This window comes from Solea senegalensis, linkage group LG1 (genome assembly GCF_019176455.1).
Source record: "Solea senegalensis isolate Sse05_10M linkage group LG1, IFAPA_SoseM_1, whole genome shotgun sequence".
NCBI classification, from domain to species: domain Eukaryota; kingdom Metazoa; phylum Chordata; class Actinopteri; order Pleuronectiformes; family Soleidae; genus Solea; species Solea senegalensis.
In genome coordinates this window covers 965,470-1,109,648 of record NC_058021.1, presented here as the reverse complement: position 1 = coordinate 1,109,648, position 144,179 = coordinate 965,470, and the positions used below count along the sequence as shown (strand labels likewise).

Here is a 144,179-nt window from a genome sequence, read left to right as displayed (position 1 = left end):
CGGAGGGTGCAACCAAATGTTGGAAGAACCACTGTGAATTCAATCGTTCAAACATTTGGTAGGAAGAACAGGTATGTGTATATGTATATATATATATATACATATATATACATATACATAACTTTACTGTAGTTTTCAAATGGCTGTACGCGTCGCGTATAGTGCTGTGGAGCATTTTCAGGTTGTGTCACTGAGTTCTGAGCTTTTTCTTTGCATTGAGAGAATAAAGTGTCATAATGAACATAATGACAAAGCCATTTGACTCTTGTTCAAAACGATGGTGTCAAGACTTCTCATTGTGAGGACACTGGCAGTTTCATTGACGTGAATACTTGCTTTTGACGAATGGACTCTCCATTTTGAGCAAGTGACGTGCTTTTGCAGGTTATCCACTAGGTTTTGCAGTTTGCACTAATTGTTTTGAGAACTGCACAAACTACTGTGCAAATGTTAATAGTGATGTGAGAAAAGCATCAAAGAGAAAAACTGTAATGTTCCTCATTGTTCTGCACGGAATCTCACGTCAGCGGCGGACAGAGAGACAGACAGAGACTCCGTGTTTGTTCTGCATAGGCCTCGTATCCTCCCACAGGCTCCTCCCACATCCCCCGAGGAACAAGCTTGATGAGTGAGACGGTTAATTCACTGACAAACAGTCCAACCTCTCACGCACGGAGGATGAACGCCATGTGGAGTTCTGCCTCGTGTTTGTTGGACAGTGGAAAGCTTTTGTCTAAATTGACTCCAGATCAGTGAAAGCTGTCAGAATCAACTGTAGATATGTTTAACACAAACACAAACAACTGACAGCAGCTTTAAAGACCTTTAAAAGGCAGAGGAGGAGGAAAGAGTGCATCTCCACTGACCTTCAGGTCCAGGTGAACAATGTTGTTCTGGTGGAGGAAGGTCACTCCCTCCAGGATCTGCCTCATGAGCCTCTTCACGTCCTCCTCACTGAAGGCCTCCTCCTCTCGCTCTGACACACACTGGTTGAAGATCTCACCTCCAGCCGCGCTGCAGCAAAAACATCACACAACAATCCATCAATGGTCAGTGCAGACGGTCCTTCAGTCTCTGGTTTCTTCTCACCATCCAAACAACCATGTGTGAGCGTTCTGATCAAACCTCCACCTGACCTCACAGCAGAAGGTTCTACAGGTGTGTGCGTTCTAATCAAACCTCCACCTGACCTCACAGCAGAAGGTTCTACAGCTCTCAGCAGAAGGTTCTACAGCAGCTCTACAATGCACTGCTCACAGACAGCAGAAGGTTCTACATGTGTTCTACATTCTGATCAAACCTCACAGACAGCAGGCAGCTAAGGTTCTACAGACACAGCAGAAGGTTCTACATCTGATCAAACCCTCACAGACAGCAGAAGACAGTGGGTGTGTGCTGCTCTGATCAAACCTCCACCTGACCTCACAGCAGAAGGTTCTACAGGTGTGGCTCTGATCAAACCTCACAGACAGCAGAAGGTTCTACAGGTGTGTGTGATCAAACCTGTTCTACATTCTGATCAAACCTCACAGACAGCAGAAGGTTCTACAGGTGTGTGCGTTCTGATCAAACCTCACAGACAACAGACGGTTCTACAGGTGTGTGCGTTCTGATCAAACCTCACAGACAGCAGAAGGTTCTTCAGGTGTGTGCGCTCTGAGAGAAACATGTAGAACTTCTGTTTCCATCGCTATCACTCAATAAAAATCCAAGTACATAAATCAGGTGTAAACAGACAGATGTACAGTCTCTTACACAAACAAACACATTTGACTGTAATTTAGAGTTCCCACTGGACCTGGTCTGAATGACTTTAGACTGTGGCAGGAAACCAGGTCAGCCACAAGGAAAACCCCAAACTATAGACCTGGTTCCCTGTTTCACCAAAATAATAATGAAACTCATCCTACGTGTGACTTTAGACGATGAATCACACAAGAGATCACAGAAGAAAGAAAACACAGCAACTAACACCAGCTGTTTGTTTCTGGTGGAGGCAGAAATAGCGACGCAGCTCTAAATATAGTCAACTAATGACAAGCTTGTGTTGAACGATCACATGTGAAAACAGACTTCAATCAACCTTCATTTGACCTGAGATAAACTCACATGGAAACACTCAATTAGAAAGTGAACAAGGTAATAACAAAAAAGGAGAGCAGTCAGGAATAGACGAGGTGTTCCCTCAGGGAGCTGAGAAATGAGGCTTTATCTCAGAGGAGGGGAGGAAGGAGGGAGGGAAGGAAGGAAGGAAGGAAGGACGGTGCGGGTGAGAGGGAAATGTAAAGGCTCTTTGATCAAAGGAAATAAAAACATCAGAGGCAACATCAACATCAGGTCTCACAGGAGCTCAGGAACCGTCTACAGAATCCAGGAGTCCAAGGTTAGAGGCGACACATCAACATCCACTGTGTACGAAACAGGGACACCTAATGGTGAGACTGCAAACTGCAACAGATGGAGGAGTTCTCCCAATTGTTTTGGTCCTGATTTTTAACTGAATACAACAATGTACACATTTAAGATTAAATACACAAAACCTTCGGATGGAAAAATAAAGCCCAACTGATTCATGGGTCTAACGCTACAGTAAACTACAGAAAACTACAGTAAACTACAGTAAACTACAGAAAACTACAGTAAACTACAAACTGATTTAAAGTGAGTAGCACACGTGCTGAGAGCAGCCATGTGTGCAGGGCCCAGCGTGTGTGTGTGTGTGTATGTGTGTGTGTGTAACAGTCAGTCAGTCAGTCAGTCAGTCAGTCATCATCTAACCGCTTTATCCTCCACCAGAGGGTCGCGGGGGGTGCTGTGTCAATCTCAGCTACATCGGGCGTTAGGCGGGGTACACCCTGGACAGTTCGCCAGTCCATCGCAGGGCCACACACACACAACTAGAGACAAACAACCATTCACTCTCACACTCACTCCTATGGTCAATTTAGAGTGTCCAATTCCCCTAATCCCCACATTGCATGTTTTTGGACTGTGGGAGGAAGCCGGAGAACCCGGAGAGAACCCACGCACACACGGGGAGAACATGCAAACTCCATGCAGAAAGGCCCTTGTTCCGACACACGGATGTGGGGCTCGAACCCGGGTCTTCTCGCTGCAAGGCGAGAGTGCTAACCACTACACCACCGTGTGGCCCTGTGTGTAACAGATTAGACACAAATCATTTCACACACATTTCTTCAGATGACCTGATTATTTTCGTTGTTGTTTGTTGCTCCACTGTCAGTCAACTGAATTATTTTTGAACGATCCACCAGAATGAAACAAAGAGAACCAAACTGGAAACATTTGTTGGAGAAAAACAGAAAATGAAATAAAATGATGGATATGATAGAGTGCTCAGACAGACCAAATATGGATGCTGTTTCCTATGAAAGGCAAGAAAAGAAATCATTTTATGCAATTATGACAACTACTTCCAGTTAGGTCCAGCCTCTGCTCACCACCACAATGACTTTGAAATGCAACAGAATAATTGCATTGACCACTGAGGAATTATAAGCATTTTTATACATACATGTCCATTTGCAGTTGCTCAGAAATAACTGGACGATTGACTAAAAAGCAGTTTCAGGTTAGGGTTAGCCCAGGTGTGATGCTCAGGTAATAAGTGATGAAGTAAACGTGAGTGTGAAGGACACTGGGCTGCTCTCATGTTCATGGAGGTGTTTAACGGATCACTGGGACAACTTTCTAAACAAATAAGCAGACATGAATTCACCTCATCAGTGGTGAGTAAATGGGTCACATCCACACCAGCACTGTGTGTTGACCCTGAACCCTGAACCCTGAACCCTGACAGTGGCTGCTAATGTAATTAATGAAATGTGTGTCAGCTCAGTTCTGTGGGAATGGATCAATTCATTCATTCATTCATTCATTCATTCATTCATTCGTTCAGTATACTGTAAACAACAATAACGTGAAGATCATCTACAACAATGCTTATATGAGGGGTGATGAGATGACACTTATCAGTCAAACTCATTTAGAAAGAGATGCACAAACAGAAGCAGAGGAGAGAGAGAGTGAGAGGTTTTATAAATAAGTCATAGTGTGTCTTAAAACTCACTGTTAAAACAGATCTGACGTCCACAGTGGGCTAGGAAACGTGACTTGTTGTTTCCTACCACAGTTGAATCATGTGTGATACTGAGCGTTCACTGAGAAGATAAATGATCTGTTTGCAGTGAAAGAACTTCAGATTGTGTATCTGCTGTGATGTTACACTGTTACACGTCATTATAATACGTTACACTTCTCTAAAGAGATAAATCCTAGTGACAATCTTCTTCTTATTTCTCATATACATTATCAGGCTGACCGACAGTCTGTGTTTTAAATCTAAATTATCCTTCAATTAAATACATGGAATTTTCATAGAGTTTGCAGTTGACTGTGAGAATAAAGAAAAACAACACAAAGGTTCAATAATCAGTTTTTAACGGTTAGATTTAACCATGAAATGATTCCTACACGTTGCTGCCTCTGTATGTGGACATGCGATGGCTGGTCACGTGTGTGTGCGTGTGTGTGCGTGTGTGCGTGAGTGCGTGCGTGTGCGACTCGACTGAAATAAAGAACTCTCAGCTGGAGCTCAGTATTACTCTTGTTCAGTTCTCAGTTCAACTGCTGTCATCATTTACTCTCTTCCTGCATCTGCCTCACCCTTTCTTTCTTTCTTCATCACTTCATTTCTTTTTCTCTCTTCCAGCCTGAAAACCTTTGGGCCTCTTTTACCCTGACCATCCCTCATCCCTCCATCCCTGCCTCCCTTCCGTCCATCAAAGCATGAATAGACTTCTATGTCACGTCGACCCTCATTTGTAGAATATCTGGCCCCTCCTTCCCTCATCTATCCTCCAATTCTTCTTGATTCCGTTCAGCCCACTGCCCCAAATATCTGTCAGCTGTCAGCCACACTCCTCAGAAAGAATGAAAGCATTCTGCTCTATTTCCTTCTAATATAAGACGCACAGACAATAATTCATTTGATTCAGATGCATCCATCCATGTTATACACATTACAGACCTGAAATCACTGTCTATCATTGGATTTAAGTGTTAATCAGTGTCTAATAAAACTTCTATTTCAATATTTACATCAGAAAAATAATTCAACTTCTTTAAAGTTGTTATATATACTTTTATATATATATGAAATCAGGTCAATGACTTTATGTGGCACAATGTATAGTTTATGGACTTTAAAGGAAATCTGGACGCTATATTCATCCAACAACGAGAGGAAGAGTGTGTAGACTGATGAGGAAGAGAGGGTGGACAAGAGGAAGAGAGGATGGATAAGACTTTGGTAGCTTTTCTTTTCTCCTCAGTGAATTTATAACAATGAAAACAATAATTATTTAACAGCAGCAGAAGGAAATGGATACATTCACATTTAGATTTGGCTCAAATCTGTGATACAACTGAATGGAAACCTAGATACAGTCGTTAGAAGCTCTGCGTTAAAACATCACTGCCAAAGGAAACATCGAGCCTCACCTTATAAATCTATGTCTGCTTCAGTTAAATGATCAGTGTTTTTAACTCACAGAAGAGCCTCACCCTCACCCTCACCCTCACAGGAGCTGCTGCTTTTACACCAAAGTGACAAAATAAGACACATGAACTTAATGATGACACAGTCACAGACATAATCTCCGCCTCATATTCTTCAGATTCCTCGTGTTCGTATGACTTGATACGTCTACGCCTCTGTTGACCACACTACGCCCACTCAAGGTAGCAGCTCGTTCTGGGATAATCCCTTTAATAAACAATGACCAGGATTAGGATTATGGATTGAGGTGGGGGAGGACTGGGCCAACTGGAGCATTTAAAGGGGCATTAATGGGATATCTCCTTGTATTGTGCGGCATGTGCTGCTGCCAGCACGTAATCCTGTTATCACCTCACAGTCCACACTCTGACTAAAAGATTAAACGCATAACTAATAACTAACATCCAGCAGACACAACAGTGTTGGAAAGTGGGATTAAACATTTTACTTTAATCTCATTTAGAAATACTAACATCGTTTTCTTATATTTAATGAATCCTTTGCTGTGAGCGTCTGTAAAGGTCATAAACGACAGACGACAGCTGATCCACACTGTGTCGATACCTAATCTATCTAATCTGCCTCTGTGTGTGTGTGTGTGTGTGTGCGTGTGTGTCTCTAGTGGGAAGTTTGGGTGTCACAGGCAGACAGAGAGACACACAGTGAGAGAGAGAGAGAGAGAGAGAGAGAGAGAGAGAGAAGGAAGTGAAGGAGACTTTGTTGATCAGTCCAAGTTGCCATAAATAAACTGACACACATCAACACTGGATTGAACGCGTTCATTAATTCAGCCAAACCAAAACCTAATCTCTGAATATAACCACTTTAAATCCACTACATGTATAACTTAATTTATCAAATAAATAATCTTACATCAGTCATCAAAACTGAACCTCAACCAACGCACAATTTATATCTTACTGCTAAAATAACATCACGCCTCATTAGGACAAGGCTTTGGTCCCCATGAGGACTACTGGTCCTGACACGCATGCACACACACACACACACAGACACACAAGACACCCAGGTCACCTGGCCCACATACACACACGCACACACAACAACATGTCAGACTATAGTCAACACCATGCAGTGTCACGTGTGTGTGTCTCCAGTTGGTCTTTTTTCACAGTCGCTGATGGATTGAACACATCAAACTGTCAGTGTTTGTCTTCTTCACCTCTCACTTGTAAACTCAGGACACAGGAAACCCACGTGTGTGTGTGTGTGTGTGTGTGTGTACTGTACTTTCCATTTTTATTTGTAGTAGTCACATAAAACAACTGGATAACGTGTTTATTTATAAACTATGAACATGTTTAAGACACAACACATTTACACAGGTTGGTTACTCACAACTCCAGGACCAGCACCATCTCAGAGGCCATCTCGTAGACCTGGTGGAGGTTGACCACCCGGGGGTTCACTGAGGCCAGCTCCAGCACTGCAATCTCATGGATGATGTCCATCCTGCAGTCCTGGCCTTTCCTCCTCTTCCTCATGAACTTGGCAGCGTACTCGTGCCCCGTGCATTTCTCCACACATTTCCTGACCACGGCAAATTTCCCCCTGGAAGACGAGAAGAGCGGCCATGTTGAGGTCATACAGGCTGCATGTGGTTTGATGCTTGTGTTCGACAGGTATGTTAAGAATGTTCACCAGCTCACTTTGGATGGTCAGAGTCTCACTTCAATCTAACAGTCAAGGTCATTATGTGGAGAACAGTGCAACCAAACACACCAGAGCTGGAAATCCTGATGAAGTGACAGTTGAGCTTTTTTACATTGTGGTTGTATATGGTGCTTTTCCACTATATAGTACCGCCTCGCCTCGCCTCGCCTCTACGCGGTTTGGTTGTTTCCATTACAATATAGTACCTCCTCAACGCGGGCGTGGTCATCACTGCACGGCTGCATGAAACCGCCATGACTTCACACGTGACACACACAAACGTGTAAAAGCAGTTGTTTTCAGTGTAACTGAATCATTAGAATCACTTCATTAAACGTATTTGTTCATGAGCGGAGCACAGACTCCGTCTGACACAGTCACTGAATACAGTGGCAGGGTTAGTCATGTGATTTCAGCAGTGATGTCACTAAATACACCAGACCAGGTACTATCACTAATAGAAAAGCGAAATCCCCGTGCCGAGCCGAGCTGCACTAGTGGGAATCCGCCATTAGTCAGCAATGACAATGAACCAGCCTGAGCAGAAAGGCTTGCTCTCACTAAAAACATGGATACCAAACTGATTTTTGAGCCTGTTGTGACTGGAAACTAAATGCTGTGTGGATTTATAACCCACAAACTCCCCCAACCAAAATCCATTCAGAAAAACAACCATTTAACATCAAGGCCCACAGGATGTGTTGACCCACTGCTGCCTCCATCAGATACTGGAAACTTAAATGCTGTGTGGATTTATAACCCACAAACTCCCCCAACCAAAATCCATTCAGAAAAACAACCATTTAACATCAAGGCCCACAGGATGTGTTGACCCACTGCTGCCTCCATCAGTTATTTACCAATATGTTCTGTACAAAAAGCTGTCACATATTTTCTTTAAGTGACACAAACTTACAAATCAAGGCACCACACAAGCTACAAACTCTTATTTTCTCAGTGAGATGAAAACAGTGAGATGAAAACTGTGAGAGGAAAACTGTGAGATGAAACTGTGAGATGAAAACTGTGAGATGAAAACTGTGAGAGGAAAACAGTGAAAATGAAAACAGTGTCATGAAAACAGTGAGAAGGTGAGATGAAAACTGTGAGATGAAAACTGTGAGATGAAAACTGTGAGATGAAACAGAGATGATGGAGATGGAAACAGTGTAATGAAAACAGTGAGATGAAAATTGTGAGATGAAAACAGTGAGATGAATACAGTGAGATGAAAACAGTGAGATGAAAAGAGATGAAAACAGAGATGAAAACTGTGAGATGAATACAGTGAGATGAAAACTGTGAGATGAATGAATGAAAACAGTGAGATGAAAACAGTGAGATGAAAACTGTGAGATGAAAACAGTGAAATGAAAACTGTGAGATGAAAACTGTGAGATGAAAACTGTGAGATGAAACCTGCAGATGAACATGAAAACAGTGAGATGAATGAAAAAACTGTGAGATGAAAAACTGTGAGAAAACAGTGAGATGAAAACTGTGAAAACTGTGAGATGAAAACAGTGAGATGAAACAGTGAGAGAAATGTGAGATGAAAACAGAGATGAAAACAGTGAAATGAAAACAGTGTAATGAAAACAGTGAGATGAAAACTGAGATGAAAACTGTGAGATGAAAACAGTGAGATGAAAACAGTGAAATGAAAACTGTGAGATGAAAACAGTGTAATGAAAACAGTGAGATGAAAACTGAGATGAAAACTGTGAGATGAAAACAGTGAGATGAAAACAGTGAAATGAAAATTGTGAGAGATTGAGAAAAGTGAGATGAAAACAGTGAGATGAAAACAGTGAAATGAAAACTGTGAGATGAAAACAGTGAGATGAAAACAGTGAAATGAAAATTGTGAGATGAAAACTGTGAGATGAAAACAGTGAAATGCAATGGTAAACATTTTGTGAAGATATTGCAGACCTAAGTATGTGAGTCTTTTGTTAAGTGGTTAAATCTGTTTTCATGTGTCCCTGCTGCAGTGAAAGAGAACCTCCATGTCCCAGGCTGGTTCTTGGTGTAGAAGGTGTGCAGAACACAGCCAGCACTGACTATGTGTCAGTGCCTCATATAACCTTACTTAGTATGTGTTTTATTGTCTGTTAATGTGTGCAAAAGATTGTTATTTCCTGTCCATGATTCTAGCAATAAAAGTTTTCCAGTCAACACAAAGTTCAGAGTATTTGGTTCTGGGTTAAAAACATATGTTTAAAACATTTGTGGACCTGGCTGTGGTTGTTGTTGCTTCTTTTTTAATCTTTCCACCACAGCAGCGTGGCCTGACCCACTTATTGAAGGGTGAACGGGGGTCTGATGTGAAGACAACTAGTCCTGTGCACACACACACACACACAAACACACACGCACACACGCACGTGAGGTGCCCCGGGGAAATCCTGAAATCCTGAAATGCAGCTGGTGATGGACATGACAGGCCCACAACATACTTTCCCTGTGGCTATCGTTGGCAGCCAACGCTCCAATAAACCGCAGCGGCAGCCTGGCTGAACCTGACCCATCCTCAGCCAAGACAAATGCACAGACACCATCGGAACTCTCTCCCTCTCTGCTGCTCAGAAATGATGTGGCTTTGTCTGCGACATGACACAAAATACAGAAACAATGGCAAAGACAACTTTTGTGTGAATGTGTGATCAGAGGAAAATGAAAGAGGTCCCACATTACACGCCTCTCATATTCACTTCAGATACATTTAAAATACTCATTATAGCTTACAAAGACCCGCATGATCGGGCACTTGAATATAAACCAACAAATACAAACCAAACAGGGCTTTAAGATCCATTAACCAGAGCTTGTTCAAGGTCCCATAGTCAAGTCTTAAAATGATTTGTTTGATCCACGTCTGAGTGTACCCATTTTAATCTTATGGTATATGCATGTTTTTATTCATTTTTTTTTAACAGCTTTTTAAAATGTGCACATTCTGAATTTGTGAAATATTCTGTATGGAGGTCTACTTACATATATTAACTTGTTTTCATGGTCACACATATATGTTAGTAATGGAGGTCTACTTGCATATATTAACTTGTTTTCATGGTCACATATATGTTAGTTATGGAGGTCTACTTACATATATTAACTTGTTTTCATGGTCACATATATGTTAGTTATGGAGGTCTACTTACATATATTAACTTGTTTTCATGGTCACATATATGTTAGTTATGGAGGTCTACTTACATATATTAACTTGTTTTCATGGTCACACATATATAGTATGGAGGTCTACTTACATATATTAACTTGTTTTCATGGTCACATATATGTGAGTTATGGAGGTCTACTTACATATATTAACTTGTTTTCATGGTCACATATATGTTAGTTATGGAGGTCTACTTACATATATTAACTTGTTTTCATGGTCACACATATATGTTAGTTATGGAGGTCTACTTACATATATTAACTTTTCATGGTCACATATATGTTAGTTATGGAGGTCTACTTACATATATTAACTTGTTTTCATGGTCACACATATATTAGTTATATATATTTGTTTTCATGGTCACATATATTAGTTATGGAGGTCTACTTACATATATTAACTTGTTTTCAAGGTCACACATATATGTTAGTTATGGAGGTCTACTTACATATATTAACTTGTTTTCATGGTCACATATATGTTAGTTATGGAGGTCTACTTACATATATTAACTTGTTTTCATGGTCACATATATGTTAGTTATGGAGGTCTACTTGCATATATTAACTTGTTTTCATGGTCACATATATGTGAGTTATGGAGGTCTACTTACATATATTAACTTGTTTTCATGGTCACATATATGTTGTCTACTTACATATATTAACTTGTTTTCATGGTCACATATGTTGTTATGAGGTCTACTTACATATATTAACTTGTTTTCATGGTCACATATGTTAGTTATGGAGGTCTACTTACATATATTAACTTGTTTTCATGGTCAGGTCACACATATATGTTAGTAATGGAGTCTACTTACATATATTAACTTGTTTTCATCACATATATATGTTAGTCAGTGAGGTTAACAATATAATTATGTTATTCATATGGGGTCTGTTTATATATATACTTGTTTTCATGGTCACATATATGTTAGTTATGGAGGTCTACTTATTTCATGGTCACATATATGTTAGTTATCTACTACATATATTAACTTGTTTTCATGGTCACATATATGTTAGTTATGAAGGTCTACCTACACATATTAACTTGTTTTCATGGTCACATATATGTTAGTTATGGAGGTCTACTTACATATATTTACTTGTTTTCATGGTCACATATATGTTAGTTATGGAGGTACTTACATATATTAACTTGTTTTCATGGTCACATATATATGTTAGTTATGGAGGTCTACTTACATATATTAACTTGTTTTCATGGTCACATATATGTTAAGGTAGGTCACATATATTAACATGGTCATGGTCACATATATGTTAGTTATGGAGGTCTACTTACATATATTAACTTGTTTTCATGGTCACATATATATGTTAGTTATGGAGGTCTACTTACATATATTAACTTGTTTTCATGGTCACATATATGTTAGTTATGGAGGTCTACTTACATATATTAACTTGTTTTCATGGTCACATATGTTAGTTATGGAGGTCTACTTACATATATTAACTTGTTTTCATGGTCACATATATATGTTAGTTATGGAGGTCTACTTACATATATTAACTTGTTTTCATGATTAAAAACCTCCTAATCGCTGCAAACGAGCAGATCAAACTATCTCCCCACTGACGCTCTCGTCAGCCACGCTGTTTCAGACCAAAACCACACCCCCAGAACATGGACTGTGTTGTGATTGGCCAGCCAATGAGAGCTTTACCACTGTGCTGTTATTGGCCAGGTAACTGTATTTATTTATCTATGACACATTCATTCTGTTTGAACTATCTGGCTTAAACGACCCAAGTGAAAGAGATCTCAATGATGGGAATAATTCAAATTCACACATTCTGAAGCCCCCGTTGGCAGCTGTAAAAGGACTCGTGTCAGGGTTGTGGGCCTGAAGCACAGCTCTGAGCTGCTGCTGCTGCTGCTCAGCCTCATGTGAGAGTCATGAGGCTGAACTGTGGAAGCTACAGATTCCAACGTTTAAAGAAAAGATTGGACACGACAGTGGAGAGTTGTTATGAATCGAATTCTGCTATGTGAATTTGATAATTAGATTTAAACACATTATGAAGGAAAAGATTGATCTATTTAAACATGTTTTTGCAGCTTTTTGATGCAGAAGAATGTGGGTTCAGCCCCTGAGGGTTACCACCAGACAACGAGAAACCTCTGCAGGCCTGTGTTGTAGCACTGGACTGCGCATACACTCATGTTGACAGGGAGATACTACGGCAGAAGTGTTGATTATTAAATGTCATGTTTCAGAGATCCAGCGTGTTGTGTTGGAGTGTGGGTGTGGCCAGGCCTGGGATCAGTGGAGAGATGGTGTTTGGTTTGGGAGTCTGGGCCTACTCTTTAGAAACCATACTGGGCCACCACAGCCTTTTCTAAAGCAACATCAGCACATTTCCAAAGCCAGCAGCCTCATTCACAGACTACACCCTGAAAGAGATGGCCTTTGTATGTGTGTGTGTGTTACCTCTGTTGGACCTTTCCTGGCATAAACACTGACCTGGTCAGGACCAGCAGTCCTCATGGAGACCAAAATATGAACTTTGGTTGGAGTGTACAGAGATGTTTGAACAGAATTGACCATATGCACAAACTTTTTAAGGTTAACTCTCAAAATGTCAAATACAGACGGAAAACTTTGACATCGTCTTTCAGGAGTAGTTTTCGTGAATCATTGGCTGACAGCGGAAATCGTCAAGTTAAGTCGAGTCACTTTTATTTATATAGACAAAAACATCACAAACACAGTTTGCCTCCATACTGTAATTTTCCTCAACCACAGCAATAATTACAGCCCAAATAAGCTATTGTATTTTGGCAAACTCACAGTTCCCCTGTCATTTAAATCTAGTGTTGAATGACATCCTTACATTACTAAAGACATAGATTATTATGTGCAGGACAAGCTGCTTCCTTTCTTTCTTATTTTCACTTGGTTCATTGTGAACTTTGATTCTGAATATTCCTGTTTGAGAACAAATATGATAAAGCCTTCAGCAGATTCACACACAAAAGTGTGTTCTGGTCCACAGTAACACAATTCTGTCTCATAGGAGACTCGGTGTCAGTGAATCGCTGGATCTGCCCTGGATGCTTTTTCAGAGGCACAAGGCCAAACACTTGAGACTTCCATTAACAGAGTCTCCGTTAATGGAAGTCTCACATCAGGTAACAGGTTTAGACACAGTGTGGATGCTCCTGACATTATCTTTGACACTAAGCTCAAAGTCCCAGTCAATAAGCAGGAAGACGGAAACTGACGTGCAGCTCTGGAAAAAGCTTAACTGTTTATGTGGTGACTACATTTGACCAATACTGTGTTCATCTCACAGTATGCAACAGATACACTGTAAGGATATACATCAGCCAATAAAAGAGAACATGATGAAGCGGGATGATCTCCATTAAACATTTTTAAATCTAACTGGACTGTGGAGACAGTCACATGCTAAGTCTGAAATGAAAAACATCAACATTGTGTAGTTTTAGCTATTATCCTCCGAATTGAGTTAGAAAAATAAATAAAATGTAGCAATGCTTCGATTTTTTTCTAGATTAGTTCTAGGTTTTCCCACGTCAGCCCATGCCTAGTTTTGAGTGTGATAACCTGCCACAAAAGATCAGTGAAGAGCTCTGCACGGCAAAGCTTTGAGTCTTAACTCCTTCACCATTGTTGCAGTCACTAAAGGAGCTTGAGTACAGACCATCTGGGTCTCACGCCGCAGAGACATAGTGGAAAAAAGTCCCACAGCCTCAAACGCTAAATGTGAAACAGCCAAAGCTAATAGATGACGAAGGTCAGACACTAACATAGTGTTTGCATCTTTTCATCTTTAACCTACATGAACCTGCATTCATTAAAAGCCAAGTCTGATAACCTTCTTTAAGTCAAAGGGAAATTAGGAAGTTAGGAGTTCATGGGAGAACAATAACAAGATGTTATTTTTGATTAAGAGAATTGGTGGTTGTCATTGGTTACAGCACATTTCTTTCAACACTCAACACTGGAAAGACTTGTACATCCTGAGATTACATGAATGAAATGGTGAAAGTGCCTTGTTAAAATCGAGAAAGGCTTCATTATAGAAGGCAAACTAGAATACACTGATACCTCAGACGAGGTCATGTGCTGTGCTTACGGTATTTCCCTCTTATTAGTCACAGGGTTAAGATGCAGCCGAGGTCTTGGGTCCCTGTGGTACGCAGCTGCATTTTCTTCCTGAGGCCAAAGAGAGATGGACTCTCGTCTTTTTCCTTTCTCACACTGTTGATGTCATTTTACATTTACACCGTATTTCCCTGTAATTCTTCTGCACCCAGAAACTTCAGACAGCAGCTTCTATCACCATGTTCAGACACAGCTGTCGTCAAGTGTTTAAAACAAGGTCAATGAAACATGCACAGGCTTTCAAACCTGTGCACCCCCCCACCCCACACCCCCAGTTGTGTGAGTGAGAGTGAGTGGGCCAAACATTTGTGCAGGGAGTTTCCACACAGAGCAGGAATGCTGGGAGAGCCACCGGGCAGCAACGGTCTACACGTCAGTCTGTAAAAGCGTCACCATGCACATCACACTTCATAAACACACACGCTGGCTGTGCTGCAGGCTGAATGTTCTGCATGTCAGGGTTTTAGCTCCCACTGCACAGCTGTGAATTTCACCGACAGAGACGAAATCTCAGAATTAACTTTAAAACTTTAAAACCAGACAACAGTCTGTGTAAAAACTCACAGCAGAGCATGAGCAACATGTTTCTGATCAAGCCTTTAATCTTAAAAGGCCTCATGAATGGAATTCCAGCACTAAGTTCAGAAAGCTGAGCAGTCACTCAGGGAATGAACACAAGAACGACAACTCTCATCTGTTATTACACTGATAATGCACAACAAAGCTACGCTGCAAACAACCAGTATGAATATGAGTAGAGGAGTGAACCTTAAATGACTTCCCAGTGAACAGAACATGGCACTAAGGCTGCACAGTTCACAGTGGGTGTAGAACCTATGCATCACCTAATATTCAGAATGTGCTGTCACTCCATATCAAGTTCTGGTAACAGACTGAGATCTGACAGTGCTGGTTAGACGTCGTGTAGGAAGTTACAACCAGAGACGGAGGAAAACAGGGCCGAGCACGTGTCTGCAGTGTTTTCAGAGTAAAAGTATGTTAAGAAGATTCAGAGTGCACAGAATAAATGAGCAGAACGTTGCTCTGTGTGTGACTGCATGTGATCAGAAATGTGATGTATGATGACAGCTTGTATATAAACAGAGACACAGAACCTGACATTCTGAACACATGAACTTCAATCAGCTGATGTGTTTTACTAAAGTGCTGCTGCACATTAATGGAACCTTTCATGTTGTTGTGTTGCTGCTAATCGCAGTCACAATGTCACGTCATGCGATACAAGGCCACCCGTGCACCCACCCACACACACACACACACACTCATAGACGTCATGCATTCACATTTACAAGGCTGAATCACCGCTGATCCAAAGTCTAACCCTGGAGTCAAGTTTAGTCCCAGAAAAGAACACACACTTTATTGACTTCCACTGAACTACAGCATGTATGTAACCAACAGAAGTGAGTTCATATCGGAGTCAACACACGACTACAGCTACATGACATCGCTCAGTTCACATTGACAACGTGACACAAGTGGTTTCTGTAAGACCATTATCATCACGCTCAGAGCATATTCTGACCTCAAGTGGACTGGTCTTGTGACTTTGTTAGGGCCTCAGTCTCAGACCAAAGAGGACTTCCTCTAATAATGAACCCCTCAGAAACATCAGCTTCTCAAACAGGTACAAAAGTGAGTCAGTCTGAACTGAAGAAGGAATGTTTTCAACTCGAACTCCTGAAGAGACAAAGAGCAAAAATCCCCTGTGATGTTTCTCTGTTTTCACACAGGAGTTACTCACACAAGTGACGTCGCACATCTGGTCTGTCAATTCCTGTTTTCAAGCCTTGAATTATGTAGATTTATGCAGATAGTTATGTTTAGGTAACCATGTTTGGAAGACCAAGGGGCGAAGCCTGACTAAGAGCTCGTCCACTACCTGCCCACCTGCACCTACAACCACCAAGTCAACGGTCAGTCACAGGGTGTCCACGGTCCACAGCGTGCTGTGTTTTATTATCTGTTTGACACTAAATGGGACCAATTTACAAAATGCTGAACTTGTGTATAAGACCAGAACATCTGCAGGAAAATAACAAACCAAGTTAGATGTAGGCTCATTTTCACACAGACTTAAAGCTCTTTGCACAGAGGACGCGTTTGGAAATAATTCAGATGTAAGTTATGACGCACACACGTCATTCATTGTTTTGTTTTTTCTAGTTTATTAAAAATAATGGGTTTTGGGAAACAAACAATCAAGCGATCCGCCACCGTGTCGGACTACGTCATCAACAACACTCCTTCTGATTGGTTTGTTGTGAATTTGTCGCAAAAAATTTGTCAGGAAAATCAACCGCGATCCGAAAACGTGTCTGGTGTGCAAAGACCCCCTGCTGGCCACTCAAGAGAACACATCTCAGTAGTAGCGCAGTTGAGCTTTTGTAAACATGCAAAACTAAAGTCCGACACTGACAGCATGAGGAGCTACCATGGACTATACACAAGAAACATACGGAGCATTTGAAAAGTGAAGCCTTAGTGAAGCCCTAAGTAGGACATATGTAGCAGTTAGCCACCAGGGGGCAACTCGACTGGTGGCAAAGAAAACTTCAATGGAAGTCTATGGAGAAATGCCCATTTGTCACTTGATGTGTAAAGCAGCTTTGAAAAGACATCAAGACAAGAAAAAATGTGACATAAAACAAAACACTGACCATAAACAAAGTGTGTTTACACATGAATGAAGAAGACTCTGCATAACTGAACCGTGACTGGGATTATTAACACGTATGTGTCGCATCAAAATGGCTGCTGTGGAAAAAGCATTCTAGATAATACAATAATACAATCTGACCTAGAAGAAACATTTAGCATATACTATAAAAACTATTGTTGCAATTCATTATAAATATTAATGAACAGTATAATGTGAATGAATGCAGCTCCATTGTGTTCACTTGATGTAGCAGCATGAATGATACCAAACCATCCAAAGAAAAACACAATGCACGTCCACTCCCATTCATTTCCACACTCAAAAGTAGATCGGGACGTTTTCTTGTTTCTTACAGTTAAGGAAAACGTTTTCATGGGTTCATTAAGATGTTTCAAGTTTGGAATGAAAATATAACAATGTTATTTATAGAAGAAGATCAGTGTTCATCTCATTATATTGTGTGTCTTATTAGGTTTAAAAAATGTGTTTCTCAAACCTCAAAATGTGTCTTGTTTTGTCTACAAAACTAAAGTGTTTGGTTTGAATTATTTCTGTGTAAATGAAGTGAACCTCAGGTCAAAGTGAATGGTAATGCAGTGAATGTAGTGCTTTCCTTGCCTGCCGAGCTCTTTGCCGGGGATGATGGTGAAGTGGTCGGTGAACGTTTCTTTTCTGATGGTGGTCTGAATTCCGCTCAACAAGCCGTTGACAATGCGCCTCTGGCTCTGGTTCTGGTTCTGGTTCTGGCTCTGGCTCTGGCTCTGGCTCTGGTTCTGGCTCTGGTCGTTATTCTGGTTCCGGCTCGGTTCGGCTGCGGAGCTGAACACGACGCGGCATCGGCTCTTCGGCTCCCCGGCGCGTGGACATTCGGGGATCATGATGACGTCGTTCGTAGGTTCGTTAATGAGGTCCAGGTGGGAAGTTTAGCAAAGGGTCAGCGTCAGCAACACTTAAACTTTAAATACATTGATTTAGAAACAAATTAAGAGTAAAAGTTCAGGAGTTACGTGAGTTACAAGTGCCCGCATCTCTAACGCTGTGAGAAACAACGCGAGTGTCCTGCTTTGACGCCGCGTTTGTCAGCGGGTTGACACCGAGCTGCTGCTGCTGCTGCTGCTGCTCTGTCGGTTACCATGGCAGCTTGTTTTGATTGACAGGTGGACTGGCCTGTTAGGAGGAGGCTAAGGAGGAGGGACTTACACTTTATACTTTTCCCACAAAAATATGTCAATTCATTGCTATTTCAAATGTAAACAAATAATAAATTAAATGACATCATAATGTATGGAATTATTATTTTGAAAAGGACATAAAATGACATCATTATGTCATTTTATGTCCTTTTCAAAAACAACATTCCACTTATGAAACTCCATGAATTCAAAATGTAGAATCTAAAGATCTAAAGAAGCCTGTGTCCATGTCTCGAGGTGTCCTGTGTCCATGTCTCGAGGTGTCCTATGGACACTTTTACAGACGTCTCTTTACTATTGTGCAGTACCACGAGTACCATGAGCAGCAGCAGCAGCAGCAGCAGCAGCACACAACGTTCCTCCACACATTTTACGAACGTTTTGAACTTTTCAAATAAGTGGAGGATCTTTTTGTTCAAATAGTGAATGAATGCTTTTTTGTCATATGTATGAAGACTGTTTTATATCAACTGGTTCCAGGTTTGTTAGGCAGGCTAATATTGTGAGAGTGATGATAATAATAATTAGAGTGATTATTGAGATATTACACATAGGTTTTACAATGATATTTCAATTTCAATATATCTACTATCTGCATATTATTAGTAGGCCTAATAGGTGTTGCAGTGATTTACAGTGCAAAACATTTTAAAAACTAAAAATGTTATTGTTATTTATTTGGCAAATAACTGAATCCACCTTTTTTATACCAAAATGTGATTCAGAAAGTACAGAACACAACAACAACAATATTCATTGCCAGTAAAACTCATTTTTCTGTTCAAAAATGCAAGTAAAGAACTACAGTACAATTTCACTCATTTCATTTGTAGTTTATGATTTAAATTGTATTGTACTCAGTACTTTTTGTGCTTCATGCACAAGTAGTATTAGTAGTACTAACCCTAACCCTTGTACTTTTGTAGAAATCCAGTGTCAATGTTCCTTGAACTGAACAAGATTCTGACTTTTTGTCTAAATTTGATGTCAGATAAAATCCACAATTTGCATTCATAGTTTTTACTTTTATTGGACAAAGTACTTCATGCACAAGTAGTATGAAGTACTTTTACTGTGTGGCATTTTCTAATCTTCAAATGGATACATGGAAAATCTCAATAATGGCAGGATTTGCTAAATCATCAGAACTCATGTGTTTGTGATATCTCTGGATATCAACACGTGACACTTTATCTTCCACTCAGCTGACTTTAATGCAGACAACAGCCCTTCAATAACATACAAGCAGAGGAGTCTAGCACCATCTGCTGGCCATAGGCTGCTATAGCACACAAATGTCACTCAATCACCCTCACGGTGGCCACAGAATATTGAGCTACATGCAAGTAACATGAAGTGCAGATTTGATAAAACACATAGAACACGTCTGCACTTCAGTCCTGAACATGGGAACACGTCTGTACTTCAGTCCTGAACATTGGTACATGTACTTCAGTCCCGAACATGGGAACAACTTCAGTCCTGAACATTGAACAACCAGTCCCGAACATGGGAACACTGTACTCAGTCCTGAACATGGGAACACGTCTGTACTTCAGTCCTGAACATGGGAACACGTCTGTACTTCAGTCCTGAACATTGGAACACGTCTATACTTCAGTCCTGAACATGGGAACACGCCTGCACTTCAGTCCTGAACATCTGTAGTCCTGAACATGGGAACACGCCTGTACTTCAGTCCTGAACATGGGAACACGCCTGTACTCAGTCCTGAACATTGAACAGTACTTCAGTCCCGGAACATGGGAACACGCCTGCACTTCAGTCCCGAACATGGGAACACGTCTGCACTTCAGTCCTGAACATGGAACACGTCCTGAACATTCAGTCCTGTGGGGTGAACATGGGAACCTTCTGGGGAACAGTCAGTGAACTGTCTGTACTTGAACATGGGAACACGTCTGCACTTCAGTCCTGAACATGGGAACACGTCTGCACTTCAGTCCTGAACATGGGATCACGTCTGTACTTCAGTCCTGAACCTGGAGCCTCAGAGACAAAGTAAGAGACAAGTGTGTCCAGTGAAGCGTGTCAGCAGCAGATCATTCTAGTTCTGTTCCTGTTTGACCAACTGTCAAAACTGTGATTATCAGGAAACTTGCAATCAATGCACTTTGAACAAGACAACCACACACTTGGTTGTGTGCTAAACACAAATGTCAAAAATAAAATAAATGAAAATAATAATATGAACAAATACAAAGAGAAGATTGGGCTCATCTTTTAGTGAATTCAATTAGAATCGGTGAAATTAATTGATAGTAATGATCAAAGAGAGAAAATAAAGTTGACATGGACTTACTTAGTCATCTAAACGTGTTCTCTGAACACATGATCAAACACTGACTGGTTTCAAGCAGCAACTTCTCATCTTTTATTCTTTATTCAGGTTGAGGGGAGATCAGCTCTTCCTCTCTGCCTGCTCTCAGCTCTGAAGTCCAGCCCCTCCCACCTGAGAGACCTGGACCTGAGTGAGAACCAGGATCTGCAGGATTCAGCAGTGAAGCCTCTGCGTGATCTTGTGCAGTGTCCAGACTACAGACTGGAGACTCTGAGGTGAGAACACAGAAGTGTTTCCTAATGCCCGGCTCCCAGCGTTAGGAGAGCTATGACACTGGTATTTGTTGTGAGGTTAGGGTTCGGGTTAAAAAGACAGACAATGACACATAAATGGCTACAGCGTTTGATGTCTGTCCCCCATTTTTCCCCTTTCACCCCAACCGGCCGAGGCAGATGCTGCACATCTCTGAGTCTGGTTCTGTCAGATATTTCTTCTTCTGTTAAAAGTAATGTTCCCTCTAATTTTTACACACAAACTCTCTAAGAATTCCTTGGACCTCTGTGAGCAACATCAGAAGATCATAACAAGTGGCTTATGGCTTATTAAAATAATCAAAGTACAGCGGTAATGTATTGTGTTACTGCTGTACGTTGTGTAATAGTAGTGATTTGGCTCATTGTTTTTCATGAGCTGTGTAGTACGTTGCATGTCAGGGTGAGGGTCCTGCTTTGGAAGAATTGAGATGTGCACACCTTTGAGAGATCAAATTGTGTTCACAGTTTGCACAGTGAGATGTATGCTATCGCACAAGCATGTGGTACAGTGTAAATTCCTGTAACTCTTTGTCTGTCCGTCCATTTTCCAGCCACTTCTGACCCCGTTCGTTTCGCCATAATAAGGAAGCGTTTCGTTTCTGCTGCACCTTGAGCTAGGCTATGCTGAGCTGATCCAGATGCAAAGGCCGTTGTGCATCCAGTACGCCGACAACCAGTAGCACTCAGGGCTAAGATCATTGAGGAACTTCATGAGAGGGTCAAGGGTGGACACATTATCAACGTAGACCAACCGACAGACAGATCAGAATCTGCATAGATCAAAGTGACCTGAACAAGGCCATCAACAGGGAGCATTACCCTATTTTTTTCCAAAGCTACAGGGAGCGACTGAAGAGGGCGCTGAAGAGCTGCAGGTTGCAGAGCGTGGTTGTGTCAAACAAGAGTCAATGACCGCACTACACCACAGTCATGTAGTATAATGGGATTCATTATTATATAGATATTATTTTCAACAGAGTCAGTTATAATGAGATAAAATCTACATTTTCCTTCATTTAGTTTATTCTGTGTTTGTATGCTGCCGCCCAATTTACACCAAATCAATACAATTTACTAGAGATAAAATGAATATTTAGCAGAATTAATTCAGCCCATTGGTCCGGCCCTCAACAATATTTGATGTTTCCCATGTGGCCCTGGTCCAGTGTCAAGTGGGCATCAAACTGGCCTAGTATTTCAAATAAATAAATATTATTATTTGAAAGATTAATTCATTGCTGAATTAATAATCTATTATTTATCATCAATGAACTGGTTTGAGGGATTATTTTAAATTTTTTTATAGTTTGAAAAACATTCATCCACATTTTACAGTATGTTTTGATTTTCTGGAAGAAATAACTTATCGATTAATGAAGAAAATCATCACCAAATGAACTGATGATTATTTGATTATTTATTGTTAACGGGTTGTTACATTATTGCTGTCTTCTTCCTTAGACTCTAGAATTTATTTTATAAGATATAAACCAAATATGACAAATTCAACTGAAAATGTGACTCATCTGAAAGGACATGCTCTGGTTCTCTGCCACTGTAACGTGGTGACACAGAGTTTGAGGCTGGTTATTATCAGCTAATGGTATAATCCAACAGTCAACAGTGCATTTAACACTAAAGTCAAACAGAATCAGAACAAACACTAACATCTCACAATAGTGTTCTGTTCTAAAGTCATTAATGTCAACTTTTTATATATTATATTTGATATAGTATATATATATATATATATATATATATATATATATATATATATATATATATATTACCATAAATGATTTCATGAAGGTCTTGACGCCATGATAGAGAATCACTGGTCTATTTGACTATAAATCATTTACTACACACTGTAGTGAAGAAGACCTGAAACTAAAGTTATTGTGTCATTAAGTGTCTCATGTTGCCCCCGATGGCCATTTTAGAGAATACATGTTCACATTTCCACACTGACTCCAACCTCAGACAGGGAGATGAAGTCTATTTTTATATAGTTTGTATTGACAGAAACTTTTTATCAAAACACGATTTGATTGAATTGTCACTTTTTAATCTAACTTGTAACTCACGCACACACACACACACACACACACACACACAGCAAGGTAACAAAGTGACCTTTTTTATTGAGCTCCTTAAACAGTTGTATGGTATGGTTGAGTGTTAGCACTGTTAGCACTGTTAGCACAGCCTGAGTGTTCAACAACCTGTTCTCAGACAGAAACAGAGCTGTGTATAACACACACACACACAACAATAATAATAACAATAATAATAATAAAACACACGTCATGCTTCAGAGTTTCCTCCCATGTAAAGTTGTTACCATCCACCAAGTCCTTTACATTATATTCCCTTTTTTAAAAAAAATAAAACCAATAAATAACAAATAAATAACTTAAAAAAGAAACAAATACCAAACCTGCGCTACAATATGCCACCACGTCACCTTTCTGTAGACACCCATGATTTTGTTTACTTAAATATTTCTACGATAGCTTGACTCAGTGCATTCATGTATTAGAGTTCTGGGAATAACAGTGATGAAGATCTACAACACGAGAGCCGGGCTTTAGTTCACTGTCTTTACATGTGACACCAAACTTCATACAAAAATCTCAACAATGATAATAATAATGATGATAATAATAAATAAAAATAATAATAAAAAAAACTGCTCAAAACACACATTACTTGCTGAATACATGTGACTATGAAATGTACGGTACAGTCAAACAAGAACCTCAGTGATGGAAATGTAGCTTAAAGTGATAGTCGAGTGGTTTTTGAAGTGTGGTTAATACACAGTCTCAGCTCTGTGCGCCCCCTGCTGGCCCCTTTGCACCAAGACCCATCCTAAGACAGGCAGCAGAGACACAAGGACACTTCAGTTTATAAACTGCTCACAGACAGAATCAGTGTTTTTAGGATTCACTGATGTTTCAAACACGTTAGAACTCAGTGACGGAGGCAGCGGTGGATCAGGACTTTGGTTCAGGTGAGTGAGTTTGTTAACAAACTTGTGTTGTGTAACAGTGACAGTGTAGTTATTATCAGTAACTAAACCCAACCACAGGCCAAAGACCCAAGCTGTTCCTTCAATGCACGGATACATGTCACAACAAATAACCGGAAATGTTAACATTTCTAATGAAAAACAGACACTGAGGCTGAAAACTCTTCATCATCGTCGTCATCAAACAAACAAAAAACGTTGAAGGAAAGTTTCAGGACTTCCCTTCAGTCAGAGTCACGTCACAGTAGAAATAAGAGTAGAAAAGATTTATAGAAAAAAAGACAGTGAATGCAAAATAATCCCAGCCTCGCACCAGGACTCCTCATCATCATCATCATCATCATCATCATCATCTCACCACACCACACTGACCTTTAACCTGCTTTGCCTCTTTACATAATGTGGTGGATTCAGCGTCACAAACAGCTGTTTGCCACAGTGACTGACTGTTCACTTATACATGTATAGATTACAGATTAAACCTTTACAACATCTAGCAAATTAGATTAAAATGTTAGCATTTAGCTTTTGTTGTTGGTGAATATAAACTTAAACTTGAGACTTGAGATTCATGTTGTGTTTGATCAAGAAGAGAAAAGAACTCTGGATGTGTCTCATGTGACGCTGAAACACGTGAGACAGTCAGGAAGTGAGGCACGGTGTCTGTTCTGGAATAAGGAGGAACACTCAGTCAGTGTGCAGTCGGAACCACAGTGGAGCAGCCTTTAACTATTGCATATATTACACTGGGTCATCCAGCTGGATCAGGTCTAGCGGGATCGGGTCCAGCGGGATCGGGTCCAGTAGGCAGATCTGATGGAGCCCAGCAGTTGGGATGTTGGAGAACCTGCTCCGTGCACAGAGCAACACCACGTTACAGTTCATCAGTGGAAGACTTGAGTACGAGTTCAGACAGCAGGACCTGGACCAGAGTGTTCTATGTTCTATGGACAACGGCACACGAGTCACTGTCACTGGCCTTTAAACAGCTGGAGTAGACACACACACACACACACACACACACACGGTCTTTACCATGAAGACATGAACACACTAAAGTCTCCATAGAAGCAATCCCAGAAGCCCTTGCGTTGGCATTGATGGCTACTTTGTTGACATCAGAAAAAGCTTGGAGAGACTGACTCCATTCAGTGAAGAGAAGCATCATCATCATCATCATCATCATCAGGTTTAACCTGGACCTTCCTGTGCGACACACACACACTCCATGATTACAAGAATAGAGCGTTGTAGTAGATGCAAAGTCTGTTTCCACACATTCAAGACGTTACTCTACTTCCTTTAAGTGGATCTGCTGCCTCTGAATAAGACTCAAGGACAGTTGCTTATGAAGAACTTGCGTAGTTCTCTTTCTCCAGTGCTGAACTCTAAACTCTCAAAGTCTCCTCCTGAAGCGCCACAGTAACTAGAAGCACAACAACACAGTGTGTATGCATGGCTTCATTGTTTCTGCCGGTGATTCCTCCTTTTCTTATCCAAGCCAAATCTTCTGGTTTCCCTGACTCAGCTGTCCCGTGAACATAATCTCCTGTTGTTAGTTACACTCACTGCTGCTGTAAGGGCAAACTGATGTTGAGTTGTTTCTTTCACATATTTGAAGCCTTGTCGGTGGACACACTAACAGCTGCTGCTGTCGATCATTCAATGACGTTTTGATTGTTTTTCCTTTCGTCTGTATTTCTGTCCTGTCTCAGTCCAGATTAACGTCCTCGTGGATTAAAAATGAGACATGATTGTTCCATCGTAATTTGAGCTGCTCCTTTAAAGCAACATTTATTATAGATTATATCATTTATTAATATCTGAATTATATCAGAGCAGCAAACTACCTGAGAGTCCGTGTGCAGAACTTTGCACACGCCAATAGCAAATAATTCAGTTTGAATGAACAGAGAAGATTTGTTAGAATATACAAACGATCTTTTCATGTTTCAAGTTTTAATCTTTCCTCTTTTGACTCGTCAAACATGCTCCTATTAAAGCTTCTCTTTCTCTTCTTAATCCATTTCTTCTGTACATTAAATTCTATATATTGTGTAATTTATTACTTGATTACTTAAATCTTTTCTGTCGATTCAAAGTTTTAAATCAGGTATGTTAGTTTTCTTTAAATGTTTCTCCATTTGTTCAGTTTTTCTTGAACATCTTTGTTATAACATTTGTGAAGTATTTTTTATGAATGATGCATTTTATTCATGCAACTCTAAATCCTGTTTCCTTGGGTATGTACAAACCACCAGTGTATAAAAATAACTCCAGTCCTGCTGTGGTGCACTCAGTGCTGGCTGCTGTCAAGAAGTGAAACAGTCACACGACCACAAACCTTGTCCAGTACAATTCAGGAAAAGCCCACAGCACTGGCTTCTTTCACGTTCTGGCTCAGCCAGAGTTTCACCGCGTCGCTCACTCCAGGCCAAACGTGCTGGTTTCCTCCACAGCCACCAGCAGTTTCTCATACAGCATGGTGTAAGACGGGTACGGAGGCAGGTCCAGGCGGTTAAAGCAGGTGTGAGCCCTGAGACACAGACAGACACAGAGTCACAGACAGACAGCTGCAAGGAAACCGGGAAGCTGACGACACAGAATCAAACCCACGGAAATCACTGAATATGTAGGGTGATGTGAGTAACACTGTATCTAACAGTGAGTGTACTGAAGTTTAAAGGGTTTCACGATCAGAATCACAATCACAATCACAATCACGATCAGAATCACAATCACAATCACAATCAGAATCACAATCACGATCAGAATCACAATCACAATCACAATCACAATCGAATCAGAATCAATCACAATCACAATCACAATCACGATCAGAATCACAATCAGAATCACGATCACGATCAGAATCACAATCACGATCACGATCAGAATCAGAATCAGAATCACGATCACGATCAGAATCAGAATCAGAATCACAATCACAATCACAATCACAATCACGATCAGAATCACAATCAGAATCAGAATCAGAATCACGATCACGATCAGAATCACAATCACAATCACAATCACAATCAGAATACTCTGTTGATCCCTGGGGGTAAATTCTTGTGTTACAGCTGCACTCATTCAAAGAGCATGAAAAAAAACTATAGAAATATAAAAGAATAATAAAAAAACAAACATAAGCAGGAGTTAGAGCGAGCTCGAGCTACAAGCAACAACATGATGTTGGTGGTCAGTGGTTGTCAGAGTCCGCAGGGACCATGGTCACACACGTGCTGCACATACATTATGAGCTCAGCACTTTTTATCTCTATTTCAATACATTTGAAATGTGAATGCTGATGTAGTGTGAAAATAATGAAACTCTCCAGACTCACATCACTGACGACTAAAACTAAACACTGACAGCTGTTAGAGTATAGAGCTATTTAACATAGTTAATAATCCCACAGGGTAAATAAAGCAGAGATTAAGATAAATGAAGCTACTGAGAATGTTTGTGATTTCCTGTCGTACATGGTTTCATCTTCATGCATGTGTGTGTGAATAAAGTACAGTCGATATTCTCTCGTGCAGCTCTGTGACTCACTCGTGTCTCCTGAGTGCAGGTCAGTCCATACAGGGTTAGATGAACTTTATCCTCATAAACTCAGAGCAGCTGTATGATTTTGGTGACCTGTGTTAAATACCTGGGCAGTGACGTGACTTTGCCCCACTTCTCGATGCAGAAGCGTCGCAGGCCGTTGGATCCGCGCAGGGCGGCGAAGCCTTCGTACGGCACGCTCGACGTCCCCGTGACAAACTGCAGCAGACGCAGGCGCTGCTCGTTGTTGAAGCGTTCTACAGCCGCCCAGAACCAGCGCATCACGATGTGGCTGTCATGGTAACCTGGTCAGAGGGGTTAACGTGTGACATCAGGATCAAACATGTCTGTATGAACGCATACGTGAAGTAATGTACACATTTTTCACAAACACATGTAAGTATTCAAATATAAATACCAATTTGAATTTAAGAAACTTGGAATGTGATTTAAAACTGAGGAAAAAGCATTTTTTCTACCAGTCAGTTTTAATTAATCCCCTTAGGGAAAGTATTCCTCTGCATTTTGACCCATCCTAGAATTAGGAGCAGTGGGCTGCCACACTGAGTAGCGCCCGGGGAGCATTGGGGGTTGGGTACCTTGCTCAGGGGTAGCCCAGACCATTTTGGCCGGGTGGGGATTTGAACCGGCGACCATCTGGTTACAAGCCAAGTGGTTTTCCTTCATTCTAAACAGTAGGTGGCGCTGGTTAGCCCAGAAGAATGACGAGAAGGCACAACTTGATGACGTCAACAAAAAGCACCAATAACTGCTGATGTCAATGCTGCTGCCATTTATTTTTGTGGTTTAATCATTGTCCACATTCATCCTCTCATTCATCACTTTCACTCGTTTCCCTGTGCAGTCAGATACACATGATGTTACAGTCATGTGACTTTTTTAGGGCTGTCATTTTTTTCAAAAATCAAGTTCGAATAAAGTATTTACTTTGAAGATATTTAGAATATTATAAAACTGCTCACAGTTCTCTATGTCTATATAATATCACTGTTAGATTTTTAAAGTGGATCTGAGGCACTCATAGTACCCTCTGCTGGACCATGTGGTTATTACTCCAGATGGTCTGTGGCACTTTGAGGCTGTATAATTTGACCTGCAACAGGGTTTTAAGGTTAGAGTTTGAACTTTATATCTGTGACTGCAAATGTTTGGTGGTTCTGTTTATTTATTGTAAAGATATTTTATAGGTTTGTGCCCTTATTTTTCACTGAGCACCTGCCCCCCAAAATGAGTGTGATGATAATCCACTTAAACACACACCTCCTCTGTACTCAGTGTTGTTCCTCCAGTCACTGAGGTCGATCTCAACGGTCCCTGCAATGACCAGCTCCAGCTCCCGCGCATCGAACACCGACACCAGCCTGGAGTCCACCACCTGAGATGGAGAAAAACAATGACAGTTTTAATATTGTTTTAAATGTGCCTGTGGTTCATTCATGTGTTCACATTCACATGTCACATTTGTATCTATTGTAAATGTCCCTTGATTTCTTTGTGTCCCATTATTTCTTCTCATTTTAATGCTCTTATCAACATAGAAAAGTGGATCTTCTTGCTTTGTGCAGATGTTTTTTTTTTTATCTCTGTCACCTGCATATTGTGACTTATTCCTCTTATTGTGAGAGACGCACAATAATAAGAGAATGCAGTGTGTGAATAAAGTGCCGCGGTTTAATGTGTCGTTGCCGTAACGAGCTAATCCGAGCTAAAGGAGCTAGCGGTCTCAGGTGGTCTCCTTACTACAGTTTGGGGGTCCGCCAGCTTGGTTGGTAACACTGCAGACATCATGACTTGGACAAATGATCCACTTGGAGACAGAGAAGCGCACAGCGCTCGCCATCCACTCAAAGCACAACGTTAGCTACTACTCTTTAGCCCAAACAAGTGTGTGCAGCGTGCCTGTTGTTGTGTTTACGGTCTAGCTAGATCCGGTGTGGTGTTGTAGTTTTTCTAACGTTACTAGTTGTTGTAACAACATGTGAAAAAAACAAACAAACAAACAAAGAGCGTTAATCTCACGAAAAAAGCATGGACGCCGTTAATAATGCGTTTAACTGACAGTTCAGATACCTGTGTGTGTGTGTGTGTGTGTGTGTGTCAACTATCCTGTATTCATATCAATCACTCCTCTTCATTATTAAGGATCTTACTGTTGTATTAATAAGTCTTCATTATTAATAATAAGTCATAAAACAGGTTGTGAGTTATTTACTTCGTAGAAGCCTCTGACCAAAGCCTCCGTCTGCTGCACCACTCCTCTCTCCACCCTCCACTTGGCCATTCGCTCGATGTAATCCTTCTTGTTCTTCTCAGTCACCTGGAGGTTGGAGCCGCCTGACTTCAACTCCCGCTCCGTTACCTAGCAACACAGCAGGGGGGCGGGTGTAAAGTCATTTAATCTAGCACTGCGCCTGACGTTTGAAGATCAACGTGTAAAACAATCGTATCAGCGTCAAAGAAAACAGACGGACTTTTAACCCTGAAAACTAAATGTCCCAACAAAGAGAGGTTTGTATGTTTCTTACAAAGATAAAATAAGAAGTCTGTACCATATAGTTCATGACAATATTTCTTAAATATTACAATAACAAAAGAACAGCCAAGGATTATGAGTTTTATTTAGCAGGATAACAAACGACACACAAATGAGCTGAGTTCACTGAGCTTAGAGGAACAGCTGGGAGACGCATTCAAAGACCCTGGTAACTCTCAGCACCACCACAAACACAGGAAGCCATCAGCTCATTGTCCCCATTCAGACCTGATATTAACATCCGTCCTAAATAAAGCACCGCTAACACACACTGACCTGACCAAAGACTTCCTCGTTGACAGTGAAGGTGAGGTCCAAGATGTCGGTGATGTCGTTGTCTTTCATCCACTGCAGGGACTGATGGAACTCCTCATCCAGATACTCCAGATCTGACAGGTCTGTGGGCCTGTCACACACACACACACACACACAAGTGATTAACAATTGATTACTAAATGAATTCATTTTTTTTTACTTCTTAAATCAGAACTTTTCCTTGTTTCTTTGCTTCTTTAAATGTTTGGTTTGTGGAAGAAAAAGGAAAATGATCATTTTTAAGTCAATTAAAACTACATTTCATTAATATCCACTTCTAAGAAAGAAAAAAACAACAGCATGTATTTTCTAGCCGGAGGAAAACTCCTCCCACTTCAAAGTAGGAGGAGTTATTATTTCTAGTGGATGCAAAGTGGTACATAATGTGTGTGTGTGTGTGTGCACTGACAGTCTGAGCAGGGCCTTGTAGAAGGGTCTGGTGAAGAAAGCGTCCAGAAGATACTGGTGAATCAAAGCCAGACCCAGGATGCGACCACTGAAACGGAACCTGGAAACACACAAAGAGGAAACTGATCATATATTAACAATGTTGTTTCTGTGTCTGTGGAGACATTCCTGCCCTGCACAGAGGACTGAGCAGGTCAAGAAGCACAGAGCGCGAGTATAAAGCAAAAACAGCCTCATACAGACAAGAGCAGAAACGCGTTTTCGAAGCACATTCTTGTGAACGTGATCATGTGACACTGAAACTGTGTGTTCTGCCAGCAGCAGTCAAACACTTTACACTGAAGTCACTGTGTGTGTGTGTGTGTGTGTGTGTGAGTGCAGGGTCCTAGAGCACAGCTTGATTTGGTAATTACTCAGAAATCCACACTGGAGCTTTGTTTCCAATCTTAGATAAAAATGTGACGTTTCTCGTGATTCCACTGATGACTCATTTCTCCGATGATAAAAAACTCACCATTCCAGATGGTTCTCGACAAACGCAGACATGGGGCTGATCTGAACGGTGTACGTGTCGTTGGCAGAGTATTCAAACAGACCATAATATGGATTAAACAACTCCTGAGACAGAAGGAAGAAGAACTCTCTGGAAGGACCACTGTAATCTAACCTGAGGGACAAGAACACACATGACATGAAACCATACAGCTGTGTGTGTGTGTGTGTGTGTGCGTGTGTGTGTGTGTGTGTGTGTGTGTGTGTGTGTCTCACCCCTCCTCCCCGAGAAAGGTGACATAGAGTTTGTTCCTCTGCAGTTCTTTGCGTGAGTACGCCATCACCTGGTTGAAGGTTCCCTCCAGCAGATGTTCTCTCCTGATGAGCAGCCTGCAGACACGTGCACACAGTTCACTTTTCATCATTTTAATGTTGTATTAACAAATATTTCATTCTAATATATTCTCAGTACTGTGCATACATGTAGATTATAGATTATAGTGATCACAAAACGGCGATGACATCATTCTAACTAACATTTTACAACTACAGGGACTAGTTTCACGGGTGTGACTTACTTAATCTTGCCCGGTCCTTGGCCGTAGCCCTTTGCCTCCAACTTTCTGTAGAAGTTTCTTAGTTTGGCTTCAAAGTCTCTGCGGTAAGGAGCCGGAGCCCTGGCTCGCTGTAAGCCTGCACACAGACACACACACACACACAAAAGTTAAGATGGGGAAACGTCTTCCTTCCCGTGGACCAGCTAAAATGTCCTCACAAACATTGGTCTTTATAAGTCTATAAGAGACCAGTAAAGCGTCTCTTGTTGTCAGTGAACTTTAAACCGGCTGATTGAACCACTACTTATCCCCTGTTTATGCTCCAAAAAAGAGCCTTGAGAATCCGACACTATGCCAGCTACAGAGAACATACAAATCAACTATTTACCAAATCAAAAATACTTAAATTCTATGATTTAATAAAATACTGCACAGTACAGATGATTTACAGGGCTGCCAACAAAAAGCTCCCTCACAATCTACAGACATTATTCCTGAACAGAGGGGAGGGACACAATCTAAGAGGGAACATGAGGTTCAGGCAGAGAAGGATAAGAACTACATCAAAATCCTTTACCGTATCGGTCAAGGGGGTCAGACAATGGAATAATCTGGATGAGGAGATGAAAAAATCTGCAAAACTGAGTGTATTTAAAAAGAAGTATGTAGATATGACCATTAATCAATACAGAATGACCCAGGAGGAAAGTATGACAAAGGTCAGGGACAGAAATCTGTAGACACTGTGTGGAAACAGCAGTGGAAGCAAATGTAACCAAACAAACAAACAAAAAAAACTTCAATCCTACAGATAAGAAGGAATGACTAAAGAAAAAAAAAAAAGCATTGACCTCTTCTGATTGGTTTATTTTGTGACTTTGGTAAAGTGGAATATGCCAGGCAACAAGTCGAGACTGTCACTCGTGACGGAAGATCATGAACACATGTACATGGAGTCTGATTCGACTGTCTAGAGCTAGACTATATCTCTGAGTGCTACCTGATGCTGAAACATGTTTTTCTTTGTCAAATGTCATAAGAAAGGATTAATTATGTAATGTAAGATGATAATGGGGGTGGGACTAGATAAGCTGTTGCTACACTGATGTGTGATGAGTGATCTAAACATATAAATAAAATAAATACAATAAAAAGCTGAACACTGCTGAACTGTAAATCAGTTAAAAAAGACTAAACAATCCTAAAAACGTGGGTTAATCGCCGACAATTACCAGGGAAATGTCTAAAATCTCAATATTTAAGCATCACACTGCCGCTGTATTTCAGTCCATTTTGCGTGTTTTATATACTTGAGTACGCCTATACTTACACTAAGGGGGACCACGAAAACAGGACTGAGTATTCTTTTTCCACACTTTGGCGACTGGTAGGGCCTCCAGAGTCCCAAATATAACTATTAAAATGGTTAAAAAGTTGATTTTGCATAATATGTCCCCTTTAACTCTTTCAGGGTTAAGACCTGGTTTTAGGGACAGGGTTAGAATTGAGCTAAGGTTAAGGTAAGGGTTAGGGTTAAGGTAAGGCACAAATTAGTGATGTTTAAGGGTAGTGTAAGAGGCTGGGGAGTACATTGTGTCTGTGACGTGCTCTCACTCAGACACAGAAACAAGTTTGTGTGTGAGTGACAGTAGATGACACTCGTGGACGTGAGCGTGATGCTGCTGCTGGAGCACAGGAACTCATCTGTGCTCAATCAACCTAATCAAGAGCTGGACAGAGAAGCACATACGTGGACGAAGAAGCTGAGAAGAAAATGGTGGAAAACCATCCGACAATCTTTTGTGACTGAAGAATAAAGTTTGTAAACTGTGTGTTCTCCCACACCAAAGTCAGCATTTGAATAATATAAGGACACAGGAGATAAAACAGATACAGTCGTTGAACTGATGCTCCAGTTTGAAAAGAATTATAATGACACATGGCAATTTCAATACGTAAATATGATAAGAAAATCACATTTAGACATTTTCTCTAAATTACTATTTACATGATCATCATTATTATTATTATTATTATTATTATTATTATTTCTCTCAGGAGCAGTGAGCAGGTTCATTGCTCAGGGGGACCCCAGCACTTTAACCTGGTGTGGACCCGAACCCACAACCCTCTGGTTACAAGCCAAGTTCCCTTTCCACTTAGCCGTGAGTATTTCCTGTGTCATGTGACGCAAAGTGAGCTGAGGCTGCAGAACTTACCAGGTGAGTTCTGAGGGGAGGAGACAGGAGAACAGCGAGGAGAGAAGCTGAAGCCGGGGTGGACGGGCTGAGGCGGGACATGGGACATGATGTCCTCTTCAAACAAGCTGCATGGACGAGACACAGACACATGACAGGTGAGACAGAGACACTACAGGTGAGACAGACACATGACAGACACGACAGGTGAGATAGACACACGACAGGTGAGACAGAGACACAGGTCAGACACACAGGTCAGACTACAGGTCAGACAGAGACACTATAGGTGAGACAGACACACCACATGTGAGACAGAGACACAGGTGAGACAGAGACATGACAGGTGAGACAGAGACCGACAGGTCAGACAGAGACACTACAGGTGAGACAGACACCGACAGGTGAGACAGAGACAGAGACACCACAGGTGACAGAGACATGTGAGACAGAGACACTACAGGTGAGACAGACACGACAGGTGAGATAGACACACGACAGGTGAGACAGAGACACGACAGGTGAGACAGAGACACTACAGGTGAGACAGACACGACAGGTGAGACAGACGACAGGTGAGACAGAGCCGACAGGTCAGACAGAGACACTACAGGTGAGACAGACACATGACAGGTGAGACAGAGACATGACAGGTGAGACAGAGACACGACAGGTGAGACAGAGACATGACAGGTGAGACAGAGACACAACAGGTGAGACAGAGACACTACAGGTTTGAGGACGATGATACAGACAAAGTGAAGAGTGGGAGGTTTCTCACCTCAATAAGATGACCAGGTCTGCGTCACATGACAGCTTCTCCACACCCTGGGTCCCCTCTGTCCGGATATAGTGGATCTTCTCTCTGAACAATCCACACAAATGTCACTGCTAAACTTAGACTGTTGAGACTGAGCTCAGTCACCATGGAAACCAGAGGTCGACCATTATTGGTTTTTCTTTGGCTGCTGCTGACCAGCTGATGGCTGATATATGATGATGATATACATATGTATAACTGTGTATGCATGTATGTGTATATGTAAACATATATATATATATGTATACACACATATATACATATGTGTGTATATATGTGTGTATATGTATATATATATATATATATACATATGTACATATACTGTACATGTGTATATATACATATGCATATGTATACATACTGTATGTATACATATGCATACATATATATATATATATATATATATATATATATATATATATATATATATATATATATATATATATATATATATATACAGTGCCGATCATAAGTATTCACCCCCTTCACACTATCCCCACTGTGAAGCATGGTGGTGGCAGCATCATGCTGTGGGGATGTTTCTTAGCAGCCGGCCCTGGAAGGCTTGTAAAGATAGAGGACAGAATGAATGCTGCAAAATACACCGAAATCCTGGGGGACAATCTTATTTTGTCTGCAAGAGAACTACGGCTTGGGAGAAGATTTATTTTCCAGCAGGACAATGATCCAAAGCACTCTGCAAAAGCTACACAGGAATGGTTTAAAAGGAACCAGGTAAATGTTCTGGAGTGGCCAACTCAAAGCCCAGACCTCAATCCTATAAAGAATTTGTGGCTGGACTTGAAAAGGACTGTTCATGCCCGATACCCACGCAACCTGACAGAGCTTGAGCAGTTTTGCAAAGAAGAATGGAGAAAAATTACAGTGTGCAGACTGATTGAGACTCAGAGCTGTTACTGCAGCCAAAGGTGCATCTACTAAATACTGACTTGAAGGGGGTGAATAATTATGATAGGCACTGTACAGATGTATATATACATACATATACATCTGTACAGTATATAGCTGCAGTCCTGCTCTTTGTCTCCCTCTTCCTCGATCAGTGGTACTGCAGCCTCACAGCAGGAGTCTGCTCTTCATTCTGATCTTCTACTCGACTTCATGTCCTCATCTTAAGGACTTTTAAGTCAAGTGACACAAACTTGCCTAGTGTCCCCACCAGCTAAAAATGCTGCTATTCTTAAGATATCATGTACTTAACCACTATACTAGCACATGATATCTACTTATATATATTATATATCTTATATCCTTGTGTCTTCTTCACCAATGAGATCAAAAGACAGATTACTTGTTGAGATTCTGAATCAGTGCTGACCTCAGTGCATGGTTCCTGCTCAGGCTCGGCTGTCGCTCCTGCAGCAGCTCCAATATGTTTGGCTGTCGAAGGAATGCTACGATCTTATCATTGTACGCTGGACAGAGAGACACAGAGACAGAGAGAGAGACAGAGGGAGAGAGAGAGAGGACACAGCCTGAGTCAAGTCATCACAAAGTTACATCCTGTGTCCAGTATGAGGCAGATGACAGTGCAGAGCTTACATGGACCCAGGTGTGAGTCTCCGTGGTGCTGGCTTCTTATGGCGGCAACCAGACTGTTTCCTGGTCTGGCCATCAGAGAGGCACCGCGGTTTCTGGACACGTCAGACGCCTGAGAGGACACATGGAGAGGACACATGGACACGTTTCCCTGTGAGACGGCATGTTCAATAAAAAAAATAATGTGCCAAATTTGACAGAATTCACGCAGTCATAAATACTAGTGAGCGTTTGAATCAGATGTTCTCCATATGTCACTGTTACCTTTAATTAATCCATTCACTTCGTCAAATGATCAAGAAATGTCCTCATGAAATCCCTGAGACATTGTGTTCACAAGGTGAGTCACATGTTGTGTGAGGTCATAATCAAGTCATCCTTGACGTGGACATTTCTTATCAATCTTATACTTTATTAATCCCCTTAGGGGAATTATGTCTCTGCATTTGACCCATCCTAGAATTAGGAGCAGTGGGCTGCTACACTGAGTAGCACCCAGGGCACAATGGGGGTTGGGTACCTTGCTCAGGGGTACCCCAGCCCTTTTGACACAGTGGGGACTTGAACCGGCAACCTTCCAGTTACAAGCCAAGTTCCCTTTCCACTTGGCCACAGGCTGCCAAATTTTCTTAAGTGTGTGTGTGTGTGTGGGTGCTGTAGCTGTGTAGATGTTGTGTGTGTGTGTGTGTGTGTGTAGGTGCAGGCGTGGTGTGTGTGTGTGTACTCTCCTGCTGTAGCCGCGTAGTCTCTGTAGATGTTGTTTGTGTGTGTGTGTGTGTGTGGAGTGTGTGTGTGTGCGTGTGTGTGTGTGTGTGTGTGTGTGTGTGTGTGTGTGCGTGTGTGTGTGTACCTCTCCGCACTGTAGCTGGGCGTAGTCTCTGTAGATGTTGTTTGTGTGTGTGTGCGTGTGTGTGTGTGTGTGCAGCGTGTGTGTGTGTGTGTGTGTACCTCTCCCAAGCCTGTAGCCGTAGTCTCTGTAGATGTTGTTTGTGTGTGTGCGCAGTGTGTGTGTGTGTGTGTGTTGCATGCGTAGGCGTAGCTGTAGATGTTGTTTGTGTGTGTGTGCGCGTGTGTGTGTGTGTGTGTGTGTACCTCTCCTGCACTGTGGCCGCGTAGTCTCTGTAGATGTTGTTTTGTGTGTGCGCGTGTGTGTGTGTGTGTGTGTACCTCTCCTGCACTGTAGCTGCGTAGTCTCTGTAGATGTTGTTTGTGAGCGAGGTGACCCGGCAGCCGGCCGTTCTGCAGAGGGATGCGAGGGTCGACGAACGTCGTTGCCCGACTGTTGTGGTCCACAAAGAAAGACTGAGGAGACGTGAAGACATATGGACTGAAATTACATCATTTCATACAGTGTATGCACATGTATTACATACATGTGCTGGAGTTTAGAATATTTCAATCTGAATAATTGTGTCTAATAGTCTCAGAGGAAAATATTAAAGATTAACAACAATGAGATGAAAGTGAATGTGATGGTGGAGCAGTGGCGATGTGAGTCATCGCATCATCTATTGAAAGCTCTGTTTCTGCTCATCCAGACTAAAATGCTGCTGTAGAGTTTTCAAACTAAGTCGCAGGTTTTCAAACTTCAACAGAGCGTTGACGTAGTGTGATCGCAGGTGTAACTGCAGCATATGCCAAGTGTTTTTAAATGAAAGGATCAAGATCATTACTCGTTTTCTTTTCTATTGTTTGTATAGAAAGTGTCCCGGAACGAACTGAAAGCATTTGGTTTGAAGAAGTCATTTTCAGATATAAGTCTGGATGTAAAGATTGGCACCTTGCCCTGAGGGTCAGTCTTGATCTCCCAGCCTCGTGGCAGCTCCAGCTGAGTGTCTGCAAACCTGTTGATGAAAACCACCAGGTCTCGATTGTGTTGGTAGCGCTCAAAGTTCCTGGCGTCGCGTCGCACCTTCAGGATCATGTGTTTGACGCAGCTGCTGCTGGTGAACATTCGGTAAGCTGCCTGAAGAACGGGAGGGTTCAACAACACAGTGCAGTTCATGCTGGTGTAATAATCAAAAACATCAGGGGACTGTTTGTAATTGTTTCTGTGTGTCTGCTGCTCACATAGTTACTGTGCAACACAGTGAAGAACTCTGGGTGTGTGATGAACTTGACTGCAGGTGACTGGAGGAGATGACTGATCTTCTGGTGACTGACAGGAGATGAAGGACCTGCACACACAACACAGGGTCACAAAACACATTTAAAACACCTTTATTATTTCAAATAATAATAAAAAGCAGTCGTGTACCTGTGTGAAGAGAGTCTGGATCAGTCTCTGTGCTGCTGCTGCGCTCTAATCTCTGGCTCCCTCCCTCCTCCTCTGTGGCCATGGTCCTCTGAATGTTCTGGTACCTAGGTTTAAGGTTGGATGACATTTATCAGTGTAACACCACAGTACACTCAGTGTCACAGACTGTCATGTGCAGGTCTTCTGTGCCTCACATATACTATACATCAATATGTGAGGCAGAGCATCGTACACTGAATACAAGGAAAACCTGATTTCAGTGGGTTAGGGTTAGACAGAAGTTTGTGTTTCTGTGAGCTCAGTGCACCAAAGAGAGTGCACCATTACGAAGATCACTGCACACAGGATGTGTTATTATGTGAGCTCATTCATAACAACCTAAAAACACTCTGCTGACAGAAAGTCAGCAGTTAACAGATGTGTTTGTCTCACAGTGAGATAAAACATATTCTAACATATTTAGAAATATTTACTGCACTTTAATACAAATCAAACTTGTCCTGTTCCTGTTATTAAAGTGTGTTATAACTCATTTTAAGTATGTCTATGTGTAATATCACGTAAGATTGTTAAAATAATGGTTTGATAATTCTACACAATACTCCAGTGTCTGATTCAGTACCGTCTCTTTGTCTCTGTCTGTCTCTTTGTCCGTCAGTCTGTCTTTTTGTCTCTATCTCTCTTTGTCTGTCAGTCTGTCTCTTTGTCTCTATCTCTCTTTGTCTTTGTCTGTCTGTCTCTTTGTCTGTCTGTCTGTCTGTCTGTCTCTTTGCCTTTGTAGCTGTGTCTCAGAGTCTCAGAGTCTCTTTGTCTCTGTGTCTCAGAGTCTCTGTGTCACTGTCACTGTGTCTCTTTGTCTCTCTGTCTCTGTCTCAGAGTCTGACCTCCTGTTGAGCTGCTCCATCTGCTGGGTGGATCCTGAGCGAGGGATGCCATGGTTGCCATGGTTACACTTGCCGCTGTGACTCGGTCTCTGCCACGTGGTCGTCCTGTTGACGTGGTCTACGTAGAAAACTCTGCCGTGACTGTCGATACGAGCTTCCCAGTCTGTGACAACAGACAGGAGGAGGAGGGAATTAAGCATGTTGTTTATAATTATATATTATTATTATCATTATTAGTAGTATTATTATTATTAATAATAACTATAATAATAATTATTATTATTATATATAATCATGCATGCTGTTTATAATTGTATATTATTATTATCATTATTAATAGTATTATTATTAATAATAATAACAATAATAATACTTATTATTATTATATATAATCATGCATGCTGTTTATAATTGTATATTATTATTATTAGTAGTAGTAGTATTAATTATATATATTTAAACATGTTGTTTATCATTATAAATTATTATTATCATTATTATTAATAATAATAATTAAGCATGTTGTCTATACATACAAGTAAGCTGCATGACTACAAAAAACCTTTAAAGGTTTTTTTTTAGGTTAAACTTAAATCACTTAAGTTCATTTAGTTTCAAGGGGCTGAGGCTGAGGCTGAGACTGAGGCTGAGGCTGAAACTGAGGCTGAAACTGAGGCTGCGCTGACGCTGAGACTGAAGGTGAGGCTGAGGCTGAAGATGAGGCTAAGGCTGAAGCTGAGGCTGAGGCTGAGGCTGAAGCTGAAACTAAGGCTGAAGCTGAAGCTGAGGCTGAGGCTGGGGGTAAAGGTGAAGCTGAAGCTGATGCTGAAGCTGAAGGTGAAGGTGAAGCTGAAGCTGAGACTGAGGCTGACAGGCGTCAGGTTAAAGGTGATGCTGAAATAAGCTGATCACCACACTGTGACTGACCTCCAGAGTAATGAACTTCACTCTGGTTGTGTTGCAGCAGCTGATTTAGTTTCACTTTATCAGCTGATAAATGACAGCATTAAAGTGATCGTTCACACTTAGTGTAACAAAGTCTATCACACACTCCTGCCTCACAACAAAGTCCAGAGAGAAAATCAGCCATTTCACATCACAGCACATATGAGTTGTTGATCCACTGCTGCTCCATCAGTGAGTTCAGATTAGTTCTTTTTTGACTTTAGTGTTTGAAAACCTTTGTTTGGACTGACCTCAGTGACACAAAGTGACCACACGAGGCAGCAGTAGACCAGCAGCTTCTGGCTTCCTTCAAGCTAAAAATGCAGATTTCCTCTATGGACTTTGGTGCAGGAGAGTGAGTGATTCAGCTCGAGCAAAAGGCAACAATCTCACAGCAGCTTCCATCACGAGTTCATTAAGACGTATAGAAGTGTGTGTGATGATGCTGTTAAAGCAAAGGAATCATGAACCAGAACAGAAGAGTTTCAATCTGATGACACATGAGAGGAGGATGACAGGAGGGGAAATGACATGATGATGGTGAATGAAGGAGAGCAGCACACACACACACACACACACACACACACACACACAGTCACAGCAAACCAAGGTGATGGGAGGAGACTCCAGAGTAAGACTGGGCTGTGGCCTCTTACTTGGAGGTAAGGCTGGGTCAGTGGCAGCAGGAAAATGGTTAAGGTCATGGCTGGGACGCAGGACTGGAAGATGGCCGACGGGAGGGGAGGAGCCTGAGCCTACAGGACATCAGAGAGACAGCGTGGGATAAATGAGTGGAAGGCTTGGGATTCACTGACCGTCAGAGACAAGCACAGTCATTGTTTGGGCCACATTTTAATAATCATATTTAATTGACAGATTATTTGTCTGAACTTTTATTCTCAGAAACTTGATATTCATGATTTCAATAATGACTGTACATGTTATATTTGATTTAAAACGTATCGATTAACGATACAGACCATAAATGTTGTTTGATAGATGTTGATTTAATTTACATTCATTTTGTGTATTATATGTGTGTCCTTATTTATACTTACTTATAGAAATATTTTTGTATTTTATGTAGATTTCATGATCTGACCTTAACTTTAAAGAAGAATCTACATTTGACCACCTGGGGGCAGTAGCTGCACTCACTGATATACAGCACGGTGTCGACAGAGTTCATTTGGAGCAATGTTACTCATTTTAAATGCAATATTCACTCTTTTTTAGCTCTGGATTAGTCTCAGTTGCTGATTATTTATATATTCAATGAAATTAAATCTTGTTATTATACAACTTAAATTGCACACCAAAATGGAGGGTCGATCAGAGCCACTGCAAGGCCAATGATTTACTTACTTCTTTGTACAATTGTTCAAAAATCAATATTTTGTCTTATGATGACATCATTCTAAATCAGGGGTGTCAAACATACGGCCCGGGGGCCAGAACCGGCCCGCCAGAGGGTCCAATCCGGCCCACAGGATGAATTTGTTAAAATTTCACACTAATCTAAACGTAATGTCAAATGCTCCAGATACCCGTGACTAAATGTTTGTGCCTTTATAGATCCAGTGTGCTGTGTAAATAGTAAATTTAGGCATGATATTGTTGTCATTTCATGTTTTGTAAAATTATTCTTCATTAAATGTAAAACAAAGGAGAAAAAACAAAGGAGTTCTTGTTGTTCATAGGTTATTATTCTATTATTTTGCTATTTTTACTGGTCCGGCCCCCTTGAGATCAAATTATGCTGTATGTGGCCCCTGAACAAAAATGAGTTTGACACCCCTGTTCTAAATGATCACATGACATCATGAGTCTCTGAGATTTTAAATGCAGCATGTGACTCACTGTGTGTGTGTGTGTGTGTGTGTGAAGTGGAGATGGAAGAATGATGGAGGTCAGATCAGTGTGGAGAGGAAACATCAATCATATTATTAAATAATGAGTCATGAGTGACACCATCAAGTTTGGCTCACAAACCCCTGGATGATATTGGCGGTACTGCAGTTTCATCAAAATGAACTACATATTATTTGTTTTGGGGGAAAGAAACAAACAAACAAACTAAATTAAAAGCTACTTCTAGTAATTGGTTTATACCTCATACTACAATAATCCCTTTACATCTGTTGAGCTAAATCACACAAGTGTTTTCCTCACTTTTCTAATCTTAAATATGAGTTGAGTTTACTTTTCTTCTGTCACTTGAACACGTGCACATGCTTGGACAGTTTAAAGTGAACCATGTTTGACACCTACAGCGAATACAATCTTCTTTTAATGAAGTAACAAAGTAATGTTTTTCTATGCAGAGCTAAAATATGCCTGAACACAGGTTTTTACATATTTAACAATGATGTCATGAAGTAAAAGACTTCTGCTCTTTCTCACCAAACCAAGTGTTTCATTAATGTCACGGAATTTAATCTTCAAAGGTGTCAGTGTTAGTCCTGGATTGTCATATAAGGAGGTAAAAATAAAGGTTTATTGACTTGTTTTGCAAAAGAGCTGCTGTCCAGTTAACGCACACACACACACACACAGCGTATGACAGCTTTACTCACTCACTCCTCCATGTTTCTCTTCTACCACATCACATTTACATCCATAATCTGTACACATGGGTACAGCAGGACAGAATGATGTCATCAGCGACCGTGCTCCGAGAACCAGCCGGAGACACTGAGGCTCTCAGTGAAAACACAAGGAGAAGCTGATTGTCTCTGATTTGAACATAAAACCACTCGAAGGCTTTTACTGTGAGTGAAGGTGTGAAGATCAAAGAAAACCTTTAAACATGTTAAAAACGCTTTCATATGCAGTGAGAATGACGACACAGTTAAATGTTTCTGTGATCAGCACTGACGCTGAACCACTTTATATCTGTGCAATTTGTCGATTTGATTTTATTGGCGATAATATCTGTTTAGGACAAGTTTCCCTTCAGTATTCAAATAAACATAAAACACCATGAAACAGCGTGAATGAAAAAAGAAAACTTAAGAACAACTTTAACACACCCATTATTGAAGTGCATTTAAAGGAAACCTGCAAATATTTCACAATAAAAGCCTTGTTTTAATATGAAATGTTTGGAGGCCATGTTGTGACACATGAGCTGGAAATGACTGCGAGGATCAGTCTCTGCAGAAACTTGTGAGGGGAAATGGATGCAGTGAAATATTGCGATATTATATAGTGTGAGTATATCATATTATAATTATATATGTATATGTATATATATATATATGTACACATATTTGTCTGTTCAGTAGAATTACACTGAGTTCAGTAAACAAACAATAAGAAGCTGATCTCACCGACACTGCTCCTGTCACTGGGTCCGGCCACAGCCAGCTCCCCCTGCTCTCCTCTCCTGGTCTCCTTCCACCTCCCTGCCCTCCTCTCTCCTCCTGATCCTCCCGCCTCCTGGCCCTCTGGCGTGTTCACGCCGTCAGGCACCGACTCGAAGGCGCTCTCCTCATCTTCCTCTTCATCCTGTGAGGAGAACACGGTGCTGCCGGAGAGTCTGTTGCTGTCCACTGAGGACAGACGGGTGTGGCTGCAGAAGCGGCCCCTCCCCTCGTAGCCTGAGTTGCTGTAGCATGACGTGCTATAACAGGAAGTGCTGTAGCAGGAGGTGCTGTAGCAGGAAGTGTCGCAGAACTCGCACTCGTTTTCACCCGGAGGCCTGAGTGTGTTCTGCATGCAGACTCTTCTTCTTCCTCGTCCTCCGTGACTGGAGTCGCCCTCTTCACTCTCCAGGCAGGAGGGAGAAATCCTCCTCATGGACACATGAACTCCTCCCTCACCCTCCAGCAGCTGGTTCAGCTCAGACAGACGTTCGATGGAGAGGCTGCGGGGGAGAGAGCGACGGCAGCAGGGACCTGGACACTCTGGAACCTGCACAAACACACACACACACACACACAGACACACATTGCATTACATTAGTAATGTCCTTCGGAGTGTGCAGACCTCTACTCCGGACTTTCTACGACTCTGTGGTGGCCTCTGCCATCCACTATGCGGTGGTTTGCTGGGGAGCGAGCAGCACGGACCGGGACAGAAAGAAACTGAACAGGCTGGTCAGGAGGGCCGGCTCTGTCCTGGGCTGCTCGCTAGAATCGGTGGAGGTGGTGGGACAGAGGAGGACGTTATCCAGACTGTCCTCCATCATGGAAAACACACTCCATCCACTGCACCTGACTGTGGAGGGGCTTGGCAGCTCCTTCAGCGGCAGGCTCCGGCACCCACAGTGTAGGACGGAGCGCTACCGGAAGTCCTTCATCCCCACTGCTGTTAGGATATTTAACTCCTCTTAAATGTCCATTCACTGCTGTACTTAACCCGGATAACTACTCTATATTAGAGTGTAATTCCTTACCTAGTAACTTTTTATTTTTCTCACTATTGCACTGTATTGCTCTTTTTTAATCTTATTGTATTATATATTTTTTATTTCTTTTTTATTCTTATTCTTATTTTTTCTATTCACTTTGTTTTTTTTCACAACTGAGCTGTGGTGAATGTATGTTTCCCCCCTGGGGGAGGAATAAAGTCAATTCAATTCAATTCAATTCAATTCATTACATTACATTACACACACACACAGACAGACACACACACACACACACATTACACACACACACACACACACACACACATTGCATTACATTACATTACATTACACACACACACACAGACACACACACAGACACACACAAAAACACACACCCATACAAACACACACATTACATTACATTACATTACACACACACACAGACACACACACACACACACACGCACACACACACACAAAAACACACACCATACAAACACACACATATTACATTACATTACACACAAACACACACACACACACACACACACACACACACACACACACACACACACACACACACACAAACACACACCTGCCTCCATCTGTTGACACAAACGAATCACTTCCTGTGTGCAGCACAACATGAGAAAAACCCGGCTGTGCTTATAGACTTAATGTTGACAATGAAGTGAATGAATATTGAGACACAGGCGCTTCCTCTCATCATTTTAGTTTTCTGTTACATGAGAGCTGCTGGTCTCTGCTGCCTCCTGTGGTAAGTTTGTGTCACTTTGGCAAAACCAAATACAAAATAACACATTTGAACAAACAGATGGAGGCAAATGGTGAACAGCTGTCTGACAGCAGGTGTAAACCTTTTGTTAAGTGGCTGAAATTATTCTTGTGTTTTTTAAGTGAAGAAAAGTGAAAAGTTACCTGAGAGGGAGACTGTGTGGTGTCCTCCTCTTCTTCTTCTTCCTCCTCCTCCTCCTCCTCCTCCTCTCTGTCTTTGCAGCTCTTGAGTGGAGGTGACGTGGACGTGGTGTCCTGAACAGTCACTGAGTTTTCTTCCTCCTCCTGACTGGGAGGTCTGCACTGAGCCGACGGGAGGCTGTGAAGGAGGTGGTGAATCCGTATGTAGTGGGACCGCGGCGTCTCCGGCTCGCCGCAGGCTGACGCGATCACCGTCTCCAGCTCTGACACCGGGAGGGAGCAGGGCCGGTTTTTCCGGCGTGAGGGAGCCTGGGAGTTGCAGTTTGACAAGAGGGACTGGCAGGAGCAGGAGGTGCAGCCCCTCTCTCCTCCCTCTGTCTCCTCCTGAGGAGCCTCCACAGCTGTAGCTTCATCGTTTGTTGTCACAGGATTGTCAGGTTCTGGCCTTGGTTGTGTTTCCTGCCCAACCTCCTCTACCTCCTCTGGAACCTCCTCAGTCTGGGGTGCAGACTCATCCCTCTGCTCCTCCTCTCCTTCTTCCTGATGCCTTACCTCCTGTCTTTCTTCTCCCTCTGTTGCGCCTCCTCCACTGTTCTCCTCCTGCTGCTCCACCTGTTCCACCTGAGGCTCTGCAGACACTGGCTCCTCCCGCTCTGTGCTCTCCTCCTCCACATTTACAGGCTCCACCTCTGGTGACGGCTCCTCCTCCTCAGCAACAGGTGGGACCTCCTCCGGCGTGGGCTCCTCTGCGGTCATCTCGGGGACAGGCAGGACGTCCAGGGGGAGGTCAGGCATGTCAGGTCCCACACTCAGTGTGTCATCATCATGGTGGACATCTTCTGTGTTTCGTCCCTCAGGACAGGCCGTTTCTATGACCAGAGACACGTCCTCATCATCTGAGGACAGAACACACACACACACACACACACACGCACACACACACACACACACACAGTGATGGTCACTAAACTCACCATATTCTTAAAAACTGTGCCGTTCACAGCTTTGGATATGTTGACAATATTTAAACACGACATTAAGCTAAAACACAAATATATCAGTTTTCATATTTCTGCTCTTCACTGTGACTCAAACTTTTAAAATCACTGGTCATTTGTTCAAATACGTTCCATTTTCTAGTCTCACTGTTGCCTCCGTCTGTCTTGACATACAGTTGTGTGCAAAAGTCTTTGCCCCCTTCCTGATTTCTTATTTCTTAGCATGTTTGTCACACTTAAATGTTTCAGATCATCAAACAAATTTAAATATTAGACAAAGACAACACAAGTTAGCGGTTTGTAAATGAAGCTTTTTATTATTAATCCAAACCTACATGGCCCAGTGTGAAAAAGTGTTAAAACAACCACTTAACTGTGATTTATCACACCATAGTTTCATTTCTCTAGACACACCCAGGCCTAATTACTGCCACACCTGTTCTAAATCAACAAATCACTTAAATAGGACCTGCCTGACAACATCCTTGAAAACGTCAGCTCAACTAGTTATTAGGTTTAGGGGGCAAACACTTTTTCACACAGGGCCATGTAGGTTTACATTTGTTTTTCCCTCCCTTAATAATAAAAAACCTTTATTTAAAAACCGCATTGTGTTAACTTGTGTTGTCTTTGTCTAATATTTAAATTTGTTTGATGATCTGAAACATTTAAGTGTGACAAACATGCTAAAAAATAACAAACCAGGAAGGGGCAAACACTTTTGCACACAACTGTAAAGTGAATCACTTCCTGTGTGCAGCATGGAAATGTCCTAGAGTAACATGAGATCGAAACACTGCTATACTGAGAAACACAGTGATTACAGTGAGCTTCATTGTTAACAGGTTCAATTGACTGGACATTTGTTTGGGTTTTTTAAAGTTACGTACTACAGCTTTAAAGCAGAACCAATCACAGTTTTCTGCTCGAGACATAATGTTCATAAATACTCTTTATCATCACATGATTTGAGTGAAATACTGCTGACAGATTTCTTTGTGGCATAAGTGTCCATGCCACTAGAGGGCGCGATGCCCCGTGTACCTGGATGAATGGATGAGGTCAGCTCAAAGCGGAACTGCAGCTGTCCACAGACGTGATCTGTTGGCAACCTGCGGCCCAGAGAGTAACTCACCACCCGATCCCTGCAGAGAGACAGACAGAGAGAGAGAGAGAGACAGACAGACAGAGAGACAGACAGAGAGAGAGAGCGAGAGGAGGGGACTTGTGAAACTGAGGGAGGCAAGAAGACGATAAGAGCACTGAAAATGCAGCTACGATAATTCTATGTTATTATTATTATTATTATTATTAATAATAAGATATGTAATGTAATGTTATTATTATATTATGATGAAGATCACAGCGAATCCATGAGTTTCAGATGAGATGTAAAGTGGTGACAACACTTCTCTCTCTGATCAACTGTGTGTGTGTGTGTGTGTGTGTGTGTGTCAGTGACAGCCTGGTTTACCCGATGGCGTGTTTTTCCAGGAGCCTCTGCACAGGAACACAGAGCTTCCCCAGGAAACGCTTGATGATCGGACGACTCTTGGCAAACTTGTCCTTCACCTCGATCTCAAGGACATCGGTGGGCAGAGACACAAAGTTAAACCTCTGCAGAAGCAGACGAGGACAGAGGAAGAGAATTCAACTTCAGTGAGACTGGATTAGACCATGTCTACAGTTCCATCTCTAACCTTAACCACAATCAAAATCATAAGGACCAGGTTTTGATCTCTGCAGGGATGACTGTTGCTGAGGAGGTGAGTGTGTATGCCAGAAAAGAACAAGAGTGAATTACTGTATATACAAGAGACAGCAAAAGTGTGTGTGAGAGAGAGGGAGACAGACAGACAGAGAGAGAGAGAGTGAGAGACAGAAGACTGGAGACAGCAAACGTGTGAGAGAGAGAGAAACAGAGAGACAGACAGAGAGACATGCATGCACATAGACACACACACAGAAGCACGAGACAGTTGTTGTTAATCTCATCTTAAAAAAAAAAAATACAATTCAGAATGGGCCACACGGTAGTGTAGTGGTTAGCACTCTCGCCTTGCAGCGAGAAGACCCGGGTTCGTGCCCCAGTTGGAACAAGGGTCTTTCTGCATGGAGTTTGCATGTTCTCCCCGTGTGTGCGTGGGTTCTCTCCGGGTTCTCCGGCTTCCTCCCACAGTCCAAAAACATGCAATGTGGGGATTAGGTAAATTGGACACTCTAAATTGACCATTTGTTTGTTTTGTCTCTAGTTGTGTGTGGCCCTGCGATGGACTGGCGAACTGTCCAGGGTGTACCCCGCCTATTGCCCGATGTAGCTGAGATTGGCACAGCACCCCCCGCGACCCTCTGGTGGAGGATAAAGCGGTTAGATGATGACTGACTGACTGACAATTCAGAATTCAATGGAACTTAAATGCTTTACAATTGCTTGTTGGAACATCCAGGGCTTAAGGTCCTTTACCTTTGGGACTAAGAGCAGAGACACAGACTTTCTAAAAGATGTCCAAAACTGTGATGTGATTGTTCTGCAAGAAACGTGGAGTAGAGGAGAGGAGTCCACTGGCTGCCCCCCAGGATATAGGGAAATGATTGTACCCTCAACCAAACTCAAGGGAGTCACTCAAGGCAGAGATTCAGGGGAGATGCTCATCTGGTATAAAACTTACCTCACACACTCCATCGAAGCAGTAAAAATAGGTTAATCCCACATTTGGCTTAAAATACAAAGGAAGATCAATCTCGATAAAAGAAAACATATTCATATGCATGATATACAGTACATACCCCCATCGGAATCCCCATACTTGATCATATCAGTCACTACCAGACCCAGGGTAAGGGTTCCTGGTCTGCCGGGACATTAATGCTCGATTAATTTAATTAATCACCACGGAGACAAGTACATATCTTTTGAGACATTAACTTCCCTCAGCTATCACAACAGCCCAGGAATAATAATGACAAAAACATCAACCAAAATGGCCGGCAAATACTACAGCTGTGCCGATCACTAGGACTGTACATAGTTAATGGTAGGCTACGAGGAGACTCATATGGGAGATACACACACTGCTCCCACTGTGGCAGCAGTACCGTCGACTAGACTACATGATAACAGACATAGAGCCTGATCACCTCAGAGCCTTTACAGTCAGTCCTCTGACCCCCCCATCAGACCACAGCAACATCACCCTGTACCTAAAACAGAACAAAACACACTTCACAATAGAAGAGGACAACAAACGACATAACACTGAACAACCCTATAGATGGACTGAAAACAGTCAAGACCAGCATTCAATGATAAACACATTCCTCACTCAAACATATCTACATTACAAAGAAGGAATTAATCTAGCCGTGAGGGATAGAAACCTAATCTTAACTTACCGTATTTTCCGCACTATAAGGCGCACCTAAAAACCTCAAATGTTCTCAAAAGCCGACAGTGCGCCGTATAATCCGGACGAGACGGAGCCGGGCATGTTGGATCCCGTATTCGCCCAACTGTTTAATTCGGACACTGAAGAAGAAGAATTCGAGGGATTCGCGGATGAGGAATAACTTGATAAAGTGAGCTTTACATGTTTATTTTGTGTGTTGTGTTGTGTGACATTAACGTTTGAGCAACGTTGAGTTATTTATATATTGTTATTGCTTTGCACTATTTCGAGTGTTACTATATTGTGATAGCACTAACGTTTGATTTACCGTAACAGTATCAGACTGTTTTTTACGTGTTTATTGAATCCAGGAAAAGTTCCCCTCCACTATGTGATATAAATGTTGCACTACATGTTATACCCTGCTGTTGTTAAAAGATAAACGAAATACCACATCACATAAAACAGCTGTTTATTCATGTTGGGAGTAAACGGAGTTGTCAGAACGCTGGTTTGTAATCTATAAATAAAGTTTGACTGACCTATCTGACTGTTTTGTTGACATTCCCTTTAGCGCAGCTCCATCTAATGAATGCATAACGTAACCCCAGCCTCTACTGTAGCGTCTATTCTATGCGCCTTATAATGCAGTGCGCCTTATATATGGACAAAGTTTTAAAATAGGCCATTCATTGAAGGTGCGCCTTATAATCCGGTGCGCCTTATAATCCAGTGCGCTTTATAATCCGGTGCGCCTTATAATCCGGTGCGCCTTATAGTGCGGAAAATACGGTAATTGAATTTAAAGAAAGCAGCAAAATCCACAAACAAAAACCCTACCAAAAAGTGGTTTGACTCAGAAAAACACTTAGGAAACTATCAAATCAAAAGCATAGAGAACCAGACAACCAGGAGATAAGACATCAATACTGGCAAACACAAAAACAATATCACCACACCATCAGATCAAAGAAAACACAAGACATCAAACAACAACTCACCGAAATAGAAGAAGCGATAGATTGCAAAAAATTCTGGAAAAACTGGAAACAACTCAACAAACAAACCTGTGCAGTCAAAATCCAAGACAAAAGAAAAGACTTTTTCTCCCAGAACCGAGGAGTAATGCAAGGAAATAGTCTGAGCCCAACACTTTTCAACATCTACATAAATCAATTAGCAAAACCATTAAATGAGTCGTCAACTCCAGGCCTCATCCTGAACAACACACACATCAAATGTCTCTTGTATGCAGATGATCTAGTGCTGCTGTCCAACTCTGAAGACGGACTACAACAGCTCCTAGACCACCTTCAACAATTCTGTCAGACATGGGCCCTGACAGTCAACAAGAAGAAAACTAAGATCATGGTGTTTCAGAGTGAGAGAAACAGACCCCAGTTCACGCTGGGCCCAACCACTATAGAGCACACAAACACATACACATACCTAGGATTAAAAATGACGTCTCCAGGGAACCTTCCATGTGACATTAATCCAGCTGAGAGAAAAAGCAAGATGGGCATTTTATGCAATACAAAAATCCACTAAAATTAATATTCCAATCCCAATCTGGCTCAACATTTTTAAAACAGTAATCCAACCAATTGCATTATATGGTAGTGAATTATGGGGTCCATAAACAAACCAAGACTTTTCAAATTGGGACAAACATCAAATTGAAACCTTCCACACTGAATTCTGCAAATACATTCTTAGAGTCCAGAGAAAAACACCAAATAATGCATGCAGAGCTGAACTGGACCAGTTCCTGCTCCTTATTGACATCCAGAAAAGAGCCATATCATTCTATAAACACCTCCAAACTAGTGACCCCGCCTCATACCACCACCAAGCCTTGCAAAGCCAAGAGAGCAACATAGAGAGGAGTGCCCTCAGCCAGCTGGTCCGGAGGCTGACCACCACCAACCCTCCCCTGCCTCAAAACACCCCCCAAAATATCTGGCCCAACCAAATGATCACCAAACAAAAGGACAATTATATCACCTACTGAGAAAAGCTCAAAACCCCAAAGCAAACTAGAATGTTACTTTGCATTAAACCGTGAATAAACATCTATCTGACCACAGTTAAAGATCCCAGACTGAGGAAGACCCTGACCCGATACAGGATAAGTGACCCCAGGTTAGCAATAGAAACAGGCCGACACAGACAGACCTGGCAACCAAGAGAGGACAGACAGTGCTCACTCTGCTCCCAAGGGGAGGTCCACTTCTTACTACACTGCCACACATGCAAAGACCTGAGAGACTCATTTTTCCCCAAAATCTGCCAACAATACAGTGAATTTGAAAACATCCCAGACAAAGCAGCATTACTGTTTGTCCTGAGGGAGAAAAGTAAAGCACAATATGTGTCAAGCTGCCAGCGACTGAGGGACAGACAAGTGGACAAGAGAGAAGAGCAGCTAACCCACTGAACAGCTACTCTCTGTAGTTACAACTCTAATATGTGTGTTTAAACAGATATTGTACATATTGTACAGTATAGAGTGTGTGAATAAGTGTGTATGATGCTCTGGCAAAGTAAGATGTACGTTACCATGCCAATAAAGACGTTTTGAAATTTAAATAAAAAAAAATTGAGGGTGTGGTTGTTGCAGAGGAAGATGATGATGATGAAGATGATGTTTAATCTGTGGGAAAAGCAGTGATATGAAGATGTGCAGGAGAAGCTGAGATATGACGAGGGGAAGGATGAGTAGAGGAGAAGCAGGAGGATAAAGGGACGTTGGACTCATGACATGAAAACTATGATAATAATAAGAAGATAAAAATAAGACGACCTGAGACACAGAAACCCACAGAAAATTCACCACCACTATAAAATAAATGCCTGACTAAGTTGATGATATTTTAAGAATATTCTCAGCTTTGTCTTTTCGGCCTTTTCAGAGTGAAAACTGAAGTTTTGTAAGATTTGTTTACAGTCTAATCCAGACCTAAAAGACCGTTATGTCTTATTTAAATACTATAGCAATACTATAACAACCTTCAGTGGCCTTCATCATGGTCAACATGGATCAAACTGCAAGTCAAGATAAATATAACACAACATTAATAATTCAGAGTTGTGTAGGTTTGCGGGGTTTCACTCTGCCACAGAAATACTTTGTCATTTGTTCATAAAATGATCCAGAATGGTCTGTGCAGTGTTTGTGTGCGTTTGTGTGTTTGTGTGTGTGTGTTTGTGTGTGTGTGCTACAGACACCCATTAGAGAGTTGTATAGTGCATTACTGCAAACAAGCCCCACTTCCACTCAACATGGGAGCTGTTTGAAAAAGGAAAGTGTCTTTGAGCTGAGTGGAAGCTGCCGAGAGGGACAGAGTACGGAGGCTGCGCCATCGTTGCTAACAGTTATGCTAACCGGCTCTAAAGTAAAGTAAACTGAGAACAACAACAATCGAATGTAGTTTTAAAACTGACATGGCTGCGACTAAAAGCCGGCGGGTCGCGGCGAGCACCGGCCACGGGTGGTGAGTGTTTTTTTTGTATTTTTATATTTATGTTATATTTGTCACGTCACGGAAGCGCTGTCTGCTTCGAAGCTTGAGACAGCGAGACTCTTGTGGGGCAGCGAGTGCAGTGTATGCTGGGAGTTGTTGTCGTTCATCTACATGAGCCAAAATTACATTTCTCTGCCTTTCTCGGCCAAAAAGACACTGGCTTCAAATATTATTTCACATTTCTACGACATAGATGGTGAAACATGCCTTTAATCAAACTGTGTGTGTGTGTGTGTGTGTGTGTGTGTGTGTGTGTGTGTGTGCGTGTGTGTGTTGCACACACCTCTGTGCTCCACTGTGGGTTGACTGTGTTACAGACGACCCCGGAGCGTTTCTCCTGGCCGTGGTGTGGCAGTGAGGGGAAGATGCTGTGCTTCCCTGGCTGGATGGAGAGCTTCAGGTAGGGGTCGGGGTTGAAGAACATGCCCTTCTTCAGACCGATTGCCTGGAGGTCTGAAGCAGCACGGGGAATTCATTCAAAGACAAAATCACACTTTATTACTCACAAAAACATAAAACATGAACATATAACACGTAACACATAATTTAAGAACATGCAGATGTCAGTTGTGTGTTACTAGTAGTTTTCTTGCTAATCCCACAGCTGCTAACATGCTATTTCATGTATAACAATGTAGATGTAAATCCCAGGTATGAACAGGCACTGAGGTCGTCACCGATAAACATATAAATCTTCTTTTACATAAACATAATCTGGTCAAAGGTGAAACCAATGTCAGCTGGGATTACCTTCAAAAGATAAGTGGTATAATATGAACCTGCCAATTATATTAGAGCGAGAGCTAGAGTTGGAGACAGGGGTCAAATGAGGACAGTGTGTGGGACACAGGGACAGACAGACAGACAGATAGACAGACAGATGTGTGTGAAATACCTGAGAGCGAAAAGTTAATGAGTCTCCTGTTGCCCAGTCCATGGTTGACTTCAGGACTAACCACTGGTTTTAACACCTGAAGAAAGACAGACAGACAGACAGACAGGTTAATATATGCAATTATTGAATATATGAATGCAAGGAACATGAAAACACACTCAGACCTTCTTTCCAGTAAGACGAAATTTTAATGAAGTCCACGAGAAAAGTGGAACACTGTTGTGTGTATAGTCACAAATAACTGCACATAAATCAATGCATTCTATGGTAAAGTCATTTAAAACAAATCAAAGCTGTTCAACCATCTCTATGAGATATGATTGTAAGTTAATGTTGGGACACATCTATGTTTTTAAGGCTCCATTTTCAGCCTGACAGCGTCCTGCGATCAATACCCCGTCTTCATTATCCTGACATTGATTGCCCAGCCAGGAAGAGGAGGAGCGTGGGGGATGAGAGACAGACAGGAAGAAGTGAAGGACAGTGTTAAAAATCATTGTTTCCTCTATGGATGTTGGTGCTGGTCGTCAGTGATTTACAGAGCAACAAGTTAAATACTCTCTACTGGTACTGAGTGAGATGAAGTGGTGAATATGTTTTTAAGCACTCTCCTGCACCAAAGTCCATGTTTGGTCACTTAGGTAAATCTAAAGCATTCATTTTGAACACCTAACCCACAGAAACACATAGGAAAATTTACTGAAAGACGCAACAGTTCATCCAAAACTCATGTGTGCTGTCACAAAGAAGGAGTTTGATGTTGAGAGAATAATAGATAGATATAAAACGTAAATTATGCAGATGCAGATTTTTGTTAAATGGCTCAAATCTGTTTTAATAATGTAATATTTCCAATAAAAACCCAGAACTATCCCATAAACACTAAATGGACTCTTCCCAAGACTCCACCGATGACCAGGATTCACTCATCTGGTCGACCATTCATTGAAAACCAATAAGACACAGGAAGTTAAGAAGGGAAGTAGAGAAGAAAAGTCCTGATGAGATTCAATCACTGGAAACAAACTAACAACAGGCAGTGAAAACAACAAGATGAAAGATTGTGACACCAATTCAGTTTAATAAGATGCTAATCTGCTCTGCCGAGTACAGACAGAGCTCTGCTCAGTGATTCTAATCTCACAGATAAACCAAATGACAACTCAGTCTTTACATAATCTGTCATCCTGCAGCAGAACACACACACACACACACACACACACAGATAGAAAAGGACCAGTGTGTGCAGTGGACGAGAATCTTCAATGGTGAAGTTCTAACATTGATTTAAGACCAGTTTGAAAATGTGTCTCAATTTACATAATGGATTCACATTTATTACAGGTTATGTCAGCTGAGTTAGTACCAGCGTCTCAGTCCTGCTTCTGGTGCCATGTGACAGACTCCAGTGAGAGGTGGGTTATTAGTAAAGGTGCTCACTCGCAATAACAAAGAAGTGAATAATACAGAACTACCATTGAAGCCTCCTGTCTTACATCTGTCTCTTCATTAGCCACAGTGATCCCTTCCTGACCTTGAGAGGGACAAAACCCAAGAGACCCAGGTATTGGAAACTAATTAAATGGATAATTAATCACAGCTCCTGTCCTGAGAACACTGATGACAGTGGAGACACAAGGAAGAATAGAATTAGCCTCTCAACAAAATGCTTACCAGTCTAAAAATAAAATGTATCTCTCAGTGGGAACTGAAATGTGTGAAGTGCTTACTCTCCCACACCAAAGTCCATAGAGAAAACCAGTGTTTTTAGCTCATGGGGACACAGTAGCTGCTGGTCTAGTGCTGCTATATTTGGTCAGTTTGACCCTTTGGTAAACCTGAACAATGAATTTTAAAAACACCAAACTAACAAAGTAACACGTGTAAACCTACTGATACTGTAGTGTGTATGTGTGTGTACTGTGATGACAAAAATACACAGTTTGGTGTGGGGATTAAGACGTTCTAAAAAAGCAACAGAAACTGCAGAAGAGATAAAGGAGATAAAATACAATACAATACAGTATGTGATACATGCTCCACGATACCAACAATATCACAATATCACCATTCCGGCATAATCAATTTATTGTAAGACAATCATACAGTGATGCATCACAGTGTCTGTCGAACTGAAGAAAACTAAATGATTCACAACATAGAGAACAAAGGTCATGCATGGATGGATCATCTCTGTGGTTATCTCACTGTAAACTCCCTCTCCTTCAGCCACGCAACTTCTGCCAAGTTTTCACTATAAATTTGAGCAGCGCCACCGTGACGAGACATGAAGTGGTGATGTGTGATGGTTACTTTAGAGCACCTTCATTTGTAAATGAAAATAGCAATACTTGCCATTAAAACATCATAGATGCAAGCAGACATTGAGCCTTTGTGAAGTGGCTATGATCTCAGGCTGCGTCACTTCCTCCTGCTCCTCCTCTTGCTTTTGCACTGATGGTTAATAACATTAATAAGCCAGTGCTTTACTCTAAACTTCAGTGAAGTTACCATTTACATACATGTGTCATATTATTACAGTCTGTCTCTGATGGTTAGTCTGTGTCACCATCATATCTCATCAGTCACTGGGAAATTGATGATGAAATGATGGACATCAGTCGTCCCTCATCAAAATAATCTACGCTATTCTAAGGAGATTATCTTTTCTGTGACAGTCTCTATGTTAGCAGAATATTCAAGTAGAAGCAACAATGATTGACTGAATTATTAATAACAATTTTCTCAGTTAAGTCATTACGATTTTGAATATCAATGAATTTTTTAAAGTAATTTCAGCCTCTTAAATGTTGAATATACGGTGGTTTCTTTGCTCTTATAGGACAAAAACATTGGAGGACGTCGTCTTTTTGACTTCTGAGAAACAGAAGAATGATGTACTCTGTTTTCTTGACTCAACAATTGGTCGAGAAAATAACAGATCAGTTGATCATGAAAATAAACATTAGATGCAGCGCTAGATCCAAATAAGGTGTGGGTATAAAAAAATGTCCTTTTTCTTTCTTTAACATTACAACTGGATTTGCTTTCTACATTTACATGTACAGAGAATACTGTAGAGATCACTGTGAAGAAAGAGATGAGTGTGAATATCTTAGTACAGGTCATGATTTGAATGGTGGTGTTGGCAGAGGTATTTGCTGTCAGAGCACTTTCTGGTCTCAGCTCCACTATCAGGTGAGAATTTGCTGCTGATAGAGTTTTCTTCAATGACAAAGCATCTCCACAGTTCCAAACTGGACTACTGTCGAGTCTGGAGGTAAATAGCCTCCAGACTCGATAGCCTCCTCCACGCTCTCCCCTCCACTCACCTTCAAAAACTACAATATATCCAGAACTCTGCTGCCCGTCTGCTCACCCACACCCACTCCAGTGAAAACTCCACTGGCTCCCTGTTCCATACCACATACAATACAAGGTTCTCCACATCACTTACAAGTCCCTCCATAACCTGGCTCCCTCATATCTCACCGACCTCCCCCACCTACACTGTCCCACCCGCTGCCTCAGATCCGCAGACTCCAACCTCCTCACTCCCCTCAGGACAAAGTGCCGAACCCTGGGGGACCGAGCCTTCGCCGGAGCCGCCCCCACTCTCTGGAACTCACTCCCACAACACATCAGGAACTCAGTCTCACTACTCAAAACCCACCTGTTCAAAACTGTCCATTTACCACTATTTTATTTCAGTCCTGTCCTTTGTTTTGTTTTGTTTTGTGTTTGTACAGCATCTTTGAGTGTCCAGAAAATACGATGTATTATTATTATTATTATCATTATTATTATTATTATTATTATTATTATTATTATTATAAACCTCAGATAACAACTGCAGAATTTGATCCAGACATTATCTGAAGACTTTGTGGTTCACATTTGATGAACGGAGATTGTCTGGGTCAAATGAATTCAGCAGCAGGAGAATTTCGAGAAGATTCAAGCCTGCATGGTTGAGTCAGTCCTTTAATATATAAAGTTAGAGGCTGCAGAAGTTATGATAAAGACGTTATAAAAATGTCATATCACAATATAAACCAGTTTATATATGTACAAACAGAAAATCAACTACAACACAACAAAGTGTCCGAAATAACAGCAAACTATTGTGACCCAAACCACATTATAATCTGTGACAAGAGCAAACAAGTGTCATAACTGAACCATTAGTGCCTCATATCATTTTTAATTGAATAAACAACCAGTCTTTTGGGATCACTGATATAAACTGTACAGCTGTACAGTACGCTGCTGAGATAGTGAGTCACCACAGTGTCATCATCAAGTCATGTGACCAGGCTTAAAGGCTAACCAGCTCACAGGGCATGAGAGTTGTGAAGCCATTGCTGTCTTGTCTTGTTTCTGTTACTTCACAATCAATGACTTTATGTATGGATCGTGGTGAGGGATCTCAGTGAATCAAACTTCCTGTTTACAGCTGACTAACAGCCAGATCACATGGCAAATGAAGTATATCACAACTCTTTTACAGGATTGGCTGAAGAACAGGGAAGGTTTGTGCAGGCTAACAAATCAACGTTAAGAGATGAGTTTTCTTCATGGGAACAGAGCTGAGAGGAACAGCTGAGAGATGCATTCAAGGAACCCTGAAACTTCTAACTGCAGGCTGTCCAGCGCTGCCCTCCACAGGTCAAAGTTCTCAATCACATTTGAAGTCCGTCAACACAGTGTGAAGTTCTTTAACACAAGTCAAAGTTGCCCTTCATCATCAACATCATCATCATCATCAACACGCCACCATTACACCCACAAACACAAACCAAAAGCCTGCAGCTGATGTGTCCATGTGGTAATAGTTCATCAGTAAAAACCACTTCAGATTTTGTACTGATACATTTTGCTAAAACATTGTGAATGTTTAGATCATTTTGTATATTTACATGGAATATTGTGACATCATTTATAGCTCAAATGTGCAGGAACCATAATATTTGATCATATTGTCATATTTTCATACAAACCTTAAGCTCAGCTCAACAGTTAGCTCTTAAGTTTGGTTTGTAACCACAGAAAAGGAAAAACAAAGGGAAACAAAGCTAATGTTACCCAGGCTATCCAGCTGAACCCCGTCCTACTCCTCCTCCTCCTGCTCTCAGGATGGCTGGGAGACAGCAGTCCTAGCTGGAGACACATGCCGTCCATCCCACACATACGTGAACCAAATGCTGCGTCTCCTCCGTCTGCAGAGTGTAACAGTTCTGACTACAGCAAAGAAAAACTCCATCCACTCTTCTGTCTGTCCATCTCCTCTCCTCTTCCTCTGCCTCAAGTTGACCTGGTGATTTCCACCTCTTGCCTTCAACAGCCTGAATGACGTACCTGAACTGGACTCTTCATTCCCTCCCTCCCTCCATCCCTCCCTCCCTGTCTCTCTTCCTATGGCGGTTATTTTTGTTCATTTGTCCTCAGGAAGCAAGAGCAGATCAAGTTCTGGGGCCATCAGCATTTCCAGAGGCCCACGGCAGCAGAATGGGAAGGTAAACAAGGAAATCCAATCGCTCCTCCAACAGGGTGGGACGGACGAACGCTTTAGAAGAGCAACGATACAACAACAAGAAGAACGATGATGCTGCTGCTAAAACTGAATGTTTCATACTGCAATCTATAACTGTATTATAGTGAAATATGCATTATAATACTTCTAAGGGACGGTGTGGTTACATGAGGTACTGACATGGGAACCATAATCTCAGCTGCATGTGTCTAGGATATGTTTTGACTCTAGATTGAAGTTGGTGTTGCTTTGTTAGAAACTCATTCTCCACACCAGAGATCAAACTGCTGCTTCATCACTGAGTTCAGATTTCAAACAATGAAGTCCGTTGTTTGAAATCCTTCATTCTCAGAGATAACGGTGACACAAAGTGACCACACGAGGCAGCAGTAGACCAGCAGCTCCTGTGTCCCTGCCAGCTAAAATCACAGTTTCCTCTCGCTCTCTCTCTTAAATTGTAACATATATATCATTTATATTTATTTCTATATATATATACATATACATATATGTATGTATATATATATATATATATATATATATATGGAGCTGGTGAGGGAGAAGTGAAGCCGTGGTCAAAATCGTTTTCTGCAATTTTCTACTTTAAATCTGTTTATTATGGCCGCAGCAAGTCGGTGGAGGACGTCTTCTCTTCAATCTTGAGCTGTGGGTAGTGACTGAAATGATGAGATCGTGGATACAGTCAGTGGAAGTCAGTTTTCTGTCCGCAGGGTGGCTGAACTCAGACTTAGTGATAGAGTTCTGTCCAGATTTCTGCTGGCTGGTCTTTCCAGCTCAATGCTCCCTTCTGGAAAGGGTGACCAGAACAAGTACGGCGGGCACAACTCGACTGTCTTTCTGAAGGTTTATTCCACATACACAGTTAAGCAGACGTCAGTTTGCAGTTAGGCAGTTATCAGCTTGTTAGTTAGTTAGACAGCATCTTGTTAGGTTGTAAAACCGACAAGTCGTACAGGTTCTGATGATAGATAGCTTTACAAAGGCGCATACGAAGGCGATATATAACAAAACATGGCTTTGACGATGCACCTTAAAGGCACTTTAAAGGCAATGGTGCTTTGATACCAATTGCAGCAATAAACAGATAAATAGAATGAAAGACAAATAGCTTTGCCTGCTAGAAAGTTCTACAAGCTCCATGCTCAGACTCAACAGCAGAGACTTAGTTGAGGTGGCTCGGGCATCTGGTGAGGAAGCCTCCTGACTGCCTCCCTTGGGAGGTGTTCCCGGCACGTCCCTCTGGTAAGAACCCTGGGGCAGACCCAGAACACGATGGGGGGAATATATCTGTCAGCTGGCCTGGGAGCATCTCAGGCTAGCCTCAGAGACTCTCAGTATCTGGGGAGACGAGTGTCTGGGCTTCACTGCTGAAGACCCGGATCCACATGCACTCAGCGTTGTAAAGGGTGTACAGGGCGTCTGTTTGTCTGACTTTGACAAAGATGTTTCCATGTATTTGGAAAGTCCAGTTTTAGTCTGACTTACACGATAATTCAGTTTTTACTAATGTCATGTCAACGTCAGCATCAAACATGACTTAAAGACAACTCTCCTAAAGGTCCTAAAAACACACTTCGTCTGGATATAAAAAATCTAATGAAGTATATTTATTTATTTTTCATTTCCTCCTTTTGTTTGTTTTTTTTTTAGAAAAAAATGTATAAGCTTTATGAATATTTGTTTGGATTTTGTTCACCTTGAAAGAGAGAAAAAAAAGAAACTAATATGGTTCTTCTATTGCTATTACATTACAAGTATTTTTTTCTGTTTTCACAACTGTGGCTTACATTGCTGTACAGTGCTGTTTTTTTCCAAATGTGCCATATTTCTCAATAAAGATATTAATCAAAACAAAATAAAAAATCTAATGTGCTGTAACCATCTATACAATTGTCTGAGCAAAAGGAAAAAAGGCCTCACAATATTAATATCAAACACAAGTGATGACTTCCAGGGCTGGTGGGATATGTTGCCTGTGTTAAACTCAGTTGTGAGAAAGCCACAGTTGTAAAAACACAACATGGTATTAAGGAACAAAGGTCACAAAGGTCACATGTTGGTTGTGTCTCACCACAAATCAGCCAGGGCTGATTTCTTTATGGCCTTTTCAGCACAACAGTGTCCACAAACATTCAGTCCTGACCAACAGCTGTAGCCTCAAGACAAGAACAAGAGGAGGAGTTCACAGAGAACTGATCTCATCATCAAGTCACTTTAAAATGGCACAGAGAGATGGCAGCACGTTTAAGATGCTTAAAGCAACCTACAACTTTCTTATCTTTCACATTCATTGGTAGGTTCCTAACTCTCAGTCCTGTATGGCACATTAAAAGTTCAGTATTCTGATGACACATTCATGACCGTTTACACTGAACATGCAACAGAACTGTCACGCTCACACGTGCAGGACATGTGTCTGAGGCAGGATCCTCATCTCTGCGAGACACAGACACACACATGTTTTTACTTCACCATTAGTAACCAGTCCGTTCATTATTGACTATAAATAACAGAAATGCATGGGCAGCATCCCACAAACTTTCCTCTGGTTATACACAACTGAGCTCTGAGTGGTTCTGAGCTCACTGAGCGTCGAGAGCCAGGTCCCCAAAAACTGAAGCTGAAGGTATATAATCCTTCTCTATGTTAATGAAGGGAACAGGATTATTATTTTTCTCATAATAGATTCATCTGACGATCATTGTCATGTTTAATCGATTAATTGCTTAGTCCATGAAAAATGTCCAAACTTGGTCAAAATGATAAAGTTCACAAACCAAAATGAATCCGTTGTTATGATTTCTTTGTCTTGTGGAGCAAAGAAACCAGAAAATATTCACATGTAAGAAGCTGAAGAATTAGAGAAATGTTTTTTAATTATTAAAAAACACACAATGGTTGATTTAGTAATCGATAATCAATAAATGATTAATAATTGATTCATCAATTAATCGACGCAGCCCCAATAACAAATCGGAGTAAATTGTGTGTTTCTTGTTGTTCTCATCCTTTTATTTAGTTCTCATCACACGGATGAATGTTCAAGTCTTCATGATTCTGATATAATCAGATAATCTGTGTCATGATTGACAGCTGAGACTGAGATTTAGGATTGATCAGATGAGTCTGTGTGACCGTGATACTGCAGTTCCACGACCCAAGAAGCAGAATAAATCAAGCAAAGCTGTGACAGAAGAGTGAGACTCACAGGTGCAGGGCCTTTTTTGATGGTCACAGTGGGCGTGGTCGCCCTCAGAGCTCCAGTAACGCCGTGGTAGTATCTGAAGCAGACCTGGGTCTCAGCTGAGGAACACACACACACACACACACACACACACACACAGTTAACTCCACTTTATCATATCACCTGAACTCTCTTTACCCTTTCATGTTTACACCAACACATCGTACGTCATACGTAAGAATGACAAACAAAAAGCCTGAAAATCTTGAAATCTGACATCATTTCACTTTTGGTTAATGTTAGGGTTGAAAGATGCGGCCAACATCTTTAACACGGTAAAAAGATGTAAAAAGTGGTCGATATAGACAGTTATCACTGTAAATGTCAGAGTAAGGACTGAGTTTTGCTCCAGTTTTAAAGTTGAACATGTGGTTTGATGTTTGAGATGAAAACATTCACAGAAAAAAAAAAAGAAAATTGTAATTAACTCATTGATTTGATTCACATTTTCACTTTTACATGATTGATTTTCCTGTGTTGATTCAAGAGAGAATCGTCTAAGAAACAAGATTTGTTTGCCCTTTCCGAGTGCTCACACAGGGAAAATCAGGGAGTCCTGATGTCATTTTAAAGTGTTTACACAGAGAAAACCTCATTAAGAAGCACTCTCTCTCTCTCACTCTCTCACTCTCTCTCCCCAGCCAGCATCCTCTTACTGTACATGCTGTGGAAAGACTCTGAAGTCCATTAAATGTACATACAGCACATAGATACTTCACTTAAAGGGTCAAATATCTTGTTTCTTTACACACAGTCTCCAGGATCACATGGTTCACCTGTGAGTTTGTGCAAACTGTGTGAACTCGTGTTTATGATTAGACCAAAAAGAAGAACTGCAATTTAAGGCTGCAACTAACACTTATTTCAAAAATGGCTGATGTTTTCAAATGTCTTGTTTTGTCCACAAACTAAAATGATTCAGTTTTAATGATTTCTTTGGTTCATCGAGCAAAGAATCCAGAAAAAAATCACATTTAAGAAGCTGAAAAATCAGAGAATCAAACTGATTAATCAGTAATCGATTAATAATGGATTCATCGAATAATCAATGCAGCCTTACTGAAATGATCAGTGTGATAGTGCTCTAAACACTTGTGGTGCTTGAGGAAATGAGGTTGGTGATAATGAATGTTTTTCCTCATAGCAACAACAAACTGTGTTAAAAGTTCTCCATGTTCTCCAGAATTCTCTGTTCTCATAACAATCTGCAATCAATCTTGACATGTGTGTAAAAAAATGATGTTTGTTTTTAAACTTGAAGTGTGATCTTCTGCTGAGCACATGTTCTGTTATGTCTTATTATGTTGGGAAAAGGCTGGATATGATCTGTGGGTCATTTTTCTTGTTTGTGCTACTTATTTGATTCAATTTTACCCATTGCTTCTTTTGCACACGTGTCTGGTAAGGTTTTGTTTCTGAAACAAGCAAAAAGTCTAGTTTTATGACATATTGACTCATAGCAGATAGACATCTACAATATCTGTTGGTCCTCTGCTGCCTCATGTGGTGAGTTTGTCTCACTGAGGTGACTCTGAACGAAGGATTTCAAACACTGAAGTGACAAAATAAGACATTTGAACTTAGTGATGGAGGCAGCAGTGGAACAACAGCTCCAGAGAGCTGTGATGTAAAATTGCTGATTTTCTCTGTGGACTTTGGTGGGGAGAGTGTCTCCTGTCGCCTGTGTTTACAGAACATTTGATTCTGAATACACGAACCATCAACATCAGGGTTAGGGACGACGATGATGTTTCCACAAGCGACGTGTGATTTACATGCTGCTGCAGAAATATCTGAGCTCAAAGACTGAAGCCACTGTGCTGCTGCTGACAGAGAAACACTGAAGAGCTCTTCACTGATATGACAGAGTACATGTGAGGAGACAAGCCTGAAACTACGCTGTTGTTAAATGGAATAAAAAGACTTGGATGAATGAATGAAGTGTAATGAAGGACAACAGTTGTGTTACTTACAGTCATTGAGGTTGGAGCTGGAGTCAATTTTCCAGACTATCTGTCCCTTATGAGAGCCGCTGATGCCTCGGTTCTTGTAGTCCAGAAAGTTCTCAGACAAAGTTTCATCTGGAGGAGAGGAAGCTGTTCTACTGTCAGGTGTCTCACACAACACAACATCAAAGTGTGCAGTGATAATGTTACGCCTTTATACGAGGGAGCGCTACAGCCATGATGACGGGGACGCCACTATAGTTTTTAGAATATTATTCTGTACTTACATCATTACATGATAGAAAATACTGTGAATACTGTGACTAATACTGTGATTTGATGACTTAAACAATCAATCATTGTTAAACTCACCAACATGGTACATTCCAATCCAGTCCCCGGCATCCACTTCCTCCTTGATATCCCACGTGATAACCAGGTCTTCAGACTGGCTGATGGTGTAGTAGGAGGCGCTGATGGTGAGGGTGGAGCGGGCGTCTGGGGAGACCAGGTCAGTGTCGCTGGTGGACCGTGTCAGACCCAGCATGAAGGCCTCCCGGTCCAGACCGTTGACAGCGTAGCTCTCCGGTCCGTAGCTGTGACGAACCGCACCTTTACATCGTTGGCGGTGCTGGCTGTTGCGGGTTGGAGATGCCATGGCCGCCAGGCCCAGGAAGCGATTCTGGTACAAGTTCTGCAAAAAAACCCCGGAGGATTTATCCTTTCTGTGATCCTCATTATAGAACTGTCACATAGAGCGAACACTGAAATATTAGAGGCATTGTGTGGCTGATAATGCGGTGACCCGTGGAAAAAGTGATTAGAAATATTAAATATTGTCTGTACCTGCTTTTATCTTGTTAATAGACAAGCTTTACCTACTGGAAACTGAAGTTTGAGTCACTTTGTAAACTTTTCAAACAAAGGAAGCAGTTGTTGATCCACTACTGTCTCTATCTATGCTCATATTTATTACTTTTATCACTTTGAAGTTTGAAATTTTTTTTTCAACAGTAGACGAGCAGCTGCCTCTGTCCCCATGACCTAAAAATGCTGCTTTTCTCAATGGACTTTGGTGCAGGAGAGTGAGCAGTTTGTAGTTAGTGAAGTCTAACAGGGAGATAAAAAGGTGAACAGTTCTGAATCAGAATCAGTTTTTGCTCGTGTCTCTGCTGGCAGCCGTCGGCACATCTGCAGTGAGTGGGGTAAGGCTAACCCTAACCCCCAGTGCCTCATACAAACATACTTGTGTTTCATAAATATTATTAAAAAGTGGATACATTCATTGCATTCAATGAATATACAGTAAATACAACATTTTGAGTTAAATTGCCAACAAAATCATAGACTGTGTGGTACCCACACACACACACTGCATGCTAGTGCATGAAAACACTGTGATGTGAACGTTTGGCTTCACTGTGAACAAACATTAACTGTTTGTTCTTCTTTTACTTTTTACACACATGCAAAAACATGCTATTGAACATACCAACAAATGTCATCCATAACATCAACCTCACAATGACAACGTCCTCAAACGCTAAATAACCAACAATATTCAGTTCATTTCAAAACAGAAATGATCCACATTAAAAAGCTGAAACCACACTCAGTTCATCACTGCAGCTCTAGTTCCCACGCTTAAATAATACTCATGTACTTATAACCTAGGCATGAACGTGATCACATGTGAGGATATTAAGTATTAAGAGTATAAGTGTATATTACATAAAGAGTATTCTTTAAATACAGGCTACATTACAATTACTATTTATTTAAAGATCACTTTTCAAGATCGTCAAAGTCTATACAAGTTAAAATCACTAAATAATAATAACTAAATATGACATGGACTGCCTCTGATACACGTTTACTATAATAAAGCATATCATGTGAGCTTTCTCTGTGTGAATGAACGTCATCAGTGTTGAAGGTTAGGGTTAGTCATTCACTGGTTAACTGATTATGGTTAAAGTTAGTGACAGTGATTAGTTTCGACTTTCCAAACAGACGGTGCAGTGATTACAAATCAAGTCAAATCAAGTTTGACTGATTGAAAAGTGTGTGTGTACATAATCAAACATATGTATATGTGTACACACTGTATGTGTGTGATGGAAGCGCGCACACACACACACACACACGCGGTGGAGGCGGGTGGGGGAGGGGGAGGGCACTGACCTTGAAACTACAGAGCTGCATCAGCATAATGACCAGTCAACCCAAAGCAGACCAAAACCTAAGGGAAGTGGGAGGAGAAGGGGGCGTGTTACAAACGACAGCAGAACAAAAAGCAGCAGTGAGCGCGTTTGTGCAAAAGAACATCGTCATAACTTTCATACTTCATCTTTGTTCGATAAGCATATGAATGAGTGAGGAGCGTCAGCAGAGATGGACAAACTATGAGAAAACGCAGAGACAAACGGACAACACAAACAACAACACAAGCAGCAGCTCATCATTCTGCATGTGCATCACTGCATGATGGTCACATGCTTTGCATCCCTGCAGAGGAGAGGAGAGGAGAGGAGAGGAGAGGAGAGGAGTATCAGTATTTGCTAGTGTGGCTGTTTGTCTCAGGGTCAGAGGACTTTAACCTTTGGTCAGGTCTAAGTTCTTATAATAATTGTGTGGTTTCTGTGGAGAAGGAGGCGAGAAACCAAGAGAAGTCATTACAGCTGCACACAGAGCATCACACAGAGCTCAGTGCACTGCAGTGTGCAAAAATGACAAGTATTAAATGCAACACTGCACACACACACAGTGCAAACACGTTGCCTAGTGATAATTATTATTATTATTATTATAATAGTAATAATAATAATAATATTATAATAACTATTATTATTATTAGTAGTAGTAGTAGTAGTAGTGGTAATATATTTGTTTTTATTGCAAAGCAAACACAAAATCAGTGTAACCCGTATGTCCAATAAGAGCAGACAGTCCCTCTGAATGAGGTCGTACCTGGTTGTACAAGGTACTGACACATAATCATCACTGCCTGTGTGTGTGTGCGCGCAGTCAGTACATTTAATCGAGCTAAGGCCGTAGTCTGACTAAGACAGGCAATCAGACAACGTGCCGAGTCCAAGTATATACTTTTATATATATATATATATAATTATTGTAGGATTTTCTCCTCCGTATTTTTACTATTATAAATATATTATTGTAGGATTTTCTCCTCCGTATATATATCTGAGTATGCTCAATTTTAGTCAGACTAACATGTTTACCAAATGATTGTCTTAGTCTGACTAAAATTTGACTTTCAACATGCGTGTAAACACACTGAGTGAGAACATGGCTGCCAAACTTAAACTTCACTTAAACATGTAATATTTCTGCATTTAAAATTTAGACTTATGTGAAACTTATATTATTCTGAAAAACACTGCACAGGAAAACTTCCTCAGTGCAACAAGTGCCTAATGAAATCTGCTCCTGCTTCTGTCTACGACATCTTCAGAATCTGGTCATTAGCCTTTTTTAGCTCATGAGGACACAGAAGCTGCTGTTCTGTAAGTCTGAGAAACTCCAGGTAAATCTGAATGAAGACCTTCAAACATGAAATGGATCAACACCAATGCTGTAATGCGAGAGTAATACTGCAGCGTTCTCGTGTTGTTGTTGCATTCAAGGACAGTCGGACATTTGAGATCTTGGTTTAAAAATCCACCAGACAATCAATTTCACATGATCCTTTTTCTTATGTCAATATTTTCTTATTGTCTTCTGTTGGTCCAGCGTTTCTAACCACAGCATATTCTCGTCCTGTGTCTGCTGTGACTCACACACAGTGTGATAAACAGTGTGATATGTAAATGAAGTAGAAACATGAGCAAATACAAACCTAGATAAACATGTTAGTTATTCAGTAGGACATTAGTACGCCGTCACAGCAGCGTCTTTGGGGAAATGTACTCAGATGGTCTTTCCGGTGTCGCTGGCATCCTCATAATTAACCAGTTATAATTGCATTCATGATGACGGGATAATGAATTCAACACCCGTGTGGAGCAGGCAGCAGAATTCTGCTGGATCTACAATAAGCCAACACAGGCTTGGGTACTAAACCTGGTACCAGACTAAATTATGTTGGCACCACAGAGAACCAAATTCACGATACCTGAAGGTTCATTTAATATCCCATTTCCACTCTCAAATAACCTGTTTAACCTTTTTTGACCAGTGGGAATGTGTTTGGTCAGCATTCAACAACAATAAGAAGCAGCAGCTCATGGTTCAGTGACTGGGGTGTGCTACGCTAACGTTAGCTCATGTATCCTGTAATTGAGAGGAGGAGTGAGCTCACTTCTCTCCAGTGACGGGAATAACGCTGTTAAAATAATTATTAACATGTAAAAGAACTATAAAAAGTACTGGTTTTTTTAAAGTAACGTGCCCAACATTGCGTCTTTCTAATGTCACGTCCACAGAGACGCAGCTTTTATCCCTAGTACACCATCTTCTTCTTCCTCTTTCAGCTTCTGCCTGTAGGGGTCGCCACAATCAATCATCTGCCTCCATCTCGTCAACTTGTGTCCTCTACGCCAACCTGAACCTTACTGTGATCTTCCTCCTGCTTGGCAGCTCTATCTTCAACATCGTTTGTACAATATAATCACTGTATAATCTCCTCTGCACCGGACCAAACCATCTCAACCTGGACCCTCTTACTTTATATCCAAACTGTTTCACCGGAGATGAAACAGCTCATTTTCTAATCCATGGTCACGCTCAGCCATGCTGGTCTCCCAATGAAAATCTCAGCATCTCAAGTACATCATACATCAGCATTGTTGGAACTTTGTCATCAATGTGTTGCCTGATGTGGGATTATCTTTGAGGACTGACATCTACATCATCAGCACGCTTCAATGCACGGTCAAGTCCAGCTAAGACGGCTCAGTTGGACTAGAGACTGTAACTGACCACCATGTTAGGCCGTGGTCTAAACCCTGTGTGTGTGTGTGTGTGTGTGTGTGTGTGTGTGTGTGTGTGTGTGTTCACTCTTCACTGCACGATGTATGTAAGCTGTGACTTGATGACTGGCCTCAGAATGATTCATCATGCAAACACCAGCAGAACCAAACTATTTCAGGAGCAAAATCAAGAAAAGAAATCTTCACCTGAAGAATTCAAATTTGAGTATAAATTGACGCCATCACAGAGATACCGCTAAAGGCTCCTCCTCACCCATTAGAATCCATTTTTCTTTGTTTATCTTGACAGTAACTTTAGGTGTTAACTAAGCTGATGCGTTCTGTCAAAGCTTTCTGTTTATGTGTATTTTATATATAACGTCACTGTGTTCTTCAATAAAGAGGAAAATAAAGGAGCCTCATGTTGATTTATTGGGTGAAGTGTGTCTGCCTCCTCCACTCCACTGGGGGGTGTTAGCCTAAGGCAGGTTCCAGTAGTTAGCAGTTATTAGTATGTTGAGCAACATTAATTAACCTAAAAATGTCAGTTTCCTCAAAATGAGAGTAGTTAAATGTGTTTTGCTTTTCTGTGAACCTGTTTCTTCTATTATTTCCAGGTATTAGCTGTGGCTGTGAACTGTGGCACATGTTCATGTCCAACTCTGGTCTGACTGATCATATACATGCAGAGCTTGATTCCCAAATGCATTATCTGGGTTTATTATTAGTCTAACTTTGAGAAGTTTAATTCCAGTCGTATATAACATGTTTAAATACTTAAAAACTCTTGTTTTAATTGAAATTAACATAATAATTAGTATTTTCTAATGCCATGCAAACATACTGACTGTGAATGTGTCCTGTTGATGACTTTAATCACTGGCAAAATGACATATGAACATTTAAGCATTGATTATATAACGTGTAAGATAAAAAGGTCGACACAGAAAACTCTGTGATACTAAATCACTGCAGGGTTAATTCTTTCACCACAACTAATAAAACAATTTTCCACGTCACAGCTTGTGGCTACATCTCTTCTGATGGTATCATCTGTGACACATACACACACACACTGGCTCTATTGGCATAAAACTGCATTGTCCAAAAAGCCTTGGTATACTGAATCATTAAGGTTGTCCTAAACTGGAAATAAGGGGTTGAGACCAAAGCCTGAAAAACAGCTCCAATTGAATAACAAATACTTTGGTCCATATATTGTTTATACCAACTTGAAACAGTGGTGGTGCATTTTACAGAATCAAAGCTATGACGGCATACAGCACATACAAACGCAAAGAAGAGGAGATGACATAAATATCCATGTTTCCATATTCAACGTAGAGACAGAAGCTTTCGCCTCAGACTTCAGCCCCAAAATGTTTAGACATATAAGTCACCTTTAAGTTTTTGAAGTAAAAACAGTAAAAAGCAGTCAGTCGACACCTCATCAGAGCAGGTACTAATCTAAAAAGAGTACCAGGTAATATTGCTAATGGAAACACACACAAAAAAACGTGCCACTTTACAATGCTGTGTGTTTACATCATCATTGTACCAGTATCTGTTCTCATTTATCGCCAACCATATTTAATTTATGAATTCTGATCATCTGTTTGACACCAGGCAATTTCCTGCGACCCAAAGATGAGCGAGGGTCTGTGAAAATAGATCCTGACAATACCCAGAGGATCTACATGTGCACGACACAAATGTTTGAGTGCTGTTGTGAATGCGTCTGATCTGATCGATACAACCTCCTGCTTTTTTCTGAATTCTGAAAAATGTCCAGTAATTTTAACATGGAAAAAAGCTCTTGTTTACAGAAATGAAACATTTTGAGAACCCCACTTTTAACGCTCTCCATTCATTTACAACGGGGGAAAATTAAATATTACAAACATTACAAATAGAAAAATGTTGAATGTAACTTACATTTACACTTACAAAACTACTCTGTGTTCAGGACCTATTAAATCAACAGTTGTTTATCAGTAGATTAACTTCAATTTTTAATTATTAATGCATCAACAAGACATTTGTAAGCTATCCCTTTCAATTTTGAGGGTGCGACGGGGGGCCCCTACCTGGGGACCTCCTGTGAAACGCCTGTGCCAGGAACCAGATACAAAAAAACTTGCACTTTGCTGATTTTGACTGTAGGTCATTAACCTCATGCAACTTTATGTTTAAAACGAGCATTTTCACAATTTAATTAAAAAATGTTTTAAACCCTAATATTATATTTGAAAGACATTATCTAAAAAGTCAGAGACATGTTTGATTAATGAATTCTTTTCACGCATGCATTTTAAATCATCTTAAGTAAAATGCTGAGTCATTTTATTCTGTTGTCTGTTCTGGGGAAAAACTAAAGGAAGAAGAGCCATGTGTCATGTGTTGCTCCAGGATTTAAGAGGATTTTGTGGAATCCCCACACAAAGAGGGGAAGAGAGAAGCCTTTTCCTGATTCTGTGAGGGGCCCTGACACCACGCTGTCAACACATCACACCGAGCCCCGTTTGGAAAATGAATTCATTTAATGGTGCATGGCTCACTGGAAAGATATGGTCTTTGTGCATGAAACGTGGATCATTCTCTCTAAAACACTTGTATCCACTCGTTCATTCAGCACACGCTAAACAGCAACAAAAACACAACATTTCGTTTTTTATATTTAGAGATATAATTCCAGAATTTTGGCATAATTTTAGGCCTGCTGTTTTATTTTGCTGCATTACAAATAATATTTGTGATTTTGTCTTATTGTGTGCTTTCAGTGATTCAGACCACGGACTCACACGAGAGCTTGGGCAGAGAGTGACACATCAGTCCGCTACAGAAGAGCTGCAGGGCCGCCGCCGCCGCCGCCGCTGCTGCTGCTGGAGCCTCATCATCCTCCTCGTCCTCATCATCATCACATCACCTCGCGTTACACAGCAACAATGGAGGCAGAAGACGGTCTTACCTGGGATAAAAGAACCTGCCGATGGATCATTCTCCAACAGTGACGAGGTGAAGAGGACACGACGAGCGGCTACATCCCAGTGAGCTCCATTTTAGACGTAAAGAAAAAAGAGGAGGAACAAAAACAAACGACCGAAGGAGAGAGAGAGAGAGAGTGTCACATCCTCTCCTCCTTCCATGGACCACAGTAAAGGTAGACAAAATGAAATACGACCGTTTCCGGTTAGAACCAAAACCCTCCACTAAAATAGCAACAGTAAATATTGATTTGGTAAAACACTTTTTTTTGTTCATAAAATTCTTCAACAACGATGAGATAAACACCACAGTTTAAATGGCGGTGTTTGTATTTTTCAACAAATTTGCCAACTGCAACGGAAATTGTGCTTTAATTTTGAAGGGTTGACCGGAAACAGCTGGGTTGTCTGAGTGCAATTTGACAGACTGGGGTACCACACAGGTCTGCAGCCAATCAGAGAGCGCGCTCGTCTCCTCTTCCAAACTCCGCCCCCTTGACCAAACGACGCGGGCGTGAACCATGGAGATATGAATACATGAACACGTCAATCACGCACGCTGTCATTCATCCATCCACGGCTCTTGTTAGTTTAAAAAAACAATATATATAGGGTTATATATGTATATATACAGTATATATACATATATAACCCTAACCCACCATATTATATATATATGTATATATATATATGTGTGTGTGTCAGTGTTTCCTAACCCTGGTCGTCAGGCAACTCCAACACACCTGCTTCAGATGCTGTTCATCTGAAGCAGGTGTGTTGGAGCAGGACAGAGTTCCCTGAGGACCAGGGTTGGGAAACACTGATATATGTATATGTATATGTATTAGTGGTGGGACTCGATTAAAAAATTAACCTAATTAATTAGAGGCTTTGTACTTAATTAATCGCATATCAATATTTGACACGAGAAGCAACATTTTTCAATTTAAATGGCTTTTTTATTGAGAATTTGAAAACTAAAATTTCTGCCCACGGAACCCAGCAACAGCTTCTCACTGATTTCCATTTCTCTCGTGTTGTGTCCTGTGTGTCAGTATTACGGCCGGGAACTCGTGCAATGAGCAACGTTCTGCGCTGTTTGGAGTGCAATTAAATGCGTTTTTTTTTTTTCTGTAATTAATTAATCAGAATTAACGTGATAAAGTCCCAGCTCTAATATGTACACACATTACATGTCATTTAGCAGACGCTTTTATCCAATGCGACTTACAACGGAATCGAGTACAATCAGCCAGGGGTGGAATCGAACTTGCGACCATTGCAACCATGTGTCCACAGTGTTCATCTCTTATTCTCTTACACTGTATATGTGACACCTGAATGCTGCCAGCACTCCTTCAACCAGCGGTTTAACCGATGTAACAGACCACCACTAAGCAGCTTTACAATGATCAAAATCATTTTCTATGTTCCTGTAATGGTTTATACAACAGTATGAGGAAGCTCTTTCACCAAAATGATGTTTTTAATGGTAAAATATAATTATTATTGTTATCCATGAATTTTCAAATTAACTGATTTCCCAAAAGAAATTGAATAGTTATGGTTGATTTTCAGTTTCTGAATTTTTGAAGGTGAATTCAGTTTATTTGCCAAATAAATAACAATAACATTTGAAGTTGGGCTGGTCATGAGTGGAGGTGGAGCCAATCTCCCAGCTGACAGCTCACTGCTGCAGTCAATTCAGAGTTAATTTTATCACGTCTTTGGACTGTGGGAGGAACCTGGAGAACCCTCGGCTCAAACACAGATGGAACAGGTGACCAATCTCACCTGGATCTGATCTGATGACCGTCTTGCTGTGAGGCAGCTGTGTCAGCCATCACACCACCGTGTAGCTCACATTGCAGTATTTCACAGATTATGTCACAGATTATTTTTAATTTTCAAAATGATGCAAATACATTAAATTATGACTAAACAGATTAAAACCACAGCTTCACTAGTGATGTGATTCATACTCTGACTCCGCCTCCTCTATGATAACAGCCCAACATGACAGAAAGTGACTGTGGTCAAACACTCCATTTCTTCCTCTGGTCAGTTTATGACCTCACAATCATTTTGATCAATAAATCACAATAAAGTTCAGCTTTTACTGTCACACCTTTGTTTTGTTTCCAGTCTGGGTTCTGACTCTGGGCTGGGTCAGGGATCTGATTCTGTGTTTCTTTCTTATTGGGTTAACAGTTTTGACTTTACCAACACATATCATGAGTGCACTTCCTGTCTCTGTCACTAGGAGGCAGTGTGGACTTAATCTGCTGATTCCAGTGTTACATTCCTTTGTGACCGATCAGGCGGCCATTTTCAGTTCTTCCCCTGTGATTGATTCATGAGTCTGTTGATCCTGAGAAATTCTATAGATTCATTTCATTGATTAACACAAACACTGAGCTAATGTAGCGCTAACACTGAGCTAATGTTGTGCTAACACTGAACTAATGTAGCACTAACACTGAGCTAATTTAGCACTCATTGGTTGTTGGTGTCAGTTGACATCTGTGTTGCTCTACTGCCTCCTCCTGGGCTCCTCGTGTATTACCAATCTAAGTACAGGTTAAACATGAAGAAAACAAGTGAGTAAAGCTGTATGCAAGTCATTGAAAAGGTCCTGGAACAGGTCCTGAAAAATGACTGCAACACCAATCACATACTTTCAGACGATCATTATTTTCCACAGCATTTGGACAAATGTGAATTTCCAGGAGTTTAAAAGTCACATTAAATAATTCCAGGTTTTCCAGGGTGTGATACTTCCCTGCAATAATCATTAATCAATAATACTGTAATACTTCAACAGTCTATGAAGTGACTCTGTCCTGAGATCCATTTAGGTTTCTTAAGCTTCACATCAACCAGGTAACGTTCCACTGATGTTCCAGATGATTCCAGGAATCCTTCTGTAACATTTCCTGAAATCTTGAGATGAAGAACAGATGGTTTCTCTGTTCTTTACGGTGCTGTTTAAAGAACATGGGGAGAATAATCTCTGAAGATTAAAAATTGAGGATCGTTGAAGGAACCACTTCAGCGTCGAGTCCATTTGATCAGAGTCTCTGGAGATCGATACAGAAAGATGAGTTTGGCGTAAAGCTCCTCCTCCAACTCCAGCTCACCTGTCTCTCTCACCTGAAACAGGTCACATGTCAGACATTCAGATTACAGCATTACAAATGCCCAGATTATTACAGCCTGAATCTGATGAACAAAAGTAGTAGTATGAGCCACCACCCAGAATAAGTAGAAACCAGTAATCAGATTACAGAGACAGTCTTTAACAGTGATGCTGTAATCAGATTACAGAGATAGTCTTTGAAGGTGATGCTGTAATCAGATTACAGAGATAGTTTTTGACAGTGATGCTGTAATCAGATTACAGAGACAGTTTTTGACAGTGATGCTGTAATCAGATTACAGAGACAATCTTTGAAGTTGATGCCGTAATCAGATTACAGAGATAGTTTTTGACGGTGATGCTGTAATCAGATTACAGAGATAGCTTTTTGACAATGATGCTGTAATCAGATTACAGAGATAGTTTTTGACAGTGATGCTGTAATTAGATTACAGAGATAGTTTTTGACGGTGATGCTGTAATCAGATTACAGAGATAGCTTTTTGACAGTGATGCTGTAATCAGATTACAGAGATAGTCTTTGACAGTGATGCTGTAATCAGATTACAGAGGTAGCTTTTTGACAGTAATGATGTAATCAGATTACAGAGACAGTCTGAAGGTGATGCTGTAATCAGATTACAGAGATCGTTTTTGACAGTGATGCTGTAATCAGATTACAGAGACAGTCTTTGACAGTGATGTTGTAATCAGATTAAAGGTTAAAGTTACCAGGAAGATGTCGGTGCACAGTTTGAGGATGCGGTCCACACACGGAAGCTCCTCAAACATGATGGAGTGACTGATCCCGCTGAAGAATTCTCGGACAAACTTCCCGATCACCAGAACCACGGACGCGTACAGACCCATGATGCTGAGACGGGTAATCAGATTAAAGTCAGTGAAAAGTCCTCTGTAGACATGATAAAGTCATGATGTCACTGCTCACCCATATCCAGCCAGAAAGCCCAGACTCGGAGGACTGACTTTGTCACTGAACACAAAGAGCTGAAGCCCCGCCTCCCTGTTGTCATTCAGTGAAGCTCTGCCCTGCAGTGGCACCAGGCCGACAGTCGGTTGGTCAACGATCCACCACTCACGAATCTCTCTGGTCTGATTGGTGGATCTCTCCAGAGCCAGCAGGATGTCCTTGTAGCTGTCGTCTGAACAGAGAAGACACGTGATTGGATGAGAGGAGGTGTACTGTAAATGAACACATGAATGTAAAGTGATGTCACTGTAAATGAACACATGAATGTAAAGTGATGTCACACCATGGTAAAGCGGCTCGATGGGTTTGGCGTTGGAGTCACTCGGAGCTCGGAGGAAACACGGAAACACTTCCTGTATTACCCTGCAGACAAAAACACGCCATAATGTCATCGCTTCACTGTGATGTCATCTGTGATGTCATCACTTCAAATTGGTTACATGTGGGCTAATGGTAGGCCACGCCCACTGTGCTCACACAGGAAGTGTCCTGGTCCCATTCAGCAGCTCGATCAGCTCCAGGCGGGTCTGGTTGTCCAGGTAGGTCACATGTTTACCTGACGCAAGCTCCGCCTTCGCCCCCAGACTCAGGTTCCTGTTCAACATAAACACATTTGAACTCTGAAATCTGGACACTTGGTCAAAGATGTGATGAGCAAGTGAATGTAACCTCTGCACGGTCCAGGACACGGTCAGGGGAAAGTGGTCCAGGTGCAGAACCTGACTCAGGTAATGTCTGCTCGGAGGACTGATGGTCCACAGAGAGTTGCTGCTGCCCTGCAACTCTGCCACCGTCACGTCCTCATGTGTGTATGCCTCCAGAAACTGCAAAGCACTCTGGGAAAACACAGGCAGCGGCGTCAGTGCAGGACGTGACTGATCACAGAGTGAGAACAGGTCACAACTTACAGGTGTGTAACTGTACGAGTTCACCAAGCTGCTGAATTCGGTCTCTGTCAGATCTCTGAGCTGGTTCTGCTGCGCACTCATCGTGAAGATGGGCTGTAAACAATGACATCATCATCAACTGCAGCAATGACATCATCATCATCATCGTCGTCATCATGGTAACTGACCTGGAAGCCTCCCAGTGTGATGGTCACAGAAACATCGAGCGGTCGGTTGACGACACCAGCGACAGATTTGATGAGCGACATGAAGAGAAGTGGGAACCACACGATACAAATTAACAAGAGGACGATGAGACCGCCCATTCCATACTTGACCACACGCTTCTTCTTCTGACCACGAGGCTGAGGGTACCGCTGTGGACACACACACACGTGTCAACAAAGGTCAACACACACGCACACATCAACACACAGATGCACACAGACACACATCAACACAGGTCAACACACAGACACACACATCAACACACAGACACACACACGTGAACACAGGTCAACACACAGACACACACACACCTTCTCTGACTCTCTCCAGCACTTTAAGACAAAGCAGTGAGCATAAACGTCCTCAACACAGATCCATGAGGACAGAGACAGTGTTGTGTCCGTCCAAACCCAGTCCATGACCGCTCTGAGCTCAGTGAGGAAGGGGACCAGACGGAAGCTGCAGAGACACACACACACACACAGACAGACACAGAAAGACAGACAGACAGAACATTATTCCATCACTCTCTTTGTGTTGACCTCGTCTCTGGGTAGAAAAAGTGTGTAAACATATATTCTGCTGAACGTCCACCAGGGGGCGACTACAAGGAAATTGATTACATCATCAGAAACAAGAGTTTATTATGTTTCACACCAGTGATGTCATAGTGGGAGGGGACAGTGTGTGGTGCTGGACTCAGCTGGACTCACTTACCCCTGGAACAGGAACAGGTTGAGGTAGTTGTAACTCTTTGTCAGGAAGTTTCCCAAGACTCGTGTTGGATACCCAGACCTGATCTGGTATGCTGACAGTCCAAAGTAAATGCACTTGACAAAATACCAGAGCTGAGCCACCAAGTTCTGATTGAAGCGCCTGGACACACACACACACACATACATGTCAGGAGGTCGTGATGTCAGGAGGTCATGATGTCTAGAGGTCATGATGTCAGGAGGTCAGTTACCTCTCAGTGACGGTTGGCAGGATGAAGAACATCCAGAAGTGAATCCCAAAAACCAGAATCACCTGGAAAACCAACTTCCCCAAAACTGTTTTCCTCAAATACAGAGCACGGTCTATCACCATGGTACCTGCAGACAGACAGGTCAGCAGTGAGACAGGCAGACAGACAGGTCAGCAGTGAGAAAGACAGACAGACAGGTCAGCAGTGAGGCAGGCAGACAGACAGGTCAGCAGACAGACAGACGTACCAAACTGGATGAGGACCATGACTAAAAAAGCTTCAGGAACTTGATCTTCTGACAGAGACGACGTGATGTCAGCAGCTGCTGAGTGTTTCTACAACAACACACAAACACAAACATAAACAACACACAAACATAATCACACTAACATAAACAACACAAACATAAACACACAAAAACAAACATGAACAACACACAAACATAAACAACACACAAACATAAACAACACAAACATAAACAACACACACAAACAACACACTAACATAAACAACACAAACAAACATAAACACACACACACACAGATGAATAGAGCACAAACTCACTCCAAACGCCCAGAAACCAAAGACGATGATGATGAAATCTACGGTGTCGGCGAGAAACATGAGGACGTACACGTCTGTGACCGCGCTGTATTCTGGCTGAACCAGAGCTCTGAAGAACACACACACTGGACGGTACACAGACACACACCTGACACACACACACACACAGTTCCATGTGTTTATAGGCAATAGTTGTGTTGCCATAGTAACAAACATCGCTTACTGATCCCACCTTTGATAGTATTGATAGTTAGATAGCTCCGCCCACTCCAGGTGAGCATGAACTTACCTGTTGACAGAGAAATGTTTGGTTCTGATGGAAAGTTCTCTGAGTTTCTGCAGCAGGAGGTCAAAGGTCGTGGTCACCTGAGGCTGAGAGCTGACGCTACCTGAGGACACAAGCCCCGCCCACCTGAGCTCAGAAAAAAACAAGAATTCAAATGATCTCCTGAAGTGTGTTTGATTCTACCTGCAGGAGAGCGCAGCTGGGTGGAGCTAGAGCGCGTTCTTCTCCTGCCTCGTCGTCGCAGTGCGTTGGCCACGCCCACAGGTGACGTACAGTCAGTGGAGGTCTCTGGGTCATCATGGTGACTAAAAGTGTCCGTCTCCATGAGAACAGTTTGGTCCCAGAGTCCATGGCACTGTGGAAGAAGAAGGAGGAAGAGGAGGAGCAGGAAGAGGAGGAGTAAGAGGAGCAGGAGTATAATGTTTTTATTTACTGTTACACACTAAAATCAAGAGTAAATAACAAACAACGATCAGCTGTTCACACACTTCATCACAACATCCACACAGGAATGAGGCAGAGAAGGCTGTCAGTCAAAAACTGGCTCCGCCTTTCAGACACTTCGTCCAATCATCATGCAGAAGCCCAGCGTCCGTGCCCCGCTACTACAGTCAGAGAAGCTGAGCTTTCATTTGTCCAATCGGCATCAAGCTCTCATGGTGTTCTCATCATGTTCTCATGGTGTTCTCAACACGTTCTCATGGTGTTCTCATCACGTTCTCATGGTGTTCTCATCGTGTTTTTGTCGTGTTCCAATCATCTTCTCGTGTTCTTGAGCATGTTTATAAATGTAAATACAACACAGAACTTTGTAGAGCAGGCAGAGCTTTATTTACTGTCTTTGAGAAATCAACACCAGTTTAGAACTAACACTAACACTTTAGCATTTTGTAACATTACCTTTAGCATAGCTAGGTGGTAGAACAGACAGACAGACGACTTTATTAATCTTTAATAACTTAGCGTTACATTTAGCGTAGCTGTAGCATTACCTTTAGCGTTGCTCGGTGGTAGAATAGCACCAGCAGCTGTAGAAGGTCATACAGAACGTAACCTTCTTTCTTCTCCACTCCCAGAATGTTCGGGGGATGGAACGGTTTGGAACGGTCCACCTCCAGTTTTTGATTAAATGGAAAGAAACCAAACTGGAAGAAATACTTGATGACGATAGTGACCTGGCAATAGAAAATCAATCATCTTTATTGATCAGTACTATTTCTACACAGGTATGGATCATAAATAAAGGAGAGCTGACCTCGGTGTAGATGATGGCCGTCATCCAGAAGGTTTTACTGGGTCGAGGGACGGACAACATGGCCCACAGAAACACCAGAACAGGGAGTACCAGCGTGAGACAACTGGCTGATACCATGTGGTTCAACACAATGACCAGGTAACACACTGTCTCTGACCTGCACATGAGGAGGAGGAGCTTCAGGCTCTGAATTCAATCTGGTCATAAAAGTCACAACTTACACAAGTTGAAACGTGACAGTGTGGTCTCATGTCACGGTCACCTGACCTCACCTGACCTGACAGTCACCTGACCTGAAAGTCGACTGACCTGATACATGGTCACCTGACCTGATACATGGTCACCTGGCCTGATACATGGTCACCTGACCTGACACATGGTCACCTGACCTGACAGTCACCTGACCTGACAGTGGTGGTCACCTGTCAGGTGTTTACCTGGCTGCCAGGATGTTCCAGAGGGCGTAGCACAGCTGCAGCAGCTGTGGTTGGTTGTCATAGAAACAGTCGGAAGCCTCCAGCTCGTCATTATAGAATGTTCTGAAACACAGAGAAATGATGTGAAGAGGTCATGAATTGTGACTGACTTTGATAACTCACCTGTCCTACCTGTTCCTCAGCAGCTCACTGGCCGTTAGCTCCTGAGTGCGAGGCACCAGTAGACAGGAAGTGGTGGCTGAGTCAGACAGGAAGTCACAGATCTCCCCCCTCCTCTCCCTCTCTCCATCCTCAGCCTGAAGATCCAGTCCAAGAGCAGTGCTGTAAGAAGGGGGGAGGATGAGGGAGGAGGTGGAGGAGGCAGCGGTGTGTGCTTGGTTCTTGTCTTCACCACTGGAAAAACAAAAAAGAAGAGACATGTGTCAATTCGTCCTCACATCAGATGATTCTGTTGATACTGGAGGACGAACCTTTGTGTCTCACTCCACTCCTCTTCCTCTGATGAAGACGAGTCCACCCAGTCCATCCGAGACAGTTTAGGTCGTGGTCTTTGGCTGGTTTTAGTGATGATATGTTCAGGTGCGGGTTCTGCTGAGTCTTGTGGTTGATAAGGACTTGTTGGTCCCGGTCCTGGTTCTATGTTTGAACCACATACACAGTCTCGTTCTACCGTCGCCTCCAGTGCCGGTTCAGAGTCTGGTTCACCTGGATCATCTCCTCTTGGTCCTTTCTCTTGACCGTTTTCAATATGTGAATCTGCCAGACCACCTGCTCCTGGGTCTAGTTCTTCATCTGTATCAGGACTCACTCCCTCTTCATGTGTCACATCCCTGCAGTCCAGACCGGACTCTCTGGACGCCTTCATCATCTGCTCCTGGTAGTAAACATTGATGGCCTCTCTGCTCGGTAAATGACCCTGATCACATGACCACAGAGGACAACAGTGAAGCGGATCAAACCTCTTTGGTTTGGTTCACACCTGTGAGGACACTTTTACCTGTTTAGCCTGGTGTGTTAGCATGCAGTGCTCAATTCTCAGGACGGTGGAGATGTCGATGTGTTCCTGACAAAGACCACGGAGCCACGTGGTCAGAGAGTCCAGCAGAGCCGACAGCAGAACCCAGCAGAACCGCAGTGTGTTGGAGAACCGGTGAAGAGCTGTCTCTGAAACATCACCATCATCCTCATCATCATCCTCACCACCATCATTACCATCTCAAGTGAGTCAGTGTGACTCCTCCTACCTGTTCCCTCCTCCTCCTCCTCCATCACCTCTATGACACCACCTGCTGGACAAACACAGCAGATCAAAGTATTTTGGAGATGATTCACATCTTCATCACATGATGATTAAAGATCAAACTCAAACTACATTATTATTCAAAACTGTAATTATATCCTGTCCTCCTCCTAACCTCCTCTGTCTTCGTCCTCACATCCTCTGTCCTTGTCCTCTTGTCTTCTGTCCTCATCCTCACCTCCTCTGTCCTCGTCCTCACGTCCTCTGTCCTCGTCCTCACGTCCTCTGTCCTCATTCTTCCTCCCAACAGAAGATGTCTTCTCGCGTTGTTTCCTCTGGCTGTGACGCGCTCTCATGGCTGTTCTGGAGTCTGTGATCCAGGCGTGATAAACAAACTGGAAACACGGGGAAGAAGAAGAAGAAGAAGAAAACTTTAGGAAAACAATTTTCCAAACCAACAATTCATTAATAATAATCAATAATCAATTCACTCACTCACACACACACTTAAAAATGAAGCTGCATTGACCCATCCTCCACCACTGAACACAGGACCAGGTTCCAGGTCAGTGCTCTATCTTGAGCCTGGCTGAGACTAGGGCCTTCAGACAGAGCACCGGCTCCGTCCAGCTCACACCTGGTTCTTGCAGCTCTTCCAGATTGGGGGCTTAGCAGACGCCAACAAGAAGTTGATAAGATCCATTGTCCGTCTTATTTTAACAGTGTATCTCAACCCAAAAATATGCACCCACCTGTGCAAAAACTTCAACAAGTCTGCCAAACGAGGACATGAAACCACTAAGTGTTCTAGAGTCTCTCTCTGCCCACAAAAGGGATATCTCTCCCCATTTGGAGCGTAGCCATTAATAAAAACAAAATGAAAGCCTTGAATCTTGGCTATAACTGTGAGGATTCTCCCCTTCACAACCTCTGTGAAACTCAAAGCATTTACATTTAAAGATGGAGAGAATAAAACAGTGACTCCTGCGCTGATGCTAGAGCCGTGACTGAGCACATTTGTCTCATTCACACTATCACTGTGTGTTTCTTGAAGGAAAACTACATCAAGTTTCTTCTGGTTTATTATGTCAGATATTAAAGCTCTCTTCTGTGCGTTTCTGCCCCCATTGATGTCTAAAGAAGCCACTTTTAAACTGTGCATAGAAGATGGAGAGAGTGAAAGAGGCTAAACGACTGTACTCTGAGAAGCTCCAACACCAATTCTCAGCCAACGACTCTGCGTCTGTCTGTAAAGGGCTTAGGCAGATCACCAACTACAAGCCTCAAGCCCCCAACTCCTTTAACGACCAACTCCTAGCGAACGACCTGAACGAGTTCTACTGCCGCTTTGAAAGACAGAGGGACAGTCCTGCAACCATCCCCCACAACACCTCCCAACACCCCCAGCTCCAGTGTTTCACCTCCACCTCCCCCACCTCAGCAGGGGCCTGGGCATCTCCACCAATGCCCACCTTAAAGGTACCCCCCTCCACCTCCCCACCCACCTCAGTGTTGACTCTTTCCATCCACGAGAGGGACGTCAACAAACTCTTCAGGAAACAGAATCCCAGGAAAGCAGCTGGTCCGGATTCTGTCTCCCCATCCAGCTTGAAGCACTGCGCTGATCAGCTGTCTCCAGTGTTCACAGACATTTTCAACACTTCATTGGAGACATGTCACGTGCCAGCCTGCTTCAAGACCTTGAAAATAATCCCTGTTCCTAAAAAGCCAAGGACCACAGGACTTAATGACTACAGACCCGTCGCCCTGACCTCTGTGGTTATGAAGTCCTTTGAGAGTCTTGTGCTTTCACACCTGAAAGCCATCACCAACCCACTCCTGGACCCACTGCAGTTTGCCTACAGAGCCAACAGGTCTGTAGACGATGCAATTAATCTGGCCCTCCACCACATCCTCCAGCACCTGGACTCTGCAGGAACCTACGCCAGGATCCTGTTTGTGGATTTCAGCTCTGCCTTCAACACCATCATCCCGGCTCTAGGAGAAGCTCTCCCAGCTGAGCGTGCCTGACTCCATCTGCAGGTGGATCACTGACTTCCTGTCTGACAGGAAGCAGCATGTGAAGCTGGGAAAACAAGACTCCGACTCACAGGTCATCAGCACCGGATCCCCCCAGGGCTGCGTTCTTTCTCCTCTGCTCTTCTCCCTGTACACAAACAGCTGCACCTCCAGTCACCAGTCCGTCAAGCTCCTGAAGTTCGCGGACGACACCACCCTCATCGGACTCATCTCTGATGGTGACGAGTCCGCCTACAGGTGGGAGGTTGACCAGCTGGTCACTTGGTGCAACCGAAACAACCTAGAGCTCAACGCTCTAAAGACAGTGGAGATGGTCGTGGACTTCAGGAAGAACTCAGCCTCACCTGCACCCATCAACCTCTGTGACTCCACAATTGACACTGTGGATTCCTTTCGCTTCCTGGGAACTATCATCACCCAGGACCTCAAGTGGGAGCTGAACATCAGCTCTCTCATCAAAAAGCCCAGCAGAGGATGTACTTCCTGCGGCAGCTGAAGAAATTCAACCTGCCAAAGACAATGATGGTGCACTTCTACTCCTCCATCATTGAGTCCATCCTCACCTCCTCCATCACCATCTGGTACGCTGCTGCCACGGCCAAGGACGAGGGCAGACTGCAGCGTGTCATTCGGTCTGCAGAGAAGGTGATTGGCTGCAGTCTTCCATCTCTCCAGGACCTGTTCGCCTCCAGAACTCTGAGGCGTGCAGGAAAGATTATGGCTGATCCCTCCCCCCCCGGACAGAAACCTTTTGAGTCACTCCCCTCTGGCAGGAGGCTGCGGTCCATCAGGACCAGAACCTCACGCCACAAGAACAGAACCCCCCGACACTCTGACTCCTCACACTCCTCCTCTGCCTCTACATGTCACATATTATCATTACATCCTTTTTATGCGTCACATTAACGTCATTACTGTGAACTTTTGCACCTGGTGAATATTTCACTGTTATTTCACTGTTACTCACTTACTGCCCAGCTGTACTGCTCTTTACTGCTCTTCTGTAGTGCTCTTTTTCATCTTTTTTTTTAAAAAAACAAAACATTTATATACTGTGTATATATACATATACTGTTTCACTTAACTTTTTAAAAAAAATGTGTATGCTTGTTATGCACCAATGACACCAGAACAAATTCCTTGTATGTGCAAAACATACTTAGCAATAAAGCTCTTCTGATTCTGATTCTATTTTCTTAGACCTTCATTTTCTTCGCTATTTCCATAGAGTTATACCTGAATCCTTCCTAACTGTTGTGATGTACTTCTTTAAACGGAAGCGTTTCTTTTCATCAAGTAGATCAAAACCAACGACTTTGTAAAGTGTTTACTGTTTCAATGAATTTTTTTCATCAGGAAAATATTCAAACACACTAGCTGACTATGATTCCCCCTCACAGTTCTTCTCTCCCTCCTTCTCATCACCTACCAGCCACGCCCTCTTTATCAGCCATGCCCTCCTCATCAGCCACGCCCTCCTCATCAGCTCAAATCCACTCACCTGTTCACAGCAGCTGCCCCTGATCACTATTCAGCCCACCATATTTGGTCCTCTCCACCGCACAGTCACTGTCAGATTGTTCTATGTCATTTGCACTGGTCTCTCCAGTGGTTCTTGGACTGATTCCCGGGTTTCAACCCTGCCTGTCCCCGACCTGTCTGTTCTGTTTCTGTTACGGGGATTGACCCAGCCTTCCGCCCCTGACTACGGATTCTGCCTGCTCCCCGCCTGTCTTCAGTCTGCTTGCTGTGACGTAACAGCTCAGCCTTCAGTCCATTTCCTGCTACCTCCTCAGTGTGTTTGGTGCGTCAGCCACAGGGTTCACCGACTGCCCCCCATGAAGCAAGTTTATCTGATTGTCGTCTGTCCTTTGAAAAGGTGAAGAATAAAAGACATTACCAACTGTCTGTCTGCCTATGTGTGTTGCATTTGGGTCCTCCCCTGACCCGTTACAAGTAAAAGTCAACACCATCAGATATAGTGTCAGTCATGAGACACAGTCTGTATCCACACTGTTAATGCTTAAGTCATCTTTGACCAGCTCAGTCATTTTCTGACTTTCAGCAGCCAACGCCACCTCCTGTCCTGCTCCCACACAGACCCCAGCCATGGAGCCCAACATCACGAGACCCGCTGCCGCGGAACCAGCGGGCTCCTCAGGCGCGACCTGTGGAGCCAGCAGGAACCGTTGCCTGAGCAGGAGATGATCCGCTTATGTCCAACATCTCCACACTCAAAACACTTCAAGCTTCCAGAACTGACAAACACCATATAATAACTGTTTAACACAGAAAGAAACATCAAGTGATTGAGTCGGCGAGTCTAAAAACATCAGCACTTGTCTTCTGAAAGACTGAACATGCCTCAGTTTAAGGTCTTTACAACCTAAACCCGCCAATCAAAACCCACTGGCAAACTTACCGAACCACCTCAGCTCTTTCTCCAGCGCCTCATTGGAGATAAACGGAGGAACTCTGGAAACCGTGATCCGTGTAGAAGGAACCACCAACAGAGACACCTGTAGATATTTCTTGCTGAGCACGAGGCCACTCTCCACGAGTTTAGCTACAGCGCTTTCTTCTTTCAGAAACACAACCACCACTTTATTCATGCGGGAAGCAGAGCTGATGTTCCCGTGTCCAACCTGATCTCCCACTGCCAACAACACCTGTTCCCCCGTCACAGGAGACAGAGGAACTTCATGCTTCAGCCGTGAATACACGGGAAAACACTAAACTACAAACAACTAACACACAATAATAAAAATGACCATACAACACGCAACAATGAGAAAATAAAGACATTTGTGTTTATATATATACATATATATATAAATATAAGAGTTTTTAGCTCTCCTTGCTGCTCTTCTCACAACCACACACCACGTGAAGTAGAAGATGAAGAAGACGTCACTGTTAGGACAAGATTGAAATCTCTGAGGACTCACCTGGAAGGCGGACTTCTCAGGAGGCTCCTCCTTCTCCCTTTTGTCCTCCTCCTTCTTCTCGTCCTCCTCGTCTTCCTCACTGTCTGTCTCAAACAGGTAGTAGTCTCCGCTCCTCACCACTGCAGAGACATGGAGTGATGACATCATTGTAACACAGGGCTGTGATTGGTGGACATGATGATGTCATAGGTCACTCACTCGAGGTGTGGTTAACCCACGGTCTCCACCATCGCTTCTGTTGCTGACTCTTCCTTGGCTCTTGATCTGAAATTAGACATTTTAAACAAACAGCTGGGTGTGCTGGTCCGTAACTATGACAACACTTCTGTTTCCTCACCATCATAGCCGCCCACACTGTCCTGGTTTAAACTCAACATTTTCTCTTTTCCTCTGCGGAACTTCTGCTGTCGAGACTTTATTCTCTCCATCCTGAAACCAGCACAGGTCATAGGTCAGATCAGGTTTGAGAACCAGGACCAGGACCTGATTCATTTCAGTAGAGCAGTGGTCCTGATCCTAGTCTGGACATAAACCGTGTCCATGTCTTACTGTCTCTTCAGCAGATCCATGGACGTCTTCTCTACTTCCAGTCTTGCTCTGACAGCTTTCACAGTGGAAGCCTCAAAGAGCTCCGCCCCCCTGCAACACACACACCATTAACACAGCTGTGTCTGTGTGTATCTGTGTGTGTGTGTGTGTGTGTGTGTACCTGGAGGCCAGCAGTTGTGTGTTCCTCAGGTCCAGAACCACATACAGGAAGTAGTGACTCCTGAAAACTCTGCGCTGTAACAACAGGAAACAGAAACAGACGCCGTCCCAGATGATACCGGCCTCGTCGCTCGGCAACTCACACTGTTTACTGCTCTGCTGCTCCGCTGAGAGACAGACAGAGAGACAGACAGACAGGTGTAGAAACAGGCAGGCAGACAGACAGACAGACAGACAGATAGACAGTTTTACTCACGCTTGGTGTATCCTTTGATGGTACAGGCCAGACTGAAGAGCTGGATTAACCAACAGTGATTCAACACAAGAGATTTAATGAAACCACAGGCCAGGATCTACCGAGACAAACAGACGGACGGACAGACAGAGACAGACAGAGGGACACACAGACAGCTGTGTCAGAGAAAAGTCTTCAGCTAACAGGTGAAACACCTGAGGCGGTTTATCTGTGTGAAGATGAAGATGAAGATGAAGATGATGAAGAAGCTTCTCACCGAAAGAATGTTCTTCATGGTGATGACAAACACGTTGTAGCCAATCAGACAGTCCCAGTAAACCAGAATGGATTTTACTGGTTTCAGCAGCAAGTCTCCGCCCACCAACAGGAAGTAGAAACAGGCCACCAGGTAACCCATGCAGAAGACACTGATCCTGAGGGACAGGTGTTTTTTAAAAAAAAAAAATCTATATGTTCATTCAACTACCTGTAGCTCCGCCCACTCACCTGGTGGTCCCTGTGATGAAGATGACGGTGAGTACAAACCAGAACATGTAGCTGAAAATGATGACCTTCATCATGTCCAGGTAAGACCTGAAGGGACAGGGAGACAGACAGGTGGACAGGGAGACAGACAGGGGGACAGAGAGACAGACAGGTGGACAGGTGGGGCTTACCGGCACAGCATGAAATCAGGGACCGTGTTGAGACGCAGTTGTCTGATGACATCACAGATCTGAGCGTCGTCTTCGTCCGACTCGCTGTTGTCTCCTGCGAGGACTTGTACTGTCGGCTGAAGCTCTTCCTCAAACACCTGCAGCTGCAGCGACGCCCCCAACAGGAGCAGGAAGTCATCTGACGGCAAACAAACAAACACACGTCTGTTTACTGCTGTCGTCGAGTGATATCTGACGATGATGATGATGATGTCGTACAGAGGAGGAAGAGGGGGTTTGGTGGAGTCAGGTGATCGGGGAGAAAAAGCCATTTGACCACGTTAGAGTCCATGTGAGAGGACGGAGGTCTCCATGGATAATCTGAAAATAAAGCACATTCAACACAATTTTAAATATCTCATTCTCAGATTATTGAGTAACATAATCTCAGAATATATTTGTACCTTTACAGGCCGCAGGAGGGAATCCCATACACAGCAGGTACTGCAAACACAGCAGCCCGGATAGGAAGTAGCAGTATTTTGGCCACACTGCAGCAATGCTCCTCCTCCTGCGATGTGATAGGACAGTGATGAGGCCGAGGGCGTGGCCCACGGCAAACAGATCCATCCGCTGACCAATCACATTAACCGCCAACAGGAAACAAGTCTGAAGGAGAGGTTGACAAGGTTTTAGACTCAGTCCAGAGTGCTAGTCCAGAGCTCCAGACTCCAGTCCAGCGCTCCAGTCCAAAACCCCAATCCAGAACTCAAGAACTCACCTCCAGTCCAAACTTGTAGAAGAAGTAGTTGAGGAAGTATTTGACACAGCTGAGCACGTTGTTATCCAGATGTTGTCTGGTTATGTACTGAAACAGCGTTCTGGTGGGGGGCAGGACTTTGTTATGGCGGAGGCGGTAAAGCTCCTGGTGTCTGTAAACGGTCACTTCAAACGCTAACAACGCTAGCATCATCAGGTTGTGCTGTAAAGACAAAGACACGTGTCTTCATTATCAAAGACAAGAGGACAAACATGTCACAATGTGTCTTCATTATCAGAGACAAGAGGACAAACGCGTCACAAAGTGTCTTCATTATCAGAGACGAGAGGACAAATGCGTCACAATGTGCCTTCATTATCAGAGACAAGAGGACAATCACACGACAATGTGTCTTCATTATCAGAGATAAGAGGACAAACGCGCGACAATGTGTCTTCATTATCAGAGACAAGAGGAAAAACATGCAACAATGTGTCTTGATTATCAGATACAAGAGGACAAACACACGACCATGTGTCTTCATTATCAGAGACAAAAGGACAAACACATGACCATGTGTCTTCATTATCATCACTCACTCTCAGGTAGTCGAGCAGTTTTCCATCCGTCTTTCGAAGCCCCACCCACTGGGCGGGGTCAACAGGACCAGAGTATAAAACAGAGGTAGATAGATCGATGCTGGAGTTGTCTGGCTATAGAGAAATAGACAGGTTAAACACAGACGGGCAGACAGACAGACAGACAGACAGACAGACAGACAGTACTATGTTACCATGCTGCAGTTGGACGAGTATTTGATTGGCTGAACGACGTTGAGTTGGTACAACATCTTACAGACGGTCACCACACACGTCCACACTGTACACACTCCTGACAGCAGGGGGCGCCACGGCCTGCAGGGCAGAGCCACGCCCACACAGAACACAAACAGCAGGTTAAAGACACACACCTGAAGAGAGAGAGACACAGAGGGAGAGAGAGGCGGGTTCTAACTCACACCTGCAGAGAGAGAGACAGACAGAACAGACAAAGACAGACAGACTCAGACCTCCTTCACAGAAACCCAGATGATGTAGCAGGACACAATCTTCATGATGTGTAATTCCAGAAACCACCACAGGAGGCACTGTAGGCGCTGCAAGGAGAAGAGGAGGCGCAGGAACAACACAGCGAGACGATCTACCACCAACCTCCAAGACACCAGCACTGAGGACGAGACACCGTGAGTCCATGTCTTGTGTCAACCTCAACATCAGCTGCGTAGAATGTGTTTACCTGCACTGTGGTCAAACAGGGTTTCCCTGTCAAATCCACAGTGGAAGTCCTCCTCCTCCTCACACTCATCTTCTGTCTCCACCTCTGTCTCCATCTGGTCTTTTCTCTTCTCTTCCTCCAAGAGGAGCTGTGGAGCTCCGCACACTGACAGGTCAACCAGGCTGCCATCAGAGTGGACCAACCTACAGCGAGACCGGTGAGAGAGAGAGAGACAGGTGTGAGAGTGTGTGTGAGAGAAAGACAGGTGAGAGTGAGACAGGTGTGTACAGGATCAGCAGCAATTACAGAGGTCTGGTAAATCTGGTTAGAAATGAAGAAGATGAACCTACAGCTAACTAGTAAATATAGGAGGGTTTACCTGGTGATGGTGCTGTTGTGTGTGTCCACCACTGTCTTCAGGTCAGTCAGCTGTAAGAAGGACTCATGAAAGTAGTGAAGGTGGACGATACACACCTGAAGATCAAAGACAACAACACCTACGGATCAATGACAACACCTGCAGATCAAAGACAACACCTACAGATTAATGACAACACCTGCATATCAAAGACAACACCTGCAGATCAAAAACAACAACACCTACATATAAATGACAACACCTACAGATCAATGACAACACCTACAGATCAGAGACAACACCTGTAGATAAAAGACAACACCTGCAGATCAAAGACAACACCTGCAGATCAAACAACTCTGCAGATCAAAGACAACAACACCTGCAGATCAGAAGCAACAACACCTGCAGATCAGAGACATCACCTGCAGATCATAGACAACAACACCTGCAGATCAAAGACATCACCCAAGGATCAAAGCCAACAACTGCAGATCAAAGACAACAATGCCTGTAGATCTATGACAACACCTGTAGATCAAAGACAACACCTGTAGATCACATACGACACCTGAGCTCAAAGACAACACCTACAGATCAAAGTGTGTATGTCTGTGTGTTTGCGTGTGTGAGTTTGTGTACCAGTAAGAACGCAGCAGGAATAAAGATCCTGGTGAAAAGTCCTGAGACCGAGAACTTCTCCAAACCAATGTCCTCCAACCTGGAAAGACAAAGTCGCACATGAACCAACCAATAACATCAGTCTCATTATAATCTAATCTGATTAAAGTGTTGATCAGATTACCTGTGAGTACTGAGTCCAGTGTAGTAACTCCAGGTATGAGGGGATGAAGGAAACTGAAAAGTGTAGACCAGGATCAGAACCAGCATGGAGTAAACCACCACAGCTACCCAGAATCCTCTGAGCAAGGCTCGCCAGCGCTCGTAGTTCAGCTGCACAGACAGACAAACAGACAGACATACAGGTGAACAGGTGTATGTGAGCAGAACCTCTGGTACCTGCAGCACTGCAGTTTACCTGGTAGAGGGCGACGCAGCACAGGAACATAACCATGTAGATGACTTTATAAAGAACTATTTTTCCTTCAAAACTGACGAAGAAGAACATTGTTCCACAGACGTAGATCCAGTATTTAATGAACATTCTGGTTACCACGGCAACCAGAGCCTCCATTTGGACTCCTCCTCCAGATCCGCCCCCCATGAGTAGAACCTCCTCATATGATACCTCCTTGGTCTCAGTCTCCACATGGACTGTGATGGTGGAAAGCTGTGTCTCTGTCGCTCTGTCTTTCTTCTCAGTCATGGTTTGACGCAGCAGCAGCCAGAAGGTCACGAGACACAAGAGCTGCAACAGCAGCAGGTCATCAGTAAATAATCACATTACATCAGTGCTATGATTGCAGTTGGACTTTTACCTTGGAGACAAGCTCCCTGCAGGGGGCGTCTTTTTTTGGAAACAGTCCTGGGACTTCCTGAATCGGGGGGAAGCTGTAGACGTACTGCAGGATGACCAACAGGTTGCCATAGGCAACCAACCAGGGTGATGACATCAGCGTGTAGCGTCGACGCTCTCGCATCATCCAGAGAACACATGACCACAGCAGCAGGACGCAGGTGAGCCAGGACACGTATGTGATTGACCATGCCATCATGGCTATCAGAGCACAGATGTAACTCTGTTTGAGGAGGAAACTGAACGCTATGGAGGCAGCGCTGACCACACCGTCACCTGCCTCTGCCCCGCCCTCCTCCCACTCATCTCCTTCAAATAGACAGGTCTCCAGCGTGTCTGAAACATGATGTCAAATGATGTCACATGGTGTCACATGATGTCACATGATGTCACATGATGTCTCATGGTGTCACATGGTGTCACATGGATGCTGACCTAGCTCCTCTGAGCCACCAAAGACTGGGATTCAAACCATACACTCACCTGATTGGCTGAGAGAGTAGTGGGGCGTGGAGTTAACATCCAGTCCCAAAGCAGTACTCTGTGTAGGTGGGGCAAAAGAGCCAGAGGGGCTGTCATTGGTTGATGACATCTCTCCGCACTCTGGACTGTTGTGAGCCCTCCTCCACATCTCTCTCCGCCTCTCTGCTGTGATGTCACCCCTGACCTCAGCACTCAGGTTACTGGTGGAGGTGATGATGTCACTGCTACCCCCAACTGCTGACTCCACCCTCTCTACACCACCGCCATCAATGAGCTGAAAAACATGTAAGCGTCAGCCAATAAGAGGAGCTTACATGACACCCTGACAGGAGAATAAAGACCTGGTCCTCACCTGGTTCCTCCTCAGACTGGCCACTATGTGGAGCAGCAGCAGCAGCAGCAGAGGACTGCTGAAGTGAAACCAGCTGAGCTCAGTGTTCATCTGCAGCTTCCAGGGGGCAGTGCAGTCCACAACCACCACAGGCACCAGACCAAACACACTGTAACCAATCATCAATCATCAGTCACTGATCATCAGTCATCAATCATGAGTCAATGATCATCAATCATCAATCAACAATCAACAATCATTAATCAACAATCATCAATCATCAATCATCAGTCATCAATCATCAATCGTTAGTCATCGATCATCAGGCATCGATCATCAATCAACAGTCATAAATCATCAGTCAACAATCAACAATCATCAATCAATCATCAATCAACAATCAACAATCATCAATCAGCAATCAGCAATCAGCAATAACAATAACAATAACAGTCATCAATCATCAATCATCAGTCATCAGTCATCAATCAACAGTTATCGATCAACAATCATCAGTCATTACTCAACAATAATCAGGCATCAATCAACAATCAACAGTCGTCAATCATCAATCAACAATCAACAATCATCAGTCATCAGTCATCAGTCATCAATCAACAATCAACAATCAACAATCAACAATCAACAATCAACAATCATCAATCATCAATCAACAATCATCATATCCACGACATAGGAAACCACATTTTATCAATAATCACATCAGGAGCAGTGTTACCTGGCTGAGGTGTGGTCAGGAGGCCACACCTCCTGCATTGAAGGCAGCTGGTAGCAGTAGAGAAGCAGGAAGTGGGCAGAGGAATAGACCATTGACATCACTGACACACACCTGAAGAGGAAAGGTGGGACTTGTCCTGACCATGCCCACCATGTACACAACACCTGGAAACAGAGCAGGTAGGGGAGGGAGGAGAGGGAGGGAAACATGATACCTGGAAGGGGTGGGGATGGGTTGGGGCACAAAGGGAACTTTTAGTTAAACATCTGGTTGCTATGGTGACCTGTGAGTGTTTTCTCCAGGTTGCTATGGTGACCTGTGAGTCCCAGTAGAGCTGTCATCAGGATTTTCCCTCCAGTCGTCGTCATGTTTCCCACAAAGTGTCTGGTTTTACAAATCAGTGACTCCAGTTCAACCAGAAATCTGTTCCTGCTGCCTTCCTCCTCTGACCCCTCCTCCTCTGGCCCCTCCTCCTCTCTGAGCACAGAGTCAAACTCCTCTTCCTCCTGCTGCTGCTGCTGAAAACACAAGGAGCAGTTCATTAGAGTTTGTCTGGTTTCATGTTAACAGACAAACGAATATTAAATAGATTAAACCTGAAACCTAATCATTATAGTGTGTGTGTGTGTGTGTCATAACAAGGTTACAGTTATTAATCGCTGACTGAGTTACAAGCTAATAGAAAGTTAACCTTGTTTAGAGACTAGAGGGGAAGACTTAACAAGGTTACACCTGCTTCATGTGTGTGTGTGTGTGCGTGTGTGTGTCTTCTACCTGTGTGTGTGTGTCACCATGTAACCTGACAGTCAGTCTCCAGGTCACCAGACTAACTATCAACACACCAACATCTGGAAGCACCTGTCTCACTGCAGAACCTGCATCACTTCCTGTTAGACTGAAAGAGAGACGGACAGAGAGAGTCAGAGAGACAGAGAAATCTTTTTAAAGGGATAGTTCAGGGTTTAGTTGTGTGTGTGTTTGAGTCTAATGTAAAGACTTTGGTGCCTGTGTGTGTGTGCAGAGCCATGTTGAACAGACAGGGAGACTACTGTCTAACCCCCCCATACACACACACAGATCAGATGTCCTGTTTCCTGTGACTCTGTGTCACTTCCTGGGTTAGGGTTATGTTTACTGTAGTAAGGACCATGACTCCGCCTCCTCAGCACACTTACCCACAATGTACCTCTACATGTCATTCTTACCTGACCAGGCCGAGCTGAGCAAGGGACTTCTGCCACGATGTACCTGCAGACAGACAGACAGACAGACAGGTGAGCAGTCAGACAGACAGACAGACAGACAGACAGGTGAGCAGACAGACAGACTTACAATTGTTCTCAGGCTGCAGTGTTACCGTGGTAACCTGGAAGAAGGACTGTAGTAGGAGGAAGAGGAAGCTGGAGACACAGACAGCCATCACACAGCGACTGGTGTTTCCTGAGACAGCAACAACATGACTTTAAACGCAGGTCAAGTGAATGTAAGCGCAGGTCATGTGATGTCCTCCCTGTGTGTGTGTGTGTGTTATGGACTCTAAATTGACTGTGAGTGTGAGAGTGGACAGTTGTGTGTCTCTGTGATGGACAGGTAACCTGTGTGACCCCGCCTCTCTCTCAGCTGGGATTAGCACCAGCCAATGGAGGATAGTTTAAGTGAAGATGACCAGGTTAGTTAGTTATCTGTGATTTTTCCTGGGATTTGAACTAGCAACCCTCCAGTTACAAGCCCAGTTCCTGGCCATGGGCTGCCTGATCATGTGACCATGTGACCTCACAAAGATGACACACTGTGGGACCTAACTGTGAGTGTGTGTGTCACATATCCTGTCCCTGAGGGGCATCCTCATTGTCTCTGTTTCCTCAGGAAATGAACATCCTACTGTGTGTGTGTAAGTGTGTCCAGGTATTACTAATGTTGTGGGGACCTAAACCTGTTTCCACAGTCACATAATGGGGACTTGTATTCCTTGTTTGGGACAAAAATCAAGTCCCCATAACGTAAATGACTACATTTTAAGGTGAAGATATGTTTTATGGTTAGGATTAGGATTAGGCCAGTAGTAATTGTGGTTAAGGTTAGAGTAAACCTCCAGGAAATGAATGTAAGTCAATGCAATGTCCCCTCAAGTCATGAATGTGTTTCTGTGTAGCAGGTCTGGTCTGGTTTCATTGTGTCAGAATGACATCATCACTATGTAACATAATTATTATGATTTCATCAGTGAAACATGTGACAATGAATTAATCCATGTGATCAGTATTCATACCTGTGTTGGGGGCGGGGGCAAATACAGTATTCATACCTGTGTTGGGGGCGGGGTCAGAAAGCAGCGGCACCAGCAGCAGCAGAAGTACATAGACCAGAGAGAATCCATTGTACCGCAACACACATGCTGTGAACACATGAAGACTGTGATGAACACATGAAGACTGTGTCACTGGTGTGCAACCTTTGAATTCTTCCCTGTAACAGACACATGGTTCCACTTCTTCAGGTCACATCTGGTTTTTAGAGAGAGTGCGTGTGTGTGTGTGTGTGTGTGTGGTTAGCAGTGTCAACACACACACACACACACACACACCTCCCCCTCTGTGGAATGTGAGGCACTTTAAAGGGAAATTTCAGCTAAATGTTAAAGTCAGTCCTGGACAGTTTAGATTAGAATAAAGTTCAGATCAGATCAGTTCAGATCAGATCAGATCAGCTCAGATCAGATCAGATCAGATCAGTTCAGTTCAGTTCAGTTCAGATCAGATCAGATCAGATCAGATCAAATCAGTTCAGTTCAGTTCAGATCAGATCAGATCAGTTCAGATCAGATCAGATCAGATCAGATCAGATCTCATTCAAAACAACAATCACTCAAGACCAGACAACATCTGGTCCTGGTCTGAAGCCCACAACACTCACTGTGACTCAGGACTATGCGTGTGCTTCAGTTCTGGTCTGAAGACTGTGGACCACAACACACTAGTCTGGTTCTGGTTCTGGTCTTACCTGCAGTCAGAGTAAGGGGCAGTAGGACCCTGAGGACCAGACCTGCAGCCACTTCTGATGACATCCTTTATAGATCCAGATCTAAACCCAGTCCTGGTTCTGGATCCACTTCAACCTCAGAGCTCCACGTGTCTTCATGGTGAAAAAAAGCAAAGAATTTATTTACATGTTTTCTGTCCATGAACTTTTCTCCTCCTCCTCCTCCTCCTCCTCCTTCTTCTCCTCCTTCTTCTTCTCCTTATTTTTCTGCTTCTTCTCCTCCTCCTTTCTTCTTCTCCTCTTTTCTTCTGTTCTCTTTCTCTTTCTTCTTCTTCTCCTTTAGTAGTTATCCAGTAGAACGTAAAAGTATCACTCTTCTTCTCTTGTTCCTTTTTTTTCTACGCAGAAAAACACCCTCGTTCTGGAACTCCTCTCTCTCTCCCTCTCTCTCTCTAAACTCCGCCCACCACGTGAGTGACGGCTGCTTCAGCCAATCAGAGGACACGTTAATGTTTCAAACTTCTGAAAACTAATCAATGTTTTCTTTGTTCAGTTTGTAACATTATTTTGACTATTTGCACATCTTCATTCATTCTTATTTCATTCATTATTTATCACTTGATGTTTTCTAAATCAATAATGATGATTAACATTTGTTTATTCTTTATTTTTAATCTTAAATAGATTAATATTATAATCACTGTGTAATTGCAGTTGCAACCTCTGGCCTTTAGGGGGCGCCACAGTAGCAACTCATTTATTTATTTTGTTTGCAAAGTTTTCTTTCTTCCTACAGACTTTGAACTCATCATCATATTCGTCCTGTTTGAATACAAATCCCACAATTCTCTGCGAGTGAAGATTTGACTAAATCCAAACAGCTGTGTGTGTGTGTGTGTGTGTGTGTGTGTGTGTTGTGTGTGTGTGTGTGTGTGTGTGTGTGCGCGTCCCTGGAGGCAGGATGACAGTGTTAATCTGAGGGGGCGGGGCCTGATGGGAGTAAAAACCAATAATCCATCCAAACAACAGACTGGAGGACAAAAAGAGAGAGCGCGAAATAAAAGATAAAAGGACTGCACCTTCATCATCATCATCATCTTCATCAGTGAGAGAAAAAACACCTGCTCAGGTATTTAACGTGTGTGCGTGTGTGTGTGTGTGTGTGACGTAACTGTCCTTCATCCTCTTCCTCCTCCTCTTGTCTGTTACTGTTTGACTGTATGAACATGAATAACATGAATACATGAATAACAGTGAGTGTTTGTTTGTTTTGTTACAGTAACATTGTTTCATGTTTAACATCACACACGCACGCACACACTGCTGCCTCCATCACTAAGTTCAAATGTGCTATTTTGTCTCTTCAGTGTTTGAAATCCTTTGTTCAGATTAATGTCAGTGAAACAAAGTGACCACATGAGGCAGCAGAGGAGCAGCAGCTTCTGCTGTCCTTTAAACTGTTCATAAATACAAATTTAATAGCTCACTTTTTTCTGTTACTTTTGAATTAACATTGATTCTGGTGAGTAACGAGTGCATGCATGCGTGTATGTGTGTGCGTGTGTGTGTTTTTTTCTTGGTGTATCAGTGAGTAACATCACCTGCAGATGAACCTGTATGTTTACAGTGAATGTGTGAAAAAGATGAAACAGTGATTTTTATTGACATAAACAAAATCATAAACAAGGCAATCAGAGATGGCAGACGCCGCCCCTTCACGCAACAAGCTGGAAACACACTCTGTGGCCAACGGTAGAGCGTCTGACTCACATCAGAAGGTTGCATGTTCAAATCCCGTCAGGGTCAAAATTCTAACAAGCCTCTGTTGCCCTCTGTTGGTCATATTGCACACAAGTATGGAAGCACACACACACACACACACAGACACACACACAAATATACTCTCCTACTCCAGCATGCATCGTGTGGTGACTTGAGCGTACTTGGGAAAGCCATGTATCCCAGAATGCATTTGGGCGGAACATAGCAGCAGAGAATACAAATATAAATCTGAAATAAATATTTTTCTGTCCTGAACAAAGTTTTAAGATCATTCGAGGTGATAAGCTCCGCCTCTGCGTACACTGGTGCTCACAGTGTCCCGTGGAGGGCAGCGTTGCCTCAACAGGACGTCTCTGTCATTAGACGCTCAGTGTGATCCATATATTTGTTGTTACCGTGTTATTTTGTTTTAAATGTAAATGTTTTGAGCTGACAGTTTGAAAGTTTGTATATTATTAATGTTTGATTTATTTTAGATTTATAGTATTTAAGTCGCACGGTCATTGTATTTGTATTTAATTATAATATGTACATATATTTATTTATGTATATATATATTTATATGAATATATGTGTATGTGTATATATATGAATATATATACATATATATGAATATATGTGTGTGTATACACTACTCTACACTGCTGTATCTATTTTCCTCATGGTACTGTATATTTTAATAAAAATTATTTAGATTTTAATAAATGAATTAAATAATAAATTAATAAATATTTTAAATGTGAAAATAATAACAATGTATATGCATTTATTAAAAGTATTTCATATGTTAATTTATCAACACTGGAGGTGGCGCTAATGAGTCAGCCATGACGTCATCTCAGTGACGGTGTAATCTTCGCAGCCGCAGTTCGTCTCAACCCAAGAGAACGTTATGTTAATGACAAACAGCTGACGTTGTACCGTGCGTCATGACGTCATCGCCCCGCAGCGCATGGTGTCGCAGACACTTTGATGACGTAGATTTTAGCGTCCATCACCAGGAGGAAGAGGGCGAGTGTCCGCACGAGGACAGGTAAAGACGATGCTTCGGTTTATATTTAATCACTGATCACTGATCACTGATTGATCACTTTGTTTCATTGTTATCGATCACCAGAGAGAGAGAGCGCGAGAGAGAGAGAGCGCGAGAGACAGCGCAAGCATCATTTCTGCTTCATCACACTGCAGCTGTGTGTGTATGTGCGCGCGCGCGCGTGTGTGTGTGTGTGTGTGTGCTGCAGCTGGGTGTTTCCTACTGCAGTTCACTCATCTTCATCATCATATATATGTATGTATATACATATATGTACATATACATGTATTACATATACGTACATATATGTATATGTACATGTAATATATGCACATATACATATATGTAATACATACGTATATTACAATGTACCCTTCAACCTTAACATGAAACAAAGTTAATAATAATAAAGTAAATGTTTTATTCATTGTTAGGTGGATCACCATGACAACAGAGCCAGGTGAACCCCAGGAGGCCCAGCACAAAGAGGCAGAGTCTTTTACTGAAGCCACCGCCCACTCTACACCTAAACAGGTAAAGATCATGATACAATAATTGTGTGAAGTGTGGATTTATCATCTGGATGTTGTCAAAATGTGTCACAGCACTGTGGGCGTGTTCTCACTGATGTGGGTGTATCCTAATATAGACTCCTCCTCCTTCTGTGTCCATTTTTTGAGGGGGACAGTTGTGTCCTTGACAGCGAGGACGTCCCACACGTCAAACTTTATTAAAAGAAGAGGTTCAGTGAACTCTGGATAATTATGAACAAGGAAAAATAAATCAAATAAAGTCTAAAATAATAATAAGATCAAGTTTGATTGAAGTTGATTTCATTTCAGCTGATTCTTCACATTATTGAATGATTATTATTTTGTAGATTAAAGATTAATTTAATCCACAAAATCATATTCCAGGTTAATGACATGTTTGTCTTTCAGTGTTAGACACATCACATCTGTGTAAATATGGCAGATTTATGGGATGTTTTGTTAGAGCACTTAGAACAGTCTGTGATTCAGGACGTTGAACTGTAGAGGGCAGCGTTGAGTCTCCTCCTGAGTGGTCAGTGGACAGAGACATGTCCTCCCTGGCTGCTCACTTCACAGGGTCCTGAAATGAGACTAATATGATCAAGCACATATTTGACATCACTTCCTGTGTTCTCAGAGTGAGGAAGGCGGGGCCAATCAGATCCACGGCTCATTGGCTGAAGACTCGACCAGTCACCTGTCGTCCAACGTCACTCGTTCTCCAGCCAGAGGGACGATCAACTTCTGGACAATGAACACGAGAGTGACTCTCCTCGATGGCTCCACCTTCACCTGCACTTTAGAGGTGAGACAGGTGGAGAGTGAGTCAGGTGGAGGCAGTGATACGTTGACTCCCTGTTTTATTCTGTCTGTCTGTCTGTCTGTCTCTCCAGAAACGAGCTCGTGGTCTTCAGCTTTTTGAAAAAGTCTGTGAACATGTGAATCTTCTGGAAAGAGATTATTTTTCTCTGTCGTTCAGAGACACAGACGACAACAAGGTCAGCCTGTCTGTCTGCTCACCTGTCGTTCTGTCTGCTCACCTGTCTGTCTGCTCACCTGTCTGTCTCTCTGTTGTAGAACTGGTTGGATCCAGCAAAGGATATAAAGAAACAGGTCAGAGGTGAGTTTTTTTTTTCCATATGGTCACTAATAATCTGATTAAGACTGAATGTGATCACTATAATCTGAAGGTGTATCCAGGTGTGTTATCACCTATCACTCTGTCACCTGAGAGCAGTAATCAATGAATAATCAGAAAACACTGTGTGATGTGTCCCCAGGTGTCCCCTGGAACTTCTCCTTTAATGTCAAGTTTTACCCTCCTGACCCCGCCCAGCTGTCTGAAGACCTCACCAGGTAGGTCCGCTCCCCTGCTTCAGCTGCTGGACAGGTGTGGTACCTGTCTGTCTGACTTTCTGTCTTTCTGCAGGTACTTCCTGTGTCTCCAGCTCAGACAGGACATCATTTCTGGTCGTCTTCCGTGTTCATTTGCTACTCACACTGTCCTCGGTTCTTACACTGTCCAGTCAGAGCTTGGAGACTACGACCAAGGTAACGTTGTAACAAAAGGAAGACGATGACGGTTCAGTCTATAGACAAAGGTTACAAGGTTACAAGGCTGCAGAGTTACAAGGTTGCAAAGGCACAAGGTTACAAGGATACATGGTTACAAAGTTACAAAGTACACCTGTCTGTGTCTTTCTGACCCCCTGTCTGTCTGTCTCTGACCACCTGTCTGTGTATGTATTTCAGATGAATGTGGATCAAACTACATCAGTGAACTGAGTTTTGCTCCAAATCAAAGTAAAGAGATGGAAGAGAAGATCATGGAGCTGCATCGTAACTACAGGTAACACAAGGAAACCTCAACCTTTGACCTGTCCTCAATCTGACATTATACATTATATTATATCTATCTATCTATATACATATATGTATGTGTGTATGTATGTATGTGTGTATGTATGTAAGTATATATGTATGTGTATATATGTATACAAACAACATCCACTCTCACACTCACCGTCATTTGACCTGATCTGTAAATCTGTGACAGGAAACTCACACATGAGCACAACATGTGCTCATGTGACCTGCTATGATTATGATATATATGATATAAACATGTGATCATGTGACCTGTTATGATTATGATATATATGATATAAACATGTGATCATGTGACCTGGTATGGTTATGATATATATGATATAAACATGTGACCTGTTAGTAAAGTTCATTGTGTTTTTTCAGAGGAATGTCTCCAGCTGAAGCTGAATTGCATTTTCTGGAAAATGTCAAAAAACTTTCAATGTACGGAGTCGACCTTCATCACGCAAAGGTCACACACACACACACACACACACACACACACACTGATCTGTCTGTCTGTATGTATGTATTGAGTCATGTGACGGGGGGTGGAGTGGCTCAGTGGTTAAGACCAGTGCCCTGTGTGCGAAAGACATCATGGACGCAATGGTTGCAAGTTCGACTCCACCCCTGGCTGATTGTACTCAATTCCATTGTAAGTTGCTTTGGATAAAAGCGTCTGCTAAATGACATGTAATGTAATGACATGGTGAAGTTCAAAGTGAGCATCAGAATGATTTTGATCTACACACACAATCATCTTTAGAGTTTTTACAGGTCAGAGGTCAGACCACTGGTTATGAGGAAGTTTGAAGCAGACGGGTTCCAACAGACGACCACATTGGTCACTTCAATAATACTGTACTTAATAAATGTTTTCCTATCCTGAATGTTCAGATAATATGAATGTGTGTGTGTGTGTGTGTGTGTGTGCGCGTAGGACTCAGAGGGTGTGGCCATCATGCTGGGCATTTGCAGTAGTGGTCTGCTCATCTACAGGGACAGACTGAGGATCAACAGATTCTCATGGCCCAAGATTCTGAAGATTTCATACAAAAGAAACAACTTTTATGTCAAGATTCGACCTGGAGAGGTGAGACAGATGTCAGCCAATCAGAGTGTGAGACAGACATCGGCCAATCAGCGCGTGAGACAGATGTCAGCCAATCAGAGTGTGAGACAGATGCCAGCCAATCAGAGTGTGAAACAGACGTCAGCCAATCAGAGTGTGAGATAAATGTCAGCCAATCAGAGTGTGAGACAGACATCAGCCAATCAAAATGTGAGACAGATGTCAGCCAATCAGAGTGTGAGACAGGTGTCGGCCAATCAGAGTGTGAGACAGACGTCGGCCAATCAGAGTGTGAGACAGAGTGTGACACGTCTCTGAAGGTCTGTCTTAAGTACTATCATAAACCTTGGACTATGAATAAATATGCTGAGTCATGTTAGTGGAAGAAAGTAACAGAACGCACTGTCATCTGTAATTTGTAATCTGTAATCAGTTAGTCTCTGATTGTTTGTTTCCAGTTTGACCAGTTTGAGTCCACCATTGGTTTCAAGCTGTTTAACCACAGAGCAGCGAAGCGACTGTGGAAAGTGTGTGTGGAACATCACTCCTTCTTCAGGTCAGTGTGAGGACCTCATACAACCACACTGACATAGATCATGTGATCACAGTGACCTCCTCTGTTTGTCTCAGGCTGGTGTCTCCAGAGGAACCCCCTAAAAAGTTCCTGTCTCTGGGATCAAAGTTTCGGTACAGTGGTCGGACTCAGATTCAGAGCCGCAGAGCCAGCGCTCAGATCTCCAGACCTGCACCACATTTTACCCGATGTGTCAGCAAGAGGAACCTGATGAGCCGCAGCCTGGATGGAGGTACCAACACCACGCAGATCCTGATCCAATCCCTGCAGTAATACAGCACCACTGGTCCTGTCACTCATAGTACTGGTCTCTTACAACTGTCTGGTCCCAGTAGACTTATTTTTCACAGTCACTGGTCAGTCAGTATTGTATTGTATTTGTCCAGATTTCTGCTGGCTGGTCTTTCCAGCTCAATGCTCCCTTCTGGAAAGGGTGACCAGAACAAGTACGGCGGGCACAACTCGACTGTCTTTCTGAAGGTTTATTCCACATACACAGTTAAGCAGACGTCAGTTAGCAGTTAGACAGCATCTTGTTAGTTAGTTAGACAGCATCTTGTTAGTGGTAGTAAAACCGACAAGTCGTACATGTTCTGATGATAGATAGATCTACAAAGGCGCATACGAAGGCGATATATAACAAAACATGGCTCTGACGATGCACCTTAAAGGCACTTTAAAGGCAACGGTGCTTTGATACCAATTGCAGCAATAAACAGATAAATAGAATGAAAGACAAATAGTTTTGCCTGCTAGAAAGTTCTACGGTATTACTACTCGTACTCGTCATCTTCATAGTGTTTAATTTTCTGTTCTCAGAGTTGGAGTTCAGATTTGGGTTCAGGTCCATTATAGATTCAGTCCTGGTTCAGGTCCAGCTCATATTCAGTCCTGGTTCAGGTCTGGTTCAGGTCCAGTTCAGTCCTGGTTTGGGTCCAGTTCAGGTCCAGTTCAGGCTCAGTCCTGGTCCACGTCCAGTTCAGATTCAGTTCTGGTTCAGGTCCAGCTCAGATTCAGTCCTGGTTCAGGTCCAGTTCAGATTCAGTCCTGGTTCAGGTCCAGTTCAGATTCAGTGATTTATATCTGTTCTCTCTTGAAATTGAGTTTTAATCCTCAGGCCAGATGACCACGCCCACACCTTCTCTGATTGGCTCTCCAGTCATCACAGCCAATGGCAGTCCTCACACAGGTAGAGCTCGTTCCTTTGCTCAGAACTGCTCTGTCATTGGCCACGGCTGTAAATGCTGCGCTCTGATTGGCTGGAAGGATCTACCGTTTGTGCTGATCAGCACTCACTTCTTCAGTCTGACTGAACTTCCTGTGGGTCAAAGGTTAGGGTTAGTTGAAGTGCTGAGTCATGTGATGTTGCCTTCATTAATGACATCGCCTGCATTAATGACACAAAAGTGCTGAGTCATGCGATGATGATCATGTGACCTGTTTATTAGCTTTGTTAGCATCATAGCTTTATTTTAACTTTTAAAACCTGGGATTAAATGTGTCCTGGATGAGATCTGACAGCTGATTGGCTGCAGGACCGGGCTGCTGCATGCGTGCTGAGCTATCACTGGCTGCTGGCCGTGCTTTCCCGTTGATGGAAGGATGGCTGATGTCATCGTCTCAGTGGTCACCATGATTACTGTTGCTACATCACAGTGGTGTATGTGTCTCTGTGTGTATCTAGATATGGGGGTGGGACTTTACGCGGCGTCTAAATCCGTTGGCGGCAGTGACCTCATGACCTCAGGGTCACCTGAGAGGAAGACGGAGAAGACACGAGGTAAACAAACATGAGACACGAGGATTAGCTGACTGAAAATAACACGATCGTCCTGTGTCTCCCAGGTGCACAGCAGGAAGTGATAGAGACGGCCATGGAGGCAGAGCAGGAAGTGATAGAGACGGCCATGGAGGCAGAGCAGGAAGTGATAGAGACGGCCATGGAGGCGGAGCAGGAAGGGATAGAAGAAGATGAGACGCTGACAAGAGTGATGGAAGTATCTCAGCAGAGTCCTCCAACTCACAAACAAGACACCAAGGTAACACATCACCTGTCCCACGTGTCTCTCCTGTCCCACCTGTTTCACGTGTCTCACCTGTCCCACCTGTCTCACCTCATGTTAACTTTTTTGTTTAGACAGAGTTGACTGACACAGCTATGGACGGAGACCTGACTGCTACTGAGGTAACCTGTCTGTCTGTCTCTGTCTGAATGCAGCACCTGTCTCACCTGTCTCTCTTACCCGTGTCTGTCTCTCTCTGACAGTCTGACCAGGATGAAGATTTGAAAACTCAGGTAAATCTGTCTTCTGTCCTCTTATCTGCCTGTCTTCTGTCCTTGTGTCTGTCTTCTGTCCTCTCACTTGTTTTCTGTCTTTTGTTCTCTCATCTGCCTGTCTTCTGTCCTTGTGTCTGTCCTCTGTCCTCTCACTTGTTTTCTGTCTTTTGTCCTCTCACCTGTCTTCTGTCTTCTCACCTGTCTTCTGTCTTTTGTCCTCTCACCTGTCTTCTGTCCTCAGGAGGCACCGGACAGTCCAGAGGACGTCCAGAATCCTCGGCATCAGGACATCAGTGCTCTGAGACGCTCCTTCTTGGAGGGAGGACAGACAGGAGGAGGACAGACAGAGTGGGAGAGACGTCTCGCTGCATCCCCTCTGCGCCGGGCGGACGACTCCCCCATGATTGAACCCTTGGAGCCAGATGAGGTGAGTGACAGGTGAGCTGTGAGACAGTCACAGCTGTTGGTGGGACTGTAGTTGTGTGTGTTGATCACATGGGGGCGCTGGTGAGAGGGTGAGCAGGTGTCATTGGTTAATTAGTCTGTTTGTGTGTTTGATGTTGCTCACCTGTGCACTGCAGGAGGGTGGGGTCAAAATAAACCAAGCTCCCCCTCAGCGAATCAGAGAGAAGTGCCACACTGTTGGGCGGAGCTACGACACAACCTCAGGGAAGATCGTCTCCGTGACGTCTCGGGACACTAGCTTCGACGTTACCATGACAATGAGTCTGGAGGTGGGCAGACAGGCTCCGCCCATTCCACCGTCCACTGATGATGACATCACAGGACGAACGCTGATGACTATCTGTGAGGTGAAGACACCAGTCTCACCGCTGGAACCACCGCGTGGCATCTGTGCTGCCATTAGTGAGACTGAAGGAGGAGGAGGAGCCTCTGTGATGTCACCTCTGACCCTCTGTCCAAACTCGTCTCAGGCCGCAGTGGTACGATGACTGCTGGTCGGCATGGAAACAAGCAGCCCCATATTAACCATGTTCAAACTAAACACCTGAGCTCTGACACACAGGGTCAGCTGGAGGTCAGGTGGAGGTCAGGGTCACTGGAGGTCAGGGTCAGCTGTAGGTCAGCTGGAGGTCAGGGTCACTGGAGATCAGCTGGAGGTCAGGGTCAGCTGGAGGTCAGTGGGAGGTCAGGGTCAGCTGGAGGTCAGGTTTAAAGGTGCATGTTGTAGTGTGGAGCTGCAGACAGGGCAGCAGGGGGCAGTGTGGAGCTGTAGTGTTCAGTTTAAACGTCGTCAGCTTCTCCCTCTCGTCCTCTTTGACACTGTTTTTCTTCTGATTGAAATCATTTGTGTGTTTGATGTTGTTCATGTGTAACGTGTGCTGGTCTCTGATTGGTCGCTGAGGGCGTGGCACTTGTTTCATGGTTGGCATAATCATGAAACTGACGATACAAAGAAATGTGACGATCAGGGAAAAGTCACCTGATCTGTCCAATCACACGCTTGTTACTAACTTGTTAAACAACCAGTGTAACCAGGTTAATTATTAATAACCTTCCCCTTGGCTTAGCCCCTGCATGGCTACTGCCCAGCTCTTAGTATTTGTGTAGGCTCCTCCTCTTGTTGTAGGCTCCTCCTCTTGTTTACCGTTGTTTGTTTGTTTTCAGGCTGAAGCCATGTTTGAGGAAATATCTCCTGAACTGAAGACGCTGCTCCGGTCGGCCAGAGAACAAGAAACTCTGCTGAAGGTCTGTCTCTCTGTTGCTCTTAATGTTGCTGCTGAAGGGGATTGTGGGTAAGCATTGGGATCTGCAGGAAGCACAGTTATCACGGCCGCTGCCCTCACCTTCGTGTGTCTTCACTTCCTGTTTCAGAATTCGGAGAATTCGGAGACGGGGTTCCTGATGACGGAGTCACGTGACCACGACCGGCCACTTGTGGACCAGCATCAGGTAGCAACAGGAAGTGTTGTGGGCCCGCCCCTTAGCAACCCTCCGCCCCCTCCACCAGGAACTAGCATGATGTGTGCTGGTAATGTCATAAAGGGAGGGGCCAGTGATAATGATACTGATGTTATCTTTGCTAACCAAATAGATACAAGTGTGAGAGTAGAAACGACTGAGGATGATGAAGATGATGTCATCAATGTGCTAGCTCAGGCAGCTGTAGAGGAAGCCATGAAGGCTGCAGTCACTAATACTAACCATGATACTCAGCTTAGCATTATTGCTAACTTTACACTTAGTTATGGTGAACACGAGCTAACTAGCACAGAGGCTAACAACAGAACTCCAGCTGCTCAGTGTTACCTTAAAGAGGATGACTCCCAGGACAAAAAGGGGCGGGGTTTCAGCGAACACACACCTCCCCTCTCATCTCACAGCCTCACCTGTTGTTGCAGCTGTCCGTCCAATCACAGCGAAGCTGAAGAATCTAAACGTCAGGAGGTAACGCCCACTAAACCTGATGCCTTTGTCACATGTCAACCCTGTGACCCCTCCCCTAGTGACTACTTCAGAGATGGCTCCTCCCACAGTGACCTCTCACCCAGTGTATGGTGCCACACCTGTTGATTGATTGATGTAATGATCAGTGTGAATATTGATGTTTTTCAGAGTTGGGTGGGTGTGGACTCTGATCATGTGACAGGTTTCCTGCTGAGTTCACAAACATTCACCTCAGAGACGGCCAATACCAGCACCACCACACACATCACCAAGGTAATACACGTCACCATGGTGATGAAAGAAATAGCAGAATATGAATGAATGAATGTTTGATGACAACATGTTTAACTGTTTGTTTGTCTTCAGACGGTGAAAGGAGGAATTTCAGAAACAAGAGTTGAGAAAAGAATTGTGATTTCTGGAGACACTGATGTGGACCAAGACCAGGTAACACACATGCACACGCACAGACACACACGCACAGACACGCTCCCAAACACAACGTTCTAAACGTCTGCTGTTCTAAACGTCAGCTGTTCTAAACGTCTGCTGTTCTAAACATCAGCTGTTCTAAACGTCTGCTGTTCTACACGTCAGCTGTTCTAAACGTCTGCTGTTCTAAAGGTCAGCTGTTCTAAACGTCAGCTGTTCTAAACATCTGCTGTTCTAAACGTTGTTGTCTAGTGTGCCGGGTTCATTAAAGTGTTGCACACCAGGTCTTGGACTGACCCAGGTTGACCGGGTCTGGCGTGACCTGGGTTAATCCTGGTGTGTGTGTGTGTGTGTGTGTTAAAGGCTCTGGCAGCAGCTCTAAGTGAAGCGAAGCGAGAACACCCTGAACTTTGTGTCACACGAGTCGTCGTCCACAAAGAAACATGTGATTCGTTAGTTTCACCACAGGTAACATCACCTGTCAGGAGCTGGATGCTGATTGGCTGATGGGTGCATGGCGTCATCATGCTACAGGCTGTGCTAAACCAACATGTAATTAGCATGACTTTGCTGTGCTTAGCTTCTCATAGAGTTAGCCACGTGATGATCCCTCTGGTGGCCACTTTGATATTCACCTCATCAAAAATGTGACAACCTGAAGAACAGACTTTTGTCTCTTTCAGGACTGAAGCTTCAAACCTGCTGCATCATGGGAGTTGAAGTCCAGACATCAGTGCCAACAACAGGATTGCTGCAGACACAAACACACACACACAAACACACAGACACACACAAAGTCACTCTCTCACTCTGTTAGCATTAGCTTGATTGTAGCTTTAGTTATGTTCATGTTTAAGATTAAACTTAGGTTTTATAAATGAATGATTAAATTATAACACAGATTGTGTGTGTGTGTGTTGGGGGGTGCTGCCCAAATTAACTTCTGCTGTATAAGCCCCGCCCCTCAAACATGATTGGATCATGTCGTTAACGTAGCATGAATGCTAGCACTGTAACCGCTCTATATTTACCCATAATGCTCTAGTGTTGTGAATCATCTGTGTATTTATTTATTGATTGCACTCACACGCACTCACACACACAGACACCAAATATAAATAAAGTGTAAATAAACAACAGAAATCTCTTTTTTTCTCTTTTTGAAAACTTTTTACATCAATGTTTTTGTTTCTTTGTCAAGTTTATAAAACTGTTTCTGTCCGTCTGTCTGCATCTGTGTGTCCGCCTGTCTGTCTGCATCTGTGTGTATGTCACTGGGAGCGAACACACACATCCACAGCAAACATGAAGAACGCTGCAGAGGGTTCAACTTCTTTTTATTACCTTTAGGGACTGTTTCTTAGTCTTTTGATCATTTTGGTTGTGTTCATGTGTTCATATTGCATGAATTTTAGTTCTAAAATAGACTGTATACAATTAAGTGTTACACTCATACTCATAAGTGCCGATTTATATTTTTGCCTGTGGGTGCACAAATTATATAAATATCATCATATAAAGATCATATAATTCTGACTATATCTCTCTCTCTTCTCTCCTCACTTCATTACACTGAGTGACACGGCCTCTGTCAATAAACAGCTGTTTATATTTTTTTTGATGGCTATCCCCCGGTGGCCGCTCAACTTTTTCACCCACGGGATCGACGCCTATGCTCGTACCATTAAGCACAAAAAAACGTCCCATTCAAAGCAGTTTTTCATCTTGCTTCCATTAAAGCATAATTCATGCATTTGACCATATCATATGGCAACAGTTGAGTTATTGAAGGACTCGGCTTCTTCCACAGGCCATGTGTGAATTATTGCTGGGATCAGACACCAGGTGAGAATGACTGGACACATCTGTAGACCAACCCACCACGCCACCAATGGCGCATTACTCACTTCTCCTCGCCATGGCACGGTTTAAGTAGCATTTCCACTAGCCTAGTACCTGGTACCAGGTAATATTTTTAGTACCTGCTCAGGTGAGGTTCCAAGTGTGCTTAAAGGCAGGCACTATGTCCTTTAAAGTCTTTTAAAGTGGAGTGGTGTATTTAGGGACAGCGCTGCTGATCGCAAGCCACAGACCGCTGCCACTGTAGTCCGTGGAGTAGGAGGCTGTACTCTGGAGATGTGTGGACAGAAATCAAGCTGAACAGTGCTGATTTGTAGATAGATTAACTACTTAACAATACTTAAAATGTGGGTTAATCTCCAACAACTACAGAAGTGTGGTATAAAGTCACTAGTCCCTCGTGTGTGTGGGTGTGGGTCGCGTGTAAAATGAAGTCACCGCGGTTTCACTCAGCCGTGGAGTGATGACTCCGCCCACGTTAAGTAGGTACTTTTTTGTAGTGGAGATTACATTACATTATTACATTACATGTCATTTAGCAGACGCTTTTATCCAAAGCAACTTACAAAAGTGCATTTAAACATTTGGGTACAAATAAGAGCTAGAAGTAAGTAAGAGTTAGATCAAACTATGAAGTGCTAGTCATAAGTGCAATGTACAAGTTTTTTTTGTTTTTTTTTGTCGTCTTAGTCAAGTTAGAGTCGGATGCAACCTAATTGTGCCGTGCCGTGTCGTGCCAAGGCGAGGAAATGCGCCACAAGAGACCTCTGACAAATGAGCTTCAGTCAACACTTTGTCTGCCTGACTTTCAAGATGACTGAGCAAGACTCAAAGCTGTGTTCTTACAGCCTTTATTTGACTTCAGGAGAGTGCACACCCAGCATGCTCCACAAACTATCCATGGTGCTGCAGTGGAGAGGGTGACCAGCACCAACATCTCTGAAGACTTGTCCTGGAGTAACAACACCGCATCACTGGCCAAAAACGTTCTACAGAGGCACCATGGAGAGCATCACCTTGTGGTACGGCTCCAAGACTCTGCAGCGCATTGTGAGAGCAGCTGAGAGTATTATTGGAGACATTTACACACCTCCCCCACAAAGCCATCAAGATTGCTGTTGACCCCACACACCCACCTCACAGCCTCTTCAGCCTGCTGCCGTCAGGGAGGAGACTGCGGAGTCTCTGGACCAGAACCAGCAGGCGATCAACTCTTCCCCTGCCCCCCTGCCTCACCCCTTCAGCATCTGGCATCATGTCACCCCCAAGAATTATAAAGTATGATAAGTATTATAGAGTATTATAAGTATTATGAAGTATTATAAGTGTTATAGATGAAGGGAATAAAACACAGTGACCGTGATTTCTATTCAAAAACAGATACAGTTACAGCAGGAGAAGATGCTTCTAATCTCACAGAGATTGCATCTTACAACATTTTAAAAGAACATATCAAACGAATGGGTTCACATCATGGACGTATTATAAGAACTGGATAGAGCTCCGCCCCTTTGGCCCTGTTCATTCCTCTGGAGTTGCCCTTCATCCTTATGGTATTTTGACCAAAGCATGTCACTGACATGATCATTAGGACACCAGGGAACTATTTTAATTGAGGAGATAGGGTATAATATGTCTCCTTTAACTCTTGATCAAAGGGAAAATTGCTTTTTGGGCCGCATGAGTATTTGTTGTTGCAGTACCACGAGTGGCCACCATGACAACATCGTCTTCAAGGCAGAGGGGGCGGAGCTACATGCAGTTCTGATCCGTGGTTCACGTGTGTGTGTGTGTGTGCTGTGAACTTGTGGATCGCGACGAAGGGGTTAAAAAAAAGTTTCGCTCCATTTCAACACTGAGCCCGCACGTGCACGGCATCAGAGCATTTAAATGTAAGAAGAGCGCAGCTTTCTCATCATCATCATCACAGCTCTATCGTGGATGTTTCACAGAGGACAGACACGGGATAGACGGCGCGGCACAGGTCAGCCATTCACACACACACACACACACTGACTACTGTACTTCGCAGTGTGTAACAATAGGAATTGTTGTCATTGTTCATGTTGTGCACGGACGTCTTAGAGTGACGGGCCAGAAGGGAAATCCGGCATTTTCCTGCATATTCTTATGCATAGTCCTATTAAACTGTGTGGAAATCTCTACATGATTTGTCTTATGAATCACATCACTAACCCTAACATTGATTTCTGGTTATTTCAAAATATTCAAGTGTTTTCCTTAAAAATAGTATTATATACACAAGTGCAGATATGCTAAATGTCCCCCTTCATGGTTAGCTTTGAAATCAGAGATTTCCGTATTTCAACAATGTTTAAAAAAATGTGAAGATGTCCATGCAATAAGTTTGTTTAATTTATTAGAATTATTAGAGCTGTAAAAATCCCCTCGTATAATATTTTTGTATGCAACTTACTTTATATATTATGTTGTTTTTTTTTCTCTTTTATATTCTTTTGTTTTTGTCTTTATTATATTTATTTATTTTCCCTTGTTTTTCAATGTATGTTGTTTGGGTTCATAATCTTTGTATAATGATATACTGGTGAGGAAGATGTCGTATGTAAGCTTGTTTGTCAATTAAAAAAAGTCCTGCTACTTGTGACCATGTGATGCTGATGTGGCAAAAGATGAAGTGTCAGTCAAATCACTCACTTTAACAAAACAACAATTTACAATATTATTCTCGTAAATTAAGTTTTTTTCTCTATGTGACCCTAATACTCTGTGGTAATGTAATGCTAACTATAGCTAACTAAATGAAAAACAGTTTCATTTAGTTAGATAAACAACAATTTACAATATTATTCTCGTAAATTAAGTTTTTTTCTCTATGTGACCCTAATACTCTGTGGTAATGTAATGCTAACTATAGCTAACTAAATGAAAAACAGTTTCATTTAGTTAGATAATCAACAATTTACAATATTATTATCGTAAATTAAGTTTTTTTCTCTATGTGACCCTAATACTCTGTGGTAATGTAATGCTAACTATAGCTAACTAAATGAAAAACAGTTTCATTTAGTTAGATTCTAACAATTCTAAACAGTTGTTAGAATCTATTGTTAAACTAATTCAATTCAATTCAATTCAATTTTATTTGTATAGCACCAAATCATAACATACATTATCTCAAGGCACTGTACATAGACACTGACGATCAGCGGTGGCGATCAGCGGTGCTGCACTCTCTGTGAAAATCAGTTAGGGGCATAGGGACAGCACCGCTGATCGCCACCACTGATCGACAGCTTGCCGGAGCACCGGAGCTGGTCAGCGTTGGCGAGGTCTCCGGAGCACAGTCTCCCGTCTGATACAGTAACATACAGCGGCAGTTTATTCAGCTCGCCGTGCGCCGCTGGCGATCAGCAGTGCTGTTCCTAAGTGTTTTTAACTGATTTACAGTTGGACAGTGTTCGGCTCGATCCTTATGTAGGACGTCTCTTCCTGTGACGGCACTCTCGCTGTTTTCTGCGCACACTGCCATGTTGATATTGTCAGAGAGCTAGTGGAGGGAGGGGGAGACTCATAGAGCTGTAAAGCGCTGTAAAGAGGACAAATCAGAAACCCCCTGGAAGACGTGGGTGTGTATTTGCCTGTGTCTCATTTGCATATAAAGGGACCATGCACGGTCCAGGTTTCCCTGAACCAGCTCTAACTATAAGCTTTATCAAAAAGGAAAGTTTTAAGTCTAGCTTTAAATACAGAGAGAGTGTCCGCCTCCCAAACTGTTATTGGAAGCTGGTTCCACAGGAGAGGAGGATCCTGGTAACTGAAGGCTCTGCCTCCCATTCTGTTCTTATAGACTCTGGGAACCACAAGTAAATCTGTATTTTGTGACTAAGTGAGCATCATGTGATAGAGATGAACTCACTCTGTCGTTGTCTTAAAGATCAAGTCTGTTCCAGGTCGTCTGCTGTCACACTCTTAAATTTTATTATTCTATTTTTGAAGTGAACTGTTCTCTGTTGTTCATGAATGCACTTCCACAGAAAAGCTCAGTTCTGATAACACTTGTGTATGGATTGATTTATCAGTGGACTCTTCTTGGTCTTCAACTGTTTGATTGTTTATGCACTCGCTCGCACTGACTTTGTAAATATCTGCACCAGTATATGTGTGTGTGTGTGTGTGTGTGTGTGCGTGTGCATGTTCGTGCATTGGAGACTGTGTGCTTCTAGGCTATAATAATTCAACCCAAGAAAAATAAGATTTCTTTATTGTCATTCCAACACACATTAGGACATGAGGTTTGCAGTCTCTCTAAATCCCCGGTCAGCCCAAACATTAAAAAAACAAAACAATTTAAACTTAGGTAAAGTGCTGTATGTGGCTATGACAGATTAAACACAAGAGAATAGAAAAATTAGCTTATTAAATTAAAATAACAGAAAAAAGTGTGTTTAAATAAATCAATAAATGAGTGCTAAAGGTGTACAATACAAACAGCAAACAAATTTACAAGTGAAAGAAGTGAAAGAACGGGGTCCAGAGCATTTATCAGGAATGCAGGGGTGGGGGAGGGGTGCAAACAGTACAGTCTGTCCATGTGGGGAGAGTTGATGAGCTGTTCCTCAGTCTTGTTGTCCTGCCTGGGGGGGTGGGATTAGTCATGATGCAGGTGCAGCTGGAGGTGAAGATGTCTGTGGTGGTGTGAAAGCTGCTGCTGCCATGTCACACAGGTTGCTCTCCACCTCCTCCACACCTCTGTAGAAGGACAGAAGGACGTGTCTCAGCATGTGATCAGTGACACTTTATATTTGGACATGGACAGAGAAACTTTATCTTCCATTCAGCTGATTTGTAATGCAGGCAACATCTCTTTAATAAAGGTATGCATAACACCGGACAGCACCTTCTACTGGCCATAAACTGCTATAGCACACAAACAATATTTATCATTAGTTATCACATGTCACATGTTCTCATGTTGTGTTACAGTTTGGTCACTGGAGTGAAAACAGATCCACAGCATCGATCTGAGAGGTAACCCTGAGGCACACACTTCTTTCTTTAATGTTTTATAATCATGTGTTATGTGTTCATGTGTTCATCGAGCATGAGTTTAAAACAATTATTTAATAACAACCAACCATAAACAGTAAAATCACAAAAGGTCTGCGCCTCCAAACCACTCCCTCCCCCTTCCCCATCACAATCCTCCCCTCCACCCATCGTTAACACCTCCCAACATTTCTAGCGTCTCCTCTATTTCCCTCCCACTTCTTTAAGCTCCTCCCTCCCTGTCCTTGTCCCCAAGCCCCAAGGTTCAAGATTCATAACTCTTTTTTAACTTGACCTAAGCATTTATGTAACAGTGTGACTGTTTGTTACTTCACAAATCTAGAGGTGAAATTCAAGGGCCGCTGTCAATCACAAGTGAGTGACAGTGGCCCTCGTGCATAGTAATGCTGCGTGAGAGACAGAAGGAATTATCCTACCTCCTACTAGGAAAAAGTACTGGAACTCAAAGTTGGTAGTCCTTACTTGTGAACTAAGCACAAATCCATGAACTGCGACGTCACAGAGAATCAGTTTCTGACGCCACAATAACGAGAACATGAAACAGTGCAGGTGGACAACACACAATCTTTGTATGAAGATGGATCTTCTTCCAAATGTTGTCTTTCATAGATAACCCTGTGTATGTATGTGTGTGTATATATATATATATATATATATATGTGTGTATATATAAAAACCTATAGGTAAACACATCATTTCTTAATAAAAAGATAAAGCTAACAAGGGTTCAATGATTAAATCAATAAAATAAAGGTCAATCTTCAAATAACTTTCTCTTCAGTGATTTATAAACATTTCCCTGTCAGTCTGTGAGATGGTACAGTCCATCCCTCCTCCCTCTCCTCTCCCTCCCCCTCTTATTGAGTAGAATGAATGAAAGAGAGAGAGAGAGAGGGGGGTGATAGAGAGAGGTAAAGTCAGTGTGGCGTTCCAGCAGAAACTCTGCAGCAACACATTCCTGTGAAGCACATTTATTTAAGCACTTAGTGCTGGTGGAGCTGCAGTGAGAGCTGTGAGAGGGTTAGTCGCTGGTTATAAGGTGAACAGTTAGACTGAGTTTCAGGCAGAAGCAGCAGAAGATGAAGTTGCTGCTTTTGTTGTTTCTCTTGGAGCAAACATCAGCTCAACAGAGAGGTGAGAAACGTTCTATTGTCTTTACTCTGATGTTGTAACGTTGTGTCTTTAAAGTTTGTGACATCACTTGATCAATAATCATCAGATTCACTTTAGATTTTCATATCAAAGTGAAGATGATTTTCAAAAATCTTAATCCCACTCTGAAGGCATGTTAGCATGTTAGCATGTTAGCCTTAAGTAAATATTAACATTAACAAGTTAATTTGAATACAATCCATTTAAATTGGTTTGCTTTAAATGTGTTGGATAACACACAGACACACACTCACACACAGACACCACACAGACACAGAGACACACAAACACACACTCAGAGTTATAAGGTTGAATTTTTAAAACTGATCATTAATCTGAGGTTTAAATTAAAGTCTTTTCAATTATTAAAAACCAACACGTTCATTAGTGTTTAAATTATTGATGATTTATTTATCTGATCAGTCTGTGATTGATCAAGATATTCATGAGCGATGACACACACGCACACACAGAGACAGTCCTGCTGTGAGAGACTGTGTGTGTTAATTAGAGTTAACAGTTAAACTCCGCCTTCTTCCTCTTTACCACCATAAAAGACCCCCCACATTAGTGTGTGTGTGTGTGTGTGTGTGTGTGTGTGTGTGTGTGTGTGTGTGTGTGTGTGTGTGTGCGAATCTTCCCTCTGACACTGAGGTGAAGCACAGATGACTTCACTGATTCATTCTATAATGTAAACATTGAGGTTATAGTATGAGATTATAATGTAACATTGAGGTTATAGTATGAGATTATAATGTAACATTGAGGTTGTCGTATGAGATTATAATGTAACATTGGGGTTACAGTATGAGATTATAATGAAACATTGGGGTTACAGTATGAGATTATAATGTAACATTGAGTGTCACAGTATGAAATTATAATGTAACATTGGGGTTACAGTATGAGATTATAATGTGAAATTGAGGTTACAGTATAAGATTATAATGAAACATTGAGTGTCACAGTATGATATTATAATGTAACATTGAGTGTCACAGTATGGGATTATAATGAAACATTGAGTGTTATAGTGTGTGCAGATGTGACAATGAAAATTTCCTTTGTTGAAGGTGAAATGAAAAACAGACAAAACAAAGTGAAGGATTAAGTTGTTGTGACCTCACACTCGCTGATAAATCCTGAACATGTAACAGATTGACGACCTTGTGACTTGGATGTTTGTGACTGAGTTGATTTGAATTGATCAGTGATTACGTCATCTATTGTTTAACTGATCAAAGGTGACAAACACTTTATCTCCAACAAATAGATTCACTACAGGTTTTTAGTGTGTGGCCTCTGAGGTCACATGATATGACCACATGGTTGTCACATGACAGCCTAAGGAAGTGAAGAGTTTCATATGGTGACTCACTTACTTTTACCTGCAGAGGCTCCAGAACCTTCTGAGTCACACACACACACACACACACACACACACTCTGTGAGATAGACTCTGTGTGTGTGTGTGTGTAACAGTTTTGTTTGCCCTTGTTGTTCAGGTTTGTTTCCGGCCATCTTGAATCTGGCGAGTAACGCCATCATCAGCAGCAATGCCACGTGTGGAGATCCAGATCCTGAGGTTTACTGTAAACTGGTCGATCATGTTCCAGGACGAAAGATCAGGAACTCACACTGTCCTAAATGTGACGCCAACTCTGTCCTGTCCAAAGGTACGACACCAGAACCAGGACCATGATTCTGAACCAGGACCAGAGTCTATTTTAATCTGCACTATCTAATCTAATCATCACTTAATTCATCAAATTCATCAAAATCTGTAAACTAGAAACTTTAGACTTTTGTTACACTGTGTCATAATTCTGTTGATTATTGACATTTAGATAATGACAGAGGATTCAACGTGTGTGTGTGTGTGTGTGTGTATGTGCACATGTTCAGAACGTCATCCAATCACAAACGCCATCGACGGAACAAACCAATGGTTCCAGAGTCCGAGCATCAAGAATGGACGACAGTTTCACTGGATCACCATTTCACTGGATCTCAAACAGGTGAAGTATCCAAATACTTTAAATACTACACTTTATTATACAAGTACTTTAAATACTATTATTGATTATAATTATAAGTGGAAGTACTTTATTAAGGATATTTCATGTTGTCAAATGTGTTATTTTTCTGTTCAGATTTTTCAGGTCGCTTACATCATCATCAAAGCAGCTAACTCTCCTCGACCTGGTGAGACCTGTCTGTCTGTCTGTCTGTCTGTCTGTCTGTCGGTCTGTCTGTCTGTCCGTCCGTCCGTCCGTCCGTCCATCCATCCATCCAACCTGTCGACCTGTGTCACCTCTCTGTCTGTCTGTCTCCCAGGTAACTGGATCCTGGAGCGCTCTCTGGATGGTGTGACCTTTGAACCGTGGCAGTTTTACGCCATCAGTGACACTGAGTGTTTGACTCATTACAATGTGACTCCAAGACTCGGTCCACCGACGTACAAGAGGGACACGGAAGTCATCTGCACGTCCTACTACTCCAGACTCAACCCTCTGGAACATGGAGAGGTGAGTGTGTGTGTGTTTCTGTGTGTCTCTTGGCGTATTTCTACTCGCCTCGCCACAGCATGGTTTAAGTAGCGTTTCCACTAGCATAGTAACCTGGTACCAGGGAGTATGTAACTCTGTGATGATTGGTCAGAGCGCAGTCACTGGAAGAGACATCACACACACACATCAAGCCAAACAGTAGATCACTTAAAACTACTTAACAATCCTAAAAACGTGGGTTCATCTCCAACAACTACAGGAGTCACAGTGTGTGTGTGTGTGTGTCACTGCAGTTTCACTCGGCCGTGCAGAGATGACTCCGCCCACGTTAAGTAGATACTGTTTATTGTAGTGGAGATGAAACCTAATCATGTCGTGCCGAGGCGAGTAGAGCCACTGGAAATACATCATCTGTGTCTCTGAGACTGACTGTCTCTCTCTCTCTCTCTCTCTGTCTGTCTGTCTCTCAGATCCACACCTCTCTCATTAATGGGCGACCTGGTGCAGACGATTTGACCTCTGACCTCCTGAACTTCACGTCAGCTCGTTACATCAGACTGAGACTTCAGCGAATCAGAACGCTGAATGCAGACCTGATGACGCTGAGCACCCACGACCCCCAAGACATCGACCCCATCGTGACCCGGAGGGTGAGACAGACGCGAGTAAAGTTTAATCTGTAAATAAAACAAAGCCTAAACCCTTCAGACTCTGGACCTCGTCAGTCCAGCTCTGACTGGACATGTAAATCTTCCTGGTCTTCCAAACAGGAAGCTGATGCTACTGATGCTGCTGATAATGATGCTGATGCTGCTGCTGATGCATGAGAGAGTTAAAGTCCTTTGTTCCTTCTCCTGTGACAGTAATGAAGTTTCTTTGTTTCCTTTGTCTCAGTATTATTACTCCATCAAAGACATTTCTGTGGGTGGGATGTGCATCTGTTATGGACACGCAAAGAGCTGCCCATTGGACCCCGTTACCAAGGTAACAAGAGCTAACTGTTCACCTGGTTACCTGGTTACATGATCTGACCTGCGGCCTGTGTGTGTGTATGTGTGTGTTTTTATAGAAGCTGCATTGTGTGTGTGAACACAACACCTGTGGAGAGAACTGTAATGAATGTTGCCCTGGTTACCACCAGCAGCCATGGCAACCAGGAACCATCTCTGACGGAAACACATGCGAGAGTGAGACAGTGCACCAGTCTGTCTGTCTGTCTGTCTGTCTGTCTGAGCTGTGTGTCTTTCTAACAGTCTGTCTGTCTCTCTGTTAGAGTGTAACTGTCACAACAAAACCTTTGAGTGTTTCTTCAATCAAACGGTCGCCAAACTCTCGCTGAGTCTCGACTCTGCTGGAGTTCGCCGTGGAGGCGGAGTTTGTGTCGACTGTCAACAAAACACAGACGGAGTCAACTGTGAGACGTGTCGAGACGGATACTACAGACCTGAGGGGGTACTGCACACCTGTACTACTACACACCTGTACTACTACACGACTGTACTACTACACTAGTACTACTACACACAGTACTGCACACCAGTAGTACTACACACCTGTAGTGCTACACACCTGTACTACTACACCAGTACTACTACACACCTGTACTACTACACACCATACTACTGCACACCAGTACTACTACACACCTGTACTACTACACTAGTACTACTACACACTACTACACTAGTACTACTACACAGTACTACGACACGAGTACTACTACACACAGTACTGCACACCAGTACTACTACACACCAGTACTACTGCACACCTGTACAACCACTACTACACACAGTACTGCACACCAGTACTACTACACACCTGTACTATTACACACACCTGTACTGCTACACACCAGTACTACTGCACACAAGTACTACTACACACCCACTACTACACACCTGTAGTGCTACAAACCTGTACTACTACACTAGTACTACACACACCTGTACTACTACACCAGTACTACTACACACCTATACTACTACACACCTGTACTACTACACACCTGTATTACTACACACCTGTACTACTACACCAGTACTACTACACTAGTACTACACACCAGTACTACACACCAGTAATACTACACACCTATACTACTACACACCAGTACTACTGCACACAAGTACTACTACACACCTGTACTACTACACACCTGTAGTGCTACACACCTGTACTACTACACCAGTACTACTACACACCAATTTCAATTCAATTTTTACCAAATGTACGTAAATGTAATGTGTTACGTCATTAATTACCAAATTTACGCAAGTGTAATCTGTTACATCATTAATTACCAAATGTACGTAAGTGTAATCTGTTACTGGGAGAAAATAGGCGTTAATTTAGTTTTGCTTTTGGAAATTTCCATGATTATAATTTTAGTTACATTTGAAAAATGGCTGCAAAAGCTCAGATTTATCAAATATTTTCTTCATACCAACATCCTCCTTCTAAAGCGACACTTGTGATTGGCTCTCTCTGGTCATGTGACTCAGTCGACAGTCAGCAGCAACAATGTCAGAGACGCAGTTCACACACACAGAAGATAACAAACATTTTAGTACAATGTACAGTGTTTGTCGCACCTGAGGACACATCTGTGTGTGTGTGTGTTTGTGTGTTCATGAGTGTTCATATGTGTGTAGGTTTCTCCATACTCAGAGTCTCCGTGTGTAAAGTGTAACTGTGACGTCAGAGGATCTTCATCATCAGTTTGTGTCAAAGACGACAAAAAACAATCCGGTAAACAAACAAACAAAACAAACACACAAGTAAGAAGTATGTTATCACTCACTGTGTGTGTGTGTTTGTGCAGGTCAGTGTGTGTGTCTGCAGGGTTTCACAGGCCGACAGTGCGACCGTTGTGCGTTTGGTTACAGAGATTTTCCGCGGTGCGTTCGCTGTGAGTGTAACCTGTCAGGCAGCACCAACAGTGACCCCTGCAGGCGGTGCAGCTGCAAGGTAAACAATGTTCCCTGCACGTGTTACACCTGTAACATGAACGTGTGAATGACGTGTCACCTGTCCTCTCCTCAGCTAAACGTGATGGGCGCTCACTGTGATCTCTGTAAACCAGGTTTCTTTAACCTTCACAAGAACAATCCTCTGGGCTGCAGCGACTGTTTCTGTTTCGGCGTCTCTGACGTCTGTGAGAGCTCCACCTGGTCCACGGCTCAGGTAAGACACGCCTCCTTAAATACCTGTCACAGGAATAATATTTAAACAAAAAAAAAAAATCATCTACATTTTTTGCTTAGGTGTATCATAAAGATGCTTGGCTCCGCCCCGCTGAGTCACTCCTCAGCCCAGCTGCTATTCATGATAATGACCTCATACCCAGCAATGCATCCTCAGGCCACACCCACCAACTGCTGTCATGGACAGCACCCACCAATTTTCTTAGCAACAAGGTTGGCAACCATTTTCTTATTTAGTGAACTGCAGCTTCCTGTCTGTTGATCCAACTTCCTGTCTGTCCGCCTGTAACTTTCTGTCTGTCCACCTGTAACTTCCTGTCTGTGTAGCTGGTGTCTTATGGGGGTTACCTAAAGTACTCGGTGATTTATGACATCCCATTTGACAATGAAGACCGCTCTCTTCCCGCCTACTCTGACGTCATCATTGAGGTGAGTGAAAGTGGAAACATGGCAAACATGTGACCTACAACACCCTAACCCTAACCGCGAGAAACAACGCGTTGTCTCTGTCTCGTCCGTAGGGAAATGGTGAAGGTGTCCGTCTGTCTCCTCGTGTCCCGGTTCTTCTGTCTCCGCTGGCTGAGCACTCTGTTGCTGTGGCAATCGTCCCACAACATTTTGTTCACGACCAAACAGGAGTGGACGTAACTCGTGACGTCCTGTTGTCTGTCCTCACTAATGTGACGTCACTGAGGGTCAGAGTTCACCTGGACGTCCCTGCAGACAAACTCATACGGTGAGAAGTAATCAGATTAATTTGAATATGATGTAATCTGATTAAATGTATTCAAATTAGTTAATGTGTGAAAATTATTTGAACAAACATGTCTCACAAAACTCCAGATGTGTGTCGTGTCCTGAGAAATAATCATAATAATTATTCTGTAGAGGGTATAGATTAGAGAGTACAGATTAAATGATAGTGTAGAGTATAAAATACAGAGTATAGATTACAAAATATAGATTAGAGTATAGATTAGATTATAGGGTAGAATATACATTACAGAGTATAGAATACAGAGTGTAGATTAGAGAGTATATATTTCAGAGTATATATTACAAAGTATAGAGCAGAGTATAGATTAGAGAGTATATATATTACAGAGTATAGAGTAGAGTATAGATTGGAGAGTATAGAGTAGAGTATAGATTGGAGAGTATAGAGTATAGTGTAGAGCATAAAATACAGAGTATAGATTACAAAATATAGATAAGATTATAGATCAGATGATAGTGTAGAGTAGATTAGAGTGTATATATTACAGAGTATATATTACAAAGTATAGAGTAGAGCATAGATTAGAGAGTATATATTACAGAGTATAGTGTAGAGTATAGATTAGAGAGTAGATATTACAGAGTATAGATTACAGAATATATATTAGATTATAGTGTAGAGTATAAAATACAAATTATAGATTACAAAATATAGATAAGAGACTCTTATCTATATTTTGTAATCTATACTCTTATTAAGAGTATAGATGATAGTGTAGAGTAGATTAGAGTGTATATATTACAGAGTATAGATTAGAGTGTAAAATACAGGGCATAGAAGACAGAATAGATTACAGAGTATAGAGTAGAGTGTAGATTAGAGTATATATTACAGAGTATAGATTAGAGTGTAGAGATTACAGAGTATAGAATGCAGAGTGTAGATTTGAGTATAACATACAGAGCATAGAATACAGAGTGTAGATTTGAGTATTACATACAGAGCATAGAATACAGAGTATAGAGTAGAGTATGGAATACAGAGCATAGATTACAAAATACAGATTAGATTATAGTGTAGAGTATAAAATACAGAGTAAAGATTACAAAATATTGATTAGAATATAGATTAGATTATAGGGTAGAGAATAAATTACAGAGTATAGATTACAGAGTATAGAGTAGAGTATAGATTAGAGAGTATATATTACAGAGTGTAGATTAGAGTATAAAATACAGAGTATAGAGTAGAGTACAGATTAGAGAGTGTAGATTAGAGAGTATAGATTAGAGTATATAATACAGAGTATTGAGTAGAGTATAGATTAGAGAGTAGAAATTACAGAGTATTGAATACAGAGTGTAGATTAGAGAATAAAATACATAGTATAGGATACAGAGTACAGAGTAGAGTATAGATTACAGAGTATAGATTAGTTTTCTTTAGTGAGGACAGCTGAGACTGTCAGGACTCCACCAGGTTTAATCCGGTCTCACATTCAGTTTCCTTCTGTCCTTAAGTCTCAGGTCTGTATCTCTGGATGTTGCTGACTCAGGATCAGACTCTGGGATTCAGGCGGTTGCCGTGGAGACATGTGAATGTCCATGGGGTTACAGTGGCACTTCCTGTGAGGTCAGTCATCAGTTTTGTATGATTGTTGTTGTTACCTGTGTCACATGACTCATCCACGTTTGTGTCATGCGTGTTGCAGTCATGTCTCCCAGGGTTTTACAGAGTGGGCGGAGTCATGTTTGGAGGAAACTGTATGCAGTGTGAGTGTAACGATCACGCCGTCGAGTGCGACATGGACGGAGTTTGTTTGGTGAGAATCAACAACAACAATAAATAGCATGTGGTTAATAACATGTGGTTAAAACAAGCGTCTTTAACAAACCTGTGTCTCTCAGGAATGTGAGCACAACACCACAGGTCCTCACTGTGATCACTGTCTCCCTGGTTTCTATGGCGACGCCACAGAGGGGACGACACATGACTGTCAGCCTTGTCCGTGTCCTCTGACAGAGCCGTCCAACAGGTGAGTGTCTTTACAACAAACTTTATTAGGACACAGACATTCTGACAGTCTGAATAATGTGTGTGTGTGTGTGTGTGTGTGTGTGTGTGTAGCTTCAGTCCCACCTGTGTGTTGGCGACGTCAGGTCAGGTGTCATGTGACCAGTGTCAGGTGGGATACACAGGAGTGAACTGTGAGAGGTGAGGACAAACACACTGTGAGTGGACTTGTGTGAAAGAGACAAACAGGAAGTGCAACACCTGTGTCTGTGTCCCCAGGTGTGCCACTGGTTACTATGGTAACCCACAGGTGGTGGGCGGGACCTGTGTTCGTTGTGAGTGTAACGGTAATGTGGACGTAACCAAAGCTGGACACTGTGACACTGTCACTGGAGAGTGTCTTCATTGCCTTGGCAACACAACTGGGAGACACTGTGAAGTCTGTCAGCCTGGTTACTATGGAGACGCCGTACAGGCAAAGGACTGTCAGGGTAAGAGGACACTGCTACAGGACATCACAGGACGTCAGTCCCTCTGCTTTCGTTACCAGGAACAACACTCTGTCTCTGTCTGTCTGTCTGCCTGTCTGCCTGCCTGTCTGTCTCTCAGAGTGTGGGTGTGATGTCAGTGGTGCCATCTCCAGTGTTTGCAATGTCACAACAGGTCATTGCTCATGTCAAGAAAATGTGACAGGACGCACCTGTGACATGTGCCAGGTGAGACACACACACACACACACACACACACAGATACACACACACACACACACAGGTGATAAATAAAAGTGTGTTTTTTTCAGATGGGGTTCTTTGGCCTGAGAAGTGGGCGGGGTTGCTCAGCCTGTAATTGCAGCCAATCAGGATCCGTGTCTGTGACATGTGATGAGGATGGTCAGTGTCAGTGTGTGAGCGGTGTGGGCGGAGACAAGTGTGAGCGCTGTAGTAGAGGTTACTATGGTTACCGTCAGAGTGGCTGCACAGGTACATGAATGCGACGTCAGTCTGGCTGCTGATTGGCTGACAAATCTCTGACTGGGTTCCTTTTGTTCTTTTCCCAGCATGCACCTGTGATCACACTGGTGGGAACTGTGACCCAGAGAGTGGAGAGTGTGTATGCCCCGCCCACACAGAGGGAGACACCTGCGATAGGTGTGAGATAGGGTACTGGGGTCATGACCTCAACACTGGCTGTAAGGTACAGAAACTCAATCAGTCAGTCAGTCAGTCAGTCACTCACTCACTCACTCACCCTAACCCTCAATCGCTCCCTCTTTTTTAGCCATGCAGCTGCAGCACAGCAGGAAGCTCCTCCCCTCAGTGTGACATCACAAATGGGCAGTGTCAGTGCAAAGAGGGCTTCTCTGCCAGGTCATGTGACCAGTGTGTACCTGGTTACCATGGTTACCCAGCATGCTCTGTGTGTGGCTGCGACTCAGCGGGAACAGACGAGCGCTTCTGCAACTCGACTCTGGGAGTGTGTGACTGTGAGCACGGAGGAGTGTGTGTGTGTAAGGTAATGAGCTGCACTGACCTCTGCAGGCAGATGAAGGTCACTACACATCATTACAGTGTGTGTGTGTAAGATAATGAGCTGCACTGACCTCTGCTGTCAGATGAAGGTCACCACATGTCATCACAGTGTTTCAAACAGATGTGTGTGTGCGTCAGGTGGGTGTGGCCGGGCGTCACTGTGAGGAGTGTGTCTCTGGTTGGTTTGGTCTGTCATCGATGAATCCACACGGCTGCTCTCAGTGTTTCTGTTCAGGACTGAGCCGAGACTGTGAAGAGAGGGGAGGAGTCTACAGAAGACAGGTGAGTACAGGTACAACACAAACACACATATGTCATATACAGACCTTTTAACTCCTCCCCCTCACACACACACAGGTCACCCTGGCTCGCTCTCCGTCTCTCCTGACTGTGGTCAGTCAGTATAACCTGCAGGGTTTAGTGTCTGGAGTTTACCAACAGGGCGGCGACATGTTACTTGACACTCGTCAGGTGGACTTAAGCAGACTCACCGGCCCCCTCTACTGGAGACTGCCCCCCCAGTTTGAAGGTGACCAGGTAAATAACTTAATTTATCTTTCTTCATCTGTCTGTGTGTGTGTGTGTCTCACTGTGTCTCACTGTGTCTCATGTGTTTGGACAGCTGATGTCCTACAGTGGCCTCCTGTCTTACTCCGTCACGTTCTTTGCTGAAGACGGTTCAGGACTGTCCAATCAGGAGCCCCAGGTGATGATGAGGGGCGGTACTCTGAAGAAGCATGTGATATACACTGACATGGTTGCCCCGAGCAACGGCATCAAGACCCAGCACAACATCAGGATGACAGAGGTACTGGTGAAAGGAATCCTGGGAAATCAGAACGAAACCAAACCCTGCTAAAGTTAATAATGTGTGTGTGTGTGTGTGTTACAGTACAAATGGAAGTATTTTAACTCTGTGTGGGAGGAGTCAGTGAGTCATGAAGACTTCATGTCCGTCCTCAGTAATGTCCAGTACGTGATCATCAAAGCATCGTATGGAACCAGACTTCAGCAGAGCAGGTGCTACAATGATTTGTGTGTGTGCGTACATGTATATACATACACATACATATGTGTATATATATGCACACACATGTATATGTATACACATGTGTGTGAACAAACTGGTGAGTCCTCATGTTTTATGTTTGACGTCGTCTCTGAAGGATTTCCAACATCACCATGGACACAGCAGTGGAGGAGGAGTCAGAGGAAGAGTCTGATGTCATAGGGGCCGTGGCCAGATTTATCGAGTCCTGCATTTGTCCACTTGGATACAAAGGACTGTCGTGTCAGGTGACCATGATGATGTCATGATGACGTCAAAAAGTGTTGCTGTGGAAAAACTGATCATAAATAAATATCTGACCTGTCTGTCTCTCTGACCTGTCTGTTACTATGACCTGTCTGTCCCTCTGACCTGTCTGACCCATCTGTCTCTCTGACCTCTCTCTCTTTAACCTGTCTGGCTCTCTGACCTGTCTGTCTCTTTGACCTGTCTGTCTGTCTGCAGGAGTGTGCGTTGGGTTATTTCCGTCAGCCTTGGTCTGAGTTGTCCTCTCAGAGACAGACGTCCATGGTTGTCCGTCCATGTGTCCAGTGCCGCTGCAACAATCACAGTGAGACCTGTGACAGTGAGACAGGAGAGTGTCAGGTAACAACAGGTGTTTTTCTGTCCCTGTCCCACTGAACTAATCTAAACCAAACTGAGCTAAACTAAACTAAACTAAATGGAACCAAACGGAACCAAACGGAACCAAACGGAACCAAACTGAACTGAATTTGTGTCATGTTTTCAGGACTGTCAGCATCACACCAGTGGGCAGCGCTGTGAGCTCTGTGCCCCAGGGTATCATGGGAAAGTCAGTGGCTCCATCAGTGACTGTTCTCTGTGCGCCTGTCCACTCAGAGACAACAGGTAACATCTGTCTCTCTGCCTGTCTGTCTCTCTGACTTGTCTCTCTGTCTGTCTGACCTGTCTGTCTGTCTTGTGTGTAGTTTCAGTTCCACGTGTGTGTCAGAGGGAGCGTTTGGTGATTTTCGCTGCACTTCCTGTCAAACAGGATATGAGGGAAGATATTGTGAGAGGTGAGTTATGACATCAAATGATGACATCATCATATTTAATGTGGCATCAAGCTGACTATACTTTCACTCTGTAGGTGTTCTGTTGGTTACTATGGTAACCCCTCAGTGCATGGTGGGAGGTGTTTTTCATGTACCTGCAGTGGGTGGGGCTCGCTCCACCCACTGTGTGACACAGTCACTGGACAATGTGAGTGTAAGGCTGGGGTCAAAGGTCAGTCCTGTGAAAGGTGTGACGAGAGATATATCCTGGATGGAGGAGAGTGTGTATGTGAGTAATATCCAGACACACATAGACAACATTTACCCTAACCCTAACCCTTAACCTTAAATCTATCCCTAACTTAAACATCACAACTAAACGCTTAACACTTAAACTAACCCTTTACACACAAAGACACACAGACAAACACACTCTCTTGGGTTGCTTCTCATCACAGGTGTTTGTTTGTGTGTCTGTGTGTGTGTGTCTTCTCTTACCTGCAGTGTGTGAGGACGGTTGCGTGGACGTTCTTCTCGACGATCTTGACAAACTACACAACGTCTTTGTCTCTGCTAATGTCAGCGGGATTTCCATGGCACCGTACGGCCAGCTGGTGGCACTAGAGAACCAGACCAGAGGCTCCTCCCAGGTAATTTGTGTTTGAAACAGTGTAATCCTGAATGCAGCACACATGATGATGATGATGATGATGATGATGATGTAACGTCCTGTGTGTTTTTGCAGTTCATGTTTTCACAGAACAACTCTGTCATGTTCCGTCTGTCCCGAGTGGACGACGACTTGGATCATGTGACCTCTGAACTCAGCACGTTACTGCGACAGGTAAATCAGCTGTGATGTCAATCAGCTGTAATGTCAATCAGCTGTGATGTCATGTTGACATGTTTTGGTCACTTTCAGGTCACACATCTGTCCGACCACATGGAGGAAGTGGACGTGTCGACCAACACCAGCCTCTCCCAGGGTGCACTGCTGCTGAGGAACATCGGCAGACTTCAGGAGAGGATTCTGGGTAAAATGATGACATCACTCACATGTCAAACAGACAAAAGAAACTCCAAAGATATAACATGTGACATGTGTTGTGTCCAGTCCTGCAGAGTCAGGCATACCATGTGACCCAGACCGCAGGGGAGGAGTTTGACTCGGCCAATCAGACACATTTACTCGATGAGTTACAGGTGATGTTGGAAACCATGAGAGGCATCAATGTAGCAGCTGCCAGTGCAACAGCAGATCAGGAGCTCAGGTGATGTTTTCATGCTTTATTCAAAGATGCGTCCTTTCATTTGTATCAAAGCTGAAATCACGTGACCACAATCATTCAAATAACTGAAACAATAACTCCGCCTCCACAGCCTGTCACAGTCTCTGTGGAACTCACTGCATGTGGACTTTATGTCCAGCAGGGCTGCGCGCAACATCAGGCTCCACGGCCTCGCTGCCTCACTGACCGTCCACATGGAGGCGCTGCAACACATCAGCGCACATCTGGACCATGCTGAAGACAAAAACACGCACACACACACACTGCTGCAATCTACACACACACTGCTGCAGCAGCACAAGGTAAACACACTCACACATACACACACTCAACCATTCACACACACACTCACACATACACACACTCAACCATTCACACACACACTCACATACATGCACACACTCACTCACTCACACACACTCACTTACACACACACTCACTCACTCACTCACTCACTCACCCATGTGTCAGGCTGTCTGTCAGAGCCTGAGTGTGGCGTACGTGTCTGTGGATGCTGTGATGGAGGACGCTCAGCTGTTGTTGGACGATGTCTTCAGTCTTGTGGATGAGTTGACAAACACCAGTGCAGTAAGAAGCCAACATTCAGCAACAATAAACAATAACAATAAACAACAACAACAAATAAACAAAGTGTGTGACTCACTTGCAGCAGGTGGAGCTGATGGGTGGGCAGTTGGACCAGTGGCACCCCCTGCTGAGGAAGCAGGTGGACAATTTGGTTGTGGGACTGAAGAGGACGGATGCCCTGGAAAATGTCTATAAAGCAGAGAGCCACGCCAACCTGCTGCAGAACTACGCTCTCTCTGTGCACAGGTAACCGCTTGATAAAACATGATTAGCTGCTATTTTTTCCTGGTTAAATAAAGATTAAATGATGAATAAAGTGTAGTCCTCATAGAGACCAAAACCTGGTCCTACTGAGGCAGAAGCTCATGTCTGTGTTTGAATTGTTGTCAGGTTAGGGTTAGAGTTTACGGGTCATTAATTGGGTTTGGGTTAGAGTTCACTGGTCATTAACTGGGTTAGGGTTAGAGTTCACTGGTCATTAACTGGTTATTATAACTCTCTCTCCTTCAGTTCTCTCTCTTCTGTGTGTAATGGATCTCAAAATGGCCGTCAACTATTTCAGCTCGACGGTGACATCACACAGCAGGTTGACTTTGCCCAGCAACTGGCGTCGTTAGCCCAGGTCTCCTCCTCCTGTGCTCTCAACATGGTATTGATCTCTTTACCTGTTTAAACACACACACACACACACACACACACACACACTCATTTCATTTATGTTTCAGAGCGTCCAATCAGAGCAGCTTCTGTCAGAGGAGACGAGAGACAAACTCAACGTCAGCAACACTGTTTTACACCAAAGTCAACAACTTCATCAAACTGTTGAAGGTGTGTGTACCTGTGTGTGTGTTTACCCGTGGGTGTACCTGTGTGTTAATTGTTGTTCTTTCTCCTCACAAACCTAACAAATGTGTCTTGTTTGTTCAGATTTGCAGCTGAACATCTCCATGGTAACCAGCAGTCTGCGACTGGTCAGAGAGAGTGTCCAAAACTCAAGTCTTCTCCTCCATCAGCCAATCAGAGAGCTGCAGAGTCTCCACGGTGATGAGTTTCACTTATGTGATTTATTGATTGGTTGACGTATCGACTGATTTATTGATTGGTTGACGAATCGACTGATTTATTGATTGGTTTCTTTCATCAGGTTCCTCAAAATCATTACGTCTGGCTCAGCTACAGACTACAGCTGCACACTCTGGCCTGCAGATGGTGCTGCAACAGATGCAGAGACTCAGTGATCAGCTGCAAGATTCTTCTTCTGTGGTGGAAAATACCATCGACACAGTGAGAGACACAAATGAGCTGGTGATGCAGACACGCGCTGCAGGTCTGTAAACTTGGTCAGGGTAACTAACCAGTTTCTAACCAGTAACTAACCAGTTGCTAACCATTGTTTTTTGTGCCCAGCCAATGAGGCACAGAGTAAACTGGAGGAGGCAGAGCAGCGCACAGAGCATCTGATAGAGCGAATCAAGCCGCTGAGCATTCTGGGAGAAAAACTGGGACGTAACCTGTCAGACATTAGAGAGCTGATCGATCAGGCCAGAAGACAGGCAGCATCGGTGTGCACACACACACACACACACACACACACTCATGGTGAGCATGGTCATGTCCTCATGTCCTCATGTCCTCGTATCCTCAGATTAAAGTGGCCGTGCAGGTGGACAGAGACGGAGACTGTGTGCGTTCATACAGACCAGAGATCCAGTCGAGTCATTTCAACAGTCTGAGTCTCGTCCTGAAGACGACGACTCGACAAAACCTGCTGTTCTACCTGAGCAGCAACACCACGGTACTACACACACCTGTGTACATACAACTGTGTACACACTGATGTACACAACTATGTACACAACTATGTACACACACCTGTGTACACACTGATGTAACATAGTTAATGTACAGATTTCAGGTCTGTTCAGGTAGGTGTCACTCACACACCTACTCACTCTTTCTTCTACGGACGTTCTCAGGTGGACTACCTGGCGGCAGAGATGCATGATGGGAAAGTGTCTCTGGTGTGGAATCTGGGTTCAGGCACCAGCAGACTGGACTTTCCTGAACTCGACATCGCCAACAACAAATGGACCAGAATCAATGCTACACGGTAATTATGTGTGACATCACTGATCACATGACTGAAGAGACAGCTGATCTGATGATGACTTTATCATTGTCATGTGATGATGTCGGCAGGTTTGGCACCCACGTGTCTCTGTCAGTCCATCGGCTGGAATCAGAGACACACCCACTGCCCGCGGTAACAAGCTCATCACCAGGTTCTTCTCGAGTTTTAGACATTGACAGAAACTCTGTGATCCACATTGGAGGACTGGGAGCTCACACTCAGGTAACAGCAGGTGGACAGGTGTGTGTGTGTGTGTGTGTGTGTGTGCGTGTGCGTGTGTGTAACTGTTCTGTGTGATTTCAGAGCACCGCAGCTCTGAGGTCGACAACTTTTCAGGGTTGTCTGAGTGAAGCTTCACTCAACGAGAGGAACATCGGACTGTGGAACTACGACAGCAGAGAAGGACAGTGTGGAGGCTGCTTCAGCAGGTACGTAGACCTGAGACACACCTGAGACACACTTGAGACACCTTTGAGTCACAGTGAGGTTGTATAAGTAACATCTGTCCTTAATGATGTGATTACATGTGGACAGATTTAAGTACAGTGATGTCACATAAGTCTCATGTAATCACATGTAAATTAACCTGTCCACCTCTGTCCTTCTGTGTGTCAGTCCACAGACTGAGGAGACGTCCTTCCACTTTGATGGTTCTGGATTCTCAGTGGTCCAGAAGTCTCTGCGTGCAACTTCCACCTCCATTGTTCTGCTGTTTAAAACTCTGTCACCTGGTGGATTAGTGCTGTACCTGGCCTCCAACAACACTGTATGAGACACACACACACACACACGTGCACACACGCACACACGGACAGACACACACATGCGCGCACACACACACATTATGGATAAACAGATGTTATCTACTTCCTGTCTCCTCAGAGAGACTTCCTGTCCATAGAACTGGTGGAAGGGCGTGTACGTCTGACCTTTGACCTTGGCTCAGGTGCTCTAACCCTGACCTCCAACAGGAAGTATAACAGCGGTGTGTGGTACAAGATCACGCTGCAGAGGAACAAACGCAAAGGTATTTAAACATTCAAACAGCAGTGATGTCATGTGAGGGGGCGGAGTTTCTCACTGTGTTACCTGGTGTGCAGTTTACCTGTCCATCATGGCTGCTGACCAATCATCGGAGAAGGAAGTGTTGGAAGGGGAGTCTCCTGGAACGGCCTCTGACCTGAACCGCTCCGACCTGGACCCCATCTACATCGGAGGACTTCCTGTGTCCAGACCAATCAGGTGACTCTGCTGGTCATGTGACAGGAAAAGACAAGCGTCTTCCGAATAATCACATCATTGTTCAGATGTCCGGCTCAGAATGGGCGTGTCTTAACTCTGTCTGTGTGACTGTGTGTGGTTGCTAGGCGACAGGTTGTGTCCAGGTCCTATGTCGGCTGCATAAAGAACGTGGAAATAGCACGTTCCAACTTTGACCTGCTGCGAGACGCATTCGGTGTCAGGAAGGGCTGCGTCGTTAAGGTAACACTTGCCACAGACGATTGATCACACTGATCACACTGATCGCATTGATTGATCACATTGATTGATTGTCTCTCAGGCTGTTCGCAGTGTGTCGCTGCTGAACACAGGCTTTGTTCAGATCCCTCCCACATCACTAGGTCGGGAGGCGGAGCTTCTCTTCTCCTTCTCCTCCAACAACCAGTCAGGAATCTTGCTGGCTGGCTTCAGCTCAGACAAACAGGTGAGGTCACATGATACATACGTGTGATGACATCATCATTAATGTGTTACTGTAACCTTTTGTTTTTGTGTGTATGTGTGTGTGTGTGTGTGTATGTAGCACTTCTTGTCTGTTCAACTGGTCTCAGGTGTATTAGAGGTGGAGCTTGGTGAAGGAGGCAGAGCCACTCAGAGGGTGAAGGTGATGAAACCTGATGGAGGATCGTTCAGCGATGGAAAGACACATTCTGTGATTGTCTCCATCTACAAGAAGTAATGTTATCATGGAAACACCTGTCTCACCCTCCTGTCTCACTCTCCTGTCTCCCACCGGTCTCACCCTCCTGTCTCCCTCTGTCTCTCTCTCTCTGTCTGTTTCTCTCTCTCTCTGTCTGTGTGTCTCTGGTCTCTCTGATTCTGGTTGATTCAGCACAAATAAAGTGTCTCTCTGTCTGTCCTCTCAGGTCTCTGTCCATACAGGTGGACGATGATCATCTGAAGTCCGTCCCTCTTTTGTCATTTGGATTCGCTCATTCGTCTCCAACCTCCTTCTTCATTGGTGGGCTGCCTTTAGGGGTGGAGTCACATCTACCAATCAGATTACATGATTTATCCAGACTGTTCAGAGGCTGCATTCATCACCTGGTATTAGCTGGAGTGTGAGTGACACACACACACACACACACACACACGCAGACACACACAGAAACACAGAAACACACACAGGCACATCTGTCCTCCTCTCTGATTGGTTAGTTGTTTCCTCTGCAGACTTGTTGACCTATCAGAAGCGATCAGGTATGAGGGGGCGGAGTTTGACAGCTGCCTGTTGGAGGAGAAAGTTGGTGAAGTTTTTTCTGACGAAGATGATGTGGAACCAACCCCAGACCCCACCCACCAATCTGTTGCCCCGCCCACCCACCTTAGCGCACTGACACCTGGAGCACTCACGGTAATCATTTAATTTATTTACTGTTAAATGGTGAATGTGATCAATAGATACTGATCATGCTATTGATCATGTGTTCACTGATTATGTGTTTATTGATCATGTGTTCATCAATCATGTTTATTGATCATGTGTTCATTGATTCCAGATGATTTGATGATTGTTTTTGCATGCAGTGTGTTTCAGAGGCGGAGCCACATTTCCTGTCGGCAGCAGCTCAGTTTGGTTTGTCCAAACATAGTCACATGACTTTCATCATTAACCCCAACACTGTCAGGAGGAGGTGAGTCTCCATGGTAATTAGGGGGTGGGGCTCCGCTCAGTGGACTTAAGTGTGGTTTCTCACCTGTTGTGATTTTTCCTCCTCAGTCTCTCTGTTCGGTTGTCGATTCGAACCCGAGCTTCAGACGGTTCCATCCTCATCCTCACTGACTCCAAACATATGGACTTCATCATCCTCAGACTGACAGGAGGAAGACTGATGATGTCAGCTGACCTGGGGAAAGGCCCCGCCTCCATCACCTCATCTGTTGTTGTTAATGATGGACACTGGCATGACGTGTGTACACACACACTCACACACACACACACACACACTCACTGTAGTCATAGTAACTTCACCTGTGTGTCTCTCTCAGGTGAGTGCTGAGGTTAGTCGGCGGTCGGCTTCTGTGTCTGTCGACGATTCAAGTCCCAAATCAGTGACTGTGAAAGGAAATCAGCTGGATGTGGATGAGCGTCTTTACCTGGGCTCGTTCCCACACACACACTCACACACGAGCAGCAGGAGACTCAACAACGTATGAACAAACACACAAAACTAAATCAACACAAATCATGTGTTTTATTAACGTGTGGACTTGTGTGTGTCCCTCAGCTGAGCAGCAGTCTACCAGGTTGTCTTCGCTCTGTCAGTCTGAACGGAGCAATGTTGGATCTGACCAAGCCAACGTCACAACATGATGTCACTTCCTGTTTCAGCACCGACCAGACAGGAAGTTACTTTAACGGCAGCGGCTACGCCGTCTTCAGTGAGTGATTAGAGAAATGGCTGGATTTTCAAATTCTGATGTTTCATCAAATTCATAATCTGTGTGTGTGTGTGTGTGTGTGTGTGTGTGTGTGTGTGTGTGTGTGTGTGTGAACGTGTGCAGTGCATGATGGGTACAAAGTTGGATCAGATTTGTCCGTGAAGCTGGAGTTTAGAACCAGCCAATCAGACGGAGTGTTTGTGGGCGTCAGCAGTGCAAAGGTCGATGCCATTGGCCTGGAGATGGTTAATGGACAGGTGAGTGTTTCATGTTTAATGTTTATTATGAATTATTCATGTTAAATGTTTATTATGACTTATTCAAGTTAAATGTTTATTATGAATTGTTAAAGTTAAATGTTTATTATGAATTGTTGAAGTTAAATGTTTATAATTAATTATTCATGTTAAATGACTGATTTATCTGAAGGTGGTGTTTAACGTCAACAATGGTGCAGGACGAGTGTCTGTACGTTCACTCGCTCAGGTGTTGTGTGACGGACAGTGGCACCACCTGCTGGCCACAAAAAACAAACACACCCTGAGTCTGACCATAGATGGGCGGAGTTACACCACCATCAACCCTTACCCGCAATCCACATCTGCTGAGACCAACAACCCTGTTTACCTGGGTGGTTATCCAGGTGAGACACTGAGGGATTGTCTGTCTGTCTCTCGGATCTGTCTGTCGGTTTCTCTGATCTCTCTGCCCGTCTCTCTGATCTGTCTGCTCGTCTCTCTGTCTGTCTCTCTAATCTGTCTGCCTGTCTCTCTGACCTGTCTCTGACCTGTCTCTCTCTCCCTCTCTCTGTTGCAGTGGGGGTGAGACAGAACTGTCTTTCCATCAGCTCCAGGTTCAGAGGTTGTCTGCGGAACCTTCAGCTCATCAAGTCTCACCTGAGTGACACTCTCAAACCAAGCTCCGCCCACTTCTTGTTGGGTGTTACACCCTTTTCATGTCCTGTCTAGAGTAGTGGTTCCCAACCTTGTTAGCTTGAAGGCCCCGACCTGAGCCCCTGTCCAGGACACGCACTCAAAAAAGAATAAAGTTTTTTTTGGTCTGAAGATAAGAAGTGTTGTGTACTTCCACTAACCCTAACCCTCATTTTTTGATCCTGGTGAGTTTTTGCTACTTTTACGTTTCTCACTCATTTCTAATGACATGTTTGAAGTCACTGGATCGTGAAATTGTTTATGAGTGAAAATGTAAAGATATTAACATAAATATAACCTTAAAGTGCACAAATAACAACAGATGAAGAACCAGGATCCTCTTATCTTATCTGACATAGTCATGTGACATCGTTTACTACTAACACTGCTTTTGATTTCAATGTAACTTATAATAACACACAAATGAAGTAAAGTTATTGTATTTTAACTCAGTGGATAATGTCAACAGTGCATCACTTCATCACTTCACCGGTTCATCAGTTCACTAGTTCAGTGTTTCCCAGCCCTGGTCCTCGGGGAACTCTGCCCTGCTCCATCACACCTGATTCAGATGGTCAGCTGATCACGAGCAGTTGACCTGGATCAGGTGTGTTGGAGCAGAGTTCCCTGAGGACCCGTCTAGGAAACACTGGTTTATAGGACAGTAGAAGTTTGAAGACTTTCTTAAACTTGTCATTTGTAACACAAATGAGTGCATTTTGCGCGGTGAACAGTACGTGAACGCAAACCTGCGAGTTGACGTCGTTGTTGTTGCACACAACACAGAGAGGAAGTGTGGACCTGCTGCACTCAACACTGGATAAGCAGAGAAGCCACAGCTGCTGTGTGTTTGCTGCTTTTCATTTCTTTGTTGATGATGTTGTCTTGCATAGGAGGTAAGCTATCATGTTAACCCTGCTTTATATGCTGTAACATTTATAAAAGCGCATTGTGTGACACTTCCTAAGTTACTGAGTTGTGGAAACGTTAGTACTAGCATTCCTCACTCCGACCACATTCAAAACATGAACGTTACTGTCGTCGTGGTTAAACTTGTTTGTCGAGAAAAGCTGACACTGAGTAATGTCAGTTTGTGAAATTATGATGTTAAAGAAAAAAAAGCAACTATAGTTCATTAGCTTGTTAGCTAATATCCCAATGCTTTTCAAATGAGAGTATCGTGCAGTTTCTTCATGCGGTTAGCTGATGTTAGATTGCAGGTTAATGTTTAAGTGCTCAATGAGGGAATCATGGAAGCAAATCTGTACCATGAGTCAAATTAAAATGGATTAACAGAAATGCTTTTTCATTTTCACAATATAGCGATAATAAGTCATCCAAACAATTTGAATTCGCTATCCCAAGGAGAGTGACGTCAGTTGCCGAAAGCCATTTATACTAGAATGTATTTTGCCGTAACGTAGCAGGACCAAATACAAATATAAACGTGAAATAAATATATTTCTGTGTCCCGGAACACAGTTTTAAGACTTGTGGCATGAAATTAGTTATTTGGACTGGCAGTGGCTTTGGTGGCAGTAACCCTAACCCAGTGAATGAAGATCAGGTTCCTGCAGAAGTTCCCTTTGAAACTCACCATGTGTCTCGTCCTCACAATCAGGTTGTAATGGCTCACACACTGATCTACGCTCTCCGTTTGAAGTTGTCAGAATTACCCTATGTAATCATTTGATTTAGTAGAAAAGTTACTCTAACAATAAATACTTTAGTTACTTGTACTCAAATCAAATACCTTTTTATGCTTACATTGTTTGAGTTAACTCATCGGGTTTTACAGTGCAACTGTGACACATCCCTAACTAACCCTAACCCTAGCTGTTAGCTGTGCAAAGACAAAAGAGGTTTAGTAAAAACATGCTCCACGTTCTCTAGTTCGGCACAGTTAGGCACAGTTAGGCACAGTTCAGCACCATCTGGGTGAGATTTCTCAGGTATCAAGTTATTAAACCATGGAATTTTAAAACCAAACAAAATGATCATATTTGTCTATAACATGAATAGATTTTCTGAAAATTGCAGACATAATAAAAACTGCAATAATAAAATAAAACAATTGCAAGAATAACAGGCTTTAAAGTTTTGAGGGGAGAAATTAGTCATTTAGAATTCAAACATGTGGTTTGTGTATTTATAGTTTGTCAGTGCCGGTGTCAGAGATGAACAGCTCTCGGGTACAAAACTCAAGTAATTGTGACAATGAAAATGACATTTTAATTAAACAGTGCATTTTTATGTAAAAGTTATATAAAAATTTTAATGATAGATAGATAATATTATATAAAATAATAAGTAAAAACAATTGTCTAAAGTGACCATTTGCCCCCGGACATATTTACATTATCAAATCTGACCTTTGTTGTTTGGACACCCCTGCTCACATGTAATGTCGCATTCGTCCACCGGAGGGCATAATGTGTGAATTGATTCAGTACCCATGATGTTTGTGGAAAACATATACTGTAAGACATTTTTAGTCTGTTCAACTTGCAAATGGAAGTTCACCTGCTGCCTTAAAATTGCAATTCAATTAACTTAAGCGATATCCTTGTTTTGACTAATAAACTCAAGTTTATAAAGTTGAGTAAAGTGCAGTGGTATAGTTATCTCATCGTTCCTCTATTAGATATCAAAGTTGATTCAACTTTCAATCGCTTTGTGGTTCAACTTGTTACAGCAAGTTCAAACAAATAAATATCCTATATTAACAGATATGTAAAAGTCACTTTCTGCATTATAATAAAATAGTTGATACAACTATTTTATATTGACACAACTAGTCCTATCAAGTTAAGCAAATTTAAGAGAGAGGATTGAGATAAAAATCAAGGAATTCTGCCGTTAAATATGTCTCACTGCCACAGTCTGAGACTATAGGTCTGCCTGCGGGAATCTCATGTGGTTTACTCCACTTATCAGGTTCTTTATGAATTTTAGGTAGCATGTAGAATCGCCTCGGTCTAGGTTCCTCGATGCCCCTCAAATATTTTTTCTTTAGTTTAGCATTAATAAATTTTTTATCCTGTAATGTTTGTGTAATTTTTTCCTATAGGGGGACCGTGTCCAAATAAATAGGTCGTTTCAATTTAACATAATAATTAATGTCAAAAATGTCCTGTACTGGCAGGCTCACGGGGGCTAACAGTTTACCTCCAGGGCCCAGTGGTAAATCAGCCGCTGCGCTGTCAAATGGGACCAGTGGATGTTGTCATGTTTAGTGGTAAAATCACTCCTGGCGAGTTCAGGGATAAAATTTTGGTTCGACCTGATGTAGCAATTAAGGTCGTGCAGATTGGTCGGTTCCTGATGGGGGAGAGCCCTTGAGAAGTTAATCAAGGGGATCCAGATTTTGGCGTGTGGAAATTTCAATTTTGCCACTCTGATGAGCCTCTGTCGCTCTTTCATGGAAGTCGCAACTTTTTGAGTCCTATTGTTGAGCCCAAGTGACAAAACTACTGTCTCCACATTCGAATTGACTGACATTTTATTCAAAACGGCACCTATGTGTCTAAACGTAGCTCCCGGGAAGCTATCGACTTGCAAATCGGGAATTTGGAAAGGCGGAAGTCTGGAAACATTTGAGTCTCCAATGACCATCCACTTCTTCCCCACAGACAGGCTCCAGTTTTTGAGTTTATTGTTAGCGTTTATTGTCTGGTGGGTCTGCGTGTGGGTGTGTCTTGTGAATCATCTGCCAAATTAGTGCGTGATGGATCCATGTTGGATTTGTCAAAATCAATGTGAGACTGAGTGGTGTGTTTTCTGAAAGGGGACCAAAAAGTACCTGGCCGAGCATCAGTTTGCTGGCTGTTGTCACAGAAGTCATCAAGGTGGTCCGTGGAGAGGTCAACAATGTGTTCTGCGTGTGAGGTTGGAGGAACAGTAGGTCTCGGAGGTAGCGATGTCGGTTCCAGAGTGGGCGTGGACGTCAGTGGTCGTGGGCGACTTTCCTCCGTCTCAGGTGGTGGAATTCCTCCAGGTGTAGGAGGCTGTGGAAGAGATGTAGACACATTCTCACCTCTCAAGGAACTATGAGCAGATCTGTTTCTTTGCTCCTTGGGCCTGGCGCCAAGATTTGTGGTCATCACAGGTGGTGGAAGGAAAGGTGTGGGGGGACCCGCCCCCTGGTCCATAGGATGCGGAGGAGGTGACCAGTCACCTCTGGCCACGGTCATAGTGGCAACGGGGGTTGTGATGCCAGGAAGCGGAGGAGGCGTGGTGGTGGACGGTGGAGAGGTCGCTGTCCGATGTGCTGGAACCGCAGACGAAGCCGCCACTGGGGCTGGGATTGAAGCCGTCATCGGAGCAGGAACTGGAGTTGAAGCTGCCGCCGACGCCGAAGCTGACGATGCCGTTGGAACTGCCGCTGGAGACGCCTCTGGAGCTGATGTGGTGGCTGTGACGACATCAGAGTGAACCTGTGCATTTATTTTGGCCCTCTCTGCCTTATGGGCTTCTTTAGCGAGCCCCTCCTTGACATGAGAGATCGTTTCAGGGAGGAGGCGTGAGCCCAGATTACGTCGGGCCCAGGAAGCCGCTACATCAAAAGGCTGTTTCCATTCTGGGTCTTTTAATGCAAATAAATTGTCAACTTCGCTGTTAATCACATCCTCATAGTGTTCCTTTAATGTGTTCACTGTGCTCTCTTCCCACTGTTTAGCATTGTCCCAAATAGCATCTATAGTTTTAGGTGTGGGAGCTGCTGGTTTAATGAGTGAGGATAAGGTATATGTCATGCGCGTTATCGTGACCGGAAGTTGGTCCTCATCAGATAGGTTACCACGGTGATGCATAGCTTTAATGAGTCTATGTATAATCCGTACCTTGGTTGTGAAATCAGGATCAGTGGAGCGTGGGGCTGTCTGATTATCACGGTTGGAAGAAAAAAAGCATCCCTCACCTCTCGATGACGCGCTTGGGACCGCGCGTTGTTGAGCGTAGTCTCTGCGCCACCACTGGTCTCCCGTGGCACCTCTCCTACGTGACCGGGGATTCTGGTGAAACAGGGTTAGGGTTAGTGATCTCTGTGGATTCTGGTGAGAGTGT

General features: G+C 43.0%; 5 protein-coding genes across 20 annotated transcripts in view; 2 read left to right on the top strand and 3 right to left on the bottom strand.

The window, feature by feature from the left end:
* Positions 1-18,410, bottom strand: part of stk17a (serine/threonine kinase 17a) — a 21,907-nt gene extending 3,497 nt beyond the window's left edge. Inside the window, exons 1-3 of the mRNA XM_044046180.1 lie at positions 17,915-18,410; positions 6,941-7,153; positions 867-1,014 (exon numbers count right to left, since the gene is read on the bottom strand). Coding sequence (XP_043902115.1) covers positions 867-1,014; positions 6,941-7,153; positions 17,915-18,174 — 621 coding nt within the window. The 5' untranslated portion in view covers positions 18,175-18,410. The remainder of the gene's footprint in view (positions 1-866; positions 1,015-6,940; positions 7,154-17,914) is intronic.
* Positions 18,411-23,229: 4,819 nt separating this feature from the next.
* Positions 23,230-73,553, bottom strand: LOC122772306 (E3 ubiquitin-protein ligase HECW1). Of its 5 annotated transcripts, none has more exons than XM_044030252.1 (30): positions 73,425-73,553; positions 67,710-67,767; positions 65,898-66,219; positions 65,553-65,675; positions 63,544-63,638; positions 54,782-54,857; positions 54,170-54,339; positions 48,448-48,590; positions 48,018-48,118; positions 45,979-46,871; positions 44,018-44,600; positions 41,342-41,440; positions 39,741-39,903; positions 38,857-38,960; positions 38,670-38,776; positions 38,380-38,565; positions 37,767-37,901; positions 36,603-36,711; positions 36,379-36,475; positions 35,001-35,084; positions 34,241-34,347; positions 32,043-32,157; positions 31,741-31,854; positions 31,487-31,639; positions 30,974-31,072; positions 30,526-30,655; positions 29,929-30,075; positions 28,977-29,091; positions 27,802-28,000; positions 23,230-26,675 (listed from the first exon to the last, which is right to left on the bottom strand). In XM_044030252.1, exons 2-30 carry the CDS (start codon positions 67,734-67,736, stop codon positions 26,564-26,566), a joined length of 4,908 nt encoding a protein of 1,635 aa, XP_043886187.1. In that variant the 5' UTR covers positions 67,737-67,767; positions 73,425-73,553; the 3' UTR covers positions 23,230-26,563. The 5 variants fall into 5 exon arrangements, with proteins under 5 accessions (XP_043886187.1, XP_043886205.1, XP_043886178.1 ...); XM_044030270.1 differs by having other exon boundaries at positions 65,553-65,660; XM_044030243.1 differs by lacking the exon at positions 67,710-67,767.
* A 1,769-nt stretch (positions 73,554-75,322) lies between these two features.
* LOC122772127 (piezo-type mechanosensitive ion channel component 2) lies at positions 75,323-98,660 on the bottom strand. 4 transcript variants are annotated; one of them, XM_044029831.1, is made up of 53 exons: positions 98,445-98,660; positions 97,750-97,839; positions 96,777-96,884; positions 96,650-96,692; positions 96,219-96,339; positions 95,761-95,965; positions 95,445-95,658; positions 94,727-94,874; positions 94,375-94,648; positions 93,854-94,227; positions 93,454-93,783; positions 93,220-93,368; positions 93,057-93,135; positions 92,436-92,530; positions 92,078-92,259; positions 91,851-92,008; positions 91,575-91,751; positions 91,381-91,494; positions 90,803-91,003; positions 90,486-90,690; positions 90,301-90,402; positions 90,043-90,220; positions 89,873-89,959; positions 89,643-89,799; positions 89,387-89,483; positions 89,132-89,297; positions 88,972-89,061; positions 88,760-88,851; positions 88,621-88,686; positions 88,423-88,541; positions 83,610-83,829; positions 83,439-83,483; positions 83,192-83,358; positions 82,665-83,110; positions 82,366-82,587; positions 82,195-82,296; positions 81,758-81,914; positions 81,495-81,677; positions 80,686-80,857; positions 80,506-80,605; positions 80,217-80,364; positions 79,900-79,987; positions 79,653-79,779; positions 79,403-79,561; positions 78,997-79,144; positions 78,646-78,834; positions 78,479-78,571; positions 78,240-78,406; positions 78,048-78,164; positions 77,854-77,933; positions 77,529-77,742; positions 77,312-77,453; positions 75,323-76,593 (listed from the first exon to the last, which is right to left on the bottom strand). In XM_044029831.1, exons 1-53 carry the CDS (start codon positions 98,506-98,508, stop codon positions 76,492-76,494), a joined length of 8,073 nt encoding a protein of 2,690 aa, XP_043885766.1. In that variant the 5' UTR covers positions 98,509-98,660; the 3' UTR covers positions 75,323-76,491. The 4 variants fall into 4 exon arrangements, with proteins under 4 accessions (XP_043885766.1, XP_043885784.1, XP_043885775.1 ...); XM_044029849.1 differs by having other exon boundaries at positions 83,439-83,480; positions 98,445-98,637; XM_044029840.1 differs by having other exon boundaries at positions 95,761-95,962; positions 98,445-98,637.
* A 713-nt stretch (positions 98,661-99,373) lies between these two features.
* LOC122775553 (protein 4.1-like) lies at positions 99,374-111,237 on the top strand. 9 transcript variants are annotated; one of them, XM_044035524.1, is made up of 27 exons: positions 100,998-101,238; positions 101,323-101,397; positions 101,673-101,772; positions 102,409-102,576; positions 102,665-102,769; positions 102,849-102,891; positions 103,052-103,127; positions 103,201-103,322; positions 103,524-103,620; positions 104,025-104,112; positions 104,584-104,736; positions 105,174-105,271; positions 105,346-105,521; positions 106,407-106,478; positions 106,974-107,069; positions 107,135-107,202; positions 107,236-107,328; positions 107,427-107,474; positions 107,556-107,585; positions 107,809-107,994; positions 108,149-108,511; positions 109,197-109,277; positions 109,404-109,481; positions 110,145-110,249; positions 110,343-110,423; positions 110,772-110,876; positions 111,092-111,212. In XM_044035524.1, exons 1-27 carry the CDS (start codon positions 101,135-101,137, stop codon positions 111,095-111,097), a joined length of 2,817 nt encoding a protein of 938 aa, XP_043891459.1. In that variant the 5' UTR covers positions 100,998-101,134; the 3' UTR covers positions 111,098-111,212. The 9 variants fall into 9 exon arrangements, with proteins under 9 accessions (XP_043891510.1, XP_043891459.1, XP_043891452.1 ...); XM_044035517.1 differs by having other exon boundaries at positions 107,135-107,328; XM_044035558.1 differs by having other exon boundaries at positions 100,999-101,238; positions 107,135-107,328; positions 108,149-108,379.
* Positions 111,238-118,270: 7,033 nt separating this feature from the next.
* lama1 (laminin, alpha 1) lies at positions 118,271-139,247 on the top strand. Its single transcript, XM_044042000.1, has 64 exons — positions 118,271-118,451; positions 119,975-120,145; positions 120,375-120,487; positions 120,623-120,674; positions 120,807-120,997; positions 121,450-121,629; positions 121,874-121,963; positions 122,049-122,166; positions 122,253-122,431; positions 123,634-123,730; positions 123,804-123,949; positions 124,025-124,165; positions 124,246-124,398; positions 124,513-124,614; positions 124,707-124,921; positions 126,424-126,535; positions 126,615-126,725; positions 126,811-126,938; positions 127,031-127,117; positions 127,196-127,407; positions 127,526-127,632; positions 127,716-127,896; positions 127,974-128,110; positions 128,195-128,428; positions 128,584-128,727; positions 128,803-128,982; positions 129,068-129,253; positions 129,338-129,465; positions 129,612-129,741; positions 129,959-130,099; positions 130,245-130,363; positions 130,444-130,533; positions 130,608-130,801; positions 131,017-131,162; positions 131,258-131,356; positions 131,435-131,546; positions 131,627-131,783; positions 131,893-132,103; positions 132,273-132,389; positions 132,472-132,635; positions 132,900-133,038; positions 133,115-133,217; positions 133,317-133,430; positions 133,534-133,716; positions 133,797-133,951; positions 134,035-134,184; positions 134,366-134,499; positions 134,589-134,742; positions 134,824-134,948; positions 135,136-135,286; positions 135,403-135,547; positions 135,621-135,762; positions 135,888-136,002; positions 136,082-136,225; positions 136,325-136,476; positions 136,668-136,862; positions 136,975-137,155; positions 137,329-137,435; positions 137,522-137,711; positions 137,791-137,952; positions 138,030-138,183; positions 138,307-138,440; positions 138,613-138,826; positions 139,000-139,247. Exons 1-64 carry the CDS (start codon positions 118,397-118,399, stop codon positions 139,149-139,151), a joined length of 9,225 nt encoding a protein of 3,074 aa, XP_043897935.1. The 5' UTR covers positions 118,271-118,396; the 3' UTR covers positions 139,152-139,247.
* The last annotated feature ends 4,932 nt before the right edge of the window (positions 139,248-144,179 follow it).

Coding starts and splice junctions, on each gene's coding strand:
- LOC122775553 (XM_044035517.1), top strand. CDS start 101,135: ATGACGTCATCGCCCCGCAGCGCATGGTGTCGCAGACACTTTGATGAC. Junction 107,070..107,134: donor GAAGACGGAGAAGACACGAG/GTAAACAAACAT, acceptor TGTGTCTCCCAG/GTGCACAGCAGGAAGTGATA. Junction 108,512..109,196: donor ACTCGTCTCAGGCCGCAGTG/GTACGATGACTG, acceptor GTTTGTTTTCAG/GCTGAAGCCATGTTTGAGGA.
- LOC122772306 (XM_044030243.1), bottom strand. CDS start 73,454: ATGATCCATCGGCAGGTTCTTTTATCCCAG. Junction 32,158..34,240: donor CTCCCCTCAGAACTCACCTG/GTAAGTTCTGCA, acceptor GTCTGTGTGCAG/GCTTACAGCGAGCCAGGGCT. Junction 31,855..32,042: donor CAAGGACCGGGCAAGATTAA/GTAAGTCACACC, acceptor ACGTGTCTGCAG/GCTGCTCATCAGGAGAGAAC.
- LOC122772127 (XM_044029831.1), bottom strand. CDS start 98,508: ATGTCATCAGAAGTGGCTGCAGGTCTGGTCCTCAGGGTCCTACTGCCC. Junction 90,403..90,485: donor CCCTCCTGCGGCCTGTAAAG/GTACAAATATAT, acceptor CTTTATTTTCAG/ATTATCCATGGAGACCTCCG. Junction 80,858..81,494: donor ACCACCGAGCAACGCTAAAG/GTAATGCTACAG, acceptor CTTCTTCCACAG/TGCCATGGACTCTGGGACCA.
- lama1 (XM_044042000.1), top strand. CDS start 118,397: ATGAAGTTGCTGCTTTTGTTGTTTCTCTTGGAGCAAACATCAGCTCAA. Junction 130,534..130,607: donor GAGGGAAGATATTGTGAGAG/GTGAGTTATGAC, acceptor TTCACTCTGTAG/GTGTTCTGTTGGTTACTATG. Junction 133,952..134,034: donor CCAGAAGACAGGCAGCATCG/GTGTGCACACAC, acceptor TCGTATCCTCAG/ATTAAAGTGGCCGTGCAGGT.